The following is a 112,216-nucleotide window of genomic DNA, read 5'->3' as shown; positions in this document are numbered from 1 at the left end:
TTATGAGGAAGCGGAGTGGAAACAAATCCAAGCGGGAATCCCTGCACCAAGCCACGGAGAATATTGAAGGGGGAATATTTTTGTGAAGGAACGAGGCATCAAAACCCGATGGGCTTTCAAAGGCGGGTTTCCCAAAGGTTCACAAGGACCAATATCGTCTCAGAGTTCAAGGCCAAAAGGAACCACCTCATGACCCTGATTTGGACATTAGTTTGACCAAAGCAGTTCCGTTCTCCTAAGACTCAGGCAGGAGGCAGAAACCACCAGAAAGCCACCTGCCACCATGCCCAAACCTCCTGTGTTGGCAGGGAATTAATTAGCTGAGGTGCGACCAGTTGATCTAAGCAGGGAAATCTCCCATGCTATGGAGGATGGTGAAAAAAGTTGTGCTTCTGTCTGTGTGCTCTGGTGGCCTTTCGCCTGGCACTTCTGTTTAAGGTTGGCAAGAAAGGGACTGGATTTCTAATTTTGATGGGTAAAATGGATGTTTTGAAAGCAATTTTTTAAAGATTTTTTTCCCTCCCTTCAAATTTTGCGTGGTTATGCAAAAATTACGAACAAGGAAAAGTTATTTACTTATTCCCATGATATAAGAATGAGGAGTCACCCAATGAAATGAATAGGCAGCAGGTTAAAAACAAACGAAAGGAAGTTTTTCTTCATGCAGCACACAGTTAACCTGTGGAACTCCTTGCCAGAGGATGTTGTGAAGGCCAGAACTTTAACAGGGTTCAAAAAAGAGCTAGATAGATTCATGGAGGTTAGGTTCATCAATGGCTATTAGCCAGGATGGGTAGGAATGGTGTCCCTAGCCTCAGTTTCTCTGGAGGTGGGTGACAGGGAAGGGATCACGTGAGGATTCCCTGTTGTGTTCCCTCCCTCTGGGGCATCTGGCATTGGCCACTGTCGGCAGACAGGATACTGGGCTAGAGGGCCCTTTGGTCTGACCCAGTCTGGCCGTTCTTATGTTCTTACGAGATTGAAGCACGTCGATTTCGATCCCTTTCAATGTGGACAGTTGCAGGGGTGGTCAAACCGGGGTAGGAAAGACAAAACCCGTTCAGTGAGCCCAGGGGGCAACAGTTAAAACTTTTTTCGCAGTGCAAGGTGGTCGGGATTCACAGGCGGTGGGTGAAGGTAAGGAACCCCGCCCCTTCTACTCAGGCCCCGCCCCCATGGGAACCAAGCCCTCCCTCCCTGCTCAGCATGCACCCCGAGCCTCCCCGGACCCAGAGCACAGGGGCTGCAATTCTCCGCCCCCCATAGGCCTACAGTAGGCCTAGTCTGCCCACCGCCCCGACTGCGTATGCAACCACACAAAGGGATCCCCTTCCATTCAAGTTTTCGCCTGTCTGTGAACAGGGTCGTCAACTGGGAGGGGGGCCAAAATGAGGAGTTGCCCCTGGATCTGGCAATTTAACCAGGCCGGGGGCTCCAGGACACCACGGTTACCACAGCAACAGCAGGTGCCAGAGCCTTGGGCCCTGTTGTGTCACCACCGGAGTGCCGCGTGGTGCACTCTCAGGACAGGCTAGGGAAGTTTAGCTCTTAGCCCCGCCCCATCGGCCTGAGGCCCCTCCCCTTCTGGGGGACCTAGAACCGAGCCGCCCCCACCCTGCCCAGAACCCCGCGAAGTCTGACGTCAGCCCTGTCCTCAAATTGAGGAGGAGGGAGAAAAATCGTTCTCTTTGGCTATGTCTAGACTGCAGGCTTCTTTCGAAAGAGGCTCTTTCGAAAGCATCTTTCGAAAGAGGCTCTTTCGAAAGATCGCGTCTAGACTGCAGGCGGATCTTTCGAAAGAGCAATCCGCTTTTTCGAAAGAGAGCACCCAGCGAGTCTGGATGCTCTCTTTCGAAGACGGCCTATTTACATTGAAGAACGCCTTCTTTCGAAAGAGGAACTTTCGAAAGAAGGCGTTCTTCCTCGTAAATTGAGGTTTACCGCCATCGAAAGAAAAGCCGCGTTCTTTCGAATTAATTTCGAAAGAACGCGGCTTGAGTCTGGACGCAGGGGAAGTTTTTTCGGGAAAAGGCTACTTTTCCCGAAAAACCCCCTGAGTCTGGACACAGCCTTAGAGGACAGGACAAAAAGCAACGGGCTTAAACTGCAGCAAGGGAGGTTGAGGTTGGACATTAGGGAAAACTTCCCGTCAGGGTGGTTCAACACTGGAATAAATTGCCCAGGGGCGTTGTGGAATCTCCATCCCTATAGATATTTAAGAGCAGGTTGGACAGACACCTGCCAGGGATGATCTGGGCAGCGCTTGGTCCTGCCATGAGGGCAGGGGATTGGATGCAATGCCCTCTCAAGGTCTTTCCCCGTTCCATAATTGGACGGTCCTTCAGCCCTTGTAGACCTAGGGGCAAGGGGAAGAGAGCCGATTGGCTAAACAAACTGTCAATCAGGAGATGGGGCAGGACGGCTTTTTTCTGCAAAGGAGTCTGGGTCGGGAAGCCCTCCATAAAACCCCTGGCTGCTGGAGGAGTGAAATCGACATTTCATTACGTTTTCCACTAAAAATCGGGTCCTTCCGAAGCTACTTACCTCACGGCCTCTTTGGAGGAGGGCTGGTTTTTGTGATGTGTGTTTGTGTAGGGCCTACCACCACGGGGCCCTGTCCTGTGGTTTGGCCCTCTGGGGGCAATGGTACTAGAAATAATAAATCAACACCATCAAGGCAGATGGACGGACCGACGTAGAAGTCCCTGTCTGTGAACCTCACGCTAGATGTCACTGTATCTAGCCGCCAGCCCAACTCAGGGTAGAGCTGAGTTTTTGTGCTGGTGTTTAGCACCGTGAGTACAATATAGCAGCACCGTGGTGCGTGCTCGTACAAAAACGTCCAGCCGGATACAGGCACAACTAGCCACCGATGGTTTCTCACTGTCTGAGAAAGGCAGCTCAGACGCCCTTGTGGTAGAAATCGATGGTTCAACACCACCGCAAATACACGGATGCTTTGTTCCTGCCACCCAACAATCACAAACCACTGTACAAAGGAGGCTGTTATCGTTTTTCCCCCCGTCACAAGTGGTGAAACTGAGGCACAAAGACACACTCTTGGTTACATCATCCAGGGATGGGAACGGAATGCTGCTCTCCTGCCTCCCACTACAACAGACCCAGAGGGCTAAGCTGTCTCCTTTCAAGGGACTTTCAATACCCCCCCAAATCATTTGTTCTGGCTGGAATTTGCAAAAGGACCTACAAAAATGAGGGTTTGGGGTTGGTATTGTCCAGGGTGGCTATTTCAATATAATTTTACTATTCAGAAAATTGCCCTGTTCTATCCCAGAACATTTCATTCCCTCTTCTCCTAAAGTCACAATTATTCCAGCCTCACTGACCCCCGTGGAAGACTTCTGCCAGAATAGCTAAATTCCACTGCAACACATCAGATGAAGTGGGCTTTACCCACAAAAGCATCCAGCTCCCAAAGAAATCTAAGCACCAAGCCTTTGAAATTCCCCATGCTCCATGAATCTATCTAGCTCTTTTTTGAACCATGTTAAAGTCCTAGTCTTCAGCGCATCCTCTGGCAAGGAGTTCCACAGGTGTGACGGACCGGGCCGTGTCTGGGCACAGCTGAGTGCGTCCGCTCAGGGCGAATTGCTCAAATCCGAGGCTCCTTACAGCCCCCGACTGGCGACCTCTCCACACAGGCCACAAACCAGTCTCACAGAGCGCTTCAGCAACCTGCCTGAAGCCTCCCGAGCAAAACCCCTCCGATACCCCAGCAATATCCGTGCCCCAGATGGCCCCGGGCCTCATACACAGGTGGGGGGTCCTAGCACCCAATCCCATCTACCCCGAACAAGTTCTGTCCGGTTCCAAGAAACCAGCCACAGATCCCTGGTCAATTTACCCTCTGGATCTTACCCACAAATCACGCTGGGCCAATCCTTTAGAATCTATATCTAAAGGTTTATTATTACAGGAAAGAAAAGCATGAGAGTAAGGTTATTAAAGTACAGTACGTTACATGCACCGAATCTCCCAGTCCTCGATGCAGGCTCTAGCAGAGATGTTGCAGCTGCTGGTTTAAAAGTTCTTATTGCACATCCTACGATCAGGATGGGTTCACAGGTCTTCCGGGCTCTTCAATCCCTGCAGTGCTGCCTCTGGGATGAAGTGCTGAGCTGAGAACAAAATGGCATCGACCACATGGCCTCTTTATACTCCTTCCTGGCCTCTTCTTGTATGCAGCAGGTCACCTGGTCAGAGGCCAATCTCTATGTTTCCTGCTGGCTGCCCTCAGGTGACAAAACCCCATTCTTTGGGTGTGTCCATAGCCTATTGAGAGCCATTGTTCCACAGGGCTTTGCTACTCAGCCTGTCCATAGCCATGCTTAACCACATTCACAGAAATATTCAGCTTCCACACAGATTACAGATTCCTACCTACACACATAGACATTATATACTCACATAAATAGCGTACATAAGATCAACCAACAACAATCTCCCATTCAACACCCCACATGGCTCCCCCCACACCAATTTCTGGGGCCAACACCCCCACCTAGGGGTGCAGCAGCGATCTGGCTGCTTCCCTCCAATTCAGCAACGTGACAACAGGTTAACTGTGTGCTGAGTGAAGAAAAACGGCCTTTTGTTTATTTTCGCAGAGGGAGCGACTGAAATGCAGCCAGCATGAAGAGAACTTGTACAGCCTCCATCTCTGGATCCCTGCCCCATGCTCTCAGATATACTCATGAGAGCAACTCTCAAGTATAGGACAATCCTGCTATAAGACGCCTCGGTGTACCTCCGTTCCACACTAAAATTATTGATCCTTGTAGGAACTGATGCTGTAAGTCCTCCTGTTCTCTGCTCTGAAGTCGTGCAACCTCCCCAGAAAACACCCCCCCGCCCCTCGCCAGAAAACAACCCCACCTCCCCATTTGTGCAAATGGAAGTCAGCCATGGGGAAAAAAAAATTCCCTGCTTCCAGTTGTTTCTCTATAAGTCCAAATATTTTGAATGTATCTTGGACTTATACTGAGGAAGGCCTGTACCTAGAAGGGTGTCACAAGGAGGAGGGAGGAAAATTGTTCTCTTTGGCCTCTGAGGACAGGACAAAAAGCAATGGGCTTAAACTGCAGCAAGGGAGGTTGAGGCTGGACATTAGGAAAAACTTCCTACCTGTCAGGGTGGCTCAACACTGGAATAAATTGCCCAGGGAGGTTGTGGGATCTCCATCATTGGAGATATTTAAGAGCAGGTTAAATAAACATCTACCAGGGATGATCTAGACGGTGCCTGGTCCTCCCATGAGGGCAGGGGACTGGACTTGATGACCTCTGGAGTGTCTTCTATGGCCCTACAGCCCTGAGAGAACCAGAAATCAAGAGGAAGAGAGCGGATTGGCTAAACAAACTGCCAATCACCCAGAGAGACTGGGAGGGACTTCCTTTCTTTGCAAAGGAGTCTGGGTAGGGAAGCCCTGAATAAAACCCGGGCTGCTGCCCAGGTAGGGGCAGTCAGAGCTGGAGAATCAAGAAGAAGGTGGCTGGAAAAGGCATCTCTGTCATAAGACAGACAGTACATTAGGTGGGTCTATAAAACAAAGTGGGTTTGTGCAAAGATTGTCTTTTCCCCCCTTTCCTTCCGCGTGTTTTAAAGTAAATCCTTGGTGTTGTTATTAAGAACAACAGAATGGCCAGACTGGGTCAGACCAAAGATCCATCTAGCCCAGTGTCCGGTCTGCCGACGGTGGCCAATATCAGGTGCTTTACAGGTAGGGAACACAACGGGTAATCCTCACATGATCCCTTCCCTGTCACCCACCTCCAGAGAAACAGAGTCTAGGGACATCATCCTTACCCATCCTAGCTATTAGCCATTGATGGACCTAACCTCCACAAATCTATCTAGCTCTTTTTTGGAACCCTATTCAAGTCCAAGTCATCATCTCATCCTCTGGCAAGGAGTTCCACAGGTTAACTGTGTGCTGCGTGAAGAAAAACTTCCCTTTGTTTATTTTCGCAGAGGGAGCGATTGAAATGAAGCCAGAATGAAGAGACCTCATACAGCCACCATCTCCAGATCTCTGTCCAAATCCATACCCGGCAGACCCTCTTTTCTCACCTTAGCCTCTCCTTCCGTCAGCAGCAGGGAGCAGCCGCTGCTGGCAGCAGGCGACTGACCTGAGGGGGCGCCGGCAGCCGTTGCTACGCCTGGTGGAAACAGGGCAGCAGGGGTCAGTCTCCCCAGCAGAGACTCCACTTGGCACTGAGCGGTGTTTTTTGCTGTGGTGTTTATCACTGTGGGGGATACTATAGCAGCACAGTGACACGCTCCCGTGCAAAAACTCTTAACAGCATGAACCGGAGCCGGTCCCCTCAGGCTCCGACCTGGGCTGGCTCAGGCGTGGTTTTCTGGCTGGGGGACATGTGTGTGACTCACCACCTTCTCCCACGGGTCCACTGAGCATTTGAGGGGGGCTTTCAAAGGGAGTCGGGCACCACAGCTCAGTGCAAGGAGAGTGCCTAATCCCTTTGGGATCCTAGCAAAAATCCCAGAATCCTAGAACTGGAAGGGACCTCGAAGGGTCACCAAGTCCAGTCCCCTGCCCTCTTGGCAGGACCAAGTACTGTCTAGACCATCCCCTACAGGGGTCTGTCCAACCTGCTCTTAAATATCTCTAGGGATGGAGATTCCACAACCCCTCTGGGCAATTTATTCCAGTTTTTAACCACCCGGACAGGTAGGAAGTTTTTCCTAATGTCCAATCTAAACCTCCCTTGCTGCAGTTTAAGCCCATTGCTTCTTGTCCTGTCCTCAGAGACCAGGAAGAACAAGTTTTCTCCGTTCTGCTTGTGACACCCTTTTAGATACCTGAAAACGGCTCTCATGTCCCCCCTCAGTCTTCTCTTTTCCAAACTAAACAAACCCAATTCCTTCAGCCTTCCCTCATAGGTCATGTTCTCTAGACCTTTCATCACTCTCGTTGCTCTTCTCTGGACCCTCTCCAATTTCTCCACATCTTTCTTGAAACGCGGTGCCCAGAACTGGACACAATCCTCCAACTGAGGCCTCATCAGTGCAGAGTAGAGCGGACGAACGACTTCTCGTGTCTGGCTCACAACGCTCCTGTTCATGCCGCCCAGAACAATTTTCTCCCTCCTCCTCGGGACACCCTTTTAGATACTCGAAAACTGCTCTCATGACCCCTCTGGCTACGTCTACACTGGCACCCTTTTCCGGAAATGCTTATAACGGAAAACTTTTCCGTTATAAGCATTTTCGGAAAAAGCGCGTCTACATTGGCAGGATGCTTTTCCGGAAAAGCACTTTTTGCAGAAAAGCATCCGTGGCCAATCTAGACGTGCTTTTCCGCAAAAAAGCCCCGATCATCATTTTCGCGATCGGGGCTTTTTTGTGGAAAAGAAATCTGTACTGTCTACACTGGCCCTTTTCCGGAACAGTTTTCAGGAAAAAGACTTTTGCCCGAACAGGAGCAGCATAGTTTTTCCGGAAAAGCACTGATGATTTTACAGTAGATCGTCAGTGCTTTTCTGGAAATTCAAGCGGCCAGTGTAGACAGCTGGCAAGTTATTCTGGAAAAGCGGCTGATTTTCCGGAATAAGTGGCCAGTGTAGACACAGCCTCTCAGTCTTCTCTTTACCAAACCAAATATGTGCCCTGCTGTGATTTGTAATCCAGGAGTGCTGCCAAGGCAGCCAGGTGATCCAATAGCTTTGTGGGTCCCTGGGCAAGGTGTTTGTATGGGGGAGGAGACTCGGCACCCCTGGAAGGGGCGGAGCCTCAGGTGGAAGGGGCGGGGTGTTGGGTGGAAAGGGTGGGGACAGGGGCAGCCGGCATCACCTGGACCGCGGCACGCCATCCCTCCCCTGGCCCTTAAAACCCCACTGAGCAGCACTCTGGCAGCAATTTAAGGGGTGTCGGCTGCTGTGGGGAGGAGCTCCGGGACCCCTTTGAAGTGCCTGGCCCCAGGTAACTGGGCCTTCCCCGTTTTCGAGAGGCCAATCTAAGAGCGGGAGAAAGGTGAGATTGTGCTCTGTGGTTTACCGAGGTGGGGGAGGACGACAGGGCAGATTTTTAAAGGATTTTCTATAAAACGTTGGAAGAGTCACCGCACTAACCACTAGGCTCTCTAGCCTCACGGACAATTTAAGCCTTTGCAGCCCAGTGGTGCAACTTGTGAGACGCTCCCCCCAAAGAAAACCCCATAACTTGGGGGCTGGAGCACTCCTGTGGGAGGTCTGAGTTTGAACCCATGTCTCCCATCTCTCAGGGGAGGTTCTAACCCAGTGGTCCCCAACCTTTCGAGGTTGTCGGGCGCCAGGGGGCGTGGCCGTTCGCCCGCCGGGCGCCAGGGGGCGGGGACACTTGCGCCCTGAGGGCGGCCCCCCCCCATAGCTGCATGCCCGGGGCTGGCGCTCCCCCCGCCATGCGCCGCGCGCCCGGGGCCGGTGCTCCCCCCGCCCAGCGCCACGCGCCCGGGGCGGGGCGCTCCCCCCGCCATGCGCCCGGTGCCAGGCCAGCCCCGAGCACCTGGCAGGCGCATGGAAATGCCCCCGCAGGTGCCATGGCGCCCGCGGGCACCGTGTTGGGGACCACGGCTCTAACCACTAGGCTTGGGGAGAAACCAGCAGGGCGCCCCGTGTCTGCTGTGTTTCAGGAGCCACCTGCGAAGGGTATCATTCTCTGGGCTTGCCTCCTGGATGGGTCCCCACCAGCTGGGTGGGCAAGGTTCCCTCTCATTTTTTCCATCGCGGTGTGGAATAATTTTTTTTCTGTGCACCTAAATAGAAACACCCGCTGTCAGCTTTACTAATCAGCTGGGCTGCCATCCACGTGCCCCCCTGGGCTTCATTTGAAGATTTTTCCCCAGGGCTTTGATATAAATGGGGTGCCGGGACAGAGATGTCCTTGCATCCCATGTCATGATGTATGGAGACAGACCATCTCATAGAGCTGGGATCCTTAAAGCCAGTGCCCTGCCCTCCTAGCAGGATTAAGTACCACACCTGACAGGTTCACCCCAGATAGCCCTCCCAACAATCGAGCTCACAACCCTGTGCTGAACAAGCCAATGCTCAAACCACTAAGCCAGTCCACTGCTCTGGTAACTTAGCTTGTTTGTGGAGTGAGTATTATATATTATATACCTCGCTTCACACTGGCATTAAAACAGGGGTGGATCACCAGGGTTGGCCCCATGTGGGCCGCTGCTGCTGTATTTACCTGTGTCCACACACGTACGGGTGCTGGTGGCTCCCATTGGCCAGGAACAGCGATCTGCAGCCAATGGGAGCTGTCATCCCCCGTACCTGTGATCCAGCTCATGGGCCAAAATTTGCCCAGCCCCAGGCTAAGGTGCCGCGTTGCCTCCCAGGCAGGAGAAATGCCCTGTTGAGTGACGACCCCGTCTCGGAAAGGAAGCGACTCGGAGGCAGCTGGGCAGATGTTTCCTGCCCGGGCTGGAGGGACGGGAAGGAGACTGATTTATGGAAGGGGGAAGGAAGTGTGGCTGGGCTGATCCGTAGATAGCAGCAGGAGCAGTTAGTAACCACAGCACCGGCCAAACTCTCCGCATTTCTCTCCTCTTCTCGGCCTGACGACCCCTCCGAAATTTTCCATGCCGGGGGTATTGAGGGTGGGCGTCCACGAAGGGTTTCTGCCTGGGATGCGACGTGGCCATGGGTGTGTCCTACAAAAGCCCCTGGCAAGAAAGGTGAATTTGATTTCCAGTCTGGTGTGGATCAATTTTTCAATCAATCTTGCCAGCAATTGTGGATCTCTCCGCTCCCGCTACTCGGCCCTCAAACCCAGCAGATTTAGAAGAGGAGCTGGAGTCCTGCTCCCTGCTCTAACCACTGGGCCCCTCTATCTTCCCAGAGCCAAGAACAGAACTCAGGAATCCTGGCTCACAGTAATGCCAGTGGCAACCCACTAGATCTTTATCCCCAGAGCTAGAAACCAGGGGTCCTAGTTCCTGGCTTTCCACCCACCCTGATCTAACCACTAGATCCCACTCTCCTCCCAGAGAGGGGAGAAAACATCAGAGTTCTAGCTCCAACCCCTCCCCTCCACCCACACCTAACCACTAGACCTCACTCCCCTCCCAGAGAAGGGAGAGAACATCAAGTTTCTAGCCCCCCCATCCCACACCTAACCACTAGACCTCACTCCCCTCCCAGAGAAGGGAGAGAACATCAAGTTTCTAGCTCCCAGCTCCCCCATCCCACACCTAACCACTAGACCTCACTCCCCTCCCAGAGAAGGGAGAGAACATCAAGTTTCTAGCTCCCAGCTCCCCCATCCCACACCTAACCACTAGACCTCACTCCCCTCCCAGAGAAGGGAGAGAACATCAAGTTTCCAGCCCCCCCATCCCACACCTAACCACTAGACCTCACTCCCCTCCCAGAGAAGGGAGAGAACATCAAGTTTCCAGCTTCCAGTCCCCCATCCCACACCTAACCACTAGACCTCACTCCCCTCCCAGAGAAGGGAGAGAACATCAAGTTTCTAGCTTCCAGTCCCCCCATCCCACACCTAACCACTAGACCTCACTCCCCTCCCAGAGAAGGGAGAGAACATGAGAGTTCTAGCTCCCAGCTCCCCCAACCCACACCTAACCACTAGACCTCACTCCCCTCCAGGAGCCAGAGCTAGAACCCACACGTCCTGATGCCTCCCCCTCCACTAACCTCACCTCCCCCATTTCTTTCACAAGCAAGAACCAGACCCCCCCCCCCCCCGGTTCCTTGATCAGACGATAGAAAATGCTCCCTGCTCATCCGGTATGAGTGGGTGACCGTTACCATCCGAGGGCGGCGGGCCTTGTGTGCTGTTCCAGGGGTGTCCAGCAGGAATTGGTTATTGTTACCCTTCGTATTACACAATCAGCGCAAGTCTATCGCTGAGGCCTGGAGCCCCATGCGGGAGGAGTTGGACATTCAGAGGAGACAGAGAGAGGACATGACACTAGCATCCCAGTATCTAAAAGGGTGTTACAAGGCAGAAGGAGAAAAATTGGTCTCGGCCTCTGAGGATAGGCTTAACTTGCAGTAAGGGATGGACGGATAGCTCAGTGGCTTGAGTCTTGCCCTGTTAAACCCGGGGTGGTGAACTCAGCCCTTGAAAAGGGCATTTAGGGGTGTGTGGTAAATCTATCAGGGATGGTACTTGGTCTAGCTATGAGGGCAGCAGACAGGACTCAAGCTCCCTTTGAGTCCTACAATAGGGCTGTGTCTACACTGGCCACTTATTCCGGAAAATCAGCTGCTTTTCCGGAATAACTTGCCAGCTGTCTACACTGGCCCCTTGATTTTCCGGAAAAGCACTGATGATCTACTGTAAGATCATCAGTGCTTTTCCGGAAAAACTATGCTGCTCCCGTTCAGGTAAAAGTCCTTTTCCGGAAAACTGTTCCAGAAAAGGGCACGTGTAGACAGCAGAGTTTTCTTTTCCGCAAAAAAGCCCCGATCACGAAAATGACGATCAGGGCTTTTTTGCAGAAAAGCGCGTCTACATTGGCCACGGACGCTTTTCCGGAAAAAGTGCTTTTCCGGAAAAGCATCCTGCCAATGTAGACGCGCTTTTTCCGGAAATACTTATAATGGAAAACTGCTCCATTTTAAGCATTTCCAGAAAAGGGTGCCAGTGTAGACGTAGCTTATAGGTCTGAATCTCCATATATTAGGTTGGACATGAGGATGGTTAAACACTGGAATAAATTGCCTCGGGAGGTTGTGGAATCTCTATCCCTGGAGATACTTAAGAGCAGGTTGAAGAGACGCCTGTCAGGGATAATCTAGACCAGTGTTTCTCAACCTTTTTTTTTTATGAAGTACTTCTTTAAACAAATTATACGTGCCCCCCAGTACCTACAGCTTTTCAAACCACTGCCACACATTCATTTAAACAACTTAATTGTAGCCGGGCCGGCGATGAAGTTTTGGGATGTAAAAAGTGCAAAGATGATAAAGTGCTGTAAAAGTTAACACAAAAATTCAGTTTTCTCCAAATTTCAGTTGTGTTGACTGTGACGTAGTGGGGGGGTACCTTGCTGGTGGCTATGCTGGGCAGTGGGTTGTGAGTGACCTCCACTGGCTGCTGGCTGCAGCACGGCCCAGCAGGGCAGGGGATGAGCCATTATGCAAGGGGGCTTCGAACCTGTCCGACCAGTTATCTCCCAGGGAGCGGAACAATGGGAAGAAGGGGAGAGGAGCCTTGGCTGGGGGCAGGGCTGGAAGTGAGGGAGTTAGTTTCTGTCTGGGAGCATGGAGGAGACAGCCCAGGGAAAGGGGCTGGAATTTAGGGGCCCAGTCTCCCCCATCTCAAGGCATCCTAGGCCTGCCCTGGAACCAGATGACATCTGTGCTGTGCTGCATCCTGAAGAAGCAATAAACTCCCTCTATTCTACTGGCTGGTGGAGTCTGTCTGTACCATTACAGGGGTGCAGGAGAGGGGAAAACCGCAACACGCCGTCACATTGACGTACCCCCCCAGATGTTGCTTGAGTACCCCTAAGGGTATCACTGGTTGGGAACACTGGTCTACATCAGGGCAGGCCAATCCCAGCCCACGGATCAGATCAGGTCTGCTAGAATTAGCCTCTGGTGGCCCTTATGCCATTGTATTTATCTGCACCTCCGCAGGTATGGGGAATCACAGCTCCCATTGGCTGTGGATCGCTGTTCCTGGCCAATGGGAGCTGCGTTCGCCCGTACCTGCAGAGGTGCAGGTAAATATAGCAGCAGAAGCCCACCAGCGGCTAACCCCACTGTTTTTTTGCTCCAGATGATTCTTGGTCCTGCCATGAGGGCAGAAGACTGGACTAGAAGAGCTCTCGAGGTCCCTTCCAGTCCTATGAGTTAGGTAGCAACAACCTCTCCACGCCAGGAGGAGTCTGCCATGCAGATAGACGCCACACACAAAGGGAAGGCACGTTCCTATTTTGCATACGCTCCGTTGAGGTCCTGTGAGTCCCCTACCCCCCCACATGCAATCTCTGCTCATGCCGACCACAACGCCAGCCGTTGTGGTGCGTGGTGACCCCACGACTTTCAGCCGAGACCCCAGCGCGGTTCCAGCTCTTCTGAAGCGGTCGACCGCACCGAAAGGTGGGAGAGACACCTTCCCCCCAAACCGCTTCCTTCAGCACCGACGTTTTCTCTCTGCTTCAACCATCTGGCCTGACGGTCGTGTGGTGTATTAAACACACACGCTGATAATGCTGCAGGTGTGTGGAAGACCAGGAAGCAAAGCTGGAGAAATGACCACACAGGTAAGAAAAGAATTGAAGTCTTCCTAGATCTTAGGGGGGATAGGCCATCTAGATCACTCTAGGAACACAGAAGTAAAGTGTTAGGGAAAAACACAACCAAAATGTACCCGAAAAGGGGTGGAAGAGCCATTCTCCCCTACTGATGGACATCAGATATTTTAGAAGAACCGGTGTGGTTTTGTTGTTGTGCTTTAATCGTGTCGAACTCCAAACCCAGAAAAGAACAGGAAACGGTGAGGCCCACAGACTGTGATGTGCTGTGGAACAAATCGTTTTCTCTGAACACTTTCAAATTGGCTGCCTTTCAGTTCGGTACGGGAAGATCAACCGCCCCTGCAGCCGAATGGGGGAGGCGCAAAAAATATGAATAGGCAGCAGGTTTCAAAGCAACACAAGGATGTTTTTCTTCACACGATGCACAGCCAACCTGTGGAACTCCTTGCTGGAGGATGTAGTGAAGACCCGGACTTTTAACAGGGTTAAAAAAGAGCTAGATAAGACTATAACCGTTCAAAAAAGAGCTAAATAAATTCATGGAGGTCTATCAATGGCTATTAGCTAGGATGGGCAAAGATTTTTGCTTGACAAATGCTCGGAATGGGTGACAGAGGAGGGATCACTTGATGATTCCCTGTTCTGTTCATTCCCTCTGGGACACCTGGCTTTGGTGGCTGTCGGCAGACAGGACTCTGGGATAGATGGACGTTTGGTCTGACCCAGTCTGGAGATTCTTATGTTCTTAAGACAGAGAAACTTTCAGGCAAAATATCCATAAATTCCATGCTAGGAAGAATGGTTGTGATGGTTGATGTGAACCTTCAACACAACATACACCAGAACTTCCCTGAATTAATGTTAGTGCTTATTTGACTCACAAAGAAATGTGGTTTTTTTTCTTCATTTTGATGAGAAATTTTTTTAAAAAGACCTCAGGTCTGGTCAATTCCAAACCAATTTGACCATTCAACCAGTGAAACAAAAAACGAATGATTTCCCGAGCTCTCTTCCCTTCCTAAAATGCGACCAGGGGAAATCACACGAGATCTTTGCCTCTGTGGACCCCTGTGCAAGGTGTGTGTGTGTGTGGGGGGGCAGATCTGGGTGCAGAAAGGGGAGGGGCTGAAAACAGAAGGGGCGGGGCTGAGAGCAGAAGGGGACGGGGCTCAGTGCACAGGGGTGGGGCCAAAGGCAGCAGAACTGGGGTGGGGTGGGGCCAAAAATAACAGGTAGGAGATTTGAAAGCAACACAAGGAAGTACTTCTTCACACAGTGCAACCTGTGGAACTCCTTGCCAGAGGATGGTGTGAAGACCAGGACTTTAACAGGATTCAAAAAAAGAGCCTGATAAATTCACGGAGGATGGGTCCATCTTAGCCGGGATGGGTGGAGATCTTTCTTGGCCAGATGCTTGGAATAGGTGATGGAGTGGAATCACTTACTTCCTTGATACGTACTGCCCAGTGTACGGCATGACCTCCCCCCAGCCCTTAGAGCTGCCTGGTGCAGCATTCTGGCTGTGATTTAAAAGACAATCAATGGCTGTGGGAGGAATTGACCCTGCAACTGTTGTGGAAACGCACCCAGATTTGGGGAGGCGGAAGAGGCACGTTCCCCCCTCGGCAGGAGACGCCGGGCTCCAGTTCGCAACCAGGTGGCCAGAGGTTTGCGAGGATTTGAGGTTTTTGCTGCAGCGTTCAGCACCGTGTGGGTGGGGGGATCACAGTGATTCAGCGCCGTATAAAAACTCCAGGGTGCAGAGACGGGAAATCTTCCGTTGAGGAACAAGAACACCAACCCTGCCTATGAACATCGAGGCGAGGGACTTTCAAAGGCTGCACCCTGCTGGATTCCCTTTGCCACCAGCCCGGCGAGGAGCAGAAACGACCCAGAGGTGGTGGATTATGGCTGGAGACTTGAATCTACTTCCGGCTTTGCTACCAACTCTGGCCGTGGGCAATTTGGTCTCTTTCCTCAGGCCTCAGTTCTTCATTGTAATGAGAAGGTATCCTCCCGTGAAGCCCGTCCACCCGTGAACCCCGATCCATGTCCCACTGTCTCGACACAAACCAAAACTTCTTCCCTGACCTTCACTGCTTACCTGGGAAGTGTGAAACGAAGGGAGAACAATATAGCACTGAGATAATGGTTGCGTGGCAACACATGGGCAGAATTCAATGACTATGTACCCCTAACCCAACGTTCCATCTGCATTGGTTTCCAGCCATGTGTGGAATAAATTTTGTTCCACGCACTGGGGCATGGGTGGATGTGCACCACCAGTGGAAACGCATGTGGCTGGCGACTGCAAATTCAGCTCTGCAAATTCAGGTGGGTGGGATTTGAATCTCTCATGGGTGGGTATGCAAGTTCTCAGAACATAAGGCCATAAGAACGGCCAGACTGGGTCAGACCAAAGGGCCATCTAGCCCAGTGTACTGTCTGCCAACAGTGGCCAATGCCAAGTGTCCCAGAGGGAGGGAACAGAACAGGGAATCCTCACATGATCACTCCCCTGTCACCCACCTCCAGAGAAACTGAGGCTAGGGACAGCCTTCCTACCCATCCTGACTACTAAATATTGATGGACCCAACCTCCATGAATCTATCTAGCTCTTTTTTGAACCCTGTTAATGTTGTAGTCTTCACCACATCCTCTGGCAAGGAGTTCCACAGGTTGACTGTGCACTGCGTGAAGAATAACTTCCTTTAGTTTGTTTTCAACCTGCTGCCTCTTCATTTCATTGGGTGACCCCTAGTTCTTATATTATGGGAAGAAGTAAATAACTTTTCCTTATTCACTTTTTCCACACCAGTCATGATTTTATACACATCTGGGGTACGTCTAGACGACAGGCTTTTGTCGACAGAACTTTTGTCGACAGATACTCTCGACAAAGCTTCTGTCAACAAAGAGCGTCTAGACCACATCCAGTTCTGTCAACAAAGCAAGCCACTTTGTCGACATGACAGTGTAGACGCAAAGGACAGTGTAGATGCAATAACACCTTCTGTCGACAGAACTCTGTCGACAAAAGGCGTTATTTCTCGTAGAATGAGGTTTACAGTCATCGAAAAAACTGCTGAGTTCTATTGACATTATGTTGACAGAACTCAGCAAGGGTATGTCTACACTACAGCACTAATTCGAACTAACTTAATTCGAATTAGTTAATTAGAACTAAGCTAATTCGAATTAGTGCATCCAGACTTAGCGCCTATCAAAACTAATGTCTGTTAGTTCGAATTAACTTTGTAGTGTAGACATACCCCAATAGTGTAGACGCAGGTATAGTATTGTCGACAAAAGTCCACTTTTGTTAACAAAACCCTGTAGTCTAGACACACCCCTAGGCTGTGTCTACACTGGCATGAATTTCCGGAAACGCTTAAAAAAGAATAGTTTTCGTTATAAGTATTTCCGGAAAAGGAGCGTCTACATTGGCAGGCTGCTTTTCCGGAAAAGCCCCTTTTCTGGAAAAGCATCTGTGGCCAATGTAGATGCGCTTTTCTGGAAAAGAGCCCCGATCGTCATTTTCGCGATCGGGGCTTTTTTCCGGAAAAGACTACTGGGCTGTCTACACTGGCCCTTTTCCGGAACAGTGTTCTGGAATAAGGATTTATGCCCGAGCGGGAGCAGCGTAGCTTTTCCGGAATAGCAGCTGATTTTGTACAGTAGAGCGTCGTTGCTTTTCTGGAAATTCAAGGGCCAGTGTAGACAGCTCGCAGCTTATTCCGGAAAAGCGGCTGGTTTTCCGGAATAAGTGGCCCAGTGTAGACACAGCCCTATTGTATACCTCCTTAGTCTCCTCTTTTCTAAGCTGAGAAGTCCCAATCTTTTTAATCTCTTTTCATATGGACCCCATTCCAAACCCTTCATCATTTTTGTTACCCATGGCCCCGTCTTTCTGTCCTTCCTCCAACAGTCTTGGCGTACCCAACCAATCAACCAACACCCATAATTAATGTGTGATCATGGATTATAGCATAGTAATGAACAGTTTTGATAATCACATACTGATACATGTTGATGACTAATGAAGGGTAAATTGATAAACAACGGCTAAATCATTTCACGTTGGTGATCAGTTGATAATTGATGGGGTGTAGGCTGAAACTAATAAGCAATTAGCGGTTATTAACTAGAGACTGCTGCTTGATGGTTGATCACGGGTTAGTTGATTGGCCAATAGTTGTCTGAGGCTTTAAACAGGATTATTCATAGAATCGTAGAATCCTAGGGTTGGAAGAGACCTCAAGAGTCATCCAGTCCAACCCCCTGCCCAAAGCAGAACCTACCCCAACCCAATCATCCCAGCCAGGACTTGGTCAAGCCAGGATTTAACAACCTCTAGGGATGGAGATTCTTACTAACTGGAGATTTTACGTTGATTATTGTAAATTGGAGGGATCTTTCGTCTTTGATTGGTGGACAACTCATCGTTCCTAGCTCACTGTTCCATTACAGGCACCTTCGGATGGGCAGGTGGATGTGATCTAGCGTGTTTTTATTTTCTGTATTAGAATCGAGTGGTGCGCCCTGTCGGAAGAGGCTGATGTTTTTGTTGTGGTTTCCATCATCGTGGGTGGGGGGGCACAGTGACTCACTCCCATACAAAAACCTGCATGCGAGGGAGAAATCCGCAGAGTCTGAGCAAGAAACGTAAGCCACGGAGGGGAGCGGTAGCTGAGCCTTCTCGACCCAGAGGCAGGGACAGCAGTGTGGGGTGAGCCCTTCCATATGACGGGTGGTCTGCTCCCAGAGCTTGGCTGGGATTTCCAGTGAGGTCTAACGGAGGTGGACCCCTCTCAGATACGTCATCTACCTACCTTCCATTGATCTCAGTAGAATCGGGGCCAGGCTGAAGGTCACTAGCTAGAAGGAAACCTTGAACTGTCTTGGCCTAAGACCCCCCCCTTCTGTTCCTTGCATGGAGGAGACTAAGGGTGGGGGGAAGAGCAGGGTAGAGGTCTATCAAATCATGACTGGTGTAGAAAAAGTGAATAAGGAAAAGTTATTTACTTATTCCCAACAATATAAGAACTAGGGGTCACCCAATGAAATGAAGAGGCAGCAGGTTGAAAACAAACCAAAGGAAGTTTTTCTTCACTCAGAGCGCAGCCAACCTGTGGAACTCCTTGCCAGAGGATGTGGTAAAGACTAGAACTTTAACAGGATTCAAAAAGGAGCTAGATAGGTTCATGGAGGTTAGGTCCATCAATGGCTATTAGCCAGAATGGGTAGGAATGGTGCCCCTAGTCTCTGTTTGTTTGGAAGTGGAAGATAGGGGAGGGATCACATGAGGACTCCCTGTTGGGGTCTCTCCCTCTGGGGCACCTGGTTTTGACCACTGTTGGCAGACAGGATACTGGGCTAGTTAGACTTTTGGTCTGACACTGTGAGGCCGTTCTTATATTCCTTGGACTATCTCAGCCTAAAACCTATGAGTACCGAAGAGCCGATGGCTAAAAATAATAACTTCAAATGATCAAAAACACATGAGCACCTCCCTTGCCTTGACAGGGCTGTCCTTAAGATTCAGGGGGCCCTACAGAAGATACTAAGGGGGGAAGGATAGAGGTCTATAAAACCACGACCTGTGTGGAGAAAGTGAATAAGGGCAAGTTATTTGCTTGTTCCCATAACACAAGAACTAAGGGTCAAAAAATGAAATTAAGAGGGAGCAAATTTAAAACAAACCAAAGGAGGTATTTCTTAATAAAGCACACTGTCAACCTGTGGAACTCCTTGCCAGAGGATGTCGAAAGGCCACGACTTGAACAAGGTTCAAAAAGAGTCATCGATAGACCTGTCCTCCATGAATTTATCTCATTCTTTTGTGAACCCCATCAAAGACCTTCACCACATCCCCTAGCAAGGAGTTCCACAGGTTATCGTACTTGACGTGAAGAAGCACAAGGCGTTAGCCACTGTCGGCAGACAGGACACTAGCTTATATGGACCTTTGGCCATTCTGGTGTTCTAATTATTTTTCCAAAAGCATAAACAAAGTGTGGAAGTCACTTCCATGTTTCAACCCCTAATATTCCAAAGCAACTAAGTACCTGGGTCTGGGAGGATGGATTCTGTGTCCCCCAGGTTCTGGGTTGCCCACAACTGTCTCAAAGCTTCCCTGCAAAAGACTCTGTTTTTCTGCAGGGCTGGCCAGTCAAACGCTGGCAGGTCCCCGGAGTGACCGCCTGGTGGATTGACCTGCAGCCCCATACGTACGGAGACAGCTGCTCCCATTGGCCGGGAACGGTGATGCACAGCCAATGGGAGCTGCAATGCCCTGTTTCTGTAGAGGGCAGGGAAAAACGGTGGGGACCCACCCCGGTTTAACCTGGCAGACAGGATCCGGCCCGTAGGTCGGTATTTGCCCTGTGCAGTGTTTCTGTCTGTCTGCAGGCCTGTGGGTCACTCCTGGAGTGGATCTCTGGCCCTGCTGGCCTTGCCGGGGACAAATAAGAAGGTTGGGTTCCTCTCCTCCGTCACCCTGGCAGGCCTGCCCGGCGCGAGATTCTAGCACCAGGATGTGGGTTTTTCTAGCCAACTGCCACCCACCGGGCGTGTTGCCAAGGAGCCGAAACCTCCTGGGCCACAAACAACCCCCGGGTCCCCCGCTCCCCCGTCTCAGGAAGGCTCAGGAGTGAAATGTGACTGTTGCTTTTCAAAAAAAACAACAGGCCCCTGACTTCCGGATGTGGCCTCCGCTGCAGAGGGCAGCCGCTGTGTGGAGACGTGGGGACGGTTCTAGCCTAGGTGCTACGGGCCGGAGAGTGTAAGGGAATGTGTGAGTGTGTGTGTGTGTGTGTGGGGGGGGGGGGCAGGGGGTGGGGGATGGGGGGTATCGTCATTGCATTTAGCTCAGGAATAAACCACGTTCTTTCAGAGATGAGACAAGTGTTTGTCTGCCTGACTCTCTAGCTAGCTGTCTCCACACACCCCTTGTATCTATCCATCCATCTATCTATCCCCACACACCCCCTCTATCTATCTATCTATCTATCCCCACACACCCCCTCTATCTATCTATCTATCTATCTATCTATCTATCTATCTATCTATCTATCTATCCCCACCCACCCCCTCTATCTATCTATCTATCTATCTATCTATCTATCTATCTATCTATCTATCTATCTATCTATCTATCTATCTATCTATCCCCACCCACCCCCTCTATCTATCTATCTATCTATCTATCTATCTATCTATCTATCTATCTATCTATCTATCTATCTATCTATCTATCCCCACACACCCCCTCTATCTATCTATCTATCTATCTATCTATCTATCTATCTATCTATCTATCTATCTATCCCCACCCACCCCCTCTATCTATCTATCTATCTATCTATCTATCTATCTATCTATCTATCTATCTATCTATCTATCTATCCCCACACACCCCCTCTATCTATCTATCTATCTATCTATCTATCTATCTATCTATCTATCTATCTATCTATCTATCTATCTCAGGGATGGGCAAATACTGGCCATTGGGCTGGATCCAATCTTCCAGGGCTGGCCCCGGGGGGCCCCCTCACTACCATATTTACCTCTGCCCCTGCACGTACAGAGGATCCCAGCTTCCGCTGGCTGTGGATCTCTGCTCCTGGCCAATTGGAGCTGGGCTCCCCGTACCTGCAGACCTGCAGATGCAGGGCTGGATGCCCACTGGGCCTCACCCTGCTGAACCGCGGCTGTTTTATTGCCCATCCCTTGCAATTGTCCCTCACTGCCATGGTAAGGAGCACGTCTTGCAAAGAGCTTTGATTCAGTGACTGTCTCCGATACGGGCTCACCAAGGCCTCATTTTCATACATAGGTACCTGCCTTGGCATTCCCCGGAACACTTGAGTCGCAATGTGGTGTTGGCCTGAAACAGAGCGCCAAGGACCAGGGACAACAGCCGCTGAGCCAGCCCGTAAATTGAGGCTAATTTCCCTCCATCAAAGTTGTTTCTTTGCTGTGGATCTACCGCCCCGATTGACCGAACCAGACCTGCCCAGCATCCCGACAGATTTTATAGCCTCGCCATGGAGGAAACGCTTAAAAATGTCGGAAGTTGCACAAAAGCAAAGAGGGCTGGGAGGCCGTTCAACAAAATAACTGCAGTGGGATCTCCACTACTCAACATCTCCCCTGACTTCTGAAGTCACTCTGCACTCAAAGAGTACGTCTACATGAGCGAGAAGATCCATCCTTCGGAGGCTGGTTTTCCAGAATTCGATTTAGTGGGGCAAATGTCGACCTGTCAACCGATGGCTGAGGGCCGCCCCCACCAGCGTCCAGTCTGCCTCGTTTTGCGAGGAGAAAGGGGAGCCAATGGGAGCAGGTTCCTCCTCCCCCCGTTGGGTGCTCACTGCCACGGCACGGCGTAAGCGAAGACCTCGCGTGTTCCCAGCTTGGGTTGCCGCCTCAACGGGTATAAACAGGCCGCGAATTGATTTAGGCCCGGAAGGAGAAGCAGATTTCTGAGTATCCGAGCTGGGAGGTCCTGGAACAGCCTCCCAATAGGAAGACTGGAGGAGGGAAACAGCTGGATGAATTTTAAGATGAAGCTTGATACGTGTCATTGGGGTTCTGTGCCATAAATGAGACTATTTTGATGATCTACCGGTCCTATTCATAAGAGCACAAGAATGGCTAGACTGGGGCAGTGCGATGATCCTTCTAATCCAGTGTCTTGTCTCCCGACGATGGCCAACTCCAGGTGCCCCAGAGGGAGTGAACAGAACAGGGAATCATCATGAGATCCATCCACTGTCGTCCATTCCCAACTTCTAACAAACAGAGCCTAGGGACACGATCTCTGTCCATCCTGGCTAACAACCATTGATGGACCTAACCTCTGTGAATTTATCTAGCTCTTTTTTGAACCCTGTTAAAGTCCTAGTCTTCACACCATCCTGTGGCAAGGAGTTCCACAGGTTGGCTGTGGGTTGTGGGAAGAAATAGTACCTTTTGGGGTTTTTTTAAGCCTGTTCCCTAGTCATACCTAATTCTTGTGTTATGGGAGCAAGTCAATAATGTTTCCTTGTGCACTTCTCTCCACACCAGCCATGATTTTATATCCAGTCCTGGGTTCTTTGAGAATAACTGGGTTTATCTGGAGAGGAAGGGAGAAATGGGTAGGCAATTAATCTCTGAATGATGTTGCCAAGAGGAGACACAGGGGACGACTAACTTCTAGACACCGTGGTGACATTTTAGCCCTATTGGAGTCACTTTAGCTGTCTCCTATCTAAAAGCAGGAACGTCACCTGAACCTACAGAGGGCATGGGAGTTAGAACGGGTTTTTGTTTGACAAAGCTCGGAAAACACACGAATGTGCTGGAATGAGCTGGACTACTGGGGCCAAGGTTCTCTGGTGACCGTAACAACAGGTACGTAACATAGCTTCTTCCAGCCATCCTACAGATGTTTCCTTCCTAAGAAGTTTTGGTAGGAAGCCAAAAAGGCCTTCTGGTTTTATCCGCAACAGGGAGCAGTGACAAGAATTAACGGGGATGAGGGAGCATAGCCAGAATGACCATAAATATAGAACTGAGAGTCGGACACTATGGGGGAAACTGAGGCTGGGCAGGATGAACGGTGGGAGGATGAACACCTCATAAGGGCGATGAAATTTGTGGGAGCCAGGCACCCAGCTACCTCTGTTGCCTTTGAAAATCCCAGCCGTGGTCATGTAGATGTTAATTACAATCGTCCCAGCCACGGTAATTAACGAGGGCCCAATCCAATGCAAAGGGACTGAATCAGGCCCTTGAAAGAGACTTTTTGTTGAGGTTGACTAGGGAGTAGAAGGACTGTGCTAACTGGGCTATGGATTACTGGGGACAAGGGACGTTGGTTACAGTTACCTCAGGTAAGAAGAGACGTGTTACTTTACTCTTTTCTTTCTTTCCTCCTCTGGTAAATTCTAAGCCCGTCTCTCTTTGCTGGGTATTTTTAAGAGTCCTTCTATAACTTAACAACCAGATCTTCTTCTGTAGTGACACACTCAAGGGCTGGGAATCCGGCAGTTTGTTCTGCTCCCAAATCTCTGTGTAAACCCAAAAAAGGGAGTAACCGGCGAATGGCGACTTTCGGCACCGAACTAAGGGTTAGTGCCGCTGTGCGAGGTTGAATTTAATTATTCAGGGCCAGGAACCCTAACCACCATCACAAGGACAAAATTTAGATCTACAAAGATCGCCACGGTGGTGGTAGGAATATCTCTGCCAAACAGAGACCAGCTAGATTTTTAGCTCATCCCGATAAACTCCAGTAGACAGAGTTTCGGGGGAGAAAGGGGATTTCATTTCAACCTCCTGGAAAGGAAAGTTGGGTTTTGATACGCCTACTGGAAGGGAATGGAACAATGTGATTACTATGGCTACTTCGACTACTGGGGACAAGGGACCCTGGTCACCGTCACTTCAGGTAAACCACTACCGTTTTCTCGATCTGGTTTAAATTAGATCCCTTTTTTGGGGGGACTTCTGGAGTAGCTTCATTCAGTCCATGGAGCTAGGTCTGTTTACACTCACCTCGGAAGGTGCCGGGAGGGATCAGATTTTGATGGGCTTTAAGGGTTGATTTCACCCCTGCGCATCATCAAAATATCCAATTTGAAGGTAAGGGTGAGGGATGTGGTATTTGTAGAGGCTCGTTAAGGTAATATATGGCCGTGCTACTATGGCTATGCCTTCGATTACTGGGGACAAGGGACCATGGTCACCGTCACATCAGGTAAATTTCTAAATGTTTTTCTCCTCCTTGCTCTTCCTTGAACTTGTTGCAGTAGAGTCAACTTCCAACAGAGAGTCGTCTAGTCTATAGACTTGACCCAACATCCATGGGGGTCTTCCCTTGACTTCAAAGGGCATCAGGTCCCATTCTATATGCTCGCTGGGGTACTTGCAGGAACTGCTGATCACAGTCACCTCGGGTGACTGTCTCAACTTGGTTCCAGTCTGAACAGAGTGGGGAATTTCTCAGTCAGAATTTTGGTCTGGCTCGATTGAGCGTATTTGTAAGACTGTCTTTTACTGAGTTATAACTGGTTTGCTTTTGACTACTGGGGACAAGGGATGCTGGTGACCATCACCTCAGGTAAACGTATAACCTTGATTCAGCCCCTCATAGTTGTAAGCGGTTAAATTTTATGTGGTCGGAATTTCACTATGACCCAACTGAGTATATTTGTACGGAGCCAATAGGACCACTCTTTACTGTGGTACTGGGGTGCTTTTGACTACTGGGGACAAGGAACTCTCGTGACCGTCACCTCAGGTAAATTCCTAACTTTTATTCCAGTCCTCGCAGAGGCAGGTTACGTTTTACGGGGGTAGAATTTTGCCTTCGCCTTGGAGGTGTATTTTTGAAGAGTTGTTAGGGGAATAGGTTACCGTGCTACGGCTGGGCTTCTGACTACTGGGGACAAGGGACTCAGGTAACCAAACTTTTGCCTTGTTTTGGAATTATATATTATCTATTTGTTCCTAACCTTTTACCCCGATGCTGTCAAACTTAACTATTACCGATCCCCGTTGAAGTCCACCGAAAAACTTATCCTTGACTTGCATGATGTAGCGCCAATGATATGGTGCCTTCTAGCCTAGAAATCTTTCAGTTAGTGTCTTGGGTCCAGGCACAAATCTTTAAAAGTGCTGTGAATGTTTCGCCAGTCGGGGAAAGTCATTTTTGGGCAGTGGCACATTGGGAGGAGGAACAATGTGTAATCCCTTCGACTACTGGGGCCAGGGGACCTTGGTGACCGTCACTTCAGGTAAAGAGGGAAACTTCTAAAAATTCTCCTTTTCTCCAACTTACGTATGAGTGTCTAACAGTATTTGTGGTGTGGGAAATTTAGTTGGAAGAAATTCTTTGTAAAGTTAGTTCAGACTTGATTCAAGGAGATGACTGACTTTCAACATAATGGCAGGAAAAATTATAGGTAGACAAATCGCTATTTGTACAAGGGAACAGGGAAGACATAGCTCTGTGTAACTGGTATTTCGACCACTGGGGTCAAGGAACCATGGTCACCGTCACGTCAGGTAAATATTTTCCATCCAATTGCCTTACCTGTTGATTCTCCTAAAGCCGATCATGAACTCTTCCAAATTTGCAAGCTTATTTCTTTGTCAGCGAGAATTCCTGTGGAATTCCAAGAGTTAGAATAAGCGTGTGGGTAGGTTGTTTTAGTGTTGCAAAGATAAATAGCATTTTTGGCAGGTTATCGTAGATCAATCTAGTGGTTTAGAAACTGTTCATTTGACAGGTCTTCTTCCAGGACAAGAATATAGTAGTGAAAAAAGTAGGGCTTAGATTTTCAGAGCCACATAAGTAATTCAAGTGGGAAATTAGATGCTCTAATTACCTCTGTGATGCCGAAAGTCCGCACCCCAAACTTTGGCAGCACAAAAATCCCGAAGTAGCCTAGGGTTTGGTATTCAAAAATCTCCTGTCACTTTTGACAATCTCCCTGAAATTAAGTGGGTAGGTTATTTTAAAAGGTGGATTTAGTGCCAAAGTGTGTCAGAGTTAAAATAATTATCATGGGATGTGGATCAAGACGATTAATGGTAGAATAGGGGCAAAACAATCCCAAGACAAAAATCACTTGACGGAATTAAGAAAATGAGAACGGGTTTTTGTGCGACCCAGAGAAGAGATTTGAGCAATGTGATTACTACGGCTTTGACTACTGGGGACAAGGAACCATGGTCACTGTCACAACAGGTAAAACTTTTTAATCATTTTAAACTCCAAAATATGTGCGGGCAAGTTCTAGGGAATGAACAAATTTTGAGTTTGATCAAAAGCCGACTCTTTTGATCAAAGATTCCCCCCCAACTTCTCATTGAGTTGGCTCTGGATCTGACCCAAGGGGAAGAAAATTAATAGCACTTTATTCGACTCTGTAAACTGATCTGGTATGAGACTAGGTGAACATTTATAGGTTCCAGTGGTTATAATTCACTACTAGGCAAGATTAGACAGAAAGCAGTGATTATAAATAGGACTAACTGGTCAAATGTTGATAGCCACTAAAGAAAATCTAGATTCCTTGTAGTCTATTAATAATCTGGAGGTGATTCTAAAGGAAATCGAGGGGAAACTAAGGCTAAATTGTTCAAATCAGAAAACTGAGATGAAAGGTGTCTTGTCAAACTGGACAATCAGTTCCGGCTTGTCAAGTGTAGAAGTCTATCTAAATTAACGCCTCTGTGGCTAAAAGGAAAATCAGTGTAGTCAGAGGTTTTTGTGCAAAGAGCATTCTCGATTTTATCGGTGTGACTACTATGGTGTATTCGCTAACTGGGGACAAGGGACCCCAGTGACCGTCACCTCAGGTAAAACTTTCCTCCTCTTTTCTAACGGCTATTACTGTTAACTGATTAAATTGATGAATCTTAGACCGTGATCAAGTTTTGAGACTCTTGAGACACTTTCCCGAAGTCCTGCAGGCTTTTTTCGTAGGGGACAAAGCAATCAGGCTAAAAATGAAATAATCGCTGATCTAAAAGGCAATTGAATCAAAGGGCTGAACCGGCAAAGCCAGTGTGTTTTAGCCATGGGGGCCATGAATTAGAATCACTGTGACTACAATGCTTTTGACGTTTGGGGACCAGGAACAATGGTGACCGTTACCTCTGGTAAGTTATCTCCTCGGTTTTATGCTGAGAATTAAGTCGTTAGTGATCAGGGGAACAAAATATTTTCCTTTTCAGGGTGCATTTTTTCCAAACTCAGAGGTTAGGAAGCATTTCTTAAACCCCCTTTAAATTCTGCAAAGACCTGTCTCTCCCTTAACAAAGTGGGTTCACTATAAAACTGAATTAACAGCTCCCAAACTCTATCTAGCCTGACCTTAGTGCCTTCCAAGTCCTTGGCAAAACGCCACTGACTGCAACCCAGCTCAGGATGTCTTTGTTACTAGTTATTTCTTTTCACCACGGCGTGTTAGAAATCATGACTAAAAAATGAGGGACTTGCCAAACGGGTAGACAGCTGTTATAGGGGACTAAGACAGAGTCAAATGCATTCATTATTTGGCATGCCAGGCTGATTCTAACGAACAATGAGGTTATTGACTAGGTTAGCAGAATGACTGTCTTTCTGTGTACGACCGATTCGATTACTGGGGTCAAGGGACCCCGGTGACCGTCACCTCAGGTAAATTCCAGGCTCTTACTTCTCTTCTGTCTTTGCAGTCTAATGTACAATGTCCTTGATTTATGAGGGTCTTTTATTTTTCATTCTCAAAACGGCTCTTTAAAAATGTGGGTAGAGCGAACCTCGGGACTGACAATTTCTTTAGTTCCACATTTACAAGGACGATTTTAAAAGTCTTTAGAGAGCATAGTTGGGGGTTTTTTTAACAAAAAAATGATGCCGGAATGGGGTCAGACGTTCTGGCCAAAGTCGGGTTAGGTTTTTGTACACTGTCTCATGGGGACTCCAGCAGTGTGATTACTTTGACTACTGGGGCCAAGGGACCATGGTCACCGTCACGTCAGGTATGAATTTTATTCCTATTAAAACGCTTATTATTTAACTTGAGATTTTTTTTAAAAAATTAAGTTCGGGGGGGGGTCTTTGGTCAGCCTCCTTTGGGGGGGCTATTCCCAGTGATTTGTGGGGACACAGTACGAATGCAATCTCCTTGCTAACGAATTCCTTTCCCCTAAAAACGGACTTAAATCTTTGAGGGTGCTCTTAAAACCATACTTTGTGGGGGGAGAAGTTTATGAACAGCCAGAGTCGAACAATTTAGTTCTGTGAGCTTCGCTTACTGGGGACAAGGGACTATGGTAACCGTGACAACAGGTAATGGATTTATTTAATAGTGTTTTATTACTCAGATCTCAGCCGGAGACATTGAAAATATACAATTTTAGGCAGCCTAGAAAATGAAGTGGTTCTATTTTGTTGACCGAGGGGGACAGAATCTAAATTTTAACTGTGAATTCAGTGAAAGAGATTCTGGGGTGGGCAAACAGAAAACGATTTGAGTGAGAAAACTCAAGAGAATGGCTAGACAGACTTGAAAGTCATTGCCTTGGAATTATGAAGTGACTCAATATGTCTCTCTGACCCTTGATAGATCAATTGGAAAAAAGAAAAAAACACGAGAAAGTGTTTTAAAGACAGAACAGAGCACAGATATTTAGACCTAATCAAAAATGTTTCTAATTAGTCATGTCAGGCTGTTTTAGAGGTTCCTCCAATTCAGTACTCGATACACTCGTTTAAATTAAGTCGGTTCCTAATCCCATTAAATAATTAATTAATTAGTCAATTAGTTAAATAGTCATCATGTCAATTAGTTAATTCATTAAATAGTCAATTTGTCAATGAGTCGATTAATTCATTGTCGGGACAAGGTTCTTGTAAAACTCTGACATTGACATGTCCCAGTGTGATAACTGGTTTGACTACTGGGGACAAGGAACTATGGTCACCGTCACCTCAGGTAAAGAATAATCTTTGTTAATCGTTGGGTTATTTCAGACAGTTTCGTTGCTTTTGCCAAGAATGTGACTCAACTCCTGTGGAAGTCAATGGGACCTTTCCGTTGGCGGTCCTGGGACTTGGGTCAAAACCTTAACCTGTCTTTCATAAAGCCAATGCTCTGACAAAGACCCAAAATGAATGCGGGTCCCTAGTGAATTTTATTGCTTTGAAATACTGGGTCCTTTTTTAAATTGTTATTTTAATGTCTTGGTAAAATCTCTTTTGTAGAGAGCGGCTTGAATTAGCCCCACACCCAGACCTGTTTTATTCTGATCATAGATTCATCCTCCAGGGCTTTGAATGACTCTTAAGATAGTCTGGCACTTTTTGAATTTCAACCCGAGTTGGGTTAAAACTCCACAAGGCTCCTAACTCCATTGGGCTCCTAATGCCACTAGGTTCCTAACTCCACTAGGCTCCTTTGAAACTTAGGGCCTGATCCAAATTCCAGCTGAGTTGGGTCGACCCTTCCAAGTCGATTTTCAATCTGCCTCTAATGGACTTCACTAGATTTTGGGGACTCAGCCCTTTGTCCTGATCATGGTTGGGCATTAAAACACTCCCTAGTTTGTTTAATATTAAAAATATTAAAGAATTAGAACATTAATATGATATTTAAAAATTCTGAAGAGAACGGTTGGGTGGGTAGGTTCCTGTGGGCCAGTATCCAATAGATGTTTCATTGTGATGCCATCTTTGAGTACTGGGGCCAAGGAACGATGGTCACCGTAACTTCAGGTAAAAGATTTTAACCCTCTATTTGTAAATGTTTGGAAGAGCAGAAATAGGAAGATAATCTAAATCTTTTTGCTAAAATGGGATTATCTCTTCTCGGGTATGGTTTAGGGTCTTACCCAGTTTAGGATTAAGAATTTCAGTCTACTTCTTAGTCTATTTTTCATTCATATATGAGAGAAACATAGATTGATTGATTGATTGGGCTTTTAACTCATCGTCAGACTATTTTAATTCATTAGTTGATCACTGATTTTATTAATACCAAATCCGCGAATACATAGGATTTTTCTCGGTGCATAATCTTAAGGAAAGCCAGTAAGAAAGCCACCCTTTTAAAATGCCTGGGGAAAATGTATTCGTGATCTGGTAATGAATTGTGGTCTTAATTAAATGCCAAGTAGATTATTAATATCAGCATTGATGGAACATTTTATTTCAATGATTCACTTGAATTTTAAACAGGGATTTCTAGTACAAACTCTATTCAACCTCTTTCTAATCTCTTGTTCTATTTTTTGCCATCTAATTTATTTATCGGTTTATTTAGTTAATCTGTCTCTGTAATCTTTCTGCGGTTCAAATCTATTTCTCTAATATTTCTGAGACTGTACCAAGTTCCGCACAATAACCCAAGTAAAAACTTTAAATTTTACCTTGCCTTCTGGCATTACAGACTCCAAATCTGGCTTAAACTTTTTAGCATGACAGGACTGGACTTAGAAATTATTTCTAAATCTTTCTATTAATATTCATTTATTGGTCCGATGTGACAAAGTTGGGCGGGTTTTTTTTCACATTATTGCTGGTGAAAAAGACAACTAAATAGAAGCACTAAAACTTGAAGGAAAATTTCACACAGCTGAAATGTAAGGCTCAAATGAAAATAGTTAAAACTCAATAATTATGTTATTTAAGTGTTAAGCCCTTAAATGCTTCAGATGCTGTTGAAATCAGATTTAGACTTATAAATCACTTTTCAAAATTGTACTTCTTGTCGATGGACAATTTCTAACAGAATCCAGCAAATATCTTTAAAGACACGGAGACAAATATTTCATGGTTTGTTACCATGTGGGAAATTTTTAGTAGGTTTTTCATTTTTTTTATTGTTAGCAAATGTTATGGGGAAAATTAGTAGCCGGATTATTTATTTGCCCTAGAAATCTTCCCCACAACTTTGTTGTTATGCTTCATTTTAAAGATCAAATAAAAGATCTATTTTCCCTTGGGAGTGCAAACCAATTAATTATTCTCTATACGGACTTGACTTAAATGTACTTTGAATCAAGTGAGGATTGTCAAAGCTGTTTAAGGGAGTTAGATGTGGAGCTGCCAATGTCTTTCATGTCTTATTCAGCCTCATTCCATTATAAAAGGGGTGTTAAAATTATTAATACTTAAAAAAAAAACCCAGAGAAGCAGATTTTTGATACCCGGTAAGTAGTACTTTAGTCCTGGAGCAGTCGTGTTCATATCAGCAAGACTGCTGTTGGATTAAAGTGCTCTTCTGTATCTCTCCGAATCTGAACTCACAAAAATTAATAAAATAAAATAAAAGTGTTCTTTTTGAGTTGTCGATCCAAGATGGCCGATTTCGGCCTACAGGATCCTTGGGTGGTTTAGCCTCCAGGTGGCTGAGGGTTCGTTTTTCAGTTCCGTTTATTTTTAGACAAATGTTCCCATAAATAACTGGTCGGCTCTCAAAAACATCACCCTTTCGGGGTCAGTTTTGCATAATAGCCCAGAAGGTTTCGAACAACAAAGTCACATCTGCTGGGTGCAAAAATAACGTCTTAACAGGTGGCTGAGGTCAACATGTTGATACAAGTCTTGAGCTAAATTAAGCTTTTGGTTGTATCACTTGAAAATATTGGCTACATCTCCCTGCCAATGACTTCGAATAATAATTATGATGTAGCAATCTACTGCTTTGTATTCAACAAGAATAATTTAATTCTGCTTTTTTAGATGTTCTTTTAGGATAGGAGAATAATTGGTTTAGCACTTTCCTCCTTTTTCAGAGAATTAATTTACTAATTCTTAATCAATCTTATAATGAACAATAAGAATAATAAAATCATAGATATGTAGGGCAGAGGGGGAAACCAGGGACTGGTCTGTTCAGCCCAGGCTGAAATAAGACTAATTAGATTAACTGATTTCTCAATCAGTTTAGCAGTTTCTTAGTTTAGTTCTTAAAAGTTTTGTAGCAGGAAACGGGAGAGAAATATTGCTTGGAGTAAAACAGATGTTAATATCTAGCCAGTTTTTTTAATTTATGCAATTAGATAAATGAACTCATTTTAGGGCAGTGTAATTGTAGCTAATAATATTAGATTGATCTCTAAATTTAAATATAATTTGATAGCTCAAAAACTTTTTGCAATGGACTTTTAAATTAATAAAAATTGCCTAATTGCATTTTTTATCCATCGGATTAATTAAATGGAGGAACAAACTTTAATCTAACAGGATTGAATTTATAAAGTTTACTAGAATGATAAACGAGTTTTAATCCAATTTAACTTTTCCTGAGTAGAAACCAAAAACCATCAACAAACTTTTAATTTTAATTTTATTTTAAATTTAATATCAAAGACCCAGAGTGGAAAGAAAATAAAGAAAATGTTATTATTTTCCAAATCAAAACTTTATGTGATATCAAATCACATACAAGTTATGGAAAGGAAAATGTTTTTAATTGAGAATTTTTTAATAATAATCTTGTATTTCAAGAAAAAATATTTCCATGAGCATTACAATCCCAGTTCAATTTTTAAAGAAAATATTATCAGACATTTGAGATATTTTTACCAAGACATAAAAATTACATGGAAGACAAGAGATATTTAAGAAAAAAAATCTACGAGGCAATTAATTAATCGATCATTGGAAATGGAATATCAAGAAAGACATAAAATGCCATCTCAACAGGGACCCAATTGGTAAGAAACCTAATTATTTTTCTGAATTTTTATCTGTTTCTAATGATGTTGAATTGATGCAAAAGTCCTTTAATTTCCCACTAAATCCTGCCTTAAAATTTATTTATTTGTTTTTCTTCAACCTATTTAGAAAATAACATTAGTTTTTCTAGGAAAGACCATTTTATCCTGCTCCTCTATAGATACATTTTTATGAAAACTTTGCTAGATATAATTTCAGGTTGGCTTTTAAAATTACCTCACAGTTTGGCAGTTAATAATTATATAGGGAGCAAAAGAAAATATAGTTTTAAAGAAATGTTATTGTTACTGATTTACAAATACTAATTTTGATTTATTAATAATATTTCAGAACCATTATTGATTAAGAATATATAGTTTATTGAATTAGTAATTATTAGTTAATATGGATGTATTAATACTACCGAAATCAATGTTTATTTTGAATACTGTACAGTTCACCCATGAATATTCTATATACATTATTTTTTAAAATACTTGTGTGCAAAAGTGAGAAGGGTCACTATGAATTTAGAAGAAGTTAGTGTTTTCTAAGTAATTATCTTTGTGTTTGTCACGTTGGGGAGGGGGTAAAAGAGAACTGTTAATGAAGTTGATTTTGAAAGGTCAGGAATTTTTTTCAAGTATTTTAGAAGTCATTAGGGATATTCTTGTCGAAGAGAAGAACCCAGAGCTGTTTGACTTAGATACAATTAGAAATGCAGCGGGTGCTTTAATTTAGGGAACAATTTCCTTTGAAGGGGAAAAAAGGCAGCTTATTAGGAATTGAGATGAAACGAAAAAGCTTCGTTTTAAATGATTTCCTTCCCCCTCATTGGCCGGTATTAGCACAGGAGACAATATAGAGAATCTCTCCAGATATTTAATTACAAGTTCCCTCCCGGAGTGCTTCATGGATTAGCCAGAAATTGCCAATACTAACTAAATTTATTAATTGAATAATGCTTAGCCACCTAGCACGATGAACTTTACGGGATTAATTAGGGATATTTCTTAACGAGTTTCTCAATTTTTTTAGTCACAATTTAATTGAAAAATGCTGACAGATTGAGGTTGCAAGGGGGGCCAACTTGGCTTCCCCCAACCCCGGGGTGGGTGAACAGGGGGCCAGGTACCTGGTGGTACCTAGTCCCCCAGCTGCATCTGTAACTGACCTGGTCTAGGTTAGCAGGAGTCGGGTCCCTAGTTTTACTGGGTCCCGCCAGCTGGTTCTGTCACAGCCCCAGGCTGGGTAAGCAGGGGGCTGGGTTCCTCATGGAACCGGGTCCCCCAGCTGGCTCTGTACCAGCTCCTGGCTAGGTGAGCAGGGGGACGGGTTCCTGGAGGTACCGGGTTCCCCAGCTGGCTCTGTACCAGCTCCTGGCTAGGTGAGCAGGGGGACGGGTTCCTGGAGGTACCGGGTCCCCCAGCTGGCTCTGTAGCAGCTCCAGGCTGGGTAAGCAGGGGGACGGGTTCCTGGAGGTACCGGGTCCCCCAGCTGGCTCTGTAGCAGCTCCTGGCTAGGTGAGCAGGGGGACGGGTTCCTGGAGGTACCGGGTCCCCGAGCTGGCTCTGTAGCAGCTCCAGGCTGGGTGAGCAGGGGGACGGGTTCCTGGAGGTACCGGGTCCCCGAGCTGGCTCTGTAGCAGCTCCTGGCTAGGTGAGCAGGGGGACGGGTTCCTGGAGGTACCGGGTCCCCGAGCTGGCTCTGTAGCAGCTCCAGGCTGGGTGAGCAGGGGGACGGGTTCCTGGAGGTACCGGGTCCCCCAGCTGGCTCTGTAGCAGCTCCTGGCTGGGTGAGCAGGGGGACGGGTTCCTGGAGGTACCGGGTCCCCCAGCTGGCTCTGTAGCAGCCCCAGGCTGGGTAAGCAGGGGGATGGGTTCCTGGAGGTACCGGGTCCCCCAGCTGGCTCTGTAGCAGCTCCAGGCTGGGTAAGCAGGGGGATGGGTTCCTGGAGGTACCGGGTCCCCCAGCTGGCTCTGAACCAGCCCCAGGCTGGGTGAGCAGGGGGACGGGTTCCTGGAGGTACCGGGTCCCCCAGCTGGCTCTGTAGCAGCTCCAGGCTGGGTGAGCAGGGGGACGGGTTCCTGGAGGTACCGGGTCCCCCAGCTGGCTCTGTACCAGCCCCAGGCTGGGTGAGCAGGGGGACGGGTTCCTGGAGGTACCGGGTCCCCGAGCTGGCTCTGTAGCAGCACCAGGCTGGGTAAGCAGGGGGACAGGTTCCTGGAGGTACCGGGTCCCTGAGATGGCTCTGTAGCAGCTCCAGGCTGGGTAAGCAGGGGGACAGGTTCCTGGAGGTACCGGGTCCCCGAGCTGGCTCTGTAGCAGCACCAGGCTGGGTGAGCAGGGGGACGGGTTCCTGGAGGTACCGGGTCCCCGAGCTGGCTCTGTAGCAGCTCCAGGCTGGGTGAGCAGGGGGACGGGTTCCTGGAGGTACCGGGTCCCCCAGCTTGCTCTGTAGCAGCTCCAGGCTGGGTGAGCAGGGGGCCGGGTTCCTGGAGGTACCGGGTCCCCGAGCTGGGTCTGTACCAGCTCCTGGCTGGGTGAGCAGGGGGACGGGTTCCTGGAGGTACCGGGTCCCCCAGCTGGCTCTGTAGCAACTCCAGGCTGGGTGAGCAGGGGGCCGGGTTCCTGGAGGTACCGGGTCCCCCAGCTGGCTCTGTACCAGCTCCAGGCTGGGTAAGCAGGGGGACAGGTTCCTGGAGGTACCGGGTCCCCCAGCTGGCTCTGTAGCAGCTCCAGGCTGGGTGAGCAGGGGGACGGGTTCCTGGAGGTACCGGGTCCCCCAGCTGGCTCTGTACAAGCCCCAGGCTGGGTGAGCAGGGGGCCGGGTCCCTGGAGGTACCGGGTCCCCCAGCTGGCTCTGTACCAGCCCCAGGCTGGGTAAGCAGGGGGCCGGGTCCCTGGAGGTACCGGGTCCCCCAGCTGGCTCTGTAGCAGCTCCAGGCTGGGTGAGCAGGGGGACGGGTTCCTGGAGGTACCGGGTCCCCCAGCTGGCTCTGTAGCAGCTCCAGGCTGGGTAAGCAGGGGGACGGGTTCCTGGAGGTACCGGGTCCCCCAGCTGGCTCTGTAGCAGCTCCTGGCTAGGTGAGCAGGGGGACGGGTTCCTGGAGGTACCGGGTCCCCCAGCTGGCTCTGTAGCAGCTCCTGGCTGAGTGAGCAGGGGGACGGGTTCCTGGAGGTACCGGGTCCCCGAGCTGGCTCTGTAGCAGCTCCAGGCTGGGTAAGCAGGGGGACGGGTTCCTGGAGGTACCGGGTCCCCCAGCTGGCTGTGTAGCAGCTCCAGGCTGGGTAAGCAGGGGGACGGGTTCCTGGAGGTACCGGGTCCCCCAGCTGGCTCTGTAGCAGCTCCTGGCTAGGTGAGCAGGGGGACGGGTTCCTGGAGGTACCGGGTCCCCCAGCTGGCTCTGTAGCAGCTCCAGGCTGGGTGAGCAGGGGGACGGGTTCCTGGAGGTACCGGGTCCCCCAGCTGGCTCTGTAGCAGCCCCAGGCTGAGTGAGCAGGGGGACGGGTTCCTGGAGGTACCGGGTCCCCCAGCTGGCTCTGTAGCAGCCCCAGGCTGAGTGAGCAGGGGGACGGGTTCCTGGAGGTACCGGGTCCCCGAGCTGGCTCTGTAGCAGCTCCAGGCTGGGTGAGCAGGGGGCCGGGTTCCTGGAGGTACCGGGTCCCCCAGCTGGCTCTGTAGCAGCTCCAGGCTGGGTGAGCAGGGGGATGGGTTCCTGGAGGTACCGGGTCCCCCAGCTGGTTCTGTAGCAGCTCCAGGCTGGGTGAGCAGGGGAACGGGTTCCTGGAGGTACCGGGTCCCCCAGCTGGCTCTGTAGCAGCCCCAGGCTGAGTGAGCAGGGGGACGGGTTCCTGGAGGTACCGGGTCCCCCAGCTGGCTCTGTAGCAGCCCCAGGCTGAGTGAGCAGGGGGACGGGTTCCTGGAGGTACCGGGTCCCCGAGCTGGCTCTGTAGCAGCTCCAGGCTGGGTGAGCAGGGGGCCGGGTTCCTGGAGGTACCGGGTCCCCCAGCTGGCTCTGTAGCAGCTCCAGGCTGGGTGAGCAGGGGGATGGGTTCCTGGAGGTACCGGGTCCCCCAGCTGGTTCTGTAGCAGCTCCAGGCTGGGTGAGCAGGGGAACGGGTTCCTGGAGGTACCGGGTCCCCCAGCTGGTTCTGTAGCATCTCCAGGCTGGGTGAGCAGGGGGACGGGTTCCTGATGGTACCGGGACCCCAAGCTGGGTTTGTAACACACCCAGGCTGCGTAAGCAGGGGGCTGGGTTACTGGTGGAACCGGGTCCCCGAGCTGGCTCTGTACCAGCCCCAGGCTGGGTAAGCAGGGGGACGGGTTCCTGGAGGGTCCCCCAGCTGAGTCAGTGACAGCCCCAGCCTGGGTGAGCAAGGAGCTGGGTCCCTGGTGGTATCGGGTCCCCCCAGCTGGCTCTGTACCAGCCCCAGGCTGGTTGAGTAGGAGCCAGGTCCCTGGCCGTCCTACGTCCTGCTCTTGAGTCTGTAACAGTGAATGGCTGGTTGATCTGGGCCGGGTCTCTGTTGCTACCAATTTCCCACTGATTCAGGTTGATATCACCACTGGGTGGGTCTAAGGCTTTCTAACGTTCGAAGTATTATCTCGCTTCCAGGAGTTAGTGGTTTCCGAGAGCATTGTGTTCCATACAACACAGTGTCTTTTTGGGGTTCAGTTGGAACGGTTCTCCCTTCTCCCCAACAGTTGTCACCCTTAGTAATCCTGAGCCAAGTCCTGGCAGGACGTGGTACATTTCCATCCCTCAATTTACCAAATCCGTTAGTGAGAGATGGCACATTTGGCCCTGGGACAAGACATCCCTGTTCCAACCTATTCCTGGCCTTTATAGCAGGCCCCTCTTGGATGCCTCTCCGTCCCTTTTGACTCGCGGCCCTAACGTCGTACTGGTTTTAGTCTCCTGCTATATTACTAGGAGGGTTCAAAAAGTTTTTACTTGGTTCAAAAAGTTGGCCGGTTCCTCCCAGTTGTGCTTTTGTCCTGAGTTGGCCAAGATTTGGAAGTAGAACGAAGGTGAAGGAGATAGGCACCGAGTGGTTTTATGGTTGGTGTGAACAGGGGGTCGGTTGGAATCAGCAGATCCAGGCTCCCCGTTGGTGAAACTGGGCGAATGCCATGCTTGTGTGAGGCCAGGCTGAGGGGAGGAGCCGTGGTGGGAAGGAGGTAGCGAGATGGAGAAGGCAGGAAAGAATCAAGGGGAGGGTTGCTTTAGTGTCACAGATGCTCTCGTTCATACGTGGTCAGGTTCTCCAAAAACCTCTCGTGAATCTGAGGGGTAGAAGTTGGTGTTGAACCTCGTAACATTCCTGCAGGGTGGGAGAGACTTTGGAACCCTCTCACACGTGGGAAGAACTGGGGCAACACTCCCAAGAAATCGGGGCTATCTACATTAAAGGGAAACCAGGGCCCATATGCATCTACACAAAAGGACTGGTCTATATTTATAAAGAGTTTGGGGGGTGTATTGTGGGTCTACAAGGGGGCCGTGTTCCTCTGTGTATAGGGCGTGATGTGCCACAGGTCTACAATATGGACCTGGCACCATCTAGGCCAGTGTTTCTTGAAACTTTTTAAGATCGAGGAACACCAAACAATAATTTTTTTTATGAGGAAGACCAATGATTTTTGTTGAGAAAAAAAATGGTTGAGGAGAAAAAGGGTCAGGGGGAAAGTAATTGAAGAAAAAAAAAAAGGTCACCTGCCCCTTTTAGGGCAGCCATTTTGAATTCTGTTGTTCTCTGCGGCACACCTCCAACTGCCTCGTGGCTGAGTCTGTAACAGCCCTGGGCTGGGTGAGCCGTGGAACACAGGTTAAGAAACACTGATCTAGGCCAACTTCCAAATCACACTTGGAAGCTCTCCTAAAACATCTGCTCCAGGGATTATTATGGGACAGGTCTCTGTCCGGTGTTCCATAGGAGGTGAGGCTAAATGCTCATGATGGGCTCTTCCGGCCTTGACTCCTGTGACTATTTCAAGAGCATCAGATGTTATAGGAGCATGTAACGGAGACTGAGACCTTCTGCATGGAGGACCTCGCGGCGTACAGCTCAATGGGGAATACTGCCCATGTTGTATTCACCACAACCAAGTGTCGAGTTTCTTTCTCCAGTTTGGCAGCTCCCTGGCATGCCCCATGGACATGCTCTAATGTCTCTTCTCTGCCCTTCTCCTCCTCCCCATCCCGTCATTGTTTTGCTCTTCAGCCAACCCAAGGGCCCCAGATCTCTTCCCGCTCTTCCCTTCCTGCGGGTTCGACCCCAGCCAAGATCCCGTCGTGCTGGGCTGCCTGGCTAAGGATTTCCTTCCGGACTCAATCACTTTCTCCTGGAGAGACAAAACCAGCAACCTCACCAATGCCATGAAGAACTACCCCTCCACCCTGAACACAGTTGGGACCTACTCCACCGTCACTCAGTTATCGCTCTCTGCCTCCAAAGCAGAAGGGATTTTCTATTGCAAAGCCAAACACCCAAATGGGGAGAAGGAAACTACACTCCCAGCATTTCCTCCCTGCTGTAAGTAATTGTCATTCTCTTCTTCTGGACAATATACACAATAATGTACCAACCCGCATACAGACTCTGGATAGCATCTAGCTACCCTGGGGAGAGGCTCATCAGAAAAATCACCAATAGATGTATTCCCGAGGGTTTAATCCCCACATCTAGGAGGGGAGCAGGGTCTAGTGGTAAGAGCAGTAAGGACTGTGAGGCAGTACATCTGGGGTCTATCCTGGCTCTGGGAAGGGGATGGGTACTATTGTGTCAAATCAGAACAGGACACAGAAGAGGACTCTTGAGTTCTCTTCTCAATTTGGGCATTGACTAGTCAGCTGGGAAGATGTTGGCTCCTGCATGGTGGGTCATTCTATTAGCAACCCCGTTCAGCTGAGGGGGTGGAGCTTGTGATTGTGGGTGGAGCTTATACATGGGATACCCCTCTGCAGTTTGAGCAGTGTAGTGGAAACTGGTGTGGGTGGCAGCCCAGTTCAAATATTGGCCAATAGCAGGACCCATCCAATGGAAAGGAAGAGACACAGGCCCTGAAACTCCCCTACACACCCGATCACCTTTGTGCATTCATTCTGCACTCAGAATGGGTGCCATGTTTATGTGTGATAAATCTGTCACCCCCACCCTTTGTTTTTGTCTTGCATCTTAGCCCCCGACAAAAGCATCATGAACATATTCCCCCCGGCCAGAGACCAATTCCTGGAGCCCTATAAAAATTCCTCCATCACCTGCATCGTGAAAAATGTCTGCGGCTCGACTCTGACCTTCAAGTGGCTGAAGGACGGGGTGTTGGTCAGAACTGATAACGTCACTGACTCCAAACCCTTCCACAGCCAGCTGACCGTCACTGAGAAAGAATGGGACGGTGGTCACAAGTACAGCTGCAAGGTGGAGGGCAAGAATTTCAGTGACTCCAGGAACACGAGCAAGGTTTTTGAATGCGGCGGTAAGTCACCTGTCCTTCTGTCCTTCTTTGAAATTAATCAACCCCTGCCTCCACTCAGGGGATGTCCATGGAATCCCAGTGCTGAGGGAGTGAGGGATTTTTTCAAGTGCTCATCACCTGTAGATAAGGGAAAATTTTCCAAAAAGCATCTCTCCCAGCTATCCCTTCTGAAAAATGTGGCCTTAACTCTGCCCTCACTCATCCCCCACGTCCTTGATTATTTTGATCAGCACGGATCTCCATGAGACATTGTGGTTAGGGTATGTCTTAGCACTTCTGTCCTCGGTTCCCCATCAGTACCATGAGAATCATAAGGGTTCCCGATTTAATTAAACAATAGGCAACTGGGCAAGAGACATGACCTCTAAAATTAACATAGGGATTCTTTCCCTACTGCTGAGATGCAGTTGCCCATGTGTTGTGGGGGCATCTTGTAAGACACTAAGCACAACACAATTCATCAAATGAGATTGTTCACATGAATCTCTTTGCTTCCAGTAGAAATTGACTGTCTCCAGGGCATCATCGTCACGCTTATCCCACCAACCTTTGCTGATATTTACATCCGCAAATCAGCCACACTGACCTGCAGGGTTGGTAATATGCAAAGCACAGAAGGGCTCAACGTGACTTGGAGCAAAAAGGATGGCAAGCCACTGAAGACCACCCTGGGCGACCGGAAGGTGCAGGGCAATGGCCGTTTCACTGTGGATGCCACCACCTCCGTGTGCGCGGACGAGTGGGAGCGAGGAGATGAATACACCTGTACCGTGTCTCACAATGACCTCATCTTCCCCATCAAAAAGACTTTTCAGAAACAGTCTGGTAAGTCAACCCTCTTCCATCCATTGTACATGCTCACAGATGGTCCTAACTGAGGTGGGACAGGATATTTCATGTGGGCTGTAAAGTATCCACCCAAAGGGGAAAGAATTCGCCATCCTAGAGAGTCTGGGATTCTGGGTCCCATTACAAATCAGGAGGAGTTCAATCTTCCAGTTCTTTAGGTTGACTGTAGAAAATCCCAACCATAGTCTGCATCTTTAAGTAATAACTCTCACCACCTTCTCAAACCTTCAAACATTCTGACTTTAGGGCAGGTCAGTCATCTAGTCAACCCTCCCTTGAATAGAAACCCATGAAACTTCTACATGTCCACTCCATTGGATCCAAGGCCAGCCATCATGAAATGAAGGATCCCTTGGTCCTAGAAGGTCACTTATTTATGACATTTTCCAACTCTCTCTCTCTTTGTACAGTAACCGACAGCCGTGCACCAGCTGTCTACGTCTTCCCTCCTCCCGCCGAGCAGCTGGCCCTCCGTGAAGCTGCCACTGTCACCTGCCTGGTGAAGGGTTACAACCCACCAGATCTCTTCATCAAATGGTTGAGCAATGGCGAGGAAGTGAATTCCTCCAAGTACATCAACACTGTTTCCATCCCAGAGTTGGGCCAATCGAAGTTGTACTTCTCCTACAGCTCTTTGAGCATCAGCGAGCAAGAATGGAATGCTGGTAACACCTACACGTGCTTAGTCGGACATGAGAAGCTGCCCCTGCAAGTGACGCAGAGGACCGTGGACAAGTCCACCGGTAAACCAACCTCAGTCAATGTCTCCCTGGTGATGTCCGATACCGCCAGCACCTGCTACTAACCGTCACGCCCTCCCTTGCCATCCCATCCCTCCTTGTGCCTCTCACTCCTCCAACTGCTGTTTGGAAGGGGAGAGGTGGTACACTCTCCTTCTGTGTGTATAATAATGCTGTTTCTGGAATGGAAAACTGTTGGTTGCATCTTTAAAAAAAATTAGAAATAAAGTCAATTTTGGGAAAAAAAGTGGAAAATATTTAAGTCCTTTTTGGGGCCAAAATACCATGTGATGTGTCCTCAGAGATGGGGGAAGGGATTTCAAGAGTTCATTGCCCATATTAAAGAGGAACTGGGCACTCAGGTTTGCACTGCAGTAATGCTTCTTCTATCGCCTTCTTTCTCCAGTCCTCACTGCTTCTCACAGCTTTCTCCTTGCTAATCTCAAACTCTTCCACCCATGTCTCATACCATTGAACACAATTAGCTTGACCCTCAGTTACTCCATTCCTGGTGATGTTAGAAGGAAGAGTAGTGACCAAAGTAGAGTTAGTGGCCAAAGTAGAGTAGTGGCCAAAGTTGAGTAACAACCAAAGTAGAGTAATGACCAAAGTAGAGCAGTGACCGAAGTTGAGCAGTGGCCAAAGTAGAGTAATGACCAAAGTAGAGCAGGGCAAAAGTTGAGTAGTGGCCAAAGTAGAGTAATGATGTCAGTAGAGGAGTCGCCAAAGTAGAGTAACGACCAAAGTTGAGTAATGGCCAAAGCAGCGTTAAACTCCCTTTCTCTTCCTTGCATTCTCCTTGTCTCTGAGCACCCTTGGGGCAGCTCTGATATATTCACTGCTTCCCCATACACTCTGGAAGCAAACAGCGCACACACCTAATCGTAGGGTGCTCCAGCTGAACTATACGTCTGCAGAACCCTTTCATCAATTCTCTATCCATCTTGGAGACTCTTTGCTCAGGAGGGAGGGTCCTTTGCACCCACTTTGAGGTGGCTCTGCAGGGCCAAAGTGATGTAATTAAGACTCAGTCCCCGTCTTTCCTGGTTATCACACAAGATGACAAGAAACAGTCCCTTGCGCGATCTTTAGTATCATTCAACGATCTCCCAATCCAATGCAGAGGCTCACAAGAAATATTTGGGTCTCACACCTGGTTCTTGTGGCATTCCACACACTCATGGCCAACCCATGGAGTAATCTTGGCACCTACAAGTTCTTCTGGCTCATGGTTTCTTTGGAATGCCTGGTCTCCCAAGAAAACTAAAGATCAGGGACATTAAAACATGCAACCATAGTGATATTGACAATATCACAATGTTCATCCATGCATTCTAAGTTTCTCAGAAATGCTTAGGCAGAAACAGGTCTCAGTAACAAATAAAGAAGAATATGAAACCTGTCATATGAAAAAAAAACCTGTTTCATTGTTGTAGGCAAGTAACCAGCAACAGTAACCAGCAACAGTCTTACAAAAAAAAATCAAAGAGTAGATTCATCTGAAATAATCCTCAAAGGATCTCCCTTTGAAGTGCTTTGCCAATGGCCACAGATATCAGCACAATTCACGATAGGAAGACAGGATATTGGGCTAGATGGACCATTGGTCTGTCCTGGTCTGGTCGCTTTCACAAAACGATCAGTGTTTGTTTATCCATGCCAGGTAGACCTTTTCCTTTATGTTTCATCAAGACTTCCTCCATATGTGGTAAAGATTCTATGTTTTGAGGGATTGCCTCTCTTTGCAATGTACACTCAGGAGCATTGCAAATATCGACCAACTCTTATTTTCCAGTGGAAAATGATATGATTCATGTTATCCATCAGGTCATGACTCCAAAGAGGCCAGTTTGCCAACCAGGCATCATGTCCCCTCACCAACTGCCGTGTGCACCCCAGCACCTCAGTTGATTTCTTAATAGGACAGGGACGCATATCACTAATAAAACAAACAAACACTCTCAAATTTTGTACTGATCGCCACCAAGTTGGGGGCACTATTCTGTTCACACCGAGGGGCAACGTCACCGGGGGCGGCAGGGACAGCTTTTTGAGAAAGGCGTCCTGAAAAGGACTTGGAGATACAACCTACAGTATCCGTATCGATCTTAAAACACAAGATTGTTGGGTCAAAGAGAAAATAAAGGCTGTGAAGGAAAGGTATGTGAGGTCTTCTAGGCTCTGATCCAACCCCATTTAAGAAGAGCTAGCTGGTTTAGAAGTATCGGGGAATGGAATTTCCCTCTAAAGACCTAGTGTCCAACACTCTAGCCACTAGCCACCTGAGGCTATTTGGCCGGTTGAGTATGGCTAGTTTGCTCAAGCAGTAGCCACCATAGTGAGTATCCTGGTTCTAGGGGGTGTCAGCACCGATCCAGTCCCAGAGGTGAGGAGCCGGCTGGTTCAGGGATACAGGAAATAGGATTGGGGTTTTTTCCCCTTTCATGGGCATCAGCTTTAATCTAGTCATGCACTTCCTATATCAAGAGGTTGGGTGTATGAGTGACGACATCTTTTGTCCCTTGTGCACTGGTTCCAACCCAGATTAATAATGCCCCAAAATATTTCCTGTTGGGTAGTGAGTGTCTCATCTATTCTTGGCGTGAAAAGTACCATCATTGCATCATTTAATAGCTTGGATAGTTGGCTAGTGAGGTGTGTATGGGACCAGATTCTGCAATGGGTTGGTGGGTAGGTAGGTAGATAAGAAGACACACTCTATGGAGGGGAAGATAGATGGAAAAGTATTGCAGAAGGAAGGAAGGAAACCAAAACTCCAAGAACTGAAGGCCTTACGCAAGGAAGGGAGTCCTCTTTCCCGGAGCCAAACCATTCCTGTTAGGCAGCTTAATTGCCTATTTATTGTCAATACAAATGTCAGAAGTAGGGATGATTGGGGGCAAAATTGCCTTTGATGGAAATTTAGAGTGTCGGGTTAAATGTTATTTTTCACAGTTTCTGCTTCCTACGGCAAACTTAGATTTTTTTTGGGAGGGTGGACCTAAATCCAAAAGGATTTCAACTAGACCTAAATCCACTAGACCTAAATCCAAAAAGGATTTCAACTCTGCAATGCCTCTTCAGTGCCTCATGGGAGTTGTAGTTTGGCCAAGGAGCCTGGTCTTTAGAAGAGGATGGGCAACTAATATATCTGAACTACAACTCCCATAAGGCACCGTGGCACCGTTTTCAAATGCAAATGGCTCCATTTCTGGATGAAACATGTCACATTTTCAATCCAAAGTATTTAAACGTTTCGATTTAAAAAAAAAAAATTCTGACCAACTCATATAAAAAGTGCCATGAACTCAACAATATTCCTCATAGATGAAAACCCAACTTTTTCAGAAAACTCACTTTTCAATAAAGCTCCACCCCCTGCCCCCACAATGCCAAACTACACAGAATCTTTGCAAAGCAAGAGTTGGCCCACACCTATCCATGCTGAAGGCAGAGTAGGACGCCTCATTGCATCTTGGGTAGAACTTACATTCACACACATCCCTTTGGTTGAGAACATAAAATCAGACCATCACTGTTCATGGTCACTCAAGATCCCACTATGGTTTCCCCCACATCCAATCTCTGTAGCAGGATAGAATGGAAATCTGAGATTTCCCACACATCCAAGAGGTTGAGAGAAGCTTCTGACTGGATTCATTAAAACTTTTGATGGCTATTCATCGTTGCTTTTCCTGATTCTCAGTCCATGACTTGGTCTTCTCCAGTCATGAATTGGTCTTCTCCAGTCATCAGCTACCACCAACTTGTCTGGTGCTCAGTCTCCCGTAGGTTCCTCTGGCAAGACTACCATGTTGGCCGGAAATATTGGCTGGAATAATGATCATGCTGGTGAAAGCGGTCACTGGCACAAGGACATTGGAGTCCCTCTTAATAGTCCCTCAGGATCGGTCTTGCATGTTGAACAAGGCCCTCTTCACATAAACTAACATCACACATTTTCAGTTCGCAACCCTGGGACACCCAGGGTTCAGCAATCTGTAGGTAGAAATATATTCATACATAAGGTTCAGTGGTCAGAGGAGGACACGCCTCCAAACATATGGGCCCGCCAATATCTCTGTCTCTCACCCTTCTGCGCTTCCGTACTTCGATTCTGTATTTTTATGGAATAACTTAGCCAAAGACTTCCCAGGAAGTTGGCATCCAAATCCCTTAGGTTGTTTTGAAAAGCCCAGTCTTAAGTATTGCCCTCTGTCGCCATTCACACCCATCTGCTATCTATCTGTCTCTTCATTCCCCGATTCCAATTCCTTATCGCAATCTGTAGCCACACACACCCCTCTGCTCTCTGTCTGTCTGTCTGGCTATCCCTCAACTCCAATTCCTCACCCATGAATGCAGTGCAAACCCAGCCTTCCTCCTCTTCCAAGGTTCCCATTAAAGGCACTTCAGAAACAGCCTCTTAAAAATGTGGGGAGAGATTTTCAAGAGACCCTGATCGACGTAGGAAACCCTCAGCCCCCCCACCCATAGCCTCTTTCTCTTGACAGTGAAATGATGCGGTGGTGTCATTGGGTTATGCCATTGAGTGGCCAGGCCTGACCTCCTGCCTCCCCTTGAATAAGCATGGGAGATACCCAAATTGGCCAGGTCTCCAACTGGTGTAAACTGGTTGCATCTCCACTGTCTACAAGGGATCAACACCAATTTGCACCAGTGGAGGGTCCAAAGTTACGTCTTCCAAAGGGAGGAGAAGACCTTGATTTGGAAGGGGGTGGCAATGATACCAATTGCTTTAATTCCACATATCCAAGACAGCCCTCCTTTCAAACAACCGGGGGCTGAGATGAACAAATGTATTGGGCACGAGGCAGATTTTGAAAATCTCACCTGTGTAAACCCAAGGCCCCTCTCTGGCTTGACCTCCCCTGTGACCAACACCTCTAACGTGCCTTGCAGAAACTCCACCTAACCTCTCTCCCCTCCTACCATGTCTCCCTCCCCCGCACTGTAGCAGTATGGAGTGATTCCTCCCAATGGTGCCACCCAACTGATCCTGACCCCATGCATATGTATGTGTTGTCCAAAGATCATTTAGATGGGTTCGTGGATGCCGAAGAGGAAGATTTCAACAACATCTGGACAACGGCCTCCACCTTCATCATCCTCTTTCTCCTAAGTCTCTTCTACAGCACCACAGTGACGCTGATCAAGGTAAAGCCGTGATACGTTGCGGTCGGCGGGGGGCGGGTGGGGGGAGAGGAGAGAAGAGGAAAACGCACTGGTATAGATTCTAGAACATGCTCGGAAATTGGGGTTGGAGCCTAAGAGAGTTAGACACCCAACTCCTGTTGGTCTTTAAGAGAATTCAGGCATCAAACTCTCAGCCTCGTAGATGCCAGTTGGACTGAGATGAAATCAATACATTAGACGGGAGGTTGTTTGCAATTTGGTGGAGAATCCAGCAAGCAGACAAAGCAGAGGGATCCAAAAGTTCTAGCCCCTGTGACCACACCGTTGAGGGTTTTTTTGTTTGTTATTTAGGTCCTGTAATCCCATAGCCAATGCCCCAAAGAGCTTGTTCTCTAACTAGAGAAGGTAGATTTGATGCCTCCAATTTACGGGTGGAGTCCTGAGCAAGAAAGTGACTTCCTCAAGGTCTCACAGGGGATCTTTGGCCCAGATAGGACTCCTGAACCTAACCCAGGGTCCCAGACCCAGGGCCAGATGACTTCTCAGCTGTCAAAACCAAACTCCAGATGAACCACCATGTAACGTAAAACTCAGAAGAACACGATTTGATATCCTAGAACATAAGAATGGTCAGACTGAGTCAGACCAAAGGTCCTTCTAGCCCAGTATCTTGTCTGCCAACACTGGCCAATACTAGATTCTCCAGAGGGAAGGATCACAACAGGGAATCCTCACGTGATCTCTCCCCTGTCACCTATTCCCAGACAAACAGAGGTGAGGGACACCATTCCGACCCATCCTGGCTAATAGCCATTGATGGAGCTAACCTCCATGAATCTATCTAGCTCTTTTTTTAACCCTGTTAAAGTCCTAGTCTTCATCACATCCTCTAGCAAGGAGTTCCACAGGTTGGCTGTGCTCTGAGTGAAGAAAAACTTCCCTTTCTTTGTTTTTAACTGGCTTCCTATTCATTTCATTGGGTGATCCCTAGTTCTTATATTGTGGGAATAAATAAATACCTTTTCCTTATTCACTTTTTCCACACCAGTCATGATTTTATAGACCTCGATCCTATCCCCCCTTAGTCTCCTCTTTTCTAAGTGGAAAAGTCCATTTTTTTTTAATTTCTCTTCATATGGGACCCATTCTAAACCCCTAATCATTTCTGTTGCCCTTTCCGAACTTTTTCCAATGCCTAGATATTATTTTTTTGAGATGAGCTGACCACATCTGTACGCAGTATTCAAGATGTGGGCATTCCATGATTTTATATAGAGGCAATAAGTCTCTGTCTTATTCACTATCCCTTTTTAAATGATTCCTAACATTCTGTTTGCTATTTTGACTGTTGTTGCACAGGAAGTGGATGTTTTCAGAGAATTATCCACAATGACTCCACGATCTCTCTCCTGAGTTGTAGCTAAATTAGTCCCCATCATATTGTATATAAGTGGAACCCACACACCTAGGCTACGTCTACACTGGCATGATTTTCCGGAAATGCTTTTAATGGAAAAGTTTTCCGTTAAAAGCATTTTCGGAAAAGAGCATCTAGATTGGCAGGACGCTTTTCCGCAAAAGCACTTTTTGCAGAAAAGAGTCCGTGGCCAATCTAGACGCGGTTTTCCGCAAAAAAGCCCCAATCGCCATTTTCGCGATCTGGGCTTTTTTGCGGAAAAAAAATCTCTGCTGTCTACACTGGCCCTTTTGCACAAAAGTCTTTCGGAAAAAGACTTTTGCCCGAACGGGAGCAGCATAGTTTTTCCGCAAAAGCACTGACAATCTTACATGAGATAGTCAGTGCTTTTGCGGAAATTCGAGCGGCCAGTGTAGACAGCTGGCAAGTTTTTCTGCAAAAGCAGATGATTTTGCGGAAAAACTTGCCAGTGTAGACACAGCCCTAGTGTGATTACTGAGCAATGCAAGTGGTACCGAGACCATAGCAACAGTTAAGACCAAGAGACCTTTACAGCAGCCGTTGGGAGTCAGCTGGCTTTTAGGTCAGAGGGTAGAGGCTCCTATACTCTGCTTCAGAGATCCCAGGTACAAACCTGTCCAGTGGCGGTTACAAGTGGGAGCTCTTCCAGGGTCTCAACTGGGTCTCAGAAGCTGGGGGCGCGCTTCCTCACCTAGGGGAAGTATATAACCCACACACGTAGGTTTCGTTTTCACTGGCGGCTTCTTGCACAAGAACATCTTGCGCAAGTGTTCTTGTGCAAGAAGTCTTGTGCAAGAAAACATCCACTCTGCCATGTGCAAGCTGTGCTTTTGCGCAAAAGCGCCCATGGCCGTGTGGATGCTCTCTTGCATGAGAAAGCTCTGATGGCCATTTTAGCCATAGGGCTTTCTTGCGCAAGAAATCCCTGCCGAGCGTCCACACTGCCCTCTTGCGCAAGAGCTCCTGCACAAGAGGGCTTACACCAGTTAAAAAAGAGTGTAGCTCTTCCACAAGGAGCCCTCTCTTACCACGCCGTAGTGTAAATTTACTGGTGCAAGAGCGGGTGGGTAGTGTGGATGCTCTGCAGATTCTTGCGTGAGAATGACTATACGTGTGTAAGAAGCCGCAAGTGTAGACCGAGCCCTAGTGTGGTTACTGAGCAATTCAAGTAGTACCTAGACCACAGCAATAATTAAGGCCAAGAGACCTCTACAGCATGGGCTGGGAGGCAGTTGGCTTTTAGCTCAGAGGATAGAGGTGCCTACAATCAGTTCCAGAGGTCCCAGGTTCAAATCCGCCCCCTGGCGGTTACATAAGCATAAGAACCTATATAGAAAAAAGTAGAGTAATCTAGAAGAGAGTGTAATTGTGATAAGATTAAAGAGTCTTCAATGAAAATTAGAAAGTACTCAACATGAGCCTTTTCTGGAAGCCTCTAGACCTCAATGAATGACATGTGTGTCCTACATAACGGTATTTCTACCATTTCAGGTCAAATAAACCCAACGGTCAAGGTTGCTCCTACCAAAGGAGCCCTAAGAAAGCTGACTTCGCTCCACTCCATCACCTGCGTACTTGCTGTGTTCACCTGCCGGTGGAAAGTTCTCATATCATTTGAATGTAACTGGACTTTCTGTCTATCGTTTCTGTGCTTTCATCTCCACTTTGAATGCATGTTTGGCCAGGATGGGGTGGTTTTTTTTTTTGTCCCGGTAATCTCTGCTTTATTCAAAGTGTAATCTCTACTGACATAAGAAGTTGCACGGAAAATGGATCTATGTAATCAAATTGCACAACTTGTCTTTTCCCCAGATGTTTGTATTTCTCACCTTGTACATATTTTTCATGTTGAAATAAAGAGATTTATTATGCTAACTTGTCAAGTGCTTTCTTGTGGAGCCTTAGTGTTACTTGGTCCCCACTGTTATGGGTAAGCAGTTCAATAGTAACAAATCATTGTTTTCCTGGCCTTTCCGACTCCTGGAATTTAAGGCCAGAAGGAACAAGCATAGGTCAAATCTCTCTAGTCTGGCATTCTCTGGTCTGGCAACCTCCATGGTCCAGCACAATTTGAGTTAGCCGGATGTCTGGATGTGGAAAAGTTTCCCACGGTCCCATAAACACAGGACTGGCTCTCAGTGTTCTGTGCTGTTATTTAGGTCTAATTGACCCCTAAAATGTCTTCTAAGAGACCAGTAAGCAGTGGAAGCTTTAGTGATGCTGCTAGACCATATTGACCTCCCATGGGACAGCACCAGTCAAGTCCCAAGAGTGCCAAACTAGAGAGGTTCAGCCGGTAGATTATTTAACCTGAACTCTTATATAACACAACCCAGAGAATTTCTCTGAGTAATTGGTGCAATGAAAGAAATGATTCCACTCTGCAATTGTAAAAAAACCTCATGGGTCCAATAGCCTGTGGTTGGATTAGAGCCTACCTTTAGGAAGAAACCCCCAATCTTGATGTAAAGACTTTGCATGAAGGAGAATTGATCCCCTTCCTTGGGAAGTTGTTCCAATGATTAATTCCTTTCACTGCTAAAAAGTTGCCTTTTATTTCTCATTTGAATTTTTACTGCCCCAGATTCTTGATGCACTTTTGTCTGCTAGCTGAAAGAGGCCTGTACTAAAAGTGGTCTTCACCCGGTGTAGGTACATATCCACTGAGATCAAGTTGACTCTGAAATTCCTGTAAAGGTCAGCAAGTTAGGTTAGTTTCTCCTGGGCCCAGTCTACCCTACGGGAGAAAGTCGACCTAAGATACTCCACCCCAGCTATGAGAATAGCATAGCTGGAGTCAACAGCTGCAAAGGAGGTCAATGGGAGGAAGTCTTCCGTCAACTTCCCTTACTCCTCGAGACCCAGTGGAAGATTGGCATCCACAGGAGTGCCATCAGTGATTGATTTAGCAGGTCCTTACTAGACCCGCTAAATCACACCCCGAGAAATCAATTTCTGGAGTGCCGATCTTGAAGACAAACCCTAAGTCTAGCTGTGTAAGCCTTGCCTCCCGGACCACATATCAACATGTGGCGTTGTTTGAGTCTAGATCTCAGTTCAGTCCTCTGGGTATGGTGGTGATATTGGAAGAGAGGTGAGCAGCAGACACACTGCTGGTGAATATTTGTAGAACTGCTCTCGCATTCAAATGGGCAAAATTAAAATTACAATGTGATAAGAGGAAACGAAACATTTGACAGTACTTTGGCAATCTGCAAGCGTGGTTTCAAATCCTGTCATAAAACTAGTGCGTGATGCATTTGTAACCCACCCACCTCCTGGGTGTGGGTCACTGACCCATGTAATGGCACCTAGACCACTGACAGAGAGAATTAGTTGGCTCTACAGCCTGGCTACGTCTACACTGGCACCCTTTTCCGGTAATGCTTAAAACAGAACAGTTTTCCGTTATAAGTATTTCCAGAAAAAGAGCATCTACATTGGCAGGATGCTTTTCCGGAAAAGCCCTTTTCCCGGAAAAGCATCCGTGGCCAATGTAGACGCGCTTTTCTGGATAAAAGCCCCAATCGTCATTTTCGCGATTGGGGCTTTTTTCCGGAAAACACTACTGTGCTGTCTACACTGGCCCTTTTCCGGAACAGTTTTCCGAAAAAAGGACTTTTACCCGAGCGGGAGCAGCATAGTATTTCCGGCAAAGCAGCTGATTTCTTACAGTAGATCGTCAGTGCTTTTCCAGAAATTCAAGGGGCCAGTGTAGACAGCTTGCAGCTTATTCCGGAAAAGCAGCTGCTTTTCCGGAATAAGTGGCCCAGTGTAGACACAGCCCCTCAGTGGAGAAGTAGTTGGCTTCATGCTGCAGTGGTAGAGGCTAATTTCACTTAGCTCCAGAGGTCTGTGGTTCAATTCCGCCTCATGGCACTATGCAATATGTTGGGTTGAAGTTGCAGGAAACTGTGGATTTTAACAGGGTTCAAGAAGGAACTAGATGAATTCATGGAGCTTCAGTCCATCAATGGCTATTAGCCAGGATGGGTAGGAATAGTGTCCTTAGCCTCTGTTCGTCAGAGGCTGGAAATGGATGACAGGGGAGGGATTGCATGATGGGCGCTTGTTCTGTTTACTCCCACTGGGGCATCCAGTTTTGGCCACTGTCGGAAGACGAGATACTGGGCTAGATGGACCTTTGGTCTGAGCCAGTCTGGCCATTCCTATGTTCTATGACAGTGGTCACCAACCAGTAGATCGGGATCTACTGGTAGATCTTGGAGCCTCTACTAGGGGATCCTGACTGGTTTGGCTAGGGGGGCTATCAAGTACCACTACTTCAGCTGCCCCTACCTCCCACCACTGCTGTGCTGCTCCTGCCCTCCGCCTTGGAGCTGCCCTGGGAGCCTGCTGCTCACTGTGCAGGGTGGGGGAGGCAGAAAAGGGGAGCCATTAATATCAGGGTGTGCCTCTCCTCCCACCCCTGTACCCCACCTGTACCCCATCTCCACAGAGTGAGCAGGGAAGAGGCTTGGAGAAGTGGTGGAGAAGAAGGTGGGACAAAGTTAATTGGGTTCGAGGTTGATCCTGGATTGACTTATATTCAAATAGGCTACGTCTACACTGGCATGATTTTCCGGAAATGCTTTTAACGAAAGAGTTTTCCATTAAAAGCATTTTCAGAAAAGCGCATCTAGATTGGCAGGATGCTTTTCCACAAAAGCACTTTTTACGGAAAAGCGTCCGTGGCCAATCTAGACGCGGTTTTCCCCAAAAAAGCCCCGATCGCCATTTTCGCGATCGGGGCTTTTTTGCAGAAAACACTACTGTGCTGTTTACACTGGCCCTTTTGCGCAAAAGTCTTTTGGAAAAAGACTTTTGCCCGAACGGGAGCAGCATAGTATTTCCGGAAAGCACTGATGCTTTTACAGGAGATCGTCAGTGCTTTTCCGGAAATTCAAGCGGCCAGTGTAGACAGCTGGCAAGTTTTTCCGCAAAATCAGATGATTTTGCGGAAAAACGTGCCAGTCTAGACACAGCCATAGTGATCTCGCTCTTAAAAAGGTTGGGAACCACTGGTCTATGGTCTATGGTATTCTACTCTACCTCGGGTTCTTATCTGAGGCCAGTACTTCAGTGCATTAATTTTTTAACCAGGTCTGTCCAATATTAAGCAATGTGTGGCGGGTTGGACATCAGGAAAAACTTCCCCCCTGTCTGGGTGGTGAAACACTGGAATAAGTTGCCCAGAGTATGTCTACACTACCCTCCTAGTTCGAACTAGGAGGGTAATGTATGCATACCGCACTTGCTAATGAAGCCCGGGATTTGAATTTCCCGGGCTTCATTAGCATAAGCGGGGAGCCGCCATTTTTAAATCCCCGCTGCTTCGAACCCCGTGTAGCGCGGGGAGTAACGGTAGTTCGGAATAGGACCCTAGTTCGAACTAGCGGGGTAGTGTAGACATACCCCCTGGGAGGTTGTGGAATCTCCCCCTAGAGATATTTAAGAGCAGGCTGGACAGACACCTGTCAGGGGTGGTTTAGATCAGCCGTTCCCAACCTTTTCCAGATGGGGACCTTTTTTGACAATTCAGAAAGACTTGGCGACCCAAGGCAATTCAAAAACGGGGGGAGGAGAAGGAGCAGAGAGACACCTGGGGAGACACGTGGCGACCCTTTTGAAATATAACGGTGACCCATATTTGGGACCCAAACCGAAGGTTGGAAAACCCTGGACTAGACAGCGCTTGGTCCTGCTGTGAGGGCAGGGAACAGGACTTGATCAATCCTTGAGATCCTTTCCTGTTCCAGAATTCTATGCCCCATGGTGAACATGCCATTACGAGTCCGTGAATCATTCATTAAAAATACAGAGAAGAAAACCAGGTAAAGCCCATGCAATGTAGCACGTTAAGCCAACGCTTTTATATGAGCGGAATTCCTTGGTTCCCCTGCCTTGCATGGCACAGAGGTTTTCGGGAGGAAAAACATCCTCCCTTGATGGTGTTTGTAGAGGCCATCAAAGACAGTAGCAACTGTTCTGTCAAGAGGAGAGAGGTGAGAAGGGTTTTAGCCAAGGGAGTCAACAGCCTCTGGGCAAGAGGGTTGGGGGGTTGGCTCCATCCTCCAAGAAGTGGCAGTGCCACGGTGGAAGGAGCGAGGGCAGGGGGTGCACCAGCCCCCCAAAGCCCTCATCACCACTCAGAATGCCCCATGCAGATGCATCAATTCAAGGGATCCCGGGCAGCAACCAGAGCCTTGGGCCCCTTAGAATCTCAGGGTCCCAGGGCAGCTGCCCCCTTTGCCTGGCTGGAGCTACTGCAGCTGTTTTGAAAAGTTGGGTCCTGTTCCCAAGGAGATAAAGCAGACGCCTGTAAAAAATGGGGGGGGGGGGGGGGAAGGAAAGACCAGGACAAGTAGGAAAAAAAATATGCAGCGGATAACTTGTGGAACTCCTTGCTAGAGGATGTTGTGAAGACCAGAACGTTAACAGGGTTCAAAAAAGAGCTAGATCAGGGTGGGCAATAATTTTTGATGGGGGGGTGTCACTCCAAGAATTTGGAAAGTGGTTGAGGGAGGCCACACTCTTCCATGGTATTAATGGAGGAGATGTGGGATCTGGGATGGAGGTTGGGTGAAGAGAGGAGCTTGGGATAAGAGATTGGAGAGACTAGAGTCTGGGAGGGAGTTTGAGTGAAGAAAGTGGTTGTGACCTAGGGCAGGGGATTGGAGTGCAGGGGTTTGGGATGTGGCCTAGGGTAGGAAGGGATTGTGATCTGGCACAAGAGATTGGGGTGCCAGATCTGGTAGGGGGTATGGGTGCAAGAGGAGGGCAGAGGGTTTGAGAAACATGAGTGGGAGGGGGCAGAGGGCTGGGGAAAGGAGGGGCTGAGGTGCCAGAAGCAGGTGGTGGTCAGGAGACTTACCAGCCAGCAGCCAAACCAGGGTGCCCACCTGCAGAGCTAAGGCTTGCGGAGTTAAAATCATTTCCCAGCCTGCTTGCCTGACCATGTGCTTTGGGGAATAACTGAGAACTGAAGGTTCTTCATGGCTGCCTGTTATTCAAACAAGCAGCTCCCATTGGCTGGTTTCTGTCCAGAAATCGGCCAATGGGATTATGCTGGGGGCAAGATGGTTCCTGAAACTTTCCCCTCCTTCAGTTTTAAAACAGAAGTAAAGCCTGGCAGTCGATTTTCTGCATGGCACCCAGGACTGTGGGGGCAAGCAGGGGAGCCTGCCTGGATCTCCCTGCTTCCTCCACGGGCTGGATTCAGTGGCTTGGTGGGTCAGATCCAGCCCATGGGCCATATTTTGCCCAGGCCTGGGCTAGATAAATTCCTAGGTCCGTCAATGACTATTAGCCACGATGGGTTGGGATGGGTTGGGATCAGCGACAGGAGAGGGAATCTCATGGTGATTCCCTCTTCTGGTCATGCCTTCCAGGACACTTGGCAATGACCACTGTCAGGAGATAGGACACTGGGTTAGGTGGACCTTTGGTCTGACCCTGTGCGGCCGTTCTTAGGTTTTTCTGTTCTGTCTCTGGTCTGGACTTTCGCTTGCAACCCCACTGCTGGCAAAGCCCACGTACAACACACGGACTTACTAGCCACTCCATGGTGTAGGAACTTCGTAGCGGCATTGTGGTGTTCAAGGAATTGCTTTTCTTTGGCCCCCCTCTGGTCACAGGAGTGTTGCAGAATGTTCCTTCTGGCTAGCTAAGCCAAACTGGGCATGTCTACACGGCCACCCTAGTTCGAACTAGGGTGGTTAATGTAGGCAATCGAAGTTGCAAATGAAGCCCAGGATTTAAATAGCCCAGGCTTCATTTGCATCTTGCTGGGCACTGCCATTTTTAAATCCCCGTTAGTACGGACTCTCTAATTAGAGAGCCTAATTTGAACTATCTACTCCGTGCTGCGTGTAGCCGCGGGCACGGAGTCCGCACTAACGGGGATTTAAAAATGGCGGCGCCCGGCAAGATGCAAATGAAGCCCGGGATATTTAAATCCCGGGCTTCATTTGCAACTTCGATTGCCTACATTAGCCACTCTAGGTTGCACTAGGGTGGCAGTGTAGACATACCCACTCTTACGGGGAAGATGGAGAAAAGAGAGAGGGCGTCAGAAAGGGGGAAAGACAGATGATGAGGGAGGGAGAAGACAAAATCGCACATCCCAGGTAGTGTTTGACTTTGAGCTAGAGCAGATGGCGGTGGTAGTATTGCCTGGGTCCCTCTCTTTGGCCCAATCTGGGCATCTCTTCAAAAGATGAAAGAGGTTCCGTGTCCCAGGGAGATGGTGAGGTTGCAGCTGTGATGGAGAATCTCGTTAGAGAAGTCATTTTTCCCTCCAAAGTCTCTTTCTTTAGGAATTCCAAATGACAGGGATGAGCATAAAACCTCCAGCCTTCAATATGTCATCTACCAGCCAGGCCTAATTTCTGACACCTCCACCATGGGTTATTGATTTTCATCTCTGCTGTTCTTGTTTGCCAGGCATGTTCTTCACACAGCCCTTGAGTGACCTCAGTTGGCCTTTTTGTTTGGATGAATTCAGGTGGTCTTTCTTTCTGACCCTTTCCCATCCACATTTGTTGCTATTGGTTACGAGCATATGCTCATGTAGCCCATACACCTGGGTATGTCTACACTGCATGACTATAGCGGGATACCGGAGGTATCTTGAAATAGCTACCCCATGTCTACATACGCCTCCTGTTATTTGAAAATATTTTTTGAAATAACGGACGTGTTATTTTGGCATCCCGGCAACCCTCGTTCCACAAGGGTTAAGGGATGTCCTGAAATAACGTGTTATTTTGAAATTTGGTGCTGTGTAGATGTGCCAAGTTTCGAAATAACATATTTTGAAATGGAATTGAAATAAGATTCCCAATTGCATATCTCATTTTGAGTTTAGGGTGCAGGGTAGACACTCCCCCAGTATGGCTTACCATCTGTATAGCGGTACTTAGATCAATCACAGCAAGAGATAAGAACAAAGGAGCTCTATACCCAGATGAGCTCACAATTAGCATAACTTTGTAGGCCCAGTTAATCACAAGAAGAGACATTCACAGGTGTTTCTCCAATTTTTTTTTCTTGTTTTCTCACATCATTTCTCCCTGAAGTTCTGGATCCCCAGAGCCTTGAGAACTGCAATTCTCTTCTGGATTTAAAAGTATGAGAAGGCAGCTGTGAAATTGTATCTAAGCACTTCAGAACCTCCTAGGAGTTCTTGGTCCTTATGTGCTTATTTTCTCATAACCATTCGCCCAAGAAGATGAATTGCTTTTATTAGCCCCCTCTCTGGGCACAAGAAGAAAAAAAGATTGAGGAGCAATGTTCTCCTGTCTTCTGACTAATAGAGCTAGCCATTGGTTGATCCCCTTATGATAGGCTTAGTCATTGGCCAATGAATCTGCCTTGCCATTTCAAATACTCTCAATAGGAGAAAATGGAGATGGCTGTAGTTATCCTTTGGAGGACGGATAATTAAGTGAGATGGGTGTGACTTGGCCAGGCGAGACCAGCTCTTGGTGCCATTGGATAGTCACCCATGCAGTGGAAATTTACTCCACTTTGAATTGCACCAGGTCAGACGTAGCTAAGACATGTGGGCCCTTCGATCTGCTGGTAGGTAACAAAGATGAGAGACTGTAACATGAGGGAGGCAGAGAAAGGATTATTTTCTGTGACTATCCAGAGTATTCAGATTCTCTTGCAGAAACATGCCTCTAAGGGTATGTCTACACTGCACCCCAAACTTGAAATAAAGATATTTATATTATTTTGAATCGGTTCCAAAATATTATTTCGAATCTGTTCCAAAATAGCTTAATTCAAAATTTGGCGCATCTACCTGGTGCCAAATTTTGAAATAAAGCACGACTGGGATGCTGATATAGCGTGCCCTTATTTCGAAAAATATTTCAAAATAACGGGCAGCTTGTGTAGGTAATTCGGTATCCTGAAATAGCCGCACAGTGTAGACATACCCAAAGTTTTTGGCAAAAATAGGTGAGGGGCATCTCACTATAATAGGAGGAGGAATCTTGTGGCACCTGAGGGTATGTTGACTCTACAGAGAAGATCGAAGCTCCTGTGTTCGATCTTCTAGGATTCGAACTAGTGGGTCTAGTGAAGACAAGCTAATTTGAACTGAGCGGGGTGCAGTGGTTGATGCTGGTAGACCTGCATCCACAAGGTGTAAGGGAAGTCGAAGGGAGAGTGTTCTTCCTTTGACTTCCTGCCGTGTGGACAGCGCCAAAAGCCAAGATACATTTTGACTTCAGCTACACAATGAATGTCGCTGAAGTTGCATAGCTTAATTCCACCTTATCCCGTAGTGTAGACGTACCCTGTGAGACTAACAGATTTATTAAGGCATATGCTTTCATGGGTAAAATGTGAAGAGCAGGTGCTGGTACGGAAGGATGATCCAATGGTTTCACAATTTGGATTCAATTCCCAGGTTTCTTTGGGCATGTCAACCTATGGGTTAACTTATAGATTAGCCAACCTATGCCTCAGTTTCCTAGCTATAAATGAGGAATCCTGGCTAATGGGAACTGTGATTTCCCCGTACCTGCAAAGGCACAGATAAATATAGTGGCATTGGTCCACCAAGGGCTAACCTCAGTGAATCATTGCCATTTTATTACCCATCCCATATCTAACCCTGCAACGATGGCTAGTGCACTGTGAAAAATTCATGACCCAGCAGTGTAATGCTCTAGTAATTGGCACATTTGATTAACCAGCCACCCCAGCCCCAGGAATGCTGGGTAATAAACCTTGTATTGTGGTAAAGTTGGTGAGATGCCTCAGTACAAGTACTCAAAATGGAGACCTGATGTAGCAAAACAGGAACTCTTAGCTGGAAATAAAAAAGTTCAATGCACGTTGCAGAAGGCGGAGGGTGTTCTGCTTTGGTTTAAGAAATGTCTGCGATTCGGGGAGGTGGATGTAGTAGAATAATTAGCTGGGGCGTAAGGCTGATGTCCCAAATTTGCCTAGGAGAACAGCTGAGCTACCAATTCCTATTAGAATAAGTATCCCAAGCCTGGCAGAGACCTCAGGAGTCATCGAGACCAGCCCCCTGCCCAATGCAAGACCAACCCAACTCAACCATCCCAGCCAGGGCTTGGTCAAGCCAGGACTTGAACACCTCTAGGGATGGAGATTCCACCCCCTCCCTTGGGAACCCAGCCCAGTGTTTCCCCACCCTCCTAGGGGAATAGTTTATTTCTATTTACGAGGTGTCCAGATACAGGGAAGAGTGTTGTATAGTTATGAGAGAGACAGAAGCTATATAGAGTTGCAGACAGCTCTCTTCTTTCTCCGCCAGCCACATGTTCTTCAGATTGTCTCCATTATTATTACTAGTCTCTTCTCCTCTTTGCTCCTGCGAAGGTGGTGAGAAGCAGCTGGGAGTTCCTAAGACCCCGGTAGGTGGTGGAACATCCCCTACCACTCGAGATGCTGAGAACTCATCGATTCGTGGTTTGACAGGCAGACGAAGGGACGGCTGTGATGGACGTGTCCCACAGCCCTTCCTGTCCTTAGCCCCCACCTTCTGGTCAGACTAGTGCAGTTAGAAAGAGACTCCAATGTTGCCTTGAAAGTCTCTAGCCATATAGAATCCATCCCAATGCAGGAATAAGGACCGCGACTCCCAACTTACTGCAATGGTTGGAGAATCATCTGGGAGTGACTATTTCACCCTCAGCGACTTTCCCCTGGACCTGTCAGTCTCCTGGAGAGGTAGATTGAAAGGTCCAGATGCCAAGGGGTAGGGTTGGAAAGATCCATTTTCACAGACAGAGGAGCAGAGGAGAAAGTGCATCAGTTGGCTTATTTGGTCCATCCGTGAGCTGGGGTTGGCTCTTCCCTAGCTTTAACAAAGGATCTGGTCATCACTCCAAGGGAGGGATGCAGGGAGCTGGCATCAGTTCCTGTACGGCAGACTCCCTTGGTCAGGGGGAGCCGCGTCCTCGCTCCATGCCTCAGTTTCCCCATCTATTCAAAGAGAGAAACGACACTCACTTCTCACCAGAGAGCTGGGCTCTGGTAGGGACCATTTCAGCCTGATGAAGGACCAGAGTCTTCTCCCAGCATCATGACCACACCATACCGTGGGGTATAGTGTTGTCCTGATCCCATTCCTTGTGGGCTTGGTCCATCGATAGGACACCACTTCCTGATGGGCAGTTGGATTCACCAGCCCCCTTGAACAGCTTGGGAAACTGAGGCAGGCAGAAGAGACAGGCCTAAGGACAGTGGGAGTAGAATCCAGGCATCCTGAGTCCTCAGCCAGTGAGTGAATCACTGGGCCATACAGTCATCAGACCACAGGAGGAGGTGGATGGGTGGATGCCGGTTGATCGGTAGCATGGTTTTCAGACCATGGTTTTGATGGTCTCACTTGTATTTTCTTTAATTTTCTTTTATCAGTAGGACACAAGGCCCCTTCAGTCTTCCCGCTGCTTCCTTGCTGCAGCAAGACTGGGAATGATCCCAGGGACATGATGTTGGCCTGCCTGGTGACTGACTATTTACCATCGCCAATGACAGTCCAGTGGAATTCCGACCAAGCGACTGAGAGGTGCCAGGATTTCCCTGAGACAAAGTCTGACAAAGGACTTTACACCCTGACCAGCCTGCTCACCATCCCTAAGGAGCACCAGAAGAACAAAAGCTACAAGTGTGATGTGACACATGCAGGGATCAAACTGTCAGTGTCCGGGACATTCCCACAGAAATGTAAGACAAGCAATGGGGTCTGATGGGGAGTGGGGGGGGAGGGGGGAGGAAGAGGACGGTCCTGGATCTGGGAGCCAGATCATCTTTATCTATATCCTGTAGGTACCTTGTAGAAAAAACTCCCCCTCCCCATCCAAGATAACTCCCCCATGAATTAGGTGCCTCAGGCACAGAGACGGGCTGAAATGGCTCCTAACCCCCATGCTGTCCCTTCTGTAGAGGGGCAAACTTTGGTTCACTCTCTTACCTCCTAATCCTAACCCTAACACTAATCCTAACTCCATTCCTAACCCTAACCCAAACCTCATCCATAAACCCAACCATAACCCTATACTTAGCCCTAACCCAAACCCAACCATAACCCTAACATTCATCCTAACCTTAACCCCATCTCTAACACTATCCCTAACTCTAACCTTAACCCTAACCCCTTCCCTAACCCTAATGCTCATCTTAACCCCATCCCTAACCCTAACCCAACACTCCAGCTACGTCTACACCGGCATGATTTTCCGGAAATGCTTTTAACAGAAAACTTTTCTGTTAAAAGCATTTTCAGAAAAGCACGTCTAGATTGGCAGGATGCTTTTCCGCAAAAGCACTTTTTCCGGAAAAGCGCCCGTGGCCAATCTAGACGTGCTTTTCCGCAAAAAAGCCCTGATCGCCATTTTTGCAATAGGGGCTTTTTTTGTGGAAAACAGTACTGTGCTGTCTACACTGGCCCTTTTGTGCGAAAGTCTTTCAGAAACAGACTTTTGCCCGACCGGGAGCAGCATAGTATTTCCGGAAAACCACAATGTTACACGAGATCGTCAGTGCTTTTCCGGAAATTCAAGTGACCAGTGTAGACAGCTGGCAAGTTTTTCCGCAAAAGCAGATGATTTTGTGGAAAAACATGCCAGTCTAGACACAGCCTCCTTGTAAACAAATGGGGAAGTAAAACAAAGCCCGAACTTCAGTCCAGCTTTGTTTACATGCACTCTAAACCAGCGCAACCCAGAGCACAAGGTTCCAGCGACCAAAGGCCCCTTCAATGTTCAGTGCCTGGGGTGGCTGGGGTTGGGCACCCCCTTTTCCTGGATGTTCAGTGGCTGGGGCGGGCACCCCCTTTTCCTGGATGTTTCCTGGACTGCCCACCTGGTCCTCGTGTAGAAATTTTCCCCTTAGATGCTTTCCTTACTCCGGAGCCAGAAACCTGCCCTTACTGAGACTGCAGCAGGTAGTCCCATGAAACTATATTTCCCAGCAATCACTGTCCTTAAAGGACCCATACCTCCCATAGCAGACATGTGCTTATGGGACTCACCCTTCTTCTGGGGGTGGTGCTCTGTCCCTTCTAGGGGCACTGAGACAACTAACAGAAAGAATAATGATTCTGTTCAACAAGATTAGCTCGGCGCTGCTGGGCTTTCAGTTCAGGTGGTAACAGCTCATGCATTAAGTTCCAGAAGTGCCAGGTTCAATTCCAACTGTTGGCATTATGCTTACAAGAGCTAGCATTTAGTTGCTTTCATTGACAGGGAGCTGTGTGTGTTCCTTGCACTCCTGCCATTCTTTGGCATCTTTTGGAATGAGTACAACCCCAAAGCATGGCACATGGACACCTACTTCTGCCTGAGGTCCCACCCATTCCTGGCTCCTTCTTCTCCATTTCACCTGCCAGAGCAACAAAGTTTTCTTCTGAGGCCATGTCATGCTAGACAGTGCAATAGTCCCCCTTAAATAGGGGTCACTTACTGAGGAAAACAACTTCAAATAAACACGGCTCAGGATCCAGCTTTGTCCCTGCTGTTAACCAAGGAGACCACACTCCATGAAGCACATGCAGAAATATCACATTGAAAGCATTTAACATTTGCTTAAAATATTTAAGTGTCCTGTTTCCATTTCTTGTAATCCCTTACGTGGCTGTGAAAAATCTCAGCCCTAGATACCGAATAAAGTATTTCTTATCTCTGGAGGGGGACCAGTGACCTACAGAGAGTGACACTGGACTGTGTTGTCCCCTCTCTTTGCCCTCAGGGTGTGGTCCGATGATGCCGCCCCAGGTTTACCTGTTGGCCCCCTCCTGTGAGGACAGCTCTACAGAGAGCCAGCTGGAGCTGGTTTGCTTCCTCCTGAGTTTCCAATCCAGCATCCCCGAGGTGAAATGGCTGGTGAATGGAAAGGCCTCGAGCCTCCCTACCTCGGCCTTCTCCTCTGCAACGGGCGTAAATGACTCCTCCATGGGCCAGATCCGCTTGAAGATCCCCAAACAGAACTGGGATCGAGGGGACATCTTCACCTGCCAAGTGACTCATCCCACGGGGGGAACAGAACCCTCCATGTACAACACCAGCAAGTGTTTGGGTGAGTGGCTACGGCCGTGCAGGGGGCGTGGAGAGTTACTGAGGAACCAGCCCTGCCTAAGACTAGATGGAAGGCTCCTAGACCAACAGTTCTCCACCTGTGGCTCAGGACCCCAAGTTTTCAATGGGTTATCAGAAAGGGCTCTACATTCGGTGAAGCCTGGAACCAAAACAGAGCCACAAACACTTTTCGGCAGCTTCCTCCCTGGGCTATGGGTCTCAAGCTCCCCGCCCCCTGCCCAGGGCTTTTGGGGTCTTTAGGTCCCTCTTCCAGGATGATGGGGCGTTGTCCCCTGTGGCGGCATGTCGGGGTTCCCCTGACTCCTGCATCCCCGTAATGGCATGAACAGACTCCCCCAGCCAGTAGAATAGAGGGAGATTATTGCTTCTCCAGGATACAGCACAGCACAGATGTCATCTGGTTCCAGGGCAGGCCTAGGATGCCTCAGCCCCCCTTGAGATGGGGGAGACTGGGCCCCTAAATCCCAGCCCCTTCCCTAGGCTGTCTCCTCCATGATACCAGACAGAAACTAAAACTCTCTTCCAGCCCTGCTCCCTAGCCAGGTGCTGGTCTCTGCCCTCCTTCCTTTGTCTCCCTCCTTAGGCGGCTGAGCCTGGGTATCTGGGTTAATACACATTTGGGAGAGTCAGTGAGAATCTCCCATCACAGCGCAGGGGGACCCTGGGTCATAGAGCAGACAGAACCCACACTACGCCCCCCCCCAACCAGCTGAGGGCAATGGGGTCTTGGGCAGGCTCAAGCTTTGGTTCCTCCACCTCCTGGGGTTGGATAGTAATTTTTGTTGTCAGAAGAAGGCAGAGGTACCGTTTGAGAATCTTTGCTCTAGACCTCAGAGTGATGGGAGCAGTAGAAGTTAAATAGTTTGATATTGTGAATAGAAGGGAAAAGAGAGTGGATGGGGTGGATGGATGGATAGATGGATGGACACTGGAAGATTTGTGATGGAGGTTGATAGTTAATCTTATGCTACCATATCTTATCTTGAAGATAAGATAAGATAAGATAAGATAAGATAAGATAAGATAAGATAAGATAAGATAAGATAAGATCATCTATCCACTTCCATCATAACACATAGGCTGTGTCTACACTGGCCACTTATTCCGGAAAATCAACCGCTTTTCCGGAATAACTTGCCAGCTGTCTACACTGGCTGCTTGCTTTTCTGGAAAAGCACTGACGATCTATGCTGCTCCCGTTCGGGCAAAAGTCCTTTTCCGGAAAAACTGTTCCGGAAAAGGGCCAGTGTAGACAGCCCAGTAGTGTTTTCCGTAAAAAAGCCCTGATCTTGAAAATGACAATCGGGGCTTTTTTGCGGAAAAGCGCGTCTACATTGGCATGGACGCTTTTCCGGAAAAAAGTGCTTTTCCGGAAAAGCATCCTGCCAGTGTAGACGTGCTTTTTCCGGAAATACTTATAATGGAAAACTGTTCCGTTTTAAGCATTTCTGGGAAAGGGTGCCAGCGTAGACGTAGCCTTAGAGGTAAGATAGGAAGAGAGGTATCGGGATGAGATAAGTCTTTCTGCCTTCCCACATTATTGATACTGGTCTTTTTGCATTTCACAGCCTGCCCCAAAAGCTCACTTGTGCCAGCCATCTACTTGACCAAACCTTCCTATGAAGACGTGATAAAAGATTCTGGTCACGTGACCTGTCTAGTTTTGGGTTACGACTTAACAGACACCCGCATCACCTGGCAAGTGGAGGCGAAAGGCAGTTCTGCAGGGAAGACAGAAGACCCCAAAAAGAATGACAACGGGACGACCAGCCTGGTCAGCTCCCACCCAGTGTCACAGGCACAGTGGGAACAAGGCACCAGATTTACCTGCAAAGTGCGCACGCTCTGTTCTGGAGAACTCACCCAGGAGATAACCACGAGAAACAAAGGTGAGGAGCCATGGAATTGCTAAGGGAAAGGCAAACTCCAGTTCATTGGGATGAGCGCGTGAAACTCATCTTGTACACGTCCTAGGCAGCCTTTATGTCAGAGGTGGGCAAATCTTGTCTTGGAGGCTGGATCTGGTCTGCCAGAGTTAGCCCCCGGTGGGTTCCCATGCTGCTATATTTACCGACACCTCACAGGTACAGGGGATTGCTGCTCCCGTTGACTGCGGATCTCCTTTTTTGGCCAATGGAAGCAGCCATTGTGGAGGTGCAGGTAAACATAGCACCATCCGCCCACCAGTAGCTAAGCCTGGTGAATCACAATAGTTTTATTGCCTATCCCTGATCTTTAAGTCTTACTTAACCCCCAAAACAGGACTTCAGTAGATCCTGGGACCTCAGCACAGGTGTGTATTTCGAGTATAATTCATATTTTTCCTGTGACTCTCTCATTGTGGGGTGTGTCATAATTAATTTCCACTCGAATGGTTTTCCCACTATGCCCGGTCTTATCATTAAATACCAGCTCCTGCTAGAATTTTACTCCCTTCACTTCCTGGGATCTAGGGATCTGGCATTCGGCACTGAGACCACAGCAATATTTTTCAAAATATCTTACCATAAAATCTCGAGTATACCTATGTATAATGCGCATCTGCCTTTTAAAGGTCAAAATTCTGGAATAAACTAAACTCGTATCTATAATGTGAACCCCCATTATACTCGAGATTTTAAGGTATGGATAGGAAGGAAGGGGCTCGCGCCTGTCGCCGGCCCCCTGCCCGGCTGAGCTTGTGCACGCAGAGCTCATGCCTGCCAGGGGAGCCTCCTCTGCCCAGCGGTCCACACGCCGAGCTCGCACCTGCCAGGGGAGCATCCCCCACTCTGCTGCTGGAGCGCCAAGCTTGCACCTGCTGGTCCCCCCAGCCCAGCCCAGCCCAGCCCGTGCCTGACCCCCCACACCCAGCTCGGGCCTGCCGAGGTTAAGTTTAAAACTTTAAAAAAAACCTCCGATGGATAATGCGCACCCCGACTTTGACGTTAAAAAATGGGAAAAAAAGTGCGCACTATACTCGCGACTTTACGGTAGTCTGCGTCCACACAGTGGGCAGTTGTTTCAAAATAATGTCCAAATACTGTCAAGCTGGAGGACTTTTTACTCCGACGCCTGTAACCCTCCTTGAATGAGGAGTAAGGGAAGTCTCAGGAAGAGTGCTCTGTTGTGAAATAAGTGCTGTGTAGATGCGCCCAATTTTGAAACAAGCTATTTTGAAATAAGCTACGCAATGGACGTAGCTTATTTTGAGTTAAGCCCTGCTGTGTAGACACACCCGAGGAGTTAGTGTGGATCTCAGGTTCGTGATTCCAGTGATGAGGAAAGAATATCTGGCATCAACATTGCTTAGTTCAAATTACTGCAGCACTCCCACAGCAGAGAGTCCATGGGAAACATTTTCCCATCATCTCCCCTTACTCTTCTTGACCCGGAGAAGTACCGGAGTCAACAGGAATGCCATCAGTAGTCAGTTGAGTGGGTCTTTATTAGACTCCTGGGAAACGGATCCTCACAGCACCTATTTCCTGGTAAGTGTAGACCAAACCTTAGGGTATGTCTAGACTACAGGGGTTTTTTTCGAAAAAAAGGAGCCTTTTTTCAAAAAAAATGTCACCTGCATCTAGACGACAGCCACGTTCTTTCGAAAGTAAATCGAAAGAACGCGGCAGTTTTTCGATGGCAGAAAACCTCATTCTACGAGGAATAATGTCTTTTTTCGAAAGTCAGCTTTTGAAAAAAAAAGCACTATTCAATGCAAATAGTCTAGACTCTTTTGAAAAAACGGCTTGCTTTTTCGAAAAATCTGCTTGTAGTTTAGATGCTCTTTTTCGAAAGAGGCTTGTAGTTTAGGCACACCAATGTCCCATTTTAGACTCTAAAGTAATATGCAGATATAACCCACACACATACTGGATGTGGTTCATTTTCCCATCCAGTGGCATTTAGACCACTTACAGAGAGAAAGAATGAGTTTCCTCTATAGCCATGGGGTGTGTCTAGACTACATGCCTCCGTCGATGGAGGCATGTAGATTAGCCAGATCGGCAGAGGGAAATGAAGCCGCGATTAAAATAATCGCGGCTTCATTTAAATTTAAATGGCTGCCCCGCTCTGCCGATCAGCTGTTTGTCGGCAGATCGGGGCAGTCTGGATGCGCTGCACCGACAAAGAAGCCTTTCTTGATCGGCACAGGTAAACCTGGTTTCACGAGGCATACCTGTGCCAATCAAGAAAGGCTTCTTTGTCGGCGCGGCGCGTCCAGACTGCCCCGATCTGCCGACAAACAGCTGATCGGCAGAGCAGGGCAGCCATTTAAATTTAAATGAAGCCGCGATTATTTTAATCACGGCTTCATTTCCCTCTGCCGATCTGTCTAATCTACATGCCTCCGTCGACGGAGGCATGTAGTCTAGACACACCCATGGTGTCCAACACACTGGCCACTAGCAGCTATTTGTCCCGTTGAGTGTGGCTAGTTCTCTATAGCAGTAGCCATGATAGTGACTACTACTTCAGAATTTATTGTACACCACTACTCTATAGCCTCAGCTGAAAGCCAGCTGCCTTTAGCTCCAGTGGTAGCAATGCATGCACACACCGGCTACGTCTAGACTGGCATGATTTTCCGGAAATGCTTTTAACAGAAAAGTTTTCCGTTAAAAGCATTTTTGGAAAAGAGCATCTAGATTGGCACGGATGCTTTTCCGCAAAACCACTTTTTGCGGAAAAGCATCCGTGGCCAAGCTAGACGTGCTTTTGCGCAAAAAGCCCCGATCGCCATTTTCACGATCGGGGATTTTTTGCGGAAAACAAATCTGAGCTGTCTACACTGGCCCTTTTGCGCAAAAGGGACTTTTGCCCGAATGGGAGCAGCATAGTATTTCCGCAAAAAGCACTGATTTCTTACAGTAGGAAGTCAGTGCTTTTGTGGAAATTCAACCCGCCAGTGTAGACAGCTGGCAAGTTTTTCCGGAAAAGCGGCTGATTTTCCAGAAAAACTGGCCAGTCTAGACACAGCCACTAAGTTCTAAAGGTCCCAGGTTTTGTTCTGTTTGTGGCTGTTACACAAATATATTTCTCACTTCTTGGAATCAGCCTGGTTAATGTGGATGGTTTCCGGCTTTTGGTGCCATGTCTGGTGGAAATTTTGGAGAGAATCCATTGGAGTTAGGGGCTCAAATCCCACTAAGATCGCCAATGTCTCCAAATCCCTCAACCAACCTTTGAAAACCTCAAGGTGTCTTCAATACAGCTGTGATAGAATGAGGTTCATGATAATACACAGGCTTGACTGCAGAGATGGGGTAAAGAGCAGATAGTGAGGTCGACGGTTTGGGGTGAGGGTTCAGTTTTGGGATGCAGGAACAGCCACAAGCCCAGTGTCCATCTGCATGATGTCAAAGCCAAACTGAGGGTGAGGACCCTGTTGACGATCCAAAAGGAGATGAAGATAGTGCTGATGATAACGAAGATGCTGACGGACAACAAGGGAAAGAACATCAGAATGCTGAAGAAGATGGTGAAGAAGAGGAGGGTGACAGTGAAGATTGTGATCTGAAGAAGGTGAAGATAACGAGGAAGGAAGAGATTATATAGATGAGGGAAGCAAAGAAATTGAGTATCATGAAAACAAAGATAATATTAATTTGTTGCCATTTAAGAGTAAGGATCTGGACATTCACTGTGCACTTTAAGGAGAAGCACTGTTTTGGGTCTTTAAGTCTCAAGGAACATGTTGCCCAGTTGTTGAGTTTTTCTTTTGCTTGGTCTAGCATCACACTCATCCTCAACATTTGCTCTCTGGTCCCTTTACAGAGCGATAGTTGCTGGATCTAAGTCTCAACATTAGATGTGCAACTAAGTCTTATTCTTGTCTTGCCCCTCTTTGTTTTCATGTAGGCATCGCTATGAAGGAGCCTCTCATCACCATCTCAAAAGCCTACCATGAAGATGACTCAGGGGACAGAGTCTCCTTGACTCTTGTCTGCGAAGCTAGCGGCTTTTCCCCCGAAGACATCAGCATCTCCTGGTTGAAGAATAACTCCCCGGTCCTCAAGTCCAGTTACAACAATGGCCCTGTGACAGGAAGTGGCACTTTATCCACCTACAGCATCCTGAAGGTCGAAAGAAGTGAAGGAATTGAAAACTGCACCTGCGTGGTGCATCACCCATCCTTTAGTGAGCCCAAGAGTGTTGTGGAACAGGTGAACCTTGGTAAGTTTATTCTCAGAGGCAGGTGGTCATTTGGGGATGTCGGCATGCTTTCTTATTCCAATGGAAGGAGCAAGTGCTTGAGCCCTGGGGACAAGGGAGGGGCAAAGAAAGCTTTCTGTTTTCATAATGCCATCTTCAGTGAAACCAAGAACTGCAAGATTTATTGCAACCTGAACTTGGTGGAAAACCTCCCTGGCACTTCAGTTCAGGCGAATTCCCTATTCCCCCCAAGGTATTAGCCAGTCTGAAATGTCCCAAGTAACAGGGATCCCAATCCACCACTTATGGCCATAAAGCCACAGTCTCAAGGACCCTGTCACCACTAACCAAAGTGTAGGAAAATTGTGCTACATGCAAGAGGGAATTTCTGGGAGGGATCAGAATACAATCTTGTTGGGCTGCGATATGGCCAAGACATGGGGATGGACACTTTTGCTCTTGGGGGAAGGTTACAGAGGTCTTTCATGGCTGGGAGGGAGTTTGCTGAAAAAAAAATTTCTCTCTAACCCACATGTCTCCCTGGGTATGTCTACACTACAAAGTTAATTCGAACTAACAGACATTAGTTCAAATTAACTTTGATAGGCGCTACACTAGCGATCCGCTAGTTCGAACTTAATTCAAACTAGGTAAACCTCATTTCACGAGGACTAATGCCTAGTTCGAACTAACTAGTTCGAATTAAGGGGTGTGTAGCCGCTTAATTCGAACTAGTGGGAGGCTAGCCCTTCCCAGCTTGCCCTGCTGGCCACTCTGGCCAACACCAGGCAAACTCTACTGCCCCCCTCCCAGCCCCGGAGCCCTTAAAGGGCCACGGGCAGGCTACAGTGTTTGTGCCAGTTGCAAGCCTGCCAGCACCTTGCCAGCAGACTCTGCAGCTGCCACGGGATGAGCCAGCCACCTGATGCCACCCAGCCCTCCCCCTCTTCCCAGGACCAGCCTGGCGGCTCCCAGGAGCCTGCCCGGGGCCGCAAGAGGTGGGTGCCCGCGTGGTCTAGTGCGGAGATCATGGACCTCATCGAGGTTTGGGGGGAAGCCTCCAATGTCCACGATCTCCGCACTAGCCACAGGAACGCGGCAGTCTACGGCCGCATGGCTGCCAGCCTGGCCGCCAGAGGCCACCAGCGTAGCCGGGAGCAGGTGCGCTGTAAGATCAAGGACCTGCGGCAGTCCTACTCCCGGGTCTGCCAGGCAGGGGACGACCTGGAGGCGTGCCCCCACTTCCAGGCTCTGGACCGCATCCTCGGGGCTCATGCCGTCCATGCTCCCTGAGTGATGATTGACCCCGGGGCAGAGGGACCACTCCTGGACACGGAGGAGGAGGAGCCAGAGAACGCCAGGAGCCAGAAGCCTACCGGCAGCTTGCCCAGGACCAAGGACCCCCGAGACACCCCACTGAGCATGTCTCCTGTGTCGTCCGATGCCGGGGAGGCCTCCACATGTGAGTACCATCATGCTCCCCTTATGTGTACGGGGGGGTGGGGGGAGAGGGAGCCCAGGAACCATGCGCCTGGGCCTTGCCCACCATGGAGCAGTAGCTGGGTGTCATGCAGGGGCCCTGGCCTTGCAGAGGGGGCCTGGGTTTCACCCACCTGGTCCCCAGGAAGAATTGACCGGTGCTCTTGTTTCACCACAGCCGCAGCACCTGGGACTGCAGGGCGCACCACCCCGCCTGCAACAACTGCCCGTGCCCAGGCCAGCAGGAGAGCCAGGAACCAGGAGGACTACCAGCGGCGGCACCTCCGGTTCATGGAGAAGCTGCTCCGCAACCAGGAGCACTGGGTCCAGGAGGACCTTCGGCTGCGCCAGCGGAGTTTGGAGGCGCTGGAGGAGCAGGGCCGTGCCCTCAGAGGCCACCTCCAGACCCTGGTCGACCGGTTCCTGCCTCCTCCTGCTCCGGCTGCTGCAGCTGCCCCTGCTCCCCCTCCCGCTTCCTCCACCCCCCCATCCCTCCTGCTTCACCCTCCACAGTCATTCCCCCCCGAGACCCCCGCACCCGCAGTGCTATGAGACGGGAGAGCCAGCCCGACCCCCAACCCTGAGCTTTCCCTTCCCTTCCTCCCCTTCCGCCCCCTTCCAGCTCTCTCCTCCCAGGTTTCCCCCTCCCCTCTCCCACCCTCACTCCTCCCTCCCCCCACCCCAGTTATGTACAATAAAAAGAGATTTTGTTTGCCAAAACATGTGTCTTTATTTTACATTAGGAAGGGGGATTAGGGAGGGGAAAGGGGAAGGGGGGGAGGGTGGAAGAAGGCCCCAGTGGGGCATGCAGGGTGAGTTCAGTCCTCCTCCTCCTCCACCAGGAAGCTCTCCTGCAGGGCTTCCCGGATCCGGATGCCCCCCGCGGGGCTTCATGGACAGCGGTGGTGCAGGGCTGAGTGTACTGGCCAGCCATGCAGTCAGTCTCAGCCATCCAGGCTGGCAGGAAAGCCTCCCCCTTCCTCTCACACAAATTGTGCAGCACACAACATGCTGCCACCACGAGAGGGATGTTGTGCTTAGCGAGGTCGAGACGGGTGAGGAGGCATCAAAATTGGGCTTTCAATCGTCCGAAGGCCCCCTCAATCACAATGCGGGCCCTGGTGAGCCTCGCATTGAAGGCCTGGTGGGAGGGGTTGAGGTGCCCCGTGTAGGGCTTCATGAGCCAGGGCTGATGTGGCGGTCGGGGAAGAAGGTCCCAGCCTGAAGCCTCTGGCACATGGAGGAGTTCCGGTACACCCTGGCATCGTGTGCTTTGCCGGACCAGCCCACATTAATGTCCGTGAACTGGCCCCGGTGGTCACACACGGCCTGCAGGATCACGGAGAAGTACCCCTTGTGGTTCACGTACTGTGAGGCCTGGTGTTCCGGGGCACGGATGGGGATGTGCATCCCGTTGATGGCCCCCCCCGCAGTTGGGGAAGCCAAGGGTGCTGAACCCCTGGATGATGGCATCTGGGTCGGCGAGGCGGACCACCCTGCGGAGCAGCACCCGGTTGATGGCCTTGACCACCTGCGGAGAGACACAGCAAAGCGCGAATCAGTGGGGCATCCGGGTGGCTGGGAGTGTTTGTGCCCTGGCAGTGCCCCGCGCCCCACTCCTGGAAGCAACCCCCCCGGGCAGTGTGTAGTACGACCGGGAGAGACATGCCCCTCCAGTGTAGGGCACTTTTGCCTCCTTCCCCCCTCAACCCCCGTTTTCCCTGGGCGGCCCATCCCCTCCTTGCAGCCCCCCTCGCCCCCGGCCCAGTGGCCGGCGAGTTCCGTACCTGCATGAGCACTGCTCCGACGGTGGATCTTCCCACGCCGAACTGGTTCCCGATGGATCGGTAGCTGTCCAGCGTGGAGAGCTTCCAGAGGGCGATGGCCACATGCTTCTGGAGGGGGATGGCGGGCCTCATGCGAGTGTCCCTTCTGCGCAGAGCAGGGGTGAGCCAATCGCAGAGCTCCAGGAAGGTGTCCCTCTTCATTCTGAAGTTCTGGGTCCACTGTTGGTCTCCCCAGCGCTCCAGGACGATGCGGTCCCACCAGTCGCTGCTGGTGTCCAGATGCCAGATGCGGCGGAGCACGCCGGCGCCCGGGCGCCACCGCATCTGCACTATGGCCCCCAGGGTGGCCAGGCGGAGAGGCAGGGAGCTGATGTGCACCAGGTGCTGCATGGCAGCCTCCACCCATAGCTGGCAGGCTTGCAGCAGCAAGTCCAGAAACTGCAGCAGAAAGTGCAGGGGGAGCTCTGGCTCCATGTTGCCACCTGCGGCGGCGTCCCTGAAGGGAAGCACTGACACAGACGGACACAGAGAGAAACGCTTTGCTGTCCCTCGGCGAGGTAGGCAAGCAAGCAGGAAAAGCTGAGAACCGGCTGTCCAGGGGGGTCCCTTTCAGCACGAGCCTCAGATAGCCTCAGACAGCAGCCACACAAAGCAACTACTGACCTGATGCCCTGCTAGAACCGGTTTCAGCTGCCCTTAAATGCGCCCCTGCGTCCAATCAGTGTGGATGCACTAGTTCGAATTAGCAAAACGCTAATTCAAACTAGTTTTTAAGTCTAGATGTGCTAGTTCGAATTAGCTTAGTTCGAATTAACTAATTCGAACTAAGTTAGTTCAAATTAGCTCTGTAGTGTAGACATACCCCCTGGGAGTTGTTTGCTTCACAGTCTGACATGGAGACTAACAGTGGCAGGTTCCTAATTTTGTCTTTATGGTCCCTTCTTATTCTTCCCCTTGTTGTTGGCACACTGGGCTGCCTTCATGTATCCACAGTCATTCAAAGGGTGCCAAATAAAAATCGTCTCCCAAGGAAATGTTGAGCTGGGGGTGGGGACAGAGTTCACATAAGGTTCAGATGCTGATGAGTGCTCTCCAGCCAAGGAGAGTACATACAAGCCACGGTAGGAAGATGCCAAAAGCATCTCCTGTACAAGGTTAATCTCATGAGCAACGCCAGGCTTATCCTTCACATAGTGTTCGGTAGAGGACAACAGCCCGTAGGCTGTAATTGAACGGCACCGACTCCCAGCGACCCCACCCAACTGAATGGAGATGCTTCCATTCCACTCGGCATGTCCACACACCCATTGGACACCCATTGGTGACCCTACCACAGTAGAATTCTCCATGCAGTTCTTTCTTGCCCACCTTCCTTGATGCTCCTCCATGTTGCTTCATGAAGACTACCCCTTCTTTTTCTTTCGCTAATCCTGCTGAGGGATTGCTATCGCTGCATCCAGGTAAGTCATCCCTTTCCTAACCCGTCTGCACATACCTACTCACCATCCCCTTTCGCTCAGATGGGCTGCTATCAGATTAACCTCTGGGTTTCTTTGCAGCCCCGACCACTCCCCAAAAGCTCCTGGTGGAACTCCTGCAGTCCATAGACCAAGAGAAGAAAACGGTGACATTGACATGTATTGCCTACAACTACTGGCCCAAAGGAGTGACAATTAAGTGGCAAGGGAAGCCTCACACTGTGAGCGAGCGAAAGGTGGAGAATGGTACATATAGAGCCAGCTACCATACTGAAGTGCCTTTTGCCAAATGGAAAGAAGAGGCAAATTATGCTTGTGAGGTGGAAAATAAACAGACAAGGGAGAAGGTGACCATGAAGACGTCCAGAAAAGGTGCACTATAGAATGTTCCACTATAGCCACAAGAGTTATTTCCCTGGGGATGGTCTGTGGGCCTAGATATGCCAGTTGGCTGCTACAGAGCATCAGAGAGAGCGAGGAATGCATGAGGTATGGGAAAGCGAGGCTACATCGCCCAATGTACAGCAGCAAGGCAGGTCAATGGATTGGCTCCATCATAGAAATCCTCATCTCTTTTGGAGTTAAAAGGAGATGCGGGGAGTCAGTGGACAGATGGATGGATGCATGGATAGATAGATGTGTTGGGGAGAGATGGATGGATGGATGCATGTCTGCGGAGGGATGGATGGATGGACAGATGGATGGATGGATGGTTGCATGGATGGATGCATGCATGGATACACAGATGGATGGATGGATGGATGCATGTCTGGGGAGAGATGGATGGATGGACAGATGGACGGATGGATGCAAGGGCATGTGTCTGGGGAGGGAGGGTTGGATGAGCTGCATGGGCTTAGCTACCTAGACAAATGGATGATTCTGGAGGGGTTCCCTCGGCACTCAACTGTGACTCCCTTTCTCCCAGCAGACTGGATGCTCCCCACTGTTCCCGCCGTGAAACTCCATGTGCTGCCTGCCTGCCCAAGCCCAGGAGCCAATGACACTGTCACCTTGCTCTGTTCCACCAGTGGCTACTACCCCCAGGACCTGCAGCTGACCTGGCAGGCAGGTGGGAAGGAGAGACCTGGCACCCAGGCTGGTCTTCTCCAAGGGAACGATGGGAGATTCAGTACCTCCAGCAACCTGACCCTCTCCCAGACGGAATGGGACCAGCTGGGGGTGTACAGCTGCAACGTGACCCACCCAGGAACCGGCAGCACGCAACTTAGCACTATCAGCAAGTGTGAAGGTGAATTGGCTCCTCTACAGTCCCCAGAATCCTCCCCTTTCTTCTCTCCACCATTCCCTCCATCCTCTGCTTGCTCCCCACACCTTCTGCAGCCCCCTCTGCTCTATGCCTGGATCCACACGTGCCTTCCCCCTCTGTACTCTCTGCCCTGTCTGAGTCATCCCTGCTCCCCCAAAACCTTTGCTGTTTCTGCTCTGCACCCTTCCCCCTTCTCCGAGCAGGCCCCTCTACATCTCCCCCATCCCTTCCCTCCCTGTAGCCTCTCCCCACTTCACACCATATGAAGGACTGGTCTACCCTTCTTCTCCATCCAGCCTGTCAGGGGGGCATCCCTGTGCCAAGCCTCTACCTCCTGAAGCCATCCCTGGAGGCCTTGCTCACCCGAGGGGAAGCCCTCTTGACTTGCCTGGCAGTGGGCTATGAGCTGGGCCAAGCGAGAGTCACCTGGGAGCTGGACGGGGCCAACTGGACCACCAACGCCACCACAGGAAAAGCCGAAAACCATAGCAACCAGACTCAGAGTCTCCTGAGCCACCTGGCTGTCCCCAGGGGAGTCTGGGATGCCGGGAGCAGCATCCTCTGTAGAGTGACTCATACCTGCTCACTGTTCCGGGGTGTGGAGGCAACGATCCAGAAGCCCAGAGGTGAGGGAAATAGAAGGAACAACAACTATCATCAGTGACTTTGCCCTAATGCTTTAGAGGATGTAGAGATGGGGACAAATCCCCCTCCCTGGAAAGGGTCAGGTACTATAAGGCAGAGAAAGAGAGAGCTGCAGTTAAAGGATGGATGGATGGATTATGGATGGGTGGAAGGATGGATAGGGGATTCATGGGGAATTGGATGGATGGATGGATGGATGGATGGATGGATGGATGGATGGATGGATGGATGGGGAATTCATGGGAAATTGGGTGGATGGATGGTGGGATGGATGGCGGAATAGGGGATTCACGAGGAATTGGATGGATGGATGGATGGATGGATGGATGGATGGATGGATGGATGGATGGATGGATGGATGGATGGATTCATGGGGATTTGGATGGATGGATGGATGGATGGATGGATAGGGGATTCATGGGAAATTGGATGGATGGATGGATGGATGGATGGATGGATGGGGAATTCATGGGAAATTGGATGGATGGACGGTGGGATGGATGGCGGAATAGGGGATTCATGAGGAATTGGATGGATGGATGGATGGATGGATGGATGGATGGATGGATGGGGATTTGGATGGATGGATGGATGGATGGATGGGGATTCATGGGAAATTGGACGGCTGGAAGGAAGGATGGACAGATGAACAAAAAACCGAAGGCATGATCAAATGAACGAATCAATGAATGTTTATGGGGACAAATAGCTAAAGCAGAGGAATACTACATAGGTGACAGCCAAGAAGAAAGGACAGCAAGTCCAATACCCCAAGTCCAGTAGCCCAACACCCCTTCCTACAGAGCCCACAAATGAGCTGCATAATGTCCCTGACATGGGGCTGGATCAGAGACAGCACCCCCAAGAGGGGAACGACCCCACGTTCCATTTCCTTTTAAGCCAGCCAGTCTCCTGTGTAGAGGGGAGCAGCTCCATGTCCAAATCACCAACCCCATTGACTTCAGGGCCGGACGCCAGTCTTGATTGACTCACCTTGCACATCCTCTCTTGACAGGTGCCAAGGCTCCAACTGTATCCCTGATCCTTCTCATGCCGATGCTACCCAGCCCCAAAACAGAGGTGTGGCTGACCTGTAAGGTCTCTGGTTTCTTCCCATCTGAATTGCTCATCGAATGGAAAAGAGACAATCACGCCATCAGGCCCACCAGATACATTACTCTGCCCCCAGTGGCTGAAGAGAAGAATTCCACCTTCTCTACCCAAAGCTACCTGAGAATCCCAGTGTCTGAATGGGACAGTGGGACTGTGTTTACCTGCATGGTAGGGCATGAGTCCTTGATATCTATGAACTCCACCAGCATCACTGTGTTAGGTGAGTCTAGGTACCAGACAGAATTTCTTAGAGTGGGGAGGGGGCAGGAGTCTATGTAAGTTGGTGGAGCCTACAGGTGGTGCAGTCAACCTGCGGAACTCCTTGCCAGAGGATGTTGTGAAGACCAAGACTTTAAGGGTATGTCTACACTACCACCCTAGTTCGAACTAGGGTGGTTAATGTAGGCAACCGAAGTTGCAAATGAATCCCTCGTTCCACGAGGAGTAACGGTAGTTCGGAATAGGAAGCCTAATCCAAACTACCTACTCCGTGCCGTGTGTAGCCGCGGGCACGGAGTCCGAACTAGCGGGGATTTAAAAATGGCGGCGCCCGGCAAGATGCAAATGAAGCCCGGGAAATTCAAATCCCGGGCTTCATTTGCAACTTCGGTTGCCTACATTAACCACCCTAGTTCGAACTAACCCATCAATACTAACCAGGATGGGTAGGAATGGTGTCCCTAGTCTCTTTCAGAGTCTGGAAAAGGGTGACAGGTAAGCGATCACATGATGATTCCTTGTTCTATTCACTCCCTCTGGTGCATCTGGTATTGGCCACTGTCGGCTAACAGGACACTGGGCTGGATGGACCTTTGATCTGACCCAGTCTGGCCATTTTCATGTTTATATGTGGAAACATTTTCCCGACAGTAATGGAGAACCCTTTTCCTGGGAATTCTGAAAACGAGGACTGGGTAGCCTGGAGAGGGGAAAATGAGAAGAAATGATTCAGAAATGGCCTTTCATCTCAGTATGATGATACATCAGTGGGAGGCAAGGAATCCATTCTTGTGAGCTAGAGACCTTTCATCATGGTCTAGTGAGGTCTAGCTTCCCACCTCTGCCTTGCGGAGTGTGACGTAGCTTTTGTTGTGACATGTTGGCTTTGTGGCATTGCCCATTGGCATGGAATAAGATATGTTGAATGGGAAAGTGATGCAATATCAGGACGTTTTCGTGACCTGGACATACATGGTCATGACGTGCTGGCGGGATGTCACAACTAGAGCTTACATTGTCACACTGTGGCCTTTGGTATATTTTCATGATGTGGTGATGCACCGACATGAGTTGTGAGGGCTTGTCATCATAGGAGGATGTCTCGTCACAACACGGTGATGCTTCCGACAGTTTTATTGTATAGTGTGTTGCAGCGACATGTGGCTTTTTCTTTACTGTGTGATGTTTTGCTGTGAGATGCCTTCTAGGATTACTGGTTGTTTCTTATTCGTTTGCTGTACCGTAAACGAGTCCTGTCTTGTCTGTGATTGTCCATATTTCCTTGTTGTGCAATGTTGCGATCTGGCTATGAAAAAAAATAAAGACACCTCATCTCAGCCCTGCATGAATGCCCCATGATTCAGCAGTTTCACTGCTCTGTGGCACAATGTGACGGGAAAAAAATGGCGTCACGATTGATTTCGGTACCATTTTGCTTGCCAGCTCAGTACTATGTGGTTGATCCAGGATGTAGTGTGTGTGTCACCCCTTGGACAGTCCCTAGTTGCATTGCATCATGTGCACTGTGGCAGAGCATGGGACAGGCCACCACCACCCACGGTTTGTGTGACATGTGGCTGTCTCAAGACTCAGTTTTGGCATCACAACATGACCGGATGCAACCGGATGTCATGGTGAAGCCTTGGTGTCACTGCCTAAGACCAGTGTTTCTTAAATGGTGTTCTGTGGCACAGTGGTGTGCCACGAGGCAGTCAGAGGTATGCCATGGAGAACAACAGAATTCAAAATGGCCATCCTTAAAGGGACAGGCAACCTTTTTTTTTCAATAACTTTCCCCCTGACCCTTTTTCCCCTGACCTTTTTATTTTTTATTTTTTGGTTTGGTGTTCCTCAGTCTTAAAAAGTTTAAGAAACACCGGCCTAAGACTCACCACCTCATGATCATAATCATAATCAGAGGGAGGTTGTGGAATCTCCATCTCTGGAGATATTTAAGAGCAGGTTAGATAGACATCTATCAGGGATGATCTAGACAGTATTGGGTCCTGCCATGAGGTCAGGGGACTGGATTCGATGACCTCTTGAGATGCCTTCCAGTTCTAGTGTTCTGTGATTCTATGATTCTGCGATAAACCCCCGAGACCTAGGGATGCCCTAGGTCTACACTTCCAGGGTTTGCATCTGAAGAGCTTGGTGGTTAGAGATTTCCTCAGGAGCATTCCTACCTGCACCTCAAGGTACATCCAACATCCATTTCCAGGTGTATTTCAAGCTCACCTTCTCTTCAGCTTCCTACTTTCTCCAACCCCCCCATCCTTCGGCCTGAATTAAATTACAACAAAAAGCCAACCCTTTGTTTCAGATTTCCTGGAGTCATCTCCCCCCTCAATCACAGTCTTCCACGCACCAGACACAGGTGGGCATGAGACTCTGACCTGCTTTGCCACCGGCTTCTACCCAAAACACCTAGACATGCAATGGATGGTCAACGAGCAGCAACGCAACTGTAGCTCTCCCTCCTCTCCGATGGCCCTGGGCGATGGGAGATTTCAGCAGCGCTGTGAGCTTGTGATCAGAGCGGGAGAATGGAGCACAACAAAAACCTATGTGTGCACAGTGACCCATAACTCCACGACAGTCCTGAAGAAGGCGCTGCATTCTCCTGGTAAGTGCTAAGCAGGACTTAGCTCCATAGGCTGAGCTCTTCCAAGCTTCTTGGGAATTTAGAGGAAATGTATGGAAATTCATGTACAGAATCTCTCCTTCCATCTTGGGTACCTTTTCTCTGGCTACCTCTTCCTGTCATTGTCTTCTTCTCAGCAGCACCCAAACTCACATTCACAGAGGCTGCCTCTTTTTGCAGCTTCCTTCTCATTGCTCTCGGTATAGAACTAGGGATTTTCTGCTAATTTCTCTCTATGCCTGCCATCAGCAAAGGCTGTTGGTCATTCTCCCTGCTGAATTGTCCCACCTCAGCAATGATCACCCGTCAGCACTTGTACATCCATTCACATTCACCAAAAGTCAATTCTTAATGATCTGCTGGTTGATTCTCAGTTATCAGTCGTTAAGAATTACAAATCCAGGCTCCGTGATCGTTTGTTATTTCTTTGTCAACGATGTTCTCAAATACGCAAAGTCCATCTTCACGTATCATCCATCAGGGTATGTCTACACTAGCTCGTTAGTTTGAGCTAGGTAGGCAAATGAGGGCAACCGGGGTTGCAAATGAAGCCTGAGATTTAAATATCCCGGGCTTCATTTGCATCTTGCCGGGTGCCGCCATTTTTAAATGCCCCTTAGTCCGAACTCCGTGCCCGCAGCTACACATGGCATGGAGTAGGTAGTTCAAATTAGGATCTCTAATTCGAACTACCGTTACTCCTCATGGAATGAGGTGTACCAGTAGTTCGAATTAGCGATCCTAATTTGAACTACCTACTCTGTGCCGCGGGCACGGAGTTCAGACTAAGGGGGATTTAAAAATGGCGGCGCCCGGGAACATGCAAATGAAGCCCGGGATATTTAAATCCTGGGCTTCATTTGCAACCCTGGTTGCCCTCATTTGCCTATCTAGCTCGAGCTAACGAGCTAGTGTAGACATACCCGCAGTTCTTAGCTGTTAATTGTTGGATATCAAAAGTCAGTTCTCAGTGATCAAGCATTAACATTCAAGGTATCAGATGTCAGTTCTCAGTTTCAGAGAAGTCCACCAGAGTGATTAAGGAGATAGAAAGCAGAGCTTACAGCAGTGGTTCTCAAAGTGTGGTCCATGGACCACTAGTGGTCTGCGACCATCTTGCAGGCAGGCTATGAGCTCAGGGCTTGCTCCCTCCCTGAAGCGAGGGGTCAGCTTGGTGCTCCAGATCTATGCCATCCCCCGCAAAGTTGGAGCTCCAGAGCCAGTTTCCGGTGTAGGAGCACGGGGAGCTTTCCAGGCCAGATTCAGCTTGTGGGGGAAGTTAGTGGCTCCATGAACTGCTGCTCACCTTCCCCCAGGGTGCGGAAATAGCTGTGCAGGAAACTGCTTGCCTGAAGACTTTTCCCACTGCTCCCATTGGCTGGAGTCATGGCCAATGGGAGCAGCGGGGAGGTGGTGCCTTGGGAGTGGTGGAAGGCATGGAGCCAAGTAAGCCCCTCCCAGCCCCTTAATGCCCAGACTCTGCACCCACAGCCCCCTCATGCACCCTCCCTCCCTGAACCCCCACCCGCAGCCTGCTCCTGCACCATCCCTCCCTCCCAGACCCCACCCCTCCAATCACCCTGTCTTCACCTGCACCCCTCCTCCCGTCCAGACCCCCAACATCAGCCCACTCCTGCACCCAACCTCCCAGCTTGCTACCTCAGTCTGCTCCTGCACCCCAGACTCCTGGCCAGACCCCCACCCCTTCCTGCACCTATTTTGTCATCATGAGTGGTTGACAGAAAAAAGGTCCTCATTGAGTGGGATGTCCTGAAGGCCCAAAGGTCCAAGAACCACAGCCTGACAGTGATGGGTTTTTTCCTACTTTTTTTCTTGTGGAGCAGGTCTAGGTTGGATATTAGGAAAAAATATTTCCCGAGGCGGGTGGGGAAGCACTGGGATGGGTTCCCTAGGGAGGGGGTGGAATCTCCATCCCTAGAGGTGTTTAAGTCTCAATTTGACCAAGTCCTGGCAGGGATGATTGCGTTGGGGTTGGTCCTGCTTTGGGTAGGGGACTGGACGCGATGCCACCTGAGGTCTCTTCCAACCCTGAGATTTGATGATTCCATGATACGTTGCTTGACAAAGATTAACAGTCGGCTTGATCACAAATTCTTACGTATGGCCGAAAACTGATCACAGAGCTCTGGATTTATCAGAAAAGGGGTATGACAAGCTCCAAAAGGCTGGAAGCTGAAGCTAGATCAATGAACTTATGACTCCAAAACCCAGTAGAAGTTGAGCAGCTGAGAAATACATATCCCAGACTCTAAACTTTAAGCCCCCCATCATTTGAAACATGCCCCCCCCCCACCACTGATTGGGCAGGCAGCACTGTCTGTGACCACTTCTTCAATGGTTCTTCCACAGGTTGCCATGAACCGGCATTGCCTTCCGCCTCCCTGCAGCCCCCATCTTTGAAAGAGCTGTTCACCAATGAGACAGCCGCTGTGACATGCAAGACCCCCCTGGTCAATGCCAGCATTGAATGGACGATGGACGGGGAGCCCGCGGACCTGGGGGCCGTGACGACAGAGCAAGTCAACGGTAGCACCTGGCTGCAGAGTTGGCTCCATGTCAACCTGAGTGAGTGGAACTCCACTGGGAGCGTCCGATGCCAGATCACAAGTGACCTGGGAAAGAGTGAACTGGACATCAGCCCAAAGAATGGTGAGAACTTAGAAGAAAGGCCCTCCAATCCTGACCAGGGCGGTCCATTAGGGTCAGAGGATAGCATCTCAGAGGGGCTCTGGGGTCACTGGAGCGATCCAAAGTCATGCTGGAGAATAACTCACGGGAATGTTCGGTTAGCTAGGAATGAACCCACAGGAGACTGGGTGGGTGATCGACTGTAGAGCTGTGGGTTGGGTGAGGTTATTAGCTGCATATGGACTTTAGGGTTCGGGCTCAAAGTAAAGCACTCGCTAGGGGTGGATATTAGACTCAGGCAGAAGGGAGAAGCTGAGAGTGAATTGTAAGGTAAGCATTAAGGATAATGTGTACGTGAGGGTGGATGGTAAGGGAGAATCCTGAACTGGTTGGGGAATGGACCCACAGGCTTAAGGTTAGTTTTAGGGTTAGAGTTAGGGCTAGGGTTAGGGTTAAGATTAGGTTTAGGTTTAGGGTTAGAGTTAGGGTTAAGATTACAGATAGGGATAGGGATAGGGTTAGGATTAGGGTTCAGGTTTGGGTTAGGGTTAAAGTTAAGGTTAGGGTTAGGCTTAAGGTTTGGGTTTTGGTTCGGGTTAGGATTAGGGTTAAAGTTAAGGTTAGCGTTAGGGTTAATATTTGGGTTTGGGCTCGGGTTAAGGTTAGGGTTAAGGTTAAGGTTTGAGTTCAGATTAGGGTTAAGGATAGGGTTAGGTTTAAGGTTCGGGTTCTGGTTAGGGTTAAAGTTAAAGTTAGGTTTAGGATTAGGGTTAGGGTTAAGGGTTAAAGTTTGGATTTGGGTCCGGGTTAGTATTAGCATTAAAATTAAGGTTAGGTTTAAGGTTAGGGTTAGGGTTAGGGTTAAGGTTTGGGTTCAGGTTTGGGTTCGGATTAGGGTTAAAATTAAGGTTAGGGTTAGGGTTAGGGTTAAGGGTTGGGTTAGGGTTCGGGTTAAGGTTAGGTATAGAGTTAGGGTTAAAGTTAGGGTTAGGTTTAGGGAAATAGAAGGGGCTGGACCGTTAGGATAAGCATTGCAATTTATCCAGATTTCAGATACTGTACTGACGAACACCAGTATTAAAAGTTTAGATAGATAGATAGATAGATAGATAGATAGATAGATAGATAGATAGATAGATAGATAGATAGATAGATAGATAGATAGATAGATAGATAGATAGATAAGGGATATGGAGAAAGAAAGAGAGAGAGATTAATTTTGAATTGACCATCTTATCATATAAGTATATTCTTGGTGCCTTGGAATGAAAGCCCCTTGAATTACTTTATGGGCCTTGATTGACCCATGATACTTGGCTTTCAGTTCTCCCATTATCTGGTCTCTTCTTCCCCACCGTGCTCCTCGAAACCTGCAGGTTCCCTGAAGACACCCACTATCTACCTCCTGCCCCCTTCCTCCGAGGAAATCTGTAGCAACCAAAACCTCACTCTTCACTGCGTCGTCAAAGACTTCTACCCTGGGGCCATCTCCATCTGGTGGCAAGAGAAGACAGCCCAGACCGAGATCGACAGCCTGGCCAACGACGAGCGCCATGACTGCGACCACAACCACCAACGGTGCTCGGTGATCAGCCAGCTTGAGGTGCCCAGGAGCAAGTGGATTCTGGGGACTTCCTACAGCTGCCTAGTCGCCCACCTGTCCTCCGAAGGGATTGTAGCCAGAAGTACCAATGTCCATACTGGTAACAGCTCAACTGCTGCTTTAATGCTTCCCAAACCCGCTCTGCACCTCACCCTAAAGATTCCTCTATGGCCTATCCCCCAATCCTTCCAGTTTGGCCTCTACCCCTTCCCTACTTGTGCTTCCTCTGACTCGATCCAAATGAAGACGTCATTTGCCTGCCTTCTTTGTGTACATTTCACACGCCTATTAAAGCGATAAGCCAACTGCACCCGCGGGAAATTTTGCTCTTATTCGTGGTTTCCTACCTCTTCTCCTGCAGACAGCAGGATATGATGCTAAAGGCTGGAGAGGGGATATTTATTACTATGATTATGGCTATTGTTGCTATTTCATTTTTTTATTTCATTATTGAAATATCCGGAGTGCCATAACACAAACGGAGGCCGTGATATAAACTACACTATAGTTACACTATATACACCTGTAATCAGTGGTTGAGCCAGGGGTAAACCCAGTTAAACTGTATTTACTCTGTTCTAACATGGGGAGATACAGGAGGCCCCTGCTTTGCAACGGTCCGATTTACGACCCCCCACACTTACGAACTTTTCCGTAAGTGCAGAAGGGGCTGAAATCCCCTGACTTACATCCTCGGCCCCACATTTATGATTGCGTACGATGCCTGTCATAAATGTGGACTCGAGTTACGACGTCTCCGACTTGCGACACTATCTCCGGAACAGATCGCATCACAAGTCGGGGCAACCAGTACAGAGTTTGCCTTGGAAGAGTTTAACACTGCCTGCAATGGAAATACTCTCTGCCTAGTAGACCTGGTCTACACTGGAGTGGAAGGTCAATCTAAGGTATGCAACTTTAGCTACGTTAAGTTGGAGTCGACATATCTTAAATCACCGTCCATGCAGCAGGAGATAGAAGGGAGCAAACCCTCCCGTTGGCTTCGCTTACTCCTCACGAGAAGCAGGAGTACTGGCACCAACGAGGGCCTCAAAGTTTGATTTAGTGTGTCTTCACTATGATCGCAACAGTGTTGATCTTCCCCATAGTGTCAACATGCCAGGTTTTTAATAGTATGTCAGGGTCTAACTCCCATTGGTTTCAAAGACATTTGAGGACTGAGTTCTAGGTGCCCAGCTACAGAACTCTCAATGAAATGAATTTATTTCTTTAAGCTCCTAGTATTATTTTAGACCCGGGTCGTTATTACTTAGCAAATTTTCAAAGATTCCTGGGCTGCATGGATACTTAATTACCATTGATTATGATTATTGAATTACCATATAGTTATGAATAGTCTAGTAGCACTTTAAAGACTCACAAAACATGTAGATGGGTAGATGTACCTTTCGTGGGCAAAACCCATTTCTTCAGATGGGTTCTTTTCCTCTCTTTGGGCCCACGGGCAAATTATTTATGGACTGGCTTTCCAGACATTTGCAGCTCCATGCAAAGCCACTAGAAACTACAGAGCCCCTGGCACGTCTGGAAAGCCAGCCCTGGCACTTCATGTGTGCTGAATTTCTAGGCTGCAAAACTGGTGTTACTCACGTGAAGGAGTAGTGAAGAGGAACTGATAGATATGAGTGATGCAAGAGGCCAGGTTAGGTTGCGGCAGGCAACAAAATGGAGGTGTTCACTATGGGTAGCCCCTGGTGGGTTGCTGTCACTCTATTTACCTTCACCTCCACAGGTAGGGGCAATTGCAGCTCCCATTGGCCGGAATCCTTGGCCAATGGGAGCTGTGATCCCCCAATCCCTGCAGAGGCACAGGTAAATGCAACAGTACGGGGGCCCGCCCGGGGCTAACCATGGCAGACCAGATCCAGCCCAAAGGCTGGTATTTACCCACCTTGGGGGCGGATCCTTGTCATGGGCAATCGATGGGAATGGAGGATGGATCAATCAATCAATCGATACATCTAGACTTTAGCTTGGTAGAAGTTGTTATATCAGAATAGGCAATTGGTCCATCTAACCTCCTTTCACAGCCTTTACCCTTGAAGTCTTCCATACTGCCTTGATGGGAGCCTTATGAAGTAAAGTAGGGGGAAGGTGGAACAACGAACACAGGTTATGGAACATCTGCTAGAACTAGGGGTGGAAATCTCGAAGGCTGTGGAATCAACTTGCCTTGGGGGCTTCTCTTCTTCATGGGGAAGGGGTGGGACTCTCCTCTCTTGGGACTCTTAGCGACAGAGCCCTGATGGAAGCATTGGTATAACTGCCCTGAGCCTTGGAGAAGTGGTCCCAAAGGAGTCCCTCCCCATCATCCATAGCCCCTCCAATGACCCTGGCATCTCCTGTCCTTTGGCAGAGTCCTGGCACAGCTCTGTCCTGGGCATCACCCCCTGCAGTGTCCGAGACGACAGCGTGGACGACTACAGCGAGATGGACGATGCCCAAGGCGTCTGGACCACGGTCTCCACCTTCGTTGGCCTCTTCCTGGTGACGCTCTTCTACAGCGGATTCGTCACCTTCATCAAGGTGCAAAGGGGGCTTGGGCATGAACCAGGAGAGAAAAGGCAAACCTGGGCTGTCTGAGAAAGAGCTATTAGTCCATCCACACTTTTGCAATGACTGTCTATCCCCATGAACCTCTCTGTATGTCTGTCTATGTATCCCCACTCACCTATCTATCTATCTATCTATCTATCTATCTATCTATCTATCTATCTCCACACACCCCCTCTATCTATCTATCTATCTATCTATCTATCTATCTATCTATCTATCTATCTATCTATCTATCTATCTATCTATCTCCACACACCCCCTCTATCTATCTATCTATCTATCTATCTATCTATCTATCTATCTATCTATCTATCTATCTATCTATCTATCTATCTATCTCCACACACCCCCTCTATCTATCTATCTATCTATCTATCTATCTATCTATCTATCTATCTATCTATCTATCTATCTATCTATCTATCTCCACACCCCCTATCTATCTATCTATCTATCTATCTATCTATCTATCTATCTATCTATCTATCTATCTATCTATCTATCTATCTATCTATCTCCATACACCCCCTCTATCTATCTATCTATCTATCTATCTATCTATCTATCTATCTATCTATCTATCTATCTATCTATCTATCTATCTATCTATCTATCTCCATACACCCCCTCTATCTATCTATCTATCTATCTATCTATCTATCTATCTATCTATCTATCTATCTATCTATCTATCTATCTATCTATCTATCTCCATACACCCCCTCTATCTATCTATCTATCTATCTATCTATCTATCTATCTATCTATCTATCTATCTATCTATCTATCTATCTATCTATCTATCTCCACACACCCCCTCTATCTATCTATCTATCTATCTATCTATCTATCTATCTATCTATCTATCTATCTATCTATCTATCTATCTATCTATCTATCTATCTATCTATCTATCTATCTCCACCCCCCCTCTATCTATCTATCTATCTATCTATCTATCTATCTATCTATCTATCTATCTATCTATCTATCTATCTATCTATCTATCTATCTATCTATCCCCACACCCCCTATCTATCTATCTATCTATCTATCTATCTATCTATCTATCTATCTATCTATCTATCTATCTATCTATCTATATTTACTTCTCCCTCTTTCTCTGATTTTGCAGGTGAAGTAGCTGCCACTCTCTCCACACAGTGATGAAGAAAGGATGGGTCCAATCCATCCCTCTCTGTGCAGTTATCTCGCTCATTTCCATTTCCCTAACCCACCATGGCAGCTGGCCTGGCCTTTGGGGTTGGTCGTCTGGCCATGGCGATCTCCCATTGCTTCCGGAAAAACATGAGGAAAGAAGGTTCCAAGAAAGACCATCAGTGCACCTTGTTCATTTTTGGAAGGCCAAGAACACTCCACACTCCAAGCTCAAGGGGAGAATGAGGGTACAGTAGCCTCCAGAAAAGATTCTGTGGGTAGAAAGTCCTCTGTTCCTTCACTCGTCTTCATCACATCAGCCCCCTCTCCACCTTCCCAAATAACTGAGCTCTCCTTTTTGCTGCTAAATCCTGTTCTCCATTATTTCATCTAATGGTCGCAGTTGGGGACACATTCCCCCTCCCATCGTCTGTGACTGAAAACAAAATCTGCTCTGTTCTAAGATGCTGTGGTCCCTGATGCCTCCTGGGGTAGTACACATATACCTGTCCTACCACTGAGATGGAGCCAGTTCCACTGGTTTGTCTCCCGAAGAAGACACTCCACCCTATCCAACCTCACAAGACTTCCCACCACAGCCCCCAAGAACCAAACCTATTACTATCCCCGCCCCCCGCCAGGATGTCCCCACTCAACCCAACCAGATCTTAACCCAATGGTGTGGACCTCTCAAGTTCTCACCGCAGCCCCACAAGAAGGGGTATATGGGTATTTAGCCCAGAGGAACCCAACTCAATGCTGGTTTTCCTCTAATGCGCCCCAACCCCACAACACTCCCAATTAATGTTCTCCTTCAATAAATAAATTTCCCAACCCAGTGCTGGAAGAATCCAATCCAAGGCATTCCATTTCTACCCCACGAGGCTCATGGCTATGTCCCCAACAAAACCACAATCCAGCCTGTAAAGAAGCTAACCCATACTTCTTCCATTACATACCCACTCTTCCGGCTACATCTAGACTGGCATGATTTTCCGGAAATGCTTTTAACAGAAAAGTTTTCCGTTAAAAGCATTTTCGGAACAGAGCATCTAGACTGGCACAGATGCTTTTCCACAAAAGCACGTTTTGCGGAAAAGCGTCCATGGCCAATCTAGATGCGCTTTTCCGCAAAAAAGCCCCGATCGCCATTTTCGCGATTGGGGCTTTTTTTGCAGAAAACAAATCTCAGCTGTCTACACTGGCCCTTTTGCGCAAAACTTTCGCGCAAAAGGGACTTTTGCCTGAACGGGAGCAGCATAGTATTTCTGCAAAAAGCACTGATTTCTTATAGTAGGAAATTCAGGCGTCTAGTGTAGACAGTTGGCAAGTTTTTCCGGAAAAGCGGCTGATTTTCCGGAAAAACTGGCCAGTCTAGACACAGCGTTCATGATCCAGTCTTAGGCCATCTCCAAACCCAGATCTCATGGCTAAATTCTAAGCTGTTTCCTCATGTCCCACATCCCATGTCACTAGAATTGTCACATTTTACAAAGTGAGGTGCTGGGGAGGGGGTGTTGTACAAACTATACGTTTGTTATACAATTTACATGCAGTCGCATTAATTTTTTTTGCATTGCATCAGCCTGCATCATTCGATTTGCGTTGGCTTGCCTGAATTTGCATCACATTACCTGGGTCTGCACAGTGGTGCATTGTTGTATGGGGCCATCCTTGACTGCATCCTATTGTGTCGATGTTGTATTGGTATTGTTGCATGTTTTCCAGTTGCATTGCCTGGCAGCGCACCAATTTACACTGTGTTGCCTGTCATGTGCAATAAAAGCATTGAAACGTAGGCTTGGAAGAGACCTCACATGGTCATCAAGTCCAGCCCCTAGGATAAGGTAGGAAATAAGAATATAAGAATGGCCATACTGGGTCGGATCAAAGCCCAGTATCCTGTCTTCCCCCAGTGGCCAATGCCAGATGCCCCAGAGGGAGTGAACAGGTAACCATCAAGTGATCTCTCTCCTGCAATCCATTACCCATTCTGGCTAATAAATGTTGCTGGACTTAACCTCCATGAATTTATCTCATTCTTTTTCAAATCCTGTTAAAGTTCTGGTCTTCACAACATCCTCTGGCAAGGAGTTCCACTGGTTGACCAAGGAAGCTGAGACCATCCCTGCAAGGTGTTTGTTCAACCTGTTCATTAAACCTTCCACTAATGGGGGTACACATTGCTGCGGGATGTAGTGTGGTGTTGCATTGCACAGCATTTCCATGGGTTGACTAGAGTGGAGCAATAAAAGTTGACGTTCTCTGGCTATCCTGAATTTTTTTGGATCATTGGGGTGCCCTTGGAACCAAAAATATTCAGGATATCTGGCAAACCGAAAACAATGAACAATGTCATTTCAGGCAAAACAAAACAATTTTCTTCAGCCCCTTTTTCCCCGGTTTCAGGGGGCATTTTGCCACGTTTCCTACATTTTAATAATGACGTTTCAGGAATGTCTAAAATTCAGAGACATTGCAGACTCAAAATAGTGAACCGTTTCATTTCAAAACTGTCAAAGGGACAACTTGAACATTTGGTGGTCAGGTTGTGGGGGGAAGGGCGGGGTGTAGGCTTTTGTTTTGATTAAAACAATGTGCTAGAAATGATGCAAATTTGCCATATTTCAGTCAGCCTGAATGTGCATTGTTCAATGAAAGACGTTTCCTCTGAAAAAAGTTCCCCCAACGCTAGTGCTAATGAGTCATTGCTCAGCGTGCAGTTGCATTGTGGTTAGATGTTTCATTGGATCTTGGCACCTTGTTTATGAGAAGTTTATTAAATGGATGTTGGATGGAGCTGTTCCTGAATTTGACAACCCAGAAGGTCTCTTCTAGGCCTACGTTCCTATTCCTTGTGTTGTTTTACCAGTGGTGTGCTGCTACTCTACGTTCTATTGTATTTCACTGTTTCACTTTATCGAAGTAGCTTGTATCATGTCACAGCATGCTAGATTCCCATTGGCTACGTCTACACTAGCATGATTTTCCGGAAATGCTTTTAACGGAAAAGTTTTCCATTAAAAGCATTTTTGGACAAGCGTGTCTAGATTGGCAGGACGCTTTTCCACAAAAGCACTTTTTGTGGAAAAGCGTCCATGGCCAATCTAGACGCAGTTTTCCGCAAAAAAGCCCCGATCGCCATTTTCACAATCAGGACTTTTTTGTGGAAAAAGAATCTCTGCGGTCTACACTGGCCCTTTTGCGCAAAAGTTTTTCAGAAAAAGACTTTTGTCCGAACGGGAGCAGCATAGTATTTCCGCAAAAGCACTGACAATCTTACATGAGATCATCAGTGCTTTTGCGGAAATTCAAGCAGCCAGTGTAGACAGCTGGCAAGTTTTTCCGCAAAAGCAGATGATTTTGTGGAAAAACGTGCCAGTCTAGACACAGCCATTGAGTCACCCAGCAACTTAATTTTATTCCAATCTGTCATAAGATATCGCATTAATCCATGTTGTTCTGTGACAACACACCATCTCCTAGTGTTTTGAGTTGTACAGTCTCGCTTGAATGTCCATCCTTTTTTGGCTTCTAAATAAAACTTTTCACCCCCCTTCCCAAAAAAACACAATTCCTGTCTGTTTCGCCGGCACGTTTTCTTCAGGCCACTGTGTGCGAGAGATGGTGACAGAGCCATCCACAAAGGTTGCAAGTTTTACCTAAAAAATGGTGAAGAAAAAGTTGTTTTTGTTAAGAGAAGGTTTGGTTGTCAGGATCAGATCCACAGACTCCATGTACAGGGCGTCCCCGCTATCAGTTGCCCTGGTTTACATCTGTTCCACATTAAAGTTGTTAAATTAAATTAATAGAGGTTGCCTATCTCCTAGAACTGGAAGGGACCTTGAAAGGTCATTGAGTGCAGTCCCCTGCCTTCACAGCAGGACCAAGTACCAACCCTGACAAATTTTTGCCCCAAATCCCTAAATGACCTCTACAACGATTGAATTTACAACCCTGCGTTTAGCAGGCCAATGCTCAAACCACTGAGCTCTCCCTCCCCCCATAAAAAAAAAGTTGTCGACGCTTGTAGGAACTGATATGTTATAAGTCCTCCCATTCCCCGCTCTTAAGTCGTGCACAAAAAAATATTATGCAAATGGATGTCAGCCGCGGGAAAAAAAATTCCAAGTTGTTTCGCTATAAGTCCAAGGTTTTGGGGACATATCTTGGACTTACAGTGAGGACAGCCTGTGTGACATTTAGGCAACATTTTCAAAAGCACCCAAAGTCCCATTTTCAAAAGGATGTCTCTATTTAGAATGAAAATCCCATTGATTTTGACTTGAATGGGACTTAAGTGGCTGACCTGCTTAGGCACTGTTGGAAATAATATTGAAATCCCCAAATGAACTAGAAGACGGAAGTAATGGAAATGGATGGAATGGAATAGTAAACAATACGTCATTCACGTAGGGTATGTCTACACTACAGCATTATTTCAAAATATCTAATTTCAAAATAGTTATTTCAAAATATCTTATTTCAAAATAACGCGTCTACACACAAAACGCATTTCGAAATAGCTTTTTACTATTTCGAAATAGTGCGTCCACACTGATTGGATGCTGAATCTCATTTAAGGCAAGCCGGAACTGGTTCCGGCAAGGCATCAGGTCAGAAGTTACCAGCAGGGCACCCTGGGAAGGGCTGGAGGCCTCCTATTTTTAAATAAGCATCTACACAGTGTTTAGTTTGAAAAGTGTTTCCGTTAAAAGCATTTGCAAAACAGAGCGTCTAGATTGGCACGGACGCTTTTGCGCAAAAGCACTTTTTGTGGAAAAGCATCCGTGTCCATCTAGACGCGGTTTTGCGCAAGAAAGCCCCAATCGCCATTTTTGCCATCGGGGTTTTTTTGCGCAAAACAGTCCAGAGCTGTCTACACTGGCCCTCTTGTGCAAATACATTTGCGCAAGAGGGCTTTTTCCCGAATGGGAGCATCATAGTATTTGCGGAAGAACACTGACAATCTCACATCAGATGGTCAGTGTTCTTGCGCAAATTCAAGCAGCCAGTGTAGACAGCCGCTTTTGCGGAAAAACTTGCCAGTCTAAACTTGCAGCCCAGGTGTCTATCTGGCCAAAGTCTTTAACAGCCTACTCAGGGAACATAAAGCCACATATCCAGTTCCCCGCATATCGGCCCTCCATGAGGCTTCGGCAGCTCCCTGTTCTCAGGCTGCCACACCTGATAACCTCGTTCTACCGAGGTAGAAGGGATGTTCTGAAACAAGCTTTTTTTCTGACATTTGGCCCAGTGTAAACGGGCGAGTTGTCGGAAAAGCCTCTTTCGGAAGAAAAGCGGAAAAAGATATGCAAATTTCGGTTTGTAATTTGCGTATCTTTTCCCAATAGAAGTTTGTAGTCTAGACACAGTCACTGGTGGCTGACCCCTCAGTTAGAGGCATGCAGATACCCGCAGACAGGCCTTCCAGGACATAAGAATGACATCCTCATCTTAAAAGAAGTGATTTTTATTACAAAACAAAAGATGAACTTGAGAAAACAGACATGGTTGCTAGATGTTATAGAGCACCTAAGAAAAACAAATTAAAACAGAGAATAAAACACTCTGTCGCAATACTTAGATGGTAAATGGGGAGGGGAGGCATAGGATCACAGTGTATGTCTACACTACCACCCTAGTTCGAACTAGGGTGGTTAATGTAGGCAACCGAAGTTGCAAATGAAGCCCAGGATTTGCATCTTGCCGGGCGCCACCATTTTTAAATCCCCGCTAGTGTGGACTCCGTTACACCTCCGTTCCATGAGGTGTACCGGTAGTTCGGAATAAGAAGCCTAATCCGAACTTCCTAGTCCGTGCCGCATGTAGCCACGGGCACCTTCAGACTAGCGGGGATTTAAAAATGGCGACGCCCGGCAAGATGCAAATGAAGCCCAGGAAATTCAAATCCCTGGCTTCATTTGCAACTTTGGTTGCCTACATTAACCACCCTGGTTCGAACTAGGGTGGTAGTGTAGACATACCGACACAGAGCACTTCAAACCAAACCACAAAATAAAGAAAAATTACCCTGAACTCAACTGGATTCACATTTCCCTGGGCCTCACTCCTAATTTTCTCTTTATTCAGTCCACACTCATGCCCTGAATTCCATGGGGGAGCCTGGTGGTCCTGCCTGAGTTTAAATCATTCTGTGTCTCTCGACTCTTGGTTTAACTCTCCCACCCAAAGAAAGCAGGCAGGGAACCTATATCCCATTCAAATTTCAACCCTCTATCTCAATTGATTCTCCTGGGGCTGACACCTTTGCTAGGTACCTGAGTTAACTCCTTAGTCACCGGGTGCTGGTCAGCCCTTCTCCTGTTCAGGCCTCCTCATGACAATTTCTGCTATGAATTGAGAGCTCTTCAATCGGAAATGACAGAGGAGGTGAAAGAGCTGGGTGGATTAGCTGATCAGCGGATGCCCATGAAGTACCAGTGTGGTGTGGTCATAAAGTACGGCCCTACTCAATTCAGGGGCCATTTTGGCCAATTTTACCATTTTAGGATTTTTAAAATGGTCTGTTTTCATGCTTTTGGATATTTAAATCTGAAATGTCGTGGTGGTCTAATAATAGGGGTTCCTGACCCACAAAGAAGTTATGTGAGGGTCACAAGATTATAGTAGGGGCTATACTTACTTATCCTAGAATCATAGAGTATGTCTAGACTACAGGCTTACATCGACATAAGTTTTGTCGACAGAATCTGTCGACAAAACTTATGTCGACATAGAGCGTCTAGACTACATCCAGTTGTGTCGACAAAACAAGCCGATTTGTTGACATAACAGTGTGGACGCAAAGGACAGTGTAGATGCAATAATGCCTTCTATCGACAACTCTGTTGACAAAAGGTGTTATTCCTCGTAGAATGAGGTTTACATACGTCGACAAAACTGCTGAGTTTTGTCGACGTTATGTCGACATAACTCAAAGGCAGTGTGGATGCAGGTATAGTTCTGTCGACAAAAGTCCACTTTTGTCGACAAAACCCTGTAGTCTAGACACACCCACAGAGTCCTAGGCTTGGAAGTGACCTCAGGAGTCATGGAGTCCAGCCCCCTGCCCAAAGCAGGATCAACCCCAGCTCAATCATCCCAGGCAGGGCTTGGTAAAGCCGGAACTTAAACACCTCTAGGGATGGAGATTCCACCTCTTCCCTTGGGAACCCATCTCAGTGCTTCCCCGTCCTTCTAGGGAAATTGTTTTTCCTAATCTCCAACCTAGACCTCTCCCACTGCAAATTGAGACCATTGCTCCTCGTTCTACCATCTGTCCCCACGGAGAACAGCCTCTCTCCATCCTCTTTGGAACCTCCCTTCTGGGAGTTGAAGGCTGCTCTCAAATCCCCCCTCACTCTTCTCTTCTGCGGACTAAACAAACCCAAATATCTCAGGGTATGTCTCCACTACCACCGTAGTTTGAACTAGGGTGGTAATGTAGGCAACCGGAGTTGCAGATGAAGCCCTGGATTTGAATTTCCCGGGCTTCATTTGCATGTTGCCGGGCGCCACCATTTTTAAATGTCCGCTAGTTCGGACTCCGTGCCCGCGGCGACACGCGGCACGAACTAGGTAGTTCGGATTAGGCTTCAAATCCCGGGCTTCATTTGCAACTCCGGTTGCCTACATTACCAACCTAGTTCGAACTAGGATGGTAGTGTAGACATACCCTCAGCTTCTTCTTGTAGGTCATGGGCCCTGAATCATTTTGGTTGCCCTCTGCTAGACCCTCTCCAATGCGTCCACGTCTTTTCTGTAGTGGGGGAGGGAGGGAAGAACTGGACATAATACTCCAGATAGGACTTCACCAGAGCTGAATGAAGGGGAGTAATCTCTCCCCTAGATCTGCCGACAATGCTCCTCCTAATGCACCCCAATATGCCATTAGCCATCTTGGCTACAAGGAAGCCCTGTTGATTTCTGGGCTGCTGCTGGCTGGCAGCTGCAGCACAGAAATAAGGATGGAATGGGATAGGATGGTTTTTTCAGCCTTACTTCTGCACGGCTCCTGGGAGGGAGGGGTGCCCTCAGAGCTGGGTACTCGGCCAACATCCCAAACCCCGGTCTCCCATCGCCCAGTTCTGAAGACAGCACAGAAGAGACTCAATACTTTTTCCTCTCCTAAAATAACCTTGTGACCCCCCCTCCCCCACACACACTCCCGCAACTCTCTTTTGGGTCAGGATCCCCCATTTGAGAAACACTGGTCTTCCCCCATGAAATCTGTGGGGCATAGAACAGGGGTGGGCAAAAGACATTCAGTGGGCCAGACCCAGCTTTGATCCAGCCTGCGAGGCAGTTCCAGGCTCTGCCCCCTTGCGTGTTGCCACGAAGTGGGAGCGGGGCACAAGACCTTCAATCTGCTTTTATTTAAAAGGCTGGCGTTTTCCCCGTCTACACTAGGGAGTTACTTCAAAATAATAAGTGGAGGAACGGCCACATTCCCAAGCTGGTTATTTTGAAATAACGGGCTGGTTATTTCGAGCTCCATCCTCATAGACTCATAGACTTTAAGGTCAGAAGGGACCATTATGATCATCTAGTCTGACCCCCTGCTCAGTGCAGGCCACAGAATCTCACCCACCCCTCCCAGAATAATCCTCTCACCTGTATCTCAGATATTGAAGCCTTCAAATACTTTGAAGGCCCCAAGATGCAGAGAATCCTCCAGCTGTGATCTGTACCCCATGCTACAGAGGAAGGCGAAAAACCTCCAGGGCCTCTGCCAATCTACCCTGGAGGAAAATTCCTTCCCGACCCCAAATATGGCGATCAGCTAAACCCTGAGCATGTGGGCGAGACTCACCAGCCAGACACCCAGAAAGTTCCCTATAGCAACTCCTATCATCCCTCCATTGACCTATTTCCAACTAATAATGAATGGTCAATTAGTTACCAAGATCATGTTATTTCATCCAACCATCCCCTTATCATAGAATCATAGAACTGGAAGAGACCTCAGAAGGTCATCAAGTCCAGCCCCCTGCTCTAGGCAGGACCAATCCCAACTAAATCAACCCGGCCAGGGCTTTGTCAAGCGGAGACTTAAACACCTCTAGGGATGGAGACTCCACTACTTCCCTAGAGAACCCATTCCAGTGCTTCACCACCCTCCTAGGGAAATAGTTTTTCCTAATATCCAACCTGGACCTCTCCCACCACAACTTGAGACCATTGCTCCTTGTTCTGCCATGTGACACTACTGAGAACAGCCTCTCTCCCACTGATAATGAATGGTCAATTAGTTACCAAGGTCATGTTATCTCATCAAACCATCCCCTTATCATAGAATCATAGAACTGGAAGAGACCTCAGAAGGTCAACAAGTCCAGCCCCCTGCTCTAGGCAGGACCAATCCCAATCCTCCTGCTGTTCTGGGGGAACCACGCTTATTTCGAAGTAGCGGTCGTGTGGACGCTTCTCCGCTGCTATTTTGAAATAACGACTCCCCAGAATAATTCAAACTAATTACTCCCCAGTGCTTTCTGGGGCTCTAAGTCGAGGTAGCACGTCCACAATAACGAAGCCTGCCTTGGACTCATTTTGAGGCTCCCTCTTAGTGCAAATAAGAGCATCCAGACTGGGTCAGAACCAACAGTCCATCCAACTCAGTGTCCTGTCTGCCGACAGTGGCCAATATCAGCTGCCCCAGAAAGATGTGATCTCTCCCGTCATCCACCTCCAGAGAAAGAGAGGCTATTTCAATTTTGTTATTTGGGGAGTTATTTTTTTTCAAATTTAGTTATTTCGATAGAATTTCCTAGTGTGGACATGTCCTTAGGTCCTAGGTGGGGAGTGGGGTTTAGTGGTTATTGCAAGAGGCTGGGAGTCAGGACTCTTGGCTTCTACCCCTGCCTCGAGAAAGGGGAGTGTTGTTCAGTGGTTATAGCAGAGGACTGTGAGTCAGGCCTGCTGGGGTCTATTCCCAGCATGTGGAGGGGAGTGGGAATGAAGACTCTGGGCTTCTATTCCTGTCTTTGCCTCTGCCTCAGTTTCCCCACCGCTGACAAGAATCGCAACCTCCCCCACTGTGCACATCTGGGGAGAAGTGCTGTGAAAGTCAGCCATGCTCACATGGCAGCTGTGGGTGCAAAGCCAAAGGTGAGACTCATTTGCAGCATGTTGTTCGCTTGGCTTCCCACAACGGCAGCAGTTTTTACCTCTGTCACCTTCATCCTTTCCATTCTCAGCCCCACAAATCAAATCCGCCCCACACCCTGCCAGTCTTGTGCCCCCAAGGGGAAACATCTGCTACCAGCTGTTTGGACAAACAGGACACAGATGTTGGCAGGTAGGCTATCTCTGGCCGGCCAGCTCACAACCTAACCACAGAGGCGTTAAGCACATGATGGCGGGGGAAACACGGGGTGTAAATTTAGCCTTCCCTGATATGACTCAGGGGCTCAGAAGGCGTGAGCTCCCACAAAGCTGCTGTAGCTATGATGGGTGAATGCAAGCCTGGGATTTTGGAGGTCTAAGGAGGGTGACATCGAAGAAATGAAATGGGCATTTCATAGGTGACCTTACAGCAAGGATGTGGACGCATTGGAGAGGGTCCAGTGGAGGGCAAACAAAATGATTTGGGGGCTGGAGCACATGACCTATGAGGAGAGGCTGGGGGATCTGGGCTTGTTTAGTCTGCAGAAGAGAAGAACGAAGGGGGATTTGAGAGAAGCATCCAACTCCCTGATGGGGGGTTCCAAAGAGGCTGGCGAGAGGCTGTTCTCAGTGGGGGCAGATGCAGAACAAGGAGCAATGGGCTCAAGTTGCAGTGGAGAAGGTCTACATTGGATATTAGGACAAATGATTTCCCTAGGCGGGTGATGAAGCACTGGGATAGGTTCCCTAAGGAGGGGTTGGAATCTCCATCCCTAGAGGTGTTAAAGTCCCGGCTTGACCAAGCCACAGCTGGAATGATTGAGTTGGGTTTGGTTCTGCTTTGGGTAGGGGGCTGGACTTGATGCCTCTCTTGATGATTCTCTGACATTGGACTGGAAGGGACCTCTTCCTAAAACTTTTGGGCCCTGTTCTGCCTGGTGGGAGATGGTGCTTCTTCTCATTTCCAGATGCAAATTGTTTCTGACCAGTTTATACCCACGGGTTCTTGTCCTTTCGCATCCAACGCTCTTCCCCCACGCTAGTTTTCTAAATAACCAGGGTGAAGTGATGACTCAGTTCAATGCTGTTGACAATGACGTCACCACTGCCTGGATTTCTCCCGGAGGTCTGTTTTCAGATGACCCAGAGCCTCACCTTTGCAGCGATGGGGACTCAACACCACTGGAGATTACGTCACTGCCCCGCAGGGTTCAAGGAGAGATGTCCCTAGTGAGGGGGAGTTGCAGAACTACCTGAGGGCAGCTCAGAGAAAACCCATGGGTCATGGGACCAAGACAAAAGAATCTGTCACCCAACCAGAGGTCAGGGCACTCGGGGACTTCAGAGCAGCAGAATTAGCCAGGCGGGCATCCAATTTGGGGGTATCCCAACATTTTTTGGGGGGGAATTTTAGACATTTAGGCTATGTCTACACTCGTGGCTTCTTGCATCAGAAGTATGCAAATGAGGCTAAGCATGGAATATCACTGAGCCTCATTTGCATACCTAATGAGCCACCATTTTTGCAGAAGAGGTTCTTGCCTACCAGAAGGAGCTGTCTATCTGTCCCCTTCTTGCGCAACAAAACCCCTCTTGCGCAATGCTGCTACGCCAATTACTTTCAGGAATAAATGGTGGCTCATTAAGTATGCAAATGAGGCTCGGTGATATTACACGCATAGCCTCATTTGCATACTTCTGACGCAAGACGCTGCGAGTGTAGATATAGTCCTATTCAAGTCAACTGTCAACTAATTCAAAATGTATTGGTTTCTACAGTGGACACCTAGGGTATGTCTAGACTACAGGGTTTCGTCGACAGAAGTTTTGTCGACAGATACTGTCGACAAAGCTTCTGTCGACAAAGAGCGTCTAGACTACATCCAGTTCTGTCGACAAAGCAAGCCGGTTTGTCGACATAACAGTGTGGACGCAAAGGACAGTGTAGATGCAATAATGCCTTCTATCGACAGAACTCTGTCGATAAAAGACATTATTCCTTGTAGAATGAGGTTTACATACGTCGACAAAACTCAGCAGTTTTATCGACGTTATATCGACATAACTCAAAGGCAGTGTGGACCCAGGTATAGTTTTGTCGACAAAAGTCCACTTCTGTCGACAAAACCCTGTAGTCTAGACATACCCCTAATGGGGGGGAGGGGGAGGGAGATGGGAGGGGTATGGGGAGAGAGAGAAAGAGAGAGAGAGAGAGAGAGAACAGGGGACTGAATGATACAATGAGTCATGTTCTTGGTTAAATTCCCCCTCCCCAAATGATCCTGAAACACAGCTTCCAATTTTCAACTCCTTTTATTTTGTACCCAACACACTTCCCCTGCGAACTGCACATGAAACAAAGCGGCCAGCAAGGGGCTCTTCTTGCTGGCCAGAGTCCAGTGTGAGCAGAGCGTGGGACACTGCACTGGTGCACCATCACAAGGAGTCCTACACACACCCCAACGTGCACTCACTACACTAGAAAATCCAACCCCTGCTCTGGGTGGAGGGTGGAGGGACACGGGGCTGGGCCCCGGCTCCATTGCGGCTGCTCCGGGGATGGAGGGGTGTCCGGGAAGACCTCTGCCCTCACATCCTTCAGCGGCTGGTCTCCAGCCTCAGTGCTGCCGTGGGATGCGGCTGCTCCAGGCGGGCACAGATAGGGCCTGAGCCGAGGATGCTGAAGATGGACGGAGGTGATGAAGAGGAAGGAGAAACCCTGGAGCTGGGCACTCACCGCACCTGGGGGACGCAGAGAGTAGAGGAGTTCAGCGTGTGGGACCTGGGGCCGGCTGTGGTGCTCGGGTTGGGAGTGGGGCCAGGAGTGGGGCCGGAACTGCAGCTTGAGGGCAGGGTCCCGTTCCAGCAGTTTAGGGCTTCTTCCATGGGGCCAGGCAAGAGCTGGGGGCAGCCGTGGAGACCTGGGGGCTGGTGATCATGCGACAACATGGACCAGCAGCAAAACTCCCCAGGCTGTCAATTACACAGAGCCTCTGGGCCTGGAGGTGGGGGATTGATTTTCTCACCCATAATAGATTAGAACCGATAACGGACTGTTGAGTCGCATGCATTGATCACTGCCATATCAGCCTTGATGGGAGCTCGTTAGTGAGTGATGGCAGCTTGTTGATTGTTAATACTTAATTAGGGGGCTGCACCTCTTGCTCCCTACACTAGCCAACCCCCTGCTTCCGGGGCTGGTTTGCAGCTGGAGGGAGAGTGTAGGAGCAGGCTGGGGGCAGGGTGTTGTGCCGGGGGGAGGGGGAAGAAGAAGGCTGGGAGTGCGGGGTCTCAGTGGAAGGGGTGAGTGAGAGGGCTGGGAGTGTGGGGGTTGCACCAGCGACAGGGAGAGGGTCTGAGGCTTTCAGCCCCCTTGTGAGGGGGGAGCGTGTGTGGCTTCCTGCCCACCTGCTTGGGGGGAGGCCTCGTTGCTCTGGGTCCCCCAGAGGGAGGAGGGGGGGAAGCCACATGGCTCCCACCCTACCTGAGTACCAGGGAGGGGTTTGGGAGTGAAGGCAGAAGGAGGGTCTGTGGGATGCAGAGTGATGTAATGACATCACTCTGATGTTCAGTGGGAAAAGGGCTTTAAATATATCTATCTATCTAGGGCGGGTTTAATTGCTGCATGTCCCAAGCACGCTTCTGTCGGGCACTGAGCTGGGTGTGGGAAAAGCAGAAAAACTTCCTTAATTAGAAAATATTCTAATTATTGATATGTCAGGTATTTTCTCAATTTGTATACCAGACACAAAGTCCAAATACCGGCCTGTCCAGTTCAATACTGGCCACCTGGCAATGCTTTACATATGCGCTATGTCTACCCTGGCATGATATTCCGGAAATTCTTTTAACAGAAAAGTTTTCCGTTAAAAGTATTTTCGGAAAAGCGCGTCTAGATTGGCAGGACACTTTTCCGGAAAAGTGCTTTTTGCAGAAAAGCGTCCGTGGCCAATCTAGACGCACTTTTCGGCAAAAAAGCCCTGATCGTCATTTTCGCGATCGGGGCTTTTTTGCGGAAAACACTACTGTGCTGTCTACACTGGCCCTTTTCCGGAACAGTTTTCCGGAAAAAGACTTTTGCCCGAAAGGGAGCAGCATAGTTTTTCCGGAAAAGCACTGATGATTTTACATTAGATCGTCAGTACTTTTCCAGAAATTCAAGCGGCCAGTGTAGACAGCTGGCAAATTTTTCCAGAAAAGCGGCTGATTTTCTGGAATAACTTGCCAGTGTAGACACAGCCATAGTGAGATAATTCATTCCTGATTACTCCTGTTAGGAATGGGGGCTGGAGCCACCTGATGAATGCATTTGGCCAGGTGCTGACTGGGATCCCACCTGGATGGCAGAGTCCACAGAATGGCTCATAAGCAATGAAGCCCTCCCCCACATCACTTCCCCAGGGCTGCGAGAGGGCGTTGAGCTGCTTGTTCCAGCCCTGTGCCTGCCCTATTCCCCTCTGGTTCCAGTCCTGTGTTTTGGAGGGTGGTGCACATCTGTGCATGCCTCAGCGCACACGACAAAATTTATTCTGCACCAAACAATTAGAGGGAACATTGTCCTGGACGTCTCTCTGGGAAACCTCTTCCCGGCTCTGGGCTTTGGTTGCTGACTGTGGCTCTAGCCTAGGGGTGGACAAATCCAGGCCGCATCTGATCTGCTACTGTATTTATCTGCACCTCTGCAGGTATGGAGGATCGCAGCTCCCATTGGCTGCAGAGCACCATTCCCGGCCAATGGGAGCTGCGATCACCCATGCCTGCAGAGGTGCAGGTAAATATAGCAGCAGGTTAACCCCTGGTCTAGCCCTTGGCTCTGGGAGGCAGATGACCAGCAGTTCCCAGGGCTGGCTGGCTATGGATGGTGGCTGATGCATGACTGAGCTCTGAGCACCAGTCACTGAAATGAGACCCGAAAGGTGATGGCAGCTCTCACCTTAAACAGCGTGATGCCAGCGCTGTACACCAGGCTGAGCAGGAACAGCGCGATGAAGGTTACAGGCGTCCAGACAGGGTCCGATTCCCCCTCTCCTCCTTCAAGATAGACCCCTTGGTCCTCCACCAGGCAGTGAAGATCTGGGGATGAGAAAAACCTGCCTGTGTGAAAGGCCTCGATGTTACCCCATGCATGGACATTTGACCCAAGGAGCTGAGTGGGAATGGCAGGGAGCCCCGATCTCCCTTCTTGGCAGGATCTCCCTGTTCAAAGCCAGAGACAGACACTCCCCTGCCAGAGGAGGCCAGGCTGCACGTGGAGATCCCTCAATCTCAGCTGCAAGCCGTTCCACAGCCTCCAGGATGTCAGGGTTGGGAGCAGGTCCCTGGCAGCAGACACACCCGTTCTCCCCAGGGAGAACCTTTTTGGGGGTACCTCCGGAATTTGTCCACAGAGCTCTTCTGAGACCTTCCCCGAACTCGTATCATCCCAGACACAGTGTGGTTCAATGAGCAAGGATGGGACTCAAGAGTCCTGGGTCTATTCCCAGCTCTGTCACTGACAGGAGAGACACTTCGGCCACTCACCTCCCTTCCCTGGTCCTCAGTTTCCCACCAAACCCATTGTTACGACATTAAGCTCTTCTAGGCAGAGACTAGTTCTTACTCTATGGCTACGTCTACACTAAGGCTGTGTCTAGACCGGCAAGTTTTTCCGGAAAAACTTTTGCGGAAAAACTTGCCAGCTGTTTACACTGGCTGCTTGAATTTGTGCAAGAACACTGACGATCTAATGGAAGATTGTCAATGTTCTTGCGGAAATACTACACTGCTCCCGCTTGGGAAAAAGCCCTCATGCGCAAATGCTTTTGCGCAAGAGGGCCAGTGTAGACAGCTAAAACTGTTTTGTGCAAAAAAGCCCCGATGGCGAAAATGGCGATCGGGGCTTTCTTGCGCAAAACCGCGTCTAGATTGGCACGGACGCTGTTCCACAAAAAGTGCTTTTGCGCAAAAGCATCCGTGCCAATCTAGACGTTCTTTTCTGCAAATGCTTTTAACGGAAAAACTTTTCCGTTAAAAGCATTTGTGGAAAATCATGCCAGTCTAGACGTAGCCTATGAGTTTTCTTGCCAAAAAATATGCTAACAAGGAACTCATTTGCATGAGTCCAGATCTCATTTGCATATTTCTGCTGATCCGTTTTTGCACAAAAACCGGAATTGTGTACATTTTCGTTTTGCGCAACCCTCCCTTTTCCCACAAGATCCTTATGCCCCCCCAAAGCAGATATACTGATCTTGCGGGAAAAGGGTTTTTTGCACAAAAAGAAAACATCCACACTGCATGTTTTTGCACAAAAACCCCAGTGCACAAACATATTGGCAGATAATGTGCAAATGAGATCACAGCTCATGCAAATGAGTCCCTCATTAGCATATTTGTTGCCAAGAAAACTTTTAGTATAGACATAGACGATATGTGCACAGCTCCTACCACAATTGGGTCCTAAACTCAGCGGAAACTTCTGCACATGACTGTAAGGGTACGTCTAGACTATATGCCTCCGTCGACGGAGGCATGTAGATTAGCCAGATCGGCAGAGGGAAATGAAGCCGTGATTAAAATAATCGCGGCTTCATTTAAATTTAAATGGCTGCCCCGCTCTGCCGATCAGCTGTTTGTCGGCAGATCAGGGCAGTCTGGACGCGCCGCGCCGACAAAGAAGCCTTTCTTGATCGGCACAGGTATGCCTCGTGAAACCAGGTTTACCTGTGCCGATCAAGAAAGGCTTCTTTGTCGGCGCGGCGCATCCAGACTGCCCCGATCTGCCGACAAACAGCTGATCGGCAGAGCGGGGCAGCCATTTAAATTTAAATGAAGCCACGATTATTTTAATCGCGGCTTCATTTCCCTCTGCCGATCTGGCTAATCTACATGCCTCCGTCGACGGAGGCATGTAGTCTAGACACAGCCTAATAGACCTAATAATGAGGCCATCCGATAGGAACAACTTTTAAAGCTATTCTCCACTTGGGTTCCATTTCAGTACGTTTCCAGAAGAGGAAAGGCCAGGAGCCCACCCCCACATTTTGGGGTCACCTAACCAACCAGTTTGCCACCCCTGTGGAAACAGAGCAAGGTACGGACACTCCCTCAGCGACTCCCCAATCTGCCCCATACTGTCGAAACACTGGAAACAGACATGATAGCCCCCAAATCTTTTCACACACAGGGCCGACTGCGCTGTCATCTCAGAGAGTCTCCAGGGATGCTAGGGAAGCAGGAAGTGTTGGCAGGAAGCCTGGAGAGCCAATGAAAACAGAGAGTGGAGTTTTAAATTGGAAGCAGTGGTCCTCTGTGCATCCAGAGCCGAGTTGGAGTTATGAGTTATTCTATAACATAAGAACATAAGAACGGCCGTACTGGGTCAGACCAAAGGTCCATCTAGCCCAGTATCCTGTCTACCGGCAGTGGCCAGCACCAGGTACCCCAGAGAGGGTTGACTGAAGACAATGATCAAGCGATTTGTCTCCTGCCATCCCTCTGCAGCCTCTGACAAACAGAGGCCAAGGACACCATTTTATCCCCTGGCTAATAGCCTTTTATGGACCTAACCTCCATGAATTTATCCAGCTTCTCTTTAAACTCTATTATAGTCCTAGCCTTCACAGCCTCCTCTGGCAAGGAGTTCCACAGATTGACTACACGCTGTGTGAAGAAGAACTTCCTTTTATTAGTTTTAAACCTGCTACCCATTAATTTCATTTGGTGTCCTCTAGTTCTTCTATTATGGGAACTAATAAATAACTTTTCTTTATCAGCCAGGAGCAAGGTATGGGACTTCCAGCAACATCCAGACCGTGGGAAGGACTAAACCTTACAGTCGTAATGTCATAGGGTCATAGTGGACCACAAGCTAAATATGAGTCAACAGTGTGATGTTGTTGCAAAAAAAGCAAACATGCTTCTGGGCTGCATTAACAGGAGTGTTGTGAGCAAGACACGAGAAGTCATTCTGCTCTACTCTGCGTTGAGTAGGCCTCAACTGGAGTATTGTGTCCAGTTCTAGGCACCACATTTCAAGAAAGATGTGGAGAAATTAGAGAAGGTCCAGAGAAGAGCAACAAGAATGATTAAAGGTCTAGAGAACATGCGTTATGACGGGAGACTGAAAGAATTGGGCTTGTTTAGTTTGGAAAGAAGACTGAGAGGGAACATGATAGTGGTTTTCAAGTATCTAAAAGAGTGTCACGGGGGGGGGGGATTCTTCTTCTTGACTTCTGAGGATAGGAAAAGAAGCAATGGGCTTAAACTGTAGCAAGGGGAGTTAAGGTTGGACATTAGGAACACATTTCTAGTTGTCAGGGTGGTGACACATTGGACTACATTGACTAGGGAGGTTCTGGAATCTCCGTCATTCGAGATATTTAAGAGCAGGTTGGACAGACATCTCTCAGGGATGATCTAGATGGTGCTTAGTCCTGCTGTGAGGGCAGGGGACTGGACTTGATGACCTCTCAAGGTCCCTTCCAGTTCTTGTATTCTATGATTCTTGGAGCAACAGAGATGTCAGTAGAACAGGGAATGTTTAGTTAGACGTGATCAAGTTATTTTCTTTAACAGTGGGTTTGTTGGACTTCTCTGTGCTCAGCCCACATGCTACATCCCCTCCCTTACACTTTTAAATGAATCCCAGAGAAACAATTGTCTGTGTTTTTTAAATCTTGCCTTTTTCATTTGCTCTGTGACACCAAGCAACCAAATCATGCTTTCCCAAGTCTGTCTTCTTTGCTTTGTTAATAAAATCACCTTTTTAAAGACTACGATGTGATTCCTGTGTCCCAGAAGGGTTCTGTGTGCACCTGCCTAAACTGCCAGGTCAACTGTTAGGAATTGCAGGTCATTTTCAAGCTCTTCACAGGAAGAAATACTCAAGTGCATCTTCCCGGGATCTCAAAAGGGGTTTTTGCATTAGGATGGCGACAGCGTACAAGCCAAGCTCAGGGAAACTGTGACCCGGAGGAGTTTTTAAGTGGAAACCTTTAGTGCAGGGGCAGGGAAACTAAGGCCCAGGGGACATATGTGCCCCTCGGCTTGCCTGGGTCTGGCCCTCCAGGGCTCAGGGCTCCCTCCCCAGCACTGGGGAGCCCATAGGGCTGGAATACACTAAATCTACTAGTCTGTGCTCCAACCTGAAAAAGGTTCTCCTCCCCTGCTTTAGGGGCAGAGTAATTTTAAGTCTCTTGTGGACTCCCACCTTCTTCACTTGATGTGCCAGAGTGGGGGAACCGCCTTCACAAGGGGGCAGTAAACTCAGCTCCTATCGGCAGAAGTCTCCTTAGCCCATTTCTAATTCTTTGAACCATCAGTTTTGTTGTGGGGAGTGATCAAAACATCTCCCCGCTCATCAGAAGCCTCTGTTACTCACCCCCCAGCATTCCCTGAGCCCGTCCATGTGTCTTGTCAACAGCATGAACGCCAACCGAGAAGGACCTAGAGACCGTCTCGACTTAGGCGCTCAAAGGGCCTTAGCACAGGATTAGGCAGTGTGGATACATCCAGGCTCATCCCGGTGAACTGTCATCATGGGTATGTCTACACTACAAAGTTAATTCGAACTAACAGCCGTTAGTTCGAATTAACTTTAATAGGCGCTACACATACAAACCGCTAGTTTGAACTTAATTCGAACTAGTGGAGTGCTTAATTCGAACTAGGTAAACCTCATTCTACGAGGACTAACGCCTAGTTCGAATTAACTAATTCGAATTAAGTTAGTTCGAATTAGTGCTGTAGTGTAGACATACCCCATGTTATTACCCATCCCCATTCTAGACTGAAGTCTCTTCTTCAGTTCTGGGTCCCCTGGGTATTGGGCTATTACTTGATAAACCAGGGCTACTCCACTTAGGAAGCTCCGGAAGCCACAATGATACTCAAAGCACATGCCGAGGGCGATTATTTATGTATGGTTCCATATACATGCAAATATATATGCAAATACATGCAAATAGATTCTTTCACACTGACGGGCATGAATACAAAGATTAAGGCAAGACGACACAACATGCAGGCCCCATTTAAGTCAGTTCTGCTGATATTAATAAAATGCAACATTTACCCAGTTTCCACCCATATGACAGCACTTTTAATGAGCAATGACAATCCAGGAATTTAACTACTAAAATGCATCTCAACAAAAGACCACTTTTTTGTTTTGGCTCCCACCCACGGGCCACGAGTTGAGCCCCACATAAACCCAAACCGCACCACGGGCCGTGGGCCACGTGTTGACTAGTCCTGTAATAAACTGATTCTGGAAAGGACTCTTTGCAACTCTAAAGCTCACTCTCTCTACCATGAAACTGACCTTAAGAACCCTACTCACGTCTGATGATTACCTGTTGTGTTCCTTTCCTTTGGGGCATCTGGCATTGGCCACTGTCAGCTGACAGGATCCTGGGTTTTCTGACCCAGTATGGCCACTCTTATGTTTTTATGTATACCGATCTTTTAGGCAAGACTTTCGCTCTCTTTTCTTTTTTAATATATTTTAATTGGCTTAATAAGAATTAATCACCAGAAATCTGGGTAAGAGATGATATTTTCATTGACCTGGGTGAGGGGCCAATCTGTCCAATCCTTTGGGATCGGTAATACATTTTCTATGGTGAACATCGTTTTCAGAAGTCCTCCTCTGATTTGACTCAGCTGTCTGGGTGGAAGCCCAGGGCTGGGTTGCTTTAAAGGAACTATATTTCTGACTTCTGGGTAACCAGGAAAGTGTTGTAGATGTTTTGTTTCTTGGTGAATCTAAGTCTTAGAGCGGGAGGGCGGAAGGAGGGAGAAATACTGTCCCACTGTCTGGGTCCAGTCTGCCACGATTAGCCCCCAGTGGCCCCCGCACCTCCATATTGATCTGCACCTCCACAGGAATGGGGGACCACGGCTTCCATTGGCTGCGGATCACCATTCCTGGCCAACGGGAGCTGTGAACACTCATACCTGCAGAGGTGCAGGTCAGTATAGCATCAGTGGCCCACCAGGGGCTAACCCTGGTGAACTGCCTCCATATTATTGACCTCCCCTGTACTAGAGTGACTACTACTGGATTCTGGGCCCCATTCTTTGCAAGTTGAGCAATCTCAGTGTGACCCCTGGGACCTCAGCACCTCACTCCTTGAAGGCACTTGTCCATATCAATGAAGCCCTCTCTTGGATGTCTGTTTCTTAAGCTAACGCTATTTGGCTCCTTCCACCTCTCACTGGCAGATATTTTCTTCTATCTGCTCAATATTTTTCTAGATCACTCTTGCACCCTCTCCAATTTCTCAACCTCCTTTTTCTACCTGTGGATATCAAAAATGGCCATAATCCATCGGACCAATGGTTCATCCAAAGGCGCCAGGTGGCAGGGAGTTACTTATGCCTCTATTCTCTCCCCTGCTCAGCCAGGAGTGAGAGGAATGCATGCAAGCTGTGTGTTTTCCTCTCATTCTCTGAGGGTATGTCTAGACTACAGGGTTTTGTCGACAGAAGATTTGTCGACAGATACTGTCGACAAAGCTTCTGTCGACAAAGAGCATCTAGATTACAGCCAGTTCTGTCGACAAAGCAAACCGCTTTGTCGACATAACGGTGTGGACGCAAAGCACAGTGTAGATGCAATAATGCCTTCTATCGACAGAACTCTGTCGACAAAAGGCGTTATTCCTCGTAGAAAGAGGTTTACATAAGTCGACAAAACTGCTGAGTTTTGTCGACGTTATGTCGACATAACTCAAAGGCAGTGGGGATGCAGGTATAGTTTTGTCGACAAAAGTCCACTTCTGTCGACAAAACCCTGCAGTCTAGACACACCCCAAGAGCACAGAGTCACATCGTTAATCATCTAACATGTTTGCAGCCTGCAGAGCAGTTTGGGTTAATGCAGGGGGCTCAACACAGAGCCGGTGGGAGGGATCCTTTGAACATGGCCTCCACTGGGCACACACTCCACAACGGCGAGGCATCTCCCCAAAAGGGTGAGCAATGAAAGATGCAAGCCGACGGGCAGGCTGGAACAGACGAGTACAGAGTATCAGCATTTCTAGCCCCCAGGGAGGAGGTGCCGGGAGCGCTGGGGCATTATGTGAAAGAAGCGATTTGCATATATTTGCATTTATATTTGCATGTACATGCAACCACACTTTAGTTGTGGCCCTTGGTATGTGCTGTGAGTATCATTGTAGTCCTCAGGGCTTCCAAAGTTGAGTAGCTCTGATCTAGACCTATCCTCCATGAACTTGGTCTAATCCTTTCCTCCTCCCAGTTATGCTTCTGGCCTTCCCAACATCCCTAGTCAATGAGATCCACAGGTTGACAGCACATTGAGGGTACGTCTAAACTACATGGCTCCATCGACGGAGCCATGTAGACTTGTTTTTTTGGCAAAGGAAAATGAAGCTGCAATTTAAATAATCGCGGCTTCATTTAAATTTACATGGCTGCCGCACTGAGCCGACAAACAGCTGATCAGCTGTTTGTCGGTTCAGTGCGCTAGTCTGGACACTCCCCTGTTGAAATGAAAGCCTTTTATCGACATTCCCGGTAAACCTCATCCTACGAGGCATAACGGGGATGTCGATAAAGGGCTTTCAGGTCAGCGTGGGAGCGTCCAAACTAGCGCGCTGAACCAACAAACAGCTGATCAGCTGTTTGTCGGCTCAGTGCGGCAGCCATGTAAATGTAAATGAAGCCGCGATTATTTAAATTTCAGCTTCATTTCCCTTTGCCTACAACCCTCATCTACATGGCTCCATCGATGGAGCCATGTAGTTTAGACACAGCCTAAGTGAAGAAGTTCTTTGTTTTAAGCCTATTGATGATTCATTCTGTGGGGTCATGACTGGGTCTTGTGTGAAAATAACATTTCCCGATTCACTGTCTCCATCCCACCCACAATCTAGAATGCTATACGATCCCCCCAAGTTGTCTCCAAAGTTCAACCATCCCAGTCTTTTTAACCCCTCCTCATACAAAGCTCTGATCGGCACACCTTCATTTCTAGCCACCCTTCATTTCTCCTCTCTCTCTTTTGTGAAGGCGCTATCAGAACTGCATGCAATATTCCATGCGTGGGTGGGCCTGGGTTTTACATACGGTGGGAAAATACCGACCCATCAGCCACATCTGGTCTGCCAGGGTTAGTCCCTGCTGGGTTCCCATGTCACCTTATTTACTTGCACCTCTGCAAGGATCTCAGATCCCATTGGCTGTGGATCACTGTTCCCAGCCAATGGGAGCTGCAATCGTCTGTACCTGTGGAGGTGCAGGTAAATATAACAGCAGCAGCTCACCAGGGGCAAACACTGGTGAAACACCACTATTTTATTGCCCATGCCTGATATAGGGGCTTTATGTTTCTTACTGTCTTATTATCTGTCCCATTCCTAATAGTTCTGTTACTGCTTCTATCACTGCATCTTGACCCCAGAACTAGAGTCTGTATTCCAGGGTTAGATTCCCCAGAGCCATGTTCAGAAGTACAATCTCTTCCTCTCTCCCCCCCACCACCTCCACCCTCACTCATACACCCAGGAGCAGAGCTGGTGGGAATGAAGGCTCCTCTCTTGGTCTCCCCCTGCCGCCTCACTCCTGCAGATGCCGGGCGGCTCTGACATTTGGTGAGCTGGGCGCATATCTCCTAAGGGTTCTGATGCCAAGTTTCTGGTCTTGGAGGTGGGGAATCAGGGCTCTATTCCCACCTCTCCCATTATGTGGAAGTAAGTGCCAGTGATATACATTCATAATTCCTGGGGTAGATGGGTTATGAGATGTTCCTTTGAGCACCTCAGTTTTGGACTCTTTATGCCAAAATATTCCCTCCCAACCTCTTTTTCTTTAGACCAGGGGTAGGCAAATACAGGCCATGGGCTGGATTTGCTTCACCAGGGTAAGCCCCTGGCAGCCTCCACACCTCTACAGGTATGGGGGAATCACTGCTCCCATTGGCTGCAGGTCACCATTCCCAACCAATGGTAGCTGCAATCAACAGTATCCATGGAAAGGCAGGTAAATATAGGAGCAGTGGCCCACCAGGAGCTAACCCAGGTGAACTGCCACCATTTAATTGTCCACTCCTGATTTAGACTGGCTGCTTCTTGGGACCAAGACATTTTCTCTCTGTGTACAAGCCATGCCCTTCACAATGGGGCCCAAACT

The 112,216-nt window shown here is 48.5% G+C and overlaps 1 protein-coding gene across 1 annotated transcript; it reads left to right on the top strand.

Annotated features, from left to right (window-relative positions):
- The first annotated feature begins 23,542 nt into the window (after positions 1 to 23,542).
- On the top strand, positions 23,543 to 86,609 carry LOC102455582 (uncharacterized). The gene is made up of 19 exons (XM_075911910.1): positions 23,543 to 23,700; positions 38,695 to 39,006; positions 39,653 to 39,949; positions 40,448 to 40,774; positions 41,209 to 41,541; positions 46,517 to 46,716; positions 57,723 to 57,825; positions 60,539 to 60,847; positions 62,870 to 63,196; positions 64,785 to 65,105; positions 69,058 to 69,372; positions 70,667 to 71,373; positions 74,218 to 74,467; positions 75,027 to 75,347; positions 75,662 to 75,991; positions 77,026 to 77,343; positions 79,666 to 79,968; positions 82,357 to 82,656; positions 84,012 to 86,609. Exons 1-19 carry the CDS (start codon positions 23,631 to 23,633, stop codon positions 84,536 to 84,538), a joined length of 5,970 nt encoding a protein of 1,989 aa, XP_075768025.1. The 5' UTR covers positions 23,543 to 23,630; the 3' UTR covers positions 84,539 to 86,609.
- Positions 86,610 to 112,216: the final 25,607 nt, after the last annotated feature.

Source organism: Pelodiscus sinensis, chromosome 30, assembly GCF_049634645.1.
Source record: "Pelodiscus sinensis isolate JC-2024 chromosome 30, ASM4963464v1, whole genome shotgun sequence".
NCBI classification, from domain to species: domain Eukaryota; kingdom Metazoa; phylum Chordata; order Testudines; family Trionychidae; genus Pelodiscus; species Pelodiscus sinensis.
The sequence above is the reverse complement of the archived record's forward strand: the minus strand, read 5'-3'. Positions and strand labels throughout refer to the sequence as shown.

What these genes read in the sequence shown, in the direction of transcription:
- LOC102455582 (XM_075911910.1), top strand. Translation starts at nt 23,631, where the DNA reads ATGGAACAATGTGATTACTATGGCTACTTCGACTACTGGGGACAAGGG. An exon ending in GACTTTTCAGAAACAGTCTG is followed by an intron (nt 40,775 to 41,208) that starts GTAAGTCAACCC and finishes CTCTTTGTACAG; the next exon opens with TAACCGACAGCCGTGCACCA. An exon ending in CACCAGCATCACTGTGTTAG is followed by an intron (nt 77,344 to 79,665) that starts GTGAGTCTAGGT and finishes CCTTTGTTTCAG; the next exon opens with ATTTCCTGGAGTCATCTCCC.